Source organism: Trachypithecus francoisi, unplaced genomic scaffold, assembly GCF_009764315.1.
Source record: "Trachypithecus francoisi isolate TF-2019V2 unplaced genomic scaffold, Tfra_2.0 Lachesis_group15, whole genome shotgun sequence".
In the NCBI taxonomy this organism is placed as follows: domain Eukaryota; kingdom Metazoa; phylum Chordata; class Mammalia; order Primates; family Cercopithecidae; genus Trachypithecus; species Trachypithecus francoisi.
The window spans coordinates 79,174,746-79,318,924 of NW_022681460.1; the positions used below are offsets into that span (position 1 = coordinate 79,174,746).

At 40.1% G+C, this 144,179-nt stretch overlaps 1 protein-coding gene and 1 long non-coding RNA gene across 2 annotated transcripts; one reads left to right on the forward strand and one right to left on the reverse strand.

The window, feature by feature from the left end:
- Nucleotides 1–28,704: 28,704 nt before the first annotated feature.
- On the reverse strand, nucleotides 28,705–104,186 carry LOC117097471. Its single transcript, XR_004442948.1, has 5 exons — nucleotides 103,962–104,186; nucleotides 34,165–34,279; nucleotides 30,453–30,532; nucleotides 30,248–30,360; nucleotides 28,705–29,070 (listed from the first exon to the last, which is right to left on the reverse strand). It is a non-coding gene; the product is annotated as an uncharacterized LOC117097471 (long non-coding RNA).
- A 16,086-nt stretch (nucleotides 104,187–120,272) lies between these two features.
- On the forward strand, nucleotides 120,273–120,916 carry LOC117098070 (transcription factor BTF3 homolog 4-like). Its single transcript, XM_033236556.1, has one exon. It carries the CDS (start codon nucleotides 120,334–120,336, stop codon nucleotides 120,823–120,825), a length of 492 nt encoding a protein of 163 aa, XP_033092447.1. The 5' UTR covers nucleotides 120,273–120,333; the 3' UTR covers nucleotides 120,826–120,916.
- Nucleotides 120,917–144,179: the final 23,263 nt, after the last annotated feature.

Consider the following 144,179-nt stretch of genomic DNA (forward strand, 5'->3'; position numbering starts at 1 on the left):
CCTAGTGGCTAGCATGTTTTCCTGGTGACATCACTGCCCTAACAAAATTGGGGTGTTGTTAGCACCTGAGAAATGAGAGAAGGGGTTGAGGGAAGGCAACTAACAACATAGACCACAAGATTGTAGAACTCACCTTGGATAAAGTGAATCACATAGACAAACATGGATATAAAAATAATCTTTTGGCCAGGCGCAGTGGCTCATGCCTGTAATCCCAGCACTTTGGGAGGCCAAGGCAGGTTGAACACAAGATCAAGAGATAGAGATCATCCTGGTCAAAATGGTGAAACCCCGTCTCTTTTAAAAACACAAAAATTAGCTGGGTGTTGTGGTGCAGGCCTGTAGTCCCAGCTGCTCGGGAGGCTGAGGCAGGAGAATCGCTGGAACCTGGGAGGCAGAAGTTGCAGTGAGCCAAGATCGTGCCACTGCACTTCAGCCTGGAGACAGAGCGAGACACTGTCTCAAAATAATAATAATAATAATTTTTTGTCCAGTCCTTTGGGAGGCCAGGGGTTTGAGAACAGCTTGGGCAACATATCAAGACACTATCTCCACAAAAAATATATAAAAGTTAGCCAGGTGTGGTGGTGTGAGCCTGTAGTGCCAGCTACTTGGGAGGCTGAAGTGAGCGGATCACTTGAACCCAGGAGTTCAAGTCTGCAGTGAGCTATGATCGTACTGGTGCACTCCAGCCTGGGCAACAGAGTGAGACCCTGCCTCCAGTAATTTTTTATATTGTGTTTAATGTTATGGGAATTATTCACTAACCCAACAAATATGTGTTAAACACCCAAAATGTTATAGGTCTAAGGACTCTTCTCTGGACCCATTTTGATTCAAAATGATCTAACCTAAATCAAATAATGAAGGTATACCTAAATCAAATAATGAAGGTATATCTTAATATTCTTTACAGCATACCACATTGGTCAAAACCAGTCAATTCTTTTAATAGTTATGTTGAATGAAAGAAAACACATAGAAAAACAAAGATGTTGAGTAATGAAGTGGGAACAGAGCCCCACCCCACCCCCCACCAATTCACTAGATCAATTAATAACTGAAAAGGCTTTTCTTAAAATTTAAAAACAAATTGACTTGAGACTGAGATTAAGGGTTAAAAGGAAAGGCCCTTCTCCCTCTCAGTCTTTGGCGGTGAAACAAAGAGATCAGTTGGAATTTCACAGAATTAATGGGATATCTCTTGTTTTCTGATCACTAATGAATAACCTGGTTGAAATAAAACTCTCTTCTTTGCCAAGGTGCTTTTTCTCCCTTTTGATGAATAATCATTTACCTACAGCAATGCAGACTTATTAGCATGGAAATGTTATTCATACTCAGAAAGAACAATGCATTAAAAATAGGAACAGAAAGAGGTGGACTAAGCAGATGGTATTCTGGACTTTTGAGTCCCAGAGTAAAAATTTAATCCTCTATTGTCACAACCTCCAAGGGACTATCCAATTCCTTTTATTTCACTAGAATTCAATTGTATTGACTGTTTTCAAATACATGGGTAATTGACTGAGGATCAAAAATCTTTTGTGATATGTTGAAGACGTTTACCACAAAGTTTTTTTTAACATAATTCAATCTGCCTGTTAGAGATTGGAATAGTCGAAAGACAGAAAATTCCCAAGGATTCCAGGATTCTGTGTTACACACTGTTGTCTGGATCTCTAGGTTTGGTTACCTTAACTGTTTAAAGTCTTTCCCAGGTACACTGTGAATGGAGCATAGAGGATTGTTTTCCACAACCCCCTGGTTAATTGTACTCACTAGAGTTCTGGGAATCAGGTGGAGTCAGGAACCAGAACATTGTTGGGAGGTGGCAAGGCACCTGACAAGCCTTTAAAAACTACCAATGCCTGCCCCCCAACAGCTTAGTGAATGTGGTCAATTTCATCAGCTAAAAGAATAAGAATTTTTAATAAAATCATAAAGATATTAACTAATTGAAACATAAAGTCTCCTTTTATGTATATAACTTCCTTCTATAACATACCTGGAAAGTAGTTAGGAAAACATTGAACACCAGCAATCGTGGGAATGTAATTATTTCTCAAAATAACTTGTTTAATTTTCTATCAAATTTAGCAGTTTGGAATATTATTTTTAAATTAATACATATATATTTTCCTTCAATTCATGCAGTGTCCAAGTTCTGCCCTCTCAAAACAGGAAAAGTTAATCTTAGCTTCTACATCTCAGCCCTTCATTTGTTTAATGGCATACATCCACCTTTCTTAAATAAATCCTGGATCTTTGCATAATCACTTTTTAGATAGTTAAGTTTCAAATCCCATCACTATGCTGGATGTATTTCTAAAGGAAAAGCTCCTCATGGTCAATATTTTATTTAAAGTAGTGGCCAGGATTCTGATTTAGTTGTTTTGGGTTGAGACTCAGAGACACTGGCAGTCGTCTAAGCTCCCCAGGTGATTCTAATTTGCAGCCAGGGCTGAGAATCCCTGAAGGTAGGTGGCCCAACTCTGAACTTGGACTTTCTGGTGAGAGGTCCCTTGGAGACAGCTTCAAATGGGCAAATGAAATTACTACTTTCCTTGTTCTAGACACAAATTCTGGCAGGCAACCCAAGTCACACATGGGATGTTAGTGACGGTTAGATACACTCTGGCTCATATGGAGCTTAAGGTCAATCCAAACACTTAGATATTTGTCCTGTGAATTTCCATTAAGTTACACCTTCCTGGTTCTGTATATGTGAAGCTGATTTTTGACCCTAAGTCTAGAGTTTTTTGGTTTTTCCTTTTGTTTGGTTTTACTTATTGCCTTAATACAACTATACAACTTAATGCAACTTAATACAACTATATTAGTAGTTGTATCAAAGAAAATAATAGCTGAGCACTAACTATGGCCTATGCATGGGGCTAAATGAATTGCCATATAATCCATTATTTTATTGAATCTCCACAGCAATCCTATGAGAATGATAATCTCATGATCCCCCATTTCACAGCTGAGAAAACTGAGACCTAGACAACAAATTAGATTGGGTCCATCACCCTAGTCTGTCAAAGCCCTTTGAGGATTCTATCACACTGGTATAAAATTTTTGCCTATATGTATATCCTCCTTCCTACCACAAATGTCAGCTTTTCATCAGCACCCACAGATGTGATCTCTGTACCATATAAATCCCCTTCAGATAGTTGTGAAAATGTGGAACAGGAGGGAGTCTCAGTGCTGAGTCTGACCATGAGAGACCTCCAACCAGGATCCTTTAACCTGCATGTTAGAGCTACATCAGTGCAAGTAACTCATAACCATCAACGTGGGCATATTTTCCCCACTGTCTGCCAAATGTCATGGGACTCTAGGTCAACGCCATGCCAAATCTGTATTCACTGCTCTTATTTCTCCAGTAAACCCATCAATCAAGGCAATGAGCACTGTCCAGATGGATGTGCTCTAATGAACCAGATGCTCTCTCCCAGAAATTACTATGTCTCCCCAGGGTCACTTTGTCATTACATCACAGACTATCCTTTCAATACATTTCCCTAAAATTTTATCTAATACCAATATCAGTCTTGTTGATCTGCAGAGTCCAAATCAATATGTTATGTGCTTCCTTTTTCCTTTTTTGAGTATCTCTCTTGCTCTGTGTGCTACTAAAAGATCATTTTTAGCAGTTAAGAAACCACCTCTCTCTGTTTTCATTCTAATGTGCCTGAGCCATAGAGAACTGACTCCATTTGATAGGCTCCATTTAGTGATATATTTTCCAAAAATTCCCAACAAATCTTGGATTTCCATTGACTTACCTTTCTCTCTCTGAACAGCCTTCTCTACAGAAAATACTGAACTGGGGATATTCTGCTTTCTTTCTGAAATCTGTCAACATTACCTCACTTGCTCCAGGCAGTAGGCAAATTGCTTCCTTGTTCTTCTTGCTCAAATAAAACTTAAAACCCCCATTGTAATTTCCCTTCATATTTTCCTAATATTGAGTTTTGTATCCTTTTCAAGTCTTAGCTCATTCTGGGTGGTAGCCTTCCTGACACCTTAAGCTCATAATTGTATGCTAAGTAAAGATTTGAACCAAAACTATGAATACAAAGCTAAATAACGAGTCAGATATAAATTCCAACATCAAGATGAAATGTGTTCTCCGTACAATCTTTCTTCTTTTATGAAAAGGTGGACCACCTCCATACCAAATTCAAAATACCTTACTATGAAGTCACTCTTCTCAGAACTTTCTGAGAAAGTTCTGAGAAGTATGCAAGTACCATCTTTCTTTGTTTTTATGTGCAAAGACACAGATCCACCAAATTCTTCCAGAAGCTAGACAGTGACCAGGGTCATGAGTCATCTGCATAGATTTTTCAGTTGAGGGCTCTTTGCAACCATCTCAGCTGATTCTCAGGCTGGAGGAGTCTCCAGCCACATCCAGCATCTGACTAAAATAGCACCTGTCTTTCTAACTGACATAATGAGAAAGAATTACAGGCAGAGCTGACAAGAATGATTCTGTTCTTCCAGGAGCTAAGGGCAACAACAAGAAGCCTTATAGGCCACCGTGGTATAACAAAGACTCGGGAAAGCCTACTCATTGTACTGGAAAGTGTTTTATTCCAGAAAATTATATTACTATCACTTATGTTTCTGATGTCCTCTTATCACCAGCCAAACCCAGGAATTTGGGGATGGTGCTGTTGTAGGAATTTTCCCTCAGTTCAGTCCATGACCACAAAAAATTAGGCTGGCAGACAATTTGAGGTGGGCAGGGTTTTATTGGGTGAAAAGGAAAAAAACTCAGCAAAGCGGGAGAGGTTCCTATTAACAGGCCCCCATGTCAGATTGAATCCCCAGGTTACCACACCGGATGAGGAGAGGCCAGGCTCCCCTCCTGCAAACAGCGTGAACTTCCTGAAGCTCCATGCCAGTGCGCACTCCTCCCAGTGTGCAGACCGATTAGAGGTTTTCTGGGACCCGCTCCCGTCTGGCTGTCTCATTCCCCCTCTGAAGAAGTACATCCAACTGCCTTTAAAATAAGGATAAGGTCAAAGACCAATCTTAACTGCTTCCTGCTGACAAGGGACACTGTTTTGGGGAAAATGGCCCTCAGAGCTCCCTCGGAGGCCTATCTAAGGGAGCCTGGCAGAAGGGGCCATCGTCTAAGGCTCCGGTTGCATGACTGTTTGGAGTTTGATGGACTGAAGGTGAGAAGAGACAAGCCGGATTATTAGAAAATATGTATCAAAAAGAAACAAGGCAGGGGCCGGGGGGCAGGGTAAGGACAACTTAAAAATTCCGAGGCCTTTTACCTGTTTGCACAGGGAGCAGGAGGCTAAAAGCCCAGCTGGTGAAAACAACTTTCCCCTTTTGCCAGCATATTAGGTTTCTGGTTCCCTTTACCTGAACCAACCAGTTTGAGATTTGGGAAATTAACTTTCCCCAGTTTGGAGAATGCATTTGAGGGGAGTGTCCCATAGTACAGAGGCAAAATTACCCATCAGCGAGGAGAGGACAGAGGAGGAAAAAGAAAAAAAAAAAAGACATTTTTTTCAAAGGAGTCCCAGGGATCCAGGATGCATTTGAAAGGGATACAGACTGAGGATGAATGGCTACCCCTCTAGAAAGAACAGGGCAGGCCGGGCGCGGTGGCTCAAGCCTGTAATCCCAGCACTTTGGGAGGCCGAGACGGGCGGATCACGAGGTCAGGAGATCGAGACCATCCTGGCTAATACGGCGAAACCCCGTCTCTACTAAAAAATACAAAAAACTAGCCGGGCGACGAGGCGGGCGCCTGTAGTCCCAGCTACTCGGAGGCTGAGACAGGAGAATGGCGTGAACCCGGGAGGCGGAGCTTGCAGTGAGCTGAGAGCCGGCCACTGCACTCCAGCCTGGGCGGCAGAGCAAGACTCCGTCTCAAAAAAAAAAAAAAAAAAAAAAAAAAAAAAAAAAAAAAAGAAAGAACAGGGCAGGGGTCCCTGGTTCCCTTCTTTTCCTAGCAAATACCGGGGTACATGAGGGAGAAAAAGAAGAACATCCTCTTTCCCTTCTCCATCCTTGTGTCCCCGAGTCCCAGCAACCTTGGCAGGTGCCGCCCATTGGTGCCAAAGCAGCTTGTGCCTGTGAAGAAGAGAAGGCCTAGAGAATATGAATTATCCACTCATCTATGTCTCTTTTCCCCCTACTGTCAGCAACCTTGGAGTTCACTAGATCCCTTTTATGTCATGGATACTAGCATGGTCCTTATCTGTGAAATGGGAGGCTTGGCTTAATCAGCAGGAATTAGCCATGCTCACCTGAACTGTGTCTTTTAACCTCTGTTATCATCTGCCTCTAGATCCCTTAGATCCAGTTTTCTTTCCTAGAGCTTTGACCTGAAACATGGAATTGAGTTTGGGACAAAAATGTGCTTCAGGGAGCACTGCATGGACTCCTTATTATAAGCCAAATGCTAAGGTGAAGCTGTGTATTTGAATCCTCCTCCAACAAGGGAGCAAAAAGGGTATTTTGTGACATATCCAGATAACTGGTGGCTATAGTTATGCCTGCTGGGATTTGGGTGCATAGTGCTTGGTTTTGTTAGCTCCCTTGGTCTTACTTTCCCAAAAAGGAAACCTCTGGGTGATGGGCACACTATTTATTCCTGTTGCCTGGCAGGATTTGCAGGATAATTGCTCAGAACTAGAATATTGATCTATACTTTTACAGTATCCACCCCTTTTTGTTCTTTCTGAGCTGTAGCCAGAGATTGCTGACTGGTTTACAGAAACAAGCAGGGTTAGTCTAAAATGTAGGCAAAAACTTAAAAAAGACTAGTTTATAAATTAATGACAAATTTATAAGTTTTGAAACATAATTTCTCTTTCTCCAGTCCTAATTTTTGTTAAAAAAGAAGTCATGATAGGACAGAGTGGTTTACAAAAATAAACTTTAGTTTTATATTTGGCCTGATTATTTGCATAAAGTGCAGCAAGAATAACTGTTTCTACAAAGGTCTTTTAGATTGACTTTGATGAAATTCTGTTCCACAAAGAATCTCAGATGAGACCTATTAAAGCCGAACCTAGCCATGGTTTTATATCCTCAAACACCTATGAGTTGGGTGATCTGCCCCTCTTAAGGTCCCAAGGTAAACTTGGAGCTCCTTGGCCTGTTAGAAAGTGACATTCTTTACGGACCACAGGCTAGGAATCCTGTACAGGGACTGTGTAGATAAGGTTATGAGGACAGTTTTTCCTGTGGGGCTTTTATCAGCTCTGCAAGTTGAGCTTGACTCATGGTAAACCAACTGGTTTCTCCAATTGCATCCTGTTGCAAAAGAAAAATGGATTCTTATCACATTCACACAAACAGCTATATTGCCATAAGTTAAGAATACTCACAGATAGTTCCTAAATTCTAGAGGAATCAGGCAGAGAGAGAGAGAGAGAGAAAGACACAAATATGCTCCAAATTTTGTTCATAGTAGTATAGCTTACTCAGTTATTAAAGGCTGTAACTACTTCAAAATAAGTTTCGTTAACCCTGAAAAACAAAAGAAGGTTCAGCAATATTCTGACAAAAGTTAAAAAGATTGCTTCAGTTTTCTGAGTTCAGTCCATTTAGTTCTTGTTTTGCTTGATATTTGTGAACACTTCAGCTCTTCATGAGTCATCCTGCACGTTTTTCCTTTATTCCAATGTTACAATCTCCAAAGTTATCAGAAACTTGTATTTGAGTGGACCTGTCAAAGTTCTATAGCTCATTATAAACCATCTTTTGACAAGGATTAAAACAAGACAACAATTGTCTGTGAATAACAAAATGTGCAGGGTAGTTACAGTTAGAAACACAATTGACAAAGAAGTTTGGTTGTCTCTGTTATTTACAATAACTTAACAACCTTAACTATGATTGATAGCATATACTCAGGCATTAGAATTTTAGAAATCCCATATAATTTTGGAATACATATTAGCATTACTCAGAAAAATATAACCTAAAGAAGACTGAACATCATTTTGGCAATCCCATGTACCTAAACATGTCAAATAATCGTGTTTACCTCTCTTTTCTGGACACTCCAGGGGCCCTCTGAAGTGTCTGAAAAGCCAGGTGTTGGGAAAGACAATTTTGAAACTGAAGTTTGGAAAGCTCATTAAATAAGTTAGAGAGTTAAAACACTTGATGTTATAAAATAGAATCCATATTACCATAAATTATTTATTTTGCCAAAATGATGACTCAGAAATTTTAAGGAAGCAAAAACCTATTATAACCCTTATAAATTTTACTCAAGAGCAGATTAGCACCTTAACAATACTTTGTTGTGCTTTAATTTCAAGGCTCAATTTACAGAAAAACCATGTAATACCTTTTTTGAATTTAGTCAATATGTTCACACAGAGAACCTCTTCTGCAAGATTAATTTCCACAACCTTCCATCACTTGTTTGAACTTTTAGCTTTATCTTGTCTAGTTTAAAACAATCCTTTAACCCTAGGCAAAAATTTACATTAAAAATGTAATGCCTTTTTATAATCTTTTACTAAAAACACTTTTTTTTTTTTTTTTTTACTGTTCTCACACATCTTGCATGTAAATCTATTTCCAGTAGTTTTGATTACATGTTATAATGGTAACTCCTCTCCTAGCAATTTTTAACTTTAGTGTAAAACCTATAAGTTGTTTTAATTGTATGCTAGATGCAGCCAAGGTTTGACTTCTTCCAGCATAATTAAGGGTGTGGTTAGTTCCATATGTCCCCAGGCATTACCAATTGTGAAGCTGACTAATTGAAACGTTCTCAAAAACCAAAAAGGTAGTTTATAACGTTAAAACATTTAGCAACCCTAGTATCTAACCTGCATAATTTAGTCCAGGTATTTATATTTTGATGACATCTGCGTTTTACCAATAACCTTTAAGACTGTCTTATTTCTCAAAGATTAAAGTCACATGAACTGAAAGGTACCACAGCTTTTATCTTCCCTTAAAAAATACTTGATTCAACTGCTTGTCTTCCTTTAGGCCAAATTAATTAGAGCCCTTCTTACAGACATCATATACAGAACACATATATAGCTACACAGACAGAAGAAAACCCAGTTGCTGGGTGGAGCCCTTCAAGAAACAGGGCTAGGAAAACATGCAGATATCAGACCAGAAAGGACTCATTCCCTAGGCAGGATTGCTAAACAAAGCCTTGCCGTGGGGTTACAGGCCACACCTCAGGACATAAAACAAGATGGAGGCCTGCAGCAAAGTTTGTAATGGACCATACAGACATGCAAGGCACATCATATTAGCCACAGACTAAGACCAGCCTCACAAATCCTTTTTCACAATTAAAACTTTACAAATAATATAAACATAATTCATCCACATAAATAGGTGGACTAAATTATGATAATGATACTTACCATTCCTAGCCTAGTAAAATGTCTTCCGAAAAAAAAAAAAAGCTTCCTCCACCCTGGAGACAAGCTTAATTGCTGTCTGATGGAGTTGGACTCCCTGGCTGGGGGAGTGGAAGACTCCATGGGCACGTGGCAGGGAATACCAGCCAGCTGCGTGGGACGCCTTGGGGTTTGGGCAGCTGCTGTGGCTCATTCCCATTCTGTGTGTCTGTTGGATAATGCACACACACAGCAGACACAGCCTTGCACCCCAGCCAGTAGAGAATGGGGAGCAGAGAGCCGCCCTGCCCAACTGTCCCATACACATGCCTGTGGCCATTGGGATGCGTGTGAACTGATTTGTTTTAATGCGACCACCAGAGCCAGTGCCAGAGGAATAGGCAAGATAAAAAAGGAACTTTATTAGCTAGCTAATGTGAAGGAGGAAAGGGCGAAGTTCACCGGTCTCCAGCAGCAGAGGCCAAGGAAGTCATTCCGGCGTTCTCGGGCGCGGTTCCTGGGTCCTGCATATGAGGAGGGGTGGAGAAAGTTTGCGCCACGCGCCTGCCGGGAGCGGCTTTTCTGGGAGTGGGAGGGCAATAGGTGGGACATGGGCGTGTCAGGGGGGCGTTCCGTGGGTGCGGCCAGGTAAATCTCGGTCTCTTCGGATTGACATCACCTGGTGCATGCCCAGTTGATCTGCACCTTCCCGGACGCCGGCTACATTTTTGCGCGCACGGGAAAAGTTGGTGATGAAGAACCCGGAAGTACGCCATCTTAGTCACCTTTGTTCTTTGTTTCCCTCTCCCTCTGTCCAGACAGTCCAACCTTTTATTGATTATGATGATTGGGGGCGTCGTTGTCTGTCTGGCTGCTTCCTGCTGTCAGGGGGCGTTGTCATGAGGGTCTATGGTTGGCACCTGGACGTAGGGATGTAGGAGCATCTGGTTGAAGGTGACATGGGTGATCTCTTGAACTTTGGCTTGGAGAAATTTGATTAAAAGGGGGGCCAAACATAGGATAAGACAGAGAATTAGCATAGGGATGAGGAATGGGAGCATCTGTTGCACTACCGGTAATAACCATATAGGTGGACCTGGGGTTAAGGGAGTGTTGTAGTTCTTTAGTTCTGTTTTAATCCGGTTTAGGGTTTGGATATTAGTGTCAACTAGACCTGATTTGTTTATGTAATAGCAACATTCTTCTCCTAAGAAAAGACATGTTCCTCCTTTTTCAGCTGTAAAAAGATCTAGTGCTCTCCTGTTTTGTGCTGCCACTTGGCTACTGAAGTGATTTGACGTTGTAAGGAGGCTAGACTTTCAGCCGACGCCTCTATAGCTTCTTGAATTTGGGTGGTTAGAGATCGAGTAGATTGTACCAAGTGGGCAAGTGCCCCAGTTCCAAGCCCTGACGCCACTAAGGAGGAGGCTAGGGAAATCCCGATGACTAAGGGAAGGAAGATGGCCCATTTTTGGAGATTATTAGGAGAAGAGTTAAATTGTAGGGTGAGTTCAGCCACTTCTGCTTTGCTATATAGAGTTAAGCTAGGTACTAGGGACACTGGGATGCAGAGGGATTGGTTGATGGATGCATGGTTAAGGACCTTGAAGAGGGTTTTATTACACCAGAAATAACCTCCAACGGGGGCTGTCTGGGTTTTCTTGGGCGGTTGGGTGTAATTACACCAGGAGGAGTTTGGGGCAGAGTAGCAGAAAGGAAGGATTGGATTTTCTGGGTTTTGGTATAGTGGGACTTGGAGTAAGAACGGTTTTTGGGAGGTGCTTGTAGAGCCAGCTGTAGCCTTGAAAGCAGTAGGTAAAGGGGGCTTCTTTAAGGGCTCCACAGAGGAAACAGTGGGGGAGATGTGTTATGTTAGCTGCCCGTGTTAAGTTTAACCCTTGACAGACTAGCTTTAACCATGAGAAGGGGTCTTTGTTGGAGGAGTGTAGTTGATCTTGTATGGAGGAGTGTAGTTGATCTTGTATGGAGGAGTGTAGTTGATCTTGTATGGAGGAGTGTGGTTGGTCTTCTATGGAGGAGTGTAGTTGATCTTGTAGGGCCTGTTCTTGTGATTGTATGGCTAAGGTTACATTTTGTAGGTGCTTTATATTTTTAGGGAGGGAGTTTTCTTGTTGGACTAGTGTCCTTTTGATTAAGAGGGTGGCAGTTGGATATGAAGCTGACCATCTAGTGTAGAGTCCTCCTTTTACCCCGTCCACCCATCGGGGGTCCCATGGGTCTCAGATATTTAGTTGATATTGATAGGGTACAGACTGTACGTTTTGGGTGAAGAAGTGATCTCCGTCATATGCATAGTGGATTTTACAATATTGATAGGGGCATCCTAGGTTTAATTTTTGCCAGTAGTTTTTACAGTTATATTCTGTTTGGTCATATAGAAAGCAGAGAAACGGGTTAGGCCATCTATTCTTACGAGAAGTGAGGGTGAAATTTATGGTGAGGAGGGACTGACAGCCTTGGGGTGGGCAGTCTGCAGTGCCTTGTAGCTGTGAATGTTGTTTGTTATTGGTTTTCTGTGTCTCAACTATAGAGAATCTCCATACAAAAGTAGGGTTAGTAATGGACGTTGAAGTGTATGAGAAGAACAGTAATGTAAGTACAAAGTAGGACTTCATCTTGAGTGTCATCACAGACTACACCTTGCCACTGGAGGTATTCTATAAAGGTGAGTAAGTGGGAAAACCACTGTGATGGGCTATGATCTGGGGGGCAAGTAGGGATCTGGGGTAATATACTGGAATTCTGTTATGTTTATATAGAGTATGGTGAGAAATCAGGATAAGCGTAAGAGGTCAGGGAACATGTGGTGGTTGAGGGAGTTTGGTGAGTTTGAGGCAGGTAGGGGCAAGTCTAGTAGATGTCCACTGATTGTCTTCTGTGGGGGCTTTCTTTAATTGTGATATGTGGACCCAGTGCGTGTGTCCTAGAAATTTGGCTGCTGTGTATATGGATAGGAGGACAGTATATGGGCCTTTCCACCTGGGCTGAAGATCTTTGGCTTGGATATGTTTTAAGTATACTTGGTCTCCTGGGCTGAGAGAGAGATGTGGGCTATAGGTATCTGTTGGAGGGGGGTGTGCTAGTTCTGCATGTTGTCTTAGGAGTTGTCTCAAGAGGGTGAGGTATGGAAGATAATTTGCCAGTGGGGAAGAAAGGGTGGGTAACTGTTGGAGAGTGAGAGGCCGGCCGTAGACTAGTACAAATGGACTGAGGCCTGTTGGACTCCGTGGGGCAGCTCGCAGCCGGGTTAGGGCCAGGGGAAGGAGAGTTACCCACGATTGTCGAGTCTCGAGTGAGAGTTTGGTGAGTTGTTGCTTGATGAGCCCGTTGGCCTTCTCTACTTTACCGGAGGACTGAGGTCTATAAGGGATGTGGAGTTTCCAGGTAATGTGTAGGAGGGTCGCCACTTGCTGGACTACTTTGGAGATGAATGCTGGGCCGTTGTCAGACTGGAGAGTGAGTGGGAGGCCAAACCTAGGAATAATGTGTTCAGTAAGCGTGGAAGCAACTATATTGGCAGTTTCTCCTGTAGTAAGATAGGCTTCTATCCATCCTGAGAAGGTATCAACGAGGGTTAGGAGATATTTGAATTTTTTATGTTTTGGCATGTGGGTAAAGTCAATCTGCCAATCTTCGCCTGGTTGGTGCCCTCTGAGTTGATGGCTTGGATGGGGGTTGCGCAATGTGCCTTGAGGGTTTGACTTGAGGCATGTGGAACACTGTTGATTGATCATAATTAGGTGTTTCATGAGTGTGGGGCAGTGGATGAGGGGGCTTAGGAGGTTATATAGAGCTTTGGGTCCTATGTTTAGGGAATTATGTATGTCTTTTAGAATGGCGTGAAGTTGTGTTTTAGGAATAACTAATTTATTATTGAGGTAAATCCAATTGTCTGCGGCTAGTTTGGCTGTTGAATCTTGTAATAGTTTAGTCTTTTCCTCTTGGGTATAATTAGGGGTATATTGAGGAGAAAGAAAGCAAACAGAAGGAAGTGGGGGAGTGGAGAATCCGGCAGCCGATTTGGCAGTGGTGTCAGCAAAATCATTGCCAGCTGCCACCAGGTTAGATGGAGTCTGAAGACTTTTACAGTGTATGATGGCTGCTCTGGAAGGCGCTGATAAAGCACCTAGCAGTTCGAGTATTTGTTTCTTGTTGACTATAGGGGTGCCACTGGTGGTTAGGAACCCCTCTCTTTCTGGATGACAGAATGGGTGTGTGCAATTAAGAAGGCATACTTAGAGTCTGTGTATACGTTCACTGTTTTTCCTTTGGATAGGAGGAGAGCCTTAGTTAGTGCGATGAGTTCTGCCTGCTGTGATGTTGTTCCTTGCGGTAAAGGCTTAGCTTCTAGGACAGTAGAAGATGTAACTACTGCGTATCCTGCCTGTCTGTTCCCTTGAGAATTTATAAAAGAACTGCCATCTACAAAGAGGGTTAACTGTGAGCCTTCTAAGGGCTGGTCATGTAAATGTAAGTGACTAGGTGGTTGGGCTTCTAAAAGTTCTGGACAGGAGTGTTCAGTACGAGGTTGCTTGAGAGGGTCAGGAAGTAAGGTTGCTGGATTCAGAGAGGAACAGACTCCTAGGGCAATGGTGGAGTCTTCTATGAACAAGAGGTGAAAGAGTTGGAGTCTGGACGGGGTTAGATGGCTAATACTTTTGTGGGCAATAAGATCTTGAAGGCAGTGAGTAGAGAAGACTGTTAGGTTACAACCTCTAATGAGTTTCTTTGCTTCTTGGGTTAGGCAGGCTGCTGCTGCTAGGGCCCGAAGACAGGGCTGCCACCCTTGTACGGTGGGGTCTAGTTGTTTAGATAGATATGCCACGGGGTGGTAGGTGGCGCCTATAGGTTGGCCTAAAAGGCCAACTGCAACTTTTTTCTTTCATCCGTGAAAAGCTGGAAGGGACGTTGGAAGTCTGGGAGTGAGACAGTAGGGTGTGAGAGAAGGCAGTTTTTTAGGTGAGTGAAATGTTTATAGATTAACTTTGGGTTAGACAAAGGTCCTTGGGGAGTCTCCTTGACAGCTGTGTATAGAGGTTTAGTTAAGATTCCGAAATTAGGAATCCAGTGTCTGAAAAACCCTACTAGGCCTAGGAAGGATTGGATTTCCTTAGCATCTTGAGGAGGAGAAAGATTTTGTATTAGAGTTAAACGGTCTGTGGTAAGTGAGCGCATTGTAGGAGTGATTTCAATACCTAAATATATGACACAATTGTTGTGAGAGTTGAGCTTTGTGTTTGGATACTTGGTAACCTTTGGATCCTAGATGATTAAGGAGGATTGCAGTGTCTAAAAGAGAGTCCTGTCTCGTGGGACTACAGAGTAAAAGGTCATCTACATATTGGAGAATTTTACTATTGGTAAGAGGACAGGAGGCCAAGTCTTTTGCAAGGGCCTGTCCAAAGAAATGGGGGCTGTCTTGGAACCCTTGGGGAAGCACTGTCCATGTCAGTTGGGTGAAGGTATGGGTGTCTGGGTTTTCCCATGTAAAAGCAAAGAGAAACTGACAATCTGGATGTAAGGGAATAGACAAAAATGCATCTTTTAGATCCAGCACAGTAAAGTGTGTTGTGTTAGGTGGGATGAGAGAAAGAAGGGTATAAGGATTAGGGACTACTGGATGGGTGAGGCAAACAGCCTCATTGATAAGACGAAGATCCTGCACTAACCGAAAAGTTCCATCTGCCTTCTTTACAGGTAGGATTGGGGTGTTGCAGGGAGAATGAGTGGGGATGAGGATGTGTTGGCTGAGTAGCCTAGTAATGATTGGTTTTAGTCCTTGTAAGTGTTGTGGAGAGAGAGAGAACTGTGGGCAGGTTGGAAATTGAGATGGGTTTCTAAGTTTTATAAGTATTGGTGGATGATGGTCTGCCACAACAGGAGTGGAGGTGTCCCACACTTGGGGGTCTATAGGAATGGGGAAATCAGGGAAAGGGTTGTAGGATTGTTGGAGTCATTTGAGTTGGTCAATACCAGAAGCAGATGGCGGGTGGGGTGGGGGGCGCTAGTAGGAAAGGAGATACAGGCTTTCAGTTGACTTAAGACATCTCGGCCTAGTAGAGGAGTGGGGCATGAGGGGATGATGAGGAACGAGTGTGCAAAATAGTTGTTGGCCAGGCAGCAATTAAGAGGTGGGGTTTTCCGAGGGCTGGATAGGGAGCCATTGACTCCTACAACAGAAATATTGGAGGGAAGGCTAGACCCGTCAAAAGACGGCAAAACAGAATAGGTAGCCCCACTGTCGATTAAAAAATTGTCTTACCCACTACCAGGAGAGTTACCCGTGGCTTGGCGAGGGTGATGGGGATCCCCGAGTCCTGGCACCTTCAGTCGTCGTCCAGATGTAAGAGCTGGAAGGAGCTCCCAGGATCCTGAGAAGGGACATCACATTGAGGCGCTATGCCCGTTTTCAGGGTGGGGCAGTCTGACTTCCAGTGCCCTTCTTCATGGCATGCTGGGCACGGAGTTGTTGGCAGACGAGGGTTAGGACACTTTTTAGCCCAGTGTCCAGCTACTCCGCACTTGTAGCATGGCAGCGTTGGCTCAGGCGGTTGGGGACTCTGGGGACATGTATCAGCCCAATGCCCTGGGGCACCGCATTTATAGCAAGCCCCTTTTGTTGTCTTTGAGTTTCTGGGGGTTTTGCTCTCTGGTTTTGGGTTAAGGCTAGGCTGCAAAGCAGCAACTAAGGCTTGAGTCTGGAGCTGTACCTTCTGCTTTAGGCAGGCCTGTCGCTGGGCCTCAGCCGTTTCCTCTCTGGAGTTATAGACCTTGAAGGCCGACTTGACTAGATCTTGAATAGGAGTTTGGGGTCCGTCCTCTGCCTTTTGGAGTTTTTTCCGAATATCTGAGGCTGATTGTGAAATAAAATAGGATGCTAGAATAGTGGCCCTGGCTGGGGAAGCTGGGTCTAACCGAGTGTATTGAGTTAAAGCCTCAGTTAGCCTGTTTAAAAATGTGGCCAGATTCTCATCTGGACCTTGAATAATTTCTTTTAGTTTATTAAAATTTACTACCTTATTTGAGGCTGCTTGCATACCAGCCAGAAGACATTGAGTCATCATATCTCATCTTTGGCTGCCGGGCTGGCCTACTTGATAGTCCCAGTCTGGGTCTATAGAGGGGACTGCTTGTTCCCTTAGTGGGAAGGCAGTGTCTGTTAAGTGTAGTTGGTTGGCATGCTGCCTGGCGGCCGCTAGGATGCACTCTTGCTCCTCAGAGTTTAGAGTAGAGGTAAGAATAACATGGAGATCATGCCAGGTTAAATCGTAGGCCTGGCAAAGGTATCTAAATTCTTTGGTGTAAATTGTAGGATTGGCAGAAAAATCTCCTAAACGTTTTTCAAGTTTTGAAAGATCTGATAGTGAGAAGGGAACATGAACTCTAACTACGCCCTCTGTTCCGGCCACCTCATGCAAGGGTGCTAAGACAGCAGGGGGGTTGTTGGATGGGGTGGGAGTATGAGTGGGGGTAGTTTGGCAGTCTTTAGAGCGGGTATGGGCAGATATAGGCGAACTAAGGTGACCAGGTGGAAGTGCTGAGGGGTCGGAGGGAGGTGTAGTCTCAACAATGGTGGGAGGGACCGAGGAGGAGGGCGGAACAACAGTGAGAGCAGAAGAGGAAGGTGGAGCCGAAAGAGAAGGTGGGGCCGAAGCGGGAGGGGGAGGTAGAGTATATGGCAGGAGTGGAAGGGAGGGAGGGGAAGTAAGGTCTTTGGGCAAGTCAGACAGGAAGGATGACTCCTCCTTTTCGGACTTTGTTAGGCCTGCGTCCTTAGCCAACATGACTTGGGCCAAGGAACACTGGCTACACAAGTCCAGATGAGAACACAAGGCCCAAAATCGTTGTATATAGTTAATTTTGGACCACTTGCCTAAGCGTCAGCAGAAATTACCGAGGTCGACTAAAATGTTACGGTCTAGAGTGCCTTCAGGTGGCCATTGAGACTGGTTGTCTAATTTATATTGTGGCCACGCCACAGTGGAGAGGAACACCAGTTGCTTTCGCCTAAGATCTTGTTCTAATTGTAAAGTTTTGAGATTTTTTAGAAGACACCCTAAAGGAGAGTCTCTAGGTATTTTGGATTGGGGGTTTCCCATTGCCTTCCTCTCGCCTATAGGCAGAAGCGGAGACCGAACTCTACCTGGCTACAAAGCGTCCTTTGGAGCCACTAGAGACCAGTGGGAGGCTCCTGGAGCCGGAATGGAGATTACCTCCAGGCAGAGGTCTCCGTCCTGGACAGGTCTCCCACGGAACAGAATGGAGTTCCTTTGGGCAGATGTCTCTGCCTTTGGGAACTCCCCTGTGGGTCACCTGGTGACCGGAAAAAAAACCTTGAGCCTGTGCAGGACTTCTGGCCAAGGAGTATGAGAGGGAGGCAGGAGGTACTCACCCCTAGGAGACTTGGAGGTGCGGAAAGCGATGTCTAGGTCCTGGTCCATCCGCAGCGTGGAAGGAGGAGGCTCCTCGGACCTTGGGGGCCCCTGAGGAGGGGTCTCCTCCCGGGTTTCCACACCAACTGATTTGTTTTAATGCGACCACCAGAGCCGGCGCCAGAGGAAAAGGCAAGTAGGCAAGATAAAAAAGGAAACTTTATTAGCTAGCCAATGTGAAGGAGGAAAGGGCGAAGTTCACCGGTCTCCAGCGGCGGAAACCAAGGAAGTCGCTCAGGCGTTCTCGCCCGGTTCCTGGCGCGTATGAGGAGGGGCCAAGGAAGTTCGCGCCGCGCCTGCCGGGAGCGGCTTTTCTGGGAGTGGGAGGGCAATAGGCGGGACACGAGCCTGTCGGGGGGCATTCCGTAGGTGCGGTCAGGTAAATCTCGGTCTCTTTGGATTGACGTCACCTGGCGCATGCCCGATTGATCTGCACCTTCCCGGGCGCCGGCTACATTTTCACGCGCGCGGGAAAAGTTGGTGATGAAGAACCCAGAAGTATGCCATTTTAGTCACCTTTGTTCTTTGTTTCCCTCTCCCTCCATCCAGACAGGAACCACGTCCAGTATTGTTAAAAAAAAAAAAAAGAAAAAGAAAAAGTAAAAGAAAGAAAAAGGTGTCATTAATGTCCCCCAGAAAAGAAGAGGAATGCCATAAGACCAAAAGGCTCAGAAGTGACAGTGAGAGATTTTGAGTCCCCATTTCACTCACCCCTTCTCAAGCCCTATGTTCTGGGCACCGAAGCTGTTGTAGGACTTTTTCCTTAGTTTGGCTAAAGACAGGGTCCTTGTCACACGACCACAAAAAATTAGGCTCACAGACAATCTGAAGGGTGAGGAGGGCAGAGTTTTATTTGGTGAAAAGGAAAAAAACTCAGCAAAGTGAGAGAGGCTCCTGTTAACAGGCCCCCATCTCACAGATTGAGTCCCCAGGTTACCACACTGGATCAGGTGAGGCCATCCAGGCTCCTCCACACCTGCAAATGGTCCATACTTCCTGAGGCTCCACCCTGGTGCACACTCCTCCCAGTGCACAGGCCAGTTGGAGTTTCTCCGGGGACCTCTTTATACTTGGTTGTCTTGGTGAGTCACTTTGCAGGCCAAATAATTGAAAGGCCTTCACTCAATACAAGGACTTGAGATAGTAAATATAAAGCCTCAGGCAGATTATTTCAGTAGATTGTGGCTTCTGCTCTCCAAATATAAGGTTAGAGGGTTGTATAGCATGATGAACAAGGCCCCTTCTAGGTAAAATACACTGTCAGTCAGTGCCAGCCTTCTCCACAGAATTCCTCTCCCCATCTATCTGCCATCCCACACCATGCCACATCATCCTTGGCCTATTCTCCTCTACAGGACTTTGTGTGTGGCATGCAGACAATCTCCCTTTCCATTTGTTTTCTAAGGCATTATGTGATCACCCAGAGAAGGAGTAAGCTTCATTCAGGTACCTGTCCTCCTACTTTGGGCTCCAGAATCTGCTCTGCTGTCCATGGGTTCAGGCAATGACAAGGGGATAATGCGTGCTAAGGAATTCTCATCTTCAGTTGAGGTGTCCTTTTTTTCATTTAAGAAATTTTTTTATTGAAGTGCAGAAAGTTGCACACATTTGTTGCATACCACTCAACAAATTTTCACCAACTGACTCATTGCCTGATTAAGCAACAGACAATTACCTGTATCCAGCAACTCCCTACCTACTCTCTTTCAAACCTTCCCCACCCCCTCAACAAAAGTCAGCACTACTTGGACTTCTCCCAGCACAGATTTGTTTGATCTGCTTTTGAACTTTATATAAATGGACTCAGACAGCTGACATGTTTTCGTGTCTTGCTTCTTTTTTCAACAATATGATTGTAAGATTTATCCATACTGTTGCATACAATAGTAAATTGTTTATTCTCATTGCTGGATCATATTCTATTTGATGAATATTTCTGATTACTTCATTCCTTCTACTGTTAATGTAGATGGGAAGCTTCCAGTTCAGGTCTATTACAAATAGCACTGCTATAAATAAATACTCCTGTCTTTAGGCGATCATATGTTCCTATTTCTGTTGGGTAAACACCTAGGGATAGAATTGCTAGGCCATAGGCTATGCATAAGTTCAGCTTTAGTAAATACTGTTTGCTTGTTCATTTCTTTATCCTCCTCCTTCTCCTTTTTCTTCCTTAAGCATCTTTTGACAAAAAATAAAAATAAAAAAACCCACATGTGCTGGCCTCACAGCCCCATGTTTATAGATAAACTGCCACCAGCTTGATTGCCGAAATTAGCCAGCCTCAGGCTATTCTCCTGCCCTTTTGAAAAGGCCAGTTCCTTTTCACTCGCTCATCCTGCAGGGTAAAGTGGCCATCAGCCTTGCACATATTTCGTGTTAGCTTAAGGGTCTCTAGTGCTGATCCTGATCTTTGCAGAGACAAAGTTCTGCTAAAAGATAGATGGATGGAGAGAGAGACAGAGATGACAGATAGATAGGTAGGTAGATAGAATACAGAATATATAAATTATACATACTGTTATATATACATATGTATACACACCTAGACAGGTAGATAGATGATAGCTAGAATATACATCTATATATTATATTCGAATATATACTGTTATATATGTATATACACATACATACACACATAGAATATATAATCTATATATTATATATATTAAATTATATCTGTGTATAAATACACATGTGTATATATGCATATATGAACACACATAGGTAGAAAGAGATAGATAATAGATAGGTATAATATATATACTATATTATAATAGATACTAAGTTATGTATGTATGTGTGTATGTGTAGGTGTATATATATATGTACGTACGTATAAGTAGACAGATAGATAGATAGGCATCAAGAGGCCCTGAGTTTGAATTCCCCTTCCATTCTTTTTTGCTGACTGACCTTGAGCAAGTCAGTCAACTGCTGTTTTCTCCCTTTTCTTATCTGTACATTTAGATTAATAATAATTCCAATGTCACAGGTTACCCATGAGGGTAGTAATATATAGTACATGTAAGATGCTTAACACCAAGGCTGGCAGGCAGGCATCACAGAGACATCAGTAAGGAAGTGTAACTTTCCAGAGACGCCTGTGTTCAGGTTAGCAATCATTTCAGTTCCCATCCTCATACCCAGTGGGTGAGCTTTTACTTATCTATCCTGTGGGGCTACCTTGGGAAATGAAAAGGAGTGAGGGAGAGTCTTCCCTAGAAGTAAATTCAACTTAGGCAGAAATGGTTTATAACTTTTAAATGGCAATTTTTTTCAAGTTTTAAAAAATATTAGAGTACAGTCCCACTGAGTACACATTATTAAAACACATGAAAGGTGAGAGAACAGAGAGAGAGAGAGAAGGAGACAGCAGTTATTACAACAGTTTAATAACCACAAAGGAGCCCTAGGAAACTGACTGAAGGCTGAGATGGGTGGATTGCTTGAGCCTAGGAATTCAAAACCAGCCTGGGCAACATGGCAAAACCCTATTTCTACAAAAAATACAAAAATGTGCCAGGCGCGGTGGCACTTGCAGGGAGTCTCAGCTACTTGGGAGGCTGGGATGGGAGGATCGTTTGAGCCTGGGAGGCAGAGGTTGCAGTGAGCCTAGATGGCACCACTGCACTTCAGCCTAGGTGACAGAGTGAGACCCTGTCTCAAAAAAAAAAAAAAAAGGGACTGAGCCTGGGCCAAGGAGACACCTTGGCAGAGGCCAAACTAGAGTGAAGAGGGGAGAATGTGGCCTTTCTGGTTTAGAATCAGGGCAAAACTGCTTATTAGCTGTGTGTTCTTGGACTTTGCCCTTTATATCTGTGGAATGAAAACGATCTTATCTTCCTGAGAGAATTGCCTGGCAATTAAAATATATGAATTGTTTAGCTTAGCATGTGTAAAAACTTTATAAGTGGCCCCTATTTTTACATGGAATTACACACACATGCACACACACACACACACACACACACTATTCGCTTAATTAGAAAGGAAAGGCCAGGTGCGGTGGCTCAAGCCTGTAATCCCAGCACTTTGGGAGGCCGAGACGGGTGAATCACGAGGTCAGGAGATCGAGACCATCCTGGCTAACACGGTGAAACCCCGTCTCTACCAAAAAATACAAAAAACTAGCCGGGTGAGGTGGCGGGCGCCTGTAGTCCCAACTGCTCGGGAGGCTGAGGCAGGAGAATGGTGTGAACCCGGGAGGCGGAGCTTGCAGTGAGCTGAGATCCGGCCACTGCACTCCAGCCTGGGCGACAGAGCGAGACTCCATCTCAAAAAAAAAAAAAAAAAAAGAATATGTTAGCACACTGAAACAGAGAGAAGTAGAATAATTTCTTAAAAGTCAAGTGTTGTTTAACTCCTGTACAGATTTCACTTTCCCTTTGACATTTTTATTTTTTTTCTTGGAGCATAAAATAGAAAAATGCTGATTAAACACATTCCCTTTTTTGATTTATTTTTTTCTCCCTGTCATTTACTTTATTTTTGAAGATAATATCTTTTATCTCTCTTTTTTTCCCTTCAATTTTTATTTTAAGTTCCTGGGTACATGTGCAGGATGTGCAGGTTTGTTACACAGGTAAACGTGTGCCATGGTGGTTTGCTGCACAGATCAACCCATCACCTGAGTATTAAGCCCAGCATCCATCAGCTATTCTTCCTGATGCTCTCCCTCCCTGCCAAGCCCTCTGACAGGCTCCAGCGTGTGATTTTCCCCACCATGTGTCCATGTGTTCTCAGCATTCAGCTACCACTTATAAGTGAGAACATGCAGTGTTGGTTTGCTGAAGATAATGGCTTCCACCTCCATCCATGTCCCTGTAAAGGACATGATCTCATTCCTTTTTATGGCTACATAGTATTCCATGGTGTATATGCACCACATTTTCTTTATCCAGTCTATCATTGATGGGCATTTGGGTTGATTCCATGTCTTTATTATTGTGAATAGTGCTGCAATGAACATACGTGTTCATGTGTCTTTATAATAGAATGATTTATATTCCCTTGGGTATATACCCAAGTAATGGGATTGTTGGGTCAAATGATATTTCTGGTTCCAGGTCTGAGAAATCACCACACTGTCTTCCACAATGGTTGAACTAATTTACACTCCCACCAACAATGTAAAATATTCCTTTTTCTCCACAACCTCACCAGCATCTGTTGTTTCTGGATATTTTTAATAATCATCATTCTGATGGGTGTGAGATGGTATCACATTGTGGGGGTTTTGACTTGCATTTCTCTAATGACCAGTGATGTTGAACTTTTTTTATGTTTGTTGGCCACATGAATGTCTTCTTTTGAGAAATGTCTGTTCATGTTCTTTGCTCACTTTTTAACGAGGTTGTAAATTTGTTTAAGTTCCTTGTAGACTCTGGATGTTAGATCTTCGTCAGATGGATTGATTGCAAAAATTTTCTCCTTTCTCTACATTGTCTGTTCACTCTGACGATAGCTTCTGTTGCTGTGCAGAAGCTCTTTAGTTTATTTAGATCTCATTTGTCAATTTTGCTTTTGTTGCAATTGCTTTTGGCATTTTCGTCATGAAATCTTTGCCCGTACCTATGTCCTGAATGGTGTTGCCTAGATTTTCTTCTAGAATTTCTATAGCTTTGGGTTTTACATTTAAGTCTTTCATCCATCTTGAGTTAATTTTTGTATAACTTTGTTATTTTTGTATTAATGGAGGTTTTATTATTTTTATTTTAAAGATATAAGACCTATTTAAAGACTATACACTGTCATTAGATAGATTATTCCTATGCTTTAAAAACATAGAATTATAGGGCTCTCTGGATTTTAAGTCCAATATTCTGCCCTTTGCTAATAATATACAAAAAATTCCTCAGGAAAGTGTCATTTTCTATATTATTCTAAGAAGTTTTTGGGAAGGAAACAAAGAATATTTTCTAGATTCATATATCTTTAAAATTTTTTAGTGTTTAAAAATGAAGTCTTTTAAATACAATTGTACTTCACCTGGCTTTATAACATCTAGCATCTTTTATTAAGTTGTCTTTTTGTAAAATCTAGAAATAATCATCATAGTGCATATGAGTATGGCATCTTAGAGTTTTCCAAATGCCTTCACATATAATATTTCATTTGATCTTTCTATCATTTCTAGTGAGCAAGATAGGGCAGGTATTTCTACATCCACATCTGGATGAAGGAACTAAGGCTGAGGGTTGAAATGACTTGTCCTAGATCCTGATCACCTAATTAGTGAGTGGCAGAGCCTGGACATGACTTCATATCACTTACTAACAAAACAAATCACCACCACCAAAAGCTTTAAATAAAACTAGAAAGTAAGCAAAAACGTCTTATCAAATATCATGACCACCTTCTTTTTTTGGTTTTGTTTTGTTTTGTTTTGTTTTTTTGAGAAGAGTCTCACATTGTTGCCCTGCTGGAGTGCAGTAGTGTGATCTCGGTGCCCTGCAATCTCCACCTCCTGGGTTCAAGAGATTCTCCTGCCTCAGCCTCCTGAGTAGCTGGGATTACAGGCACCCACCACCATGCCCAGCTAATTTTTTGTATTTTTAGTAGAAACGGGGTTTCACCATGTTAGCCAGGCTGGTCTCGAACTCCTGACCTCGTGATTCTTCCACCTCGCCCTCCCAAAGTGCTGAGATTTCAGACATGAGCCACCGTGCCCTGCCCAGGACCACCTTTTATTCAAGATATTATAGCGAGCTTTCCACCAAAAAAAATAATAATAATAATAAAATGGAAAGACAATGCTAAGAATTTTGAATTTTGTAGATATTTTCAAGTGCTTGGAATTATCAAACGCATAGAGAGTAGAGCCAAATAGTTTTTAAAATTTGAAATGATGAGATTATTAATATTGGAACGATTTTATGTCCCATTTATTATCATTCATTCTCTGCCCGCTGGAATGCGTTCTGCGCTGCAATCCGAGTGAAGGTTTAAGATCTGCCCAGAGACCAGGAGAGGGCAGTAAGAGCTCACAAAATAGAAGCCATACTTCACACACTGCTCGGCCCTGGCACTGCCTGGGTGTCGTCTCATAGTCCAATGTTCGCAACAATAGCAAAAAAAAAAAAAAAAAAAGTCAACACAATAAACTCCAAAGGAAGGAAGGAAGGAAAGAAGGGAGGAAAAAGTATAAACCCTCAGTATTGAATGAAGATAACATGAAAGTGTAGGAAGGAAATATTTTGAAACACTTGTTGGATATGGGCTCTCTGCTAAGTGCTACAATGAAAGAGACAAAATCCCTACGGTGAAGGAGAGAAGTGAAGAAACCAAACTCTGTTTCCAATTGGTCACATTCTTTGTGGCCTCTGTTTGTTAATAAAATAAATACTTAGTATGAGATGTCACACAAGGACTCATCTGGCCCCCAAATCCCCCAGGCCTTAGAGGGCAGTGACCTGGTGCAAAGGAAAATTGAAGCCCTCAGGTTGAAAGAGAATGGCAAACATGCCAGTGTTCGTGAATACCTGATATAGTACATGCCTATGAACAATACATTTCCATTGTTCATTCTCTCAAGGATTAGAAGAAAATATGCTCATGAATGTAGAGAAAAATTATATTAAAAATGATCTTATTATTAACTGGAGTATTTTCTATTCCTATAATCCTACCATTCAACTTAGTTCATGTCCCCAGCATTTATTGAGGACCTTCTACGCTCAATAGGGGAATATGGCAGAGCCTGTGGGAGGCGCGGGAGCAGGGGAGTCAGGGGGATGAAATGTCCAAAGGTGGAGACAAAGTTTTATAAGTTACATAATAAAAGGAATACGTAAAATGTCCAGCAAAAAAAAAAAAAAGACATTGTTTCTGCCTTAGGGTGTTGGAGAATTGAGGAGTGATCAAGATGGACCTTATAGGATTTTGATGGTGGCAGAAGGTGGGATAGAGATTTGATAAGCATAAGGAGAATTTCAGGTAGAGGAAACACAGAGGTGGAGGTGTGGGGTATGTTTGGCATGACAGTTCCATCGCCAATACCTAGAGGACAAGGCATGGGGTGGGGACAGAATGGAGAAGGAGTGATGTTCCGGCGGGGGAAGGGACAAAAGGAATAGAGAGAAGAGGGATGTGGCAGCTAGAGAGCCTTGAATGCCACGCTAATGAATTTGGACTACACTTTCATGGGCTTACTGTTTATCCTCCAACAAGTCCCCTAAAAGACTGGGACTGCATTCTGTAAACGAAGGGGAGATGGGATATTGCAGGGCAGATATGTCTAGATTTTACGTTCATGCCTATGTGTACGTTTTTTGTGTGTGAGTGCAGATCTGACCTCGTGGCTAGGTGGCTGCATCCATAAGCACATAGCTCTCCGACAAAGATAATGAGAATGGCGATAGCTAATCAGAATATTAGTGTCACAGATACTGGTTGAACAAGTAGACAAGTGGCAGCTTTGTTCCAAGAGAGCCCTTCATTAGGAGATGGTGAGATTGGCAAGAATGCCATGAACAGCAGCAGCAATGCAAGAAGACATTAATTTCGCTTCTGCTGTTTCACAGACACTACGTGGAAATCAGTTTCTTCCAAAGAAATATGTATGTTCCGTTCTAACTTTCTGGTATTGTATTCTGTATCAATATTCATTTCAGAAATATTAGATTATTATGAATGATAAGACATTTTTCCCCTAAAAATAAATCTCCTTGTATTATTCACATGATGTATAGGCAGAATTATTTGGTTTGGGACTCAGATAAATGCTGTCGGGAAAAATATGAGAAGATAAAAATTTTGCCCATACTTTGGTGGTGCTAATGTATTTTAGCTGGAAAATCGTCTGGGAATTGAAATAGAGGGTTGCAGGTAGCCATGGTTACATATAACATGAAAAAATGTACAAAAAGAAACTACATTTTTTCCTCTCCCATAGTCTTTGAATATGTTGTTAGTCCAATGGATCTTGGTAATTTCAGTGACAGATACTTATAATAATTCAGCCAAGCCTGAGAACCTATCTGCAGAAAAACACACATGTCTAACATGTCACCTTCATTTTCAGAGGGATTTCTCAGCCTTGAAACTCAGTAGGCCTAGGTTCAGAACCCTTGCCTGAGACGTTTAGGAAATAATGAACCACCGTAAACCTCTAAGGTATGTCCCCCTAAAATGTTCCTTTCCCATGTTATACTTTCTCTTTCATTTCTATGTTTAGGACAGTGATCATTTTCTAACCAGATGATGACTTTACAAACCCAAAATGTGGTTTTATTTAACACTGCAGGCAAATCCTGTCGCCCGTGATCCCATAAATACATGTTCGTTCTGACTAACCCAAGATAGTGTGGTTAGAGGAAACCTTTGAAAACCTTGTTTCTTAATATAAGCAAAAATGGGAGTCTTCTAGTAATGAAAATTTGCAGTCAAATTCCATTTTTGTCTTTTATCTTCTGGTCTTTATAAGGCCCCGGCAAGAAAAGACCCAGACTACTTCAGGCTCGAGTGGCATAATGAGGTAACATCCCTATTGAAGTTTTAAACAAGAAGCCCATGAACTAGTGCTCTTAAAACGTCTTGGCAAATGTTATGTACATTTCAGATCTACTCTGTAGGTTGCTCAGCAGAGGCCCTCCCTTGGCCACTAGCACAAATAGCTCACACCTACTATACATGTGCCCGCTGCTGTTCTAGGAGGGTCTCAGATAGAAACTCGTTTAATCCTCCCAACAGACTGAAGGAGTACAGGAATGTTATTCTGCCTATTTTAGAGGAAACTGAGGCCCTGGATGATGAGTTGCTTGTCTCAGAGCCCATGGTGGCAGAGTCAGGATCCACACTCAAACAGTCTTGTTGCAGAGCCTGTGCACTAGCTTCTATGTTTTCTCCATGAAAAGAAGTCACAAATTTTCACTGAACTCTTCCGCAATCAGCATAAAATAGTTATTTAGGGTTTGCAAATAGAAATAGAGAAAACTTTCATTGTGAACTGTTTCCCTTTCCAAAATTTTTGTGTTTTGCTATTGTTTGTTTATCTTGTTCTCTTGACATAAATGTTTGTGTTTCTCATTTCCCCTCTTGGCCAGTTTTTCTGTATACAAATTTTTGAAGCTCATAATTACAAACTTCTAACACCTCTCTTCCTTTGGGCTTAGATACTTACCCAAACTGGAACTACATTTAAGTCTCCTGAATTGCAAGACCTTGACTTTATAGAGGTAAAAGGTCAATTTAAAAACCCATACCCTATACAGTCACCTAACTCAATTCAGGTGCTTTGATTGGTTCACTGCTTTGACAATTACAAAAAACACCACTAGCATCTGAAGAAATTGAAATCCCAGGACTGTCTTCACATCTAAATCCACAGTGGTGCCTGCAGCAAATCATGGATCAACATATCTGATTGGCCAATCACTGATTGGTAATCGTCCATAATTGATTCTCCTGTAAAGTGCAAATGATAGTTAGATAACAGAAAAGAAATTGAAATATCCTCTCCTTAATGGTAAATTTTATATCTTCATTTAATTTTCAAAAGGCAGGAAAAATAATTTATAAATATCAACCTCCTAGGTCAATTTTTTAAATTTCCAACTTAATAATCGTTTAATGTATATTTTGAGTTTTTTTCTTCATGCGCATGTATGTTGAGGTCACAGTATGTGAACAGATGGAATATATAGCAGGGGCCAACTAATTAACATTAAAGACAAGGGATCCATTGTCTTTCTATAACTCCCATCCATCTACCTTCATTTCTGTCACCATGGTACCTAGTGGTTCAATTACTGAGGGTTGTGAATAAACTATTAAACAAAATCAACTTCATATAATGCTGCTACTTGATGTTCAAGAAGCTATGCTTGAATATTTTCTAAATCGCTGAAACCTTCTCAATAAAATAAGGGAGGTGAGACTGCAGGGATTTTTGTGCAGTTTATTTAGTTTACAGACCAGTGGAGTAAGAACTGGCATATTTTAAATTGCATCATTGACATTCTTGTGGTTTCTAGCTGCCAAGGCCAACTCTAGAATGCCTCTGAGGTTGAGCCAAAGGAGCATGAGAAAGCATGTGGTTCTTATAAGCCCATATCACATGTAGCATGCTGGGGATTTCAAAAGAGCAGGCATTCTTCAGACTTGAATTAACTCCCGCTTCTTCTCAGAGCAGCCATTTCCTGATAGACTTGGATGGAATCAAACCAGGAAGTTCTGAGCAGCATGAAAGCTCTCAAATGTGAGGTGTGAGTTTTTCCTAAGTTTCCTCGGCAGTCTGTGGCAGAAGAGCACTGAAAATAGATGCAGTAGAATTACCATGTGATCCAGCAATCCCACATCAGGTATATATTCAAAAGAATGCAAAACTGGATCTCAAAGAGATACTTGCACACCCATGTTCACGGCAGCACTATTCACAATAGTCAAGATGTGGAAACAACCCAAATGTCCATCAACAGATGAATGGATAAAAAAACGTGGTATATATACACAAGAGCACATTATTCAACCTTAAAAAAGAAGGAAATTCTGTTATATGCTGCAACATGGATGAACATTAGGAAAGGAGAATGATGGTTGCCAGAGGCTGGGGGAGGGGGAAATGGACAGTTGGTGTTCAATGAGTATAGTTTCAGTTTTGCAAGATGAAAAAGTTCTAGAGAACTGTTGCACAACAATGTTAATATACTTTACACTACTAAATTGTACATTTAAAATGGTTAAGATGATAAATTTTATGTTACGTGTTTTTACCACAATTTTAACAGTTGACCTTCAAATGACACAGGTTTAAACTGCATGGGTGCACTGATACTCAGATTTTCTTCCACCTCTGCCACCTTTCAGGCAACAAGAACAACCCCTCCTCTTTCTCCTTCTCGGTCCACAAAACATGAAAATGATGAAGATGAATACCTTTATGATGATCCACTTGGCACTTAATACATAGTAAATATATTTTCTCTTCGTTATGATTTTCTTAACAATATTTTCTTTTTCTTTAGCTTACTTTATTGTAAGAATACAGTATATAAGTCATAAAACACAAAATACGTGTCAATCGACTGTTATAGGTAAGATGTCTGGCCAACAATAGACTATTAGTGGTTAAATTTTGGGGAAAGTCAAAAGTCATACATTAATTTTCCACTGCATGGGAAGTTGTCAAGGATCAGTGTAACTGCTAGTGTCCCTTTACCTTGAACTCATGGGTGGTAATGAACTCAGCAGCTGGTCTGGAGAGAACCTTAGGGAGGTAATTCTGATTGGAGAAAGCTACTCTCCAGCTAAAATTACTTGCATTCGAGTTAACCAATGTGTAGAATGCCTGCCAGAACCTACATCCCAGAACCCTACTGGGCTGCCCTACTGCCTTGAAAGCTATTGTGGACAGCCAGGAACCTTCTGGGAGTCTCTGAGTTCAGATATGGAGAAAGATGGCACAAATAAAGAAACAAATCAACACACCAGCAAACGTGTTTGACTCGGGGCAGGTGTCTCTAGGGGACGACGTTAATTTGGGGTAGCATATTCACATATCTTTTTTCCTGACATGCCCCAAAACTTGCAGAATTTGATACCTGGAAGGAACAATAATAATCAGTCAGAGGAAATAAATTACCTCATTTCATAAAAGGAAAGTGAAGTAAACGAAGGTAAGATACTTACTTACCCAAGGACCTCCAGAGAAATGATTAGAAAGTTGAGTTTAGGATTCTCAGTCTCAAGGGTGATTTTAGGCAGAATCCATTCCTGAATGAGACATGACAAGAAAGACCAATATTAACAAACACACGGGACAAAACTGGCCCTATTTTTGTTGAATGGAAAGCAGAGGTGGCAGGAACAGTGGGGTGTCATTTCCCCTCTCCACACCCCTAGCCCACCCTGGGCCCCAGAGGCATGCCTGTGGCTGCCTGTGCCTCAAAACTCTGTAAGGCACAGTTTGAAGAGCACCCTAGCATGCCGCCACTTTTCACTTGACACTCCCACTACAGCATTTATAGACTACTTTGTAATTTTTGTTTGCATGTCTGCAGGAAGAAAGTTCAAAATAATAGCTACCGTATATTGAGTATTTACTGTATGCTGGCTTGCTTGTTAAATACATTACAGACATTATTTCATCAAATCCACCCCAAAAACTTATGGTTTTATCCCATTTTGCAGGGGGAAGAAAAAGTCCGTGTAAGTTAAATAGGTTGCTTATAAATGGCAGGACTGGGATTCAAACACAATTATGACCAAAGACCTGTGCTTATAACCAAAGCAGCAATCAGGCTTGTGATTGGTTCATCTTTGGATGCCCATTACCTAGCACAAGGCCAGTACATAGTAGGCACTTCATAAAAATGCTGTGGTGGAGATTCCTCTGGTTCGCAGACATCATTTTAAAGTGCTAAATTTCTATAAAAAAGAATAATTTCAAAATGTTAAAAACTTAAAAAAACAAAATTATCAAAAGAAAAAATAAATAATTTTAAAAATACAAGTGCAAATTTCTCAGGAAGGTTAATGACTATCAATCACTCACATGTAAGTGTGAGTTGGTTAAATCCGATTGCTTTAACTGTTAGCTCTTGCCTAAGCAGAGAAGAATCTAGTGTAGTATCTAAGATCATTAACTCGAGTTGGGCTCTTAAAATCTTCTCTATCATTTACTGGCTATGTAACCCTGGGCAAACAGTTTAACCTCTCTGACTCAGTTTCCCCATCTGTAAAATGGATATTACAATAGAATTTATCACATGGAATTACTGTCTGGATTGGATGAATTTATTCAAAAGTATTTAGAACAGACTGGTCCATAGTAAGCACTCAATAAAAATTAATACATTGGCCAGGTGCAGTGGCTCACACCTGTAATCCCAGCACTTTGGGAGGCCTAGGTAAGCAGGACACTTGAAGCCTGGAGTTTGAGACCAGCCTGGTCAACATGGTGAAACTCCGTCTGTACTACAAATACAAAAAAATTAGCCAGTGTGGTGGCGCACACGTGTAATCCCAGCTACGTGGGTGGCTGAGACATGAGAATTGCTTGAACCCTGGAGGCAGAGGTTGCAGTGATCGAGTCACTGCATTCCAGCCTGGGTGACAAAGTGAGACTGTCTCAAAAAAAAAAAAAAAAAATCAAAAGGATACCTGCACTTGCATGTTTCTGGCAGTGCTATTCACTATAGTAAAGGTATAGAATCAACCTAAGTGTTCATCAATGGATAAATGGATAAAGTAAATGTGGTATATGTATATACACAATGGAATACCATTCAGTCACAAAAAGAATAAAATTGTATCACTTGCAGCAACACAGACGGAACTGGAGGTCATTATCTTAAGTGAAATAAACCCGGCACAGAAAGAACAATATCACATGTTCTCACTTACATGTGAAAGCTAAAAATTTGATCACTTGGAGGTAGAGAGTGGAATGATAGATAACAGAGACTGGGAAAGATGAGAAGTGGGGAGAGGGGAGTATAAAGAGAAATGGGTTAAAAGATACAAACACACAGTAAGATGGTATCAATTCAATGTTTGGTCAGAGTACAGTGACTATACTTAACAAGAATGTATTGTACTCAAGTGATGGACTCTGTGAGTGCCCTGACTTGATCACAACACATTATATTCACGTAACACAATTTTTCATGTACTCTATACATTTGTACAAATAAAAATAAATAAATAATCATTAATTACTATTATAAACCACAATGAAGAAAAGGGTATTATGTATACTTTTTGGCTTGGTTGTCATTGTTTTTTTGTTTTCAAAAGGAAGGAGAGAAGGTAGGTAGTTTTTAAGCATGGTTTGGGCTGCTGAGATGGGAGACCAGGGCAAATGTACCAAGGAGTCCCTGGGCATCTGATGATGGACTGTTACAGAGGATAAGAGTAATCTAGGCCGGGCGTGGTGGCTCACGCCTGTAATCCCACACTTTGGGAGGCCAAGGCGCGATGAGGTCAGGATTTCGACACCTGCCTTACCAACATGGTGAAACTTCATCTCTACTAAAAATGCAAAAATTAGTCAGGCGTGGTGGTGCGTGCCTATTTCCAGCTTCTCGGGAGGCTGAGGCAGGAGAATCACTTGAACCCAGGAGGTGGAGGTTGCAGGAGCCGAGGTTGTGCCATTCCACTCTAGCCTGGTGACAGAGTGAGTCTCCATCTCAAAAAACAAACAAACAAAAAAAGAGTAATCTAGACAAGGGCCAAAGATAGCTCATTTCAGGAATGTGCTTAAGACCTGAACTTATCTAAGTGAGGAAACAATACTTCTATTTCATTTTCGTCTCTTCCACATCCCTTGGCAGCTGATCTGGACTCAGATTTGAGCTCTAGATCAGTCGTACTTCAGAAAGAATTTTGTGGCTGGCATAAGTCTTTGGCAATAACAAAAATGAGAAAATGTTATAGTTTGCAACTTACTTTCTGATATGGTTTGGCTGTGTCCCCACCCAAATCTCATCTTGAATTGTGGCTCCCATAATTCCCACACGTTGTGGGAGGGACCCAGTGGGAGATAATTGAATCGTGGGATTGGTTCCCCCATACTGTTCTCATGGTAGTGAATAAGTCTCATAAGATCTGATGGTTTGATAAGGGGAACCCCTTTCACTTGGCTCTCATTCGCTCTTGGCTGCTGCCACGTAAGACGTGCCTTTCACCTCCCACTGTGATTGTTAAGTCTCTCCAGTCATATGGAATTATGAATCCATTAAACCTCTTTTCTTTATAAATTATCCAGTCTCGGGTATGTCTTTATCAGCAGTGTGAAAATGGACTAATATACTTTCCAATGAATGATTAGGTGTTTGGTCAGCTCGTTTCATCCAATTCTCAGGACTTGATCTACGGAAAGGAAAGCCAAAGACATAATAGAGCAGGTGTCCTGCTGGGGAAAGGAGTGGGAAGAGCTCTGCCATGGAGCAGATATGAATCAGGGAGGACTAAATTCCCAGGCTCCCTTGACTCTTTCTCACTTGGCCAGTGAATTAGTGGAAAAAGATAGAAAAACACAGGAAGAAACCAAGTACTTCCTAAGGAATCCCTGGCGTAGGCTGTGTTGGTCTGTATTGCTCTGTCAGATGGACAGGGGCATCAGTTTCTCACAGGAGCACGAGCCCGACTGTGAACTGCACGTGAGGGATCTAGGTTGCCTGCTCCTTATAAGAATCTAGTGCCTGATGATCTGAGGTGGAACAGTTTCATCCTGAAACCATCCCCCGCCACCCTCCAACCATGGAAAAGTTGTCTTCCACGAAAGCAGTCCAGTTGGTTTCTATTACAGAGTTTAAGAGTAATCTAGACAAGGGACAAAGTTAGCACGTTTCAGAAATGGGATTAAGACCTGCACTGTATCTGGATGAAGAAACAACACTTACATTTCATTTTCAGAGTCCTCTCTGATTCAGGGCAGAGTAGGGGAGGAGTGGGAACAGAGCTCAGAGTGAACTTGCAGTAGACTATCATACACTCCAAGGACAGTTGACTTTTTCCCTAACAGAAAAAGGGAAAGTTTCATGCTTTAATCTGTAGAGTACACACCTGTGTGTCTTTTATTTTTCACTCATGTTTAATTAGATCTGAGAACAAGCTTACTGCTAAAGCTTAAATAATTAACTAGCATTTATTTGTAAAATATAGTCAGCCATAACATCATCTAGCAAAGTGAAGAAAATGTAACTGGATTCTGTCTCTATCAAGAACATCCAGATAGAGACAGAGGTAACCTGGAAGCTCTCTCAGAGGATATTTCTTAGTCAGGGTAACCACATAATACAACCTCTGCTTTACCCTTTAAGGAAATTAAACTTCGGGCTCCAGTTGCTGCCAGAAGTACTGACTAGGGTAACTCCTGCTGAACAGCTCTGGCTCATCAGACCCTGCAACTCCCACTTCCTTCCAGCCCTAAGGTGGTAGCAGATTGCTGCTATTGTATTGCTGAGCACAGGGTTGTTTCTCCTTGTGCCTTATTTGGCTTCTCAGCTTTCCCGTTATTGGTGAAACCAATTCCTTGTAACAAACTTTCTTGTTGTGAAATATCTATGATGGTTTCTGGTTTTGTTTTTGTTTTCTTCCTAGTGGGTATCTGAATGCTATAGAGATAATGAGAGAACTCTATATACACTTCAGAAACCAGAAAGAGAAAGTCCTGTTTCTATCTACCTATTTTAACATTGTTTAGGCCATTATTTTGTTATTTTGTATCTTTCTTAACAGGTAGCTTTATGAAGCAAGCAATACATCAGCAAACAGATCTTGAGCACTTCCTTTCTGTAGTGTACTTTAGTCATCTCTAAAAAATAACCTGAGAAAACTGTTCCTTTTAGCTTGCTATCACAGCAAACAAACGCAGCTCACCCTGATAAAGATAGCTGCAAATGCAATTGCCTAGACTCCGCCTGTTTTCCAAGGCTTTCAGCTGTCTGTGCCATACCCTCTCATATCCAGACACAAGAGTAGAGGCTGGAGCATTGGTGCAGCACCTTAGGACCTTCCACGTCCTGCCTAAGTATTTCGCTGACCACCGCTAGCCCAGGAATCGCCACAGGAGCAAGTCCAACCACACTGCAGGAGAGCGCACTGACAGGGCAGGCCCACAATGGGCACTTGCCCATCTGTTGTGTAGTTAGTTTTTGGCTTTTTTAATAGAGTAGCGTTAAAAACATTGTAACAGCTGAACATCCACACCTAAGGGGTCATAGATGGCCTCATTAATAGGAGACTCGAAGGCAGCCCTTACTTGAAAAACTCCAAGACAGATATATGTGTATTTTCTGTCCTTCAGAAAATGCAATTTTTGTCTGGACACATTTCTAATGATTTCACTTAATAACCACGTTTTATGTAGCTTTGAATTACTAGAGTTATCTAGTTATTATGAACCACAGGATATGATGTCAGAATCTCAAAGCACAAGAGAAATAGGGCTACTTGCACAAAGTAATTTGGAATTTGCAAGGTACTTTCACACTCATTAGCTCAATCTTTTTTTTTTTTTTTTGAGATGTAGTCTTGCTCTGTTGCCTAGGCTGGTGTGCAGTGGTGCAGTCTCGGCTCACTGCAGCCTCTGCCTCCCGTGTTCAAGTGATTCGCCTGCCTCAGCCTCCTGAGTAGCTGGCACTACAGGTGTGTGCTACCGTGCCTGGATAAATTTGTTTTTGTAATTTTGGTAGAGACAGGGTTTCACCGTGTTGGCCAGACTGGTCTCGAACTCCAGACTTCAAGTGATCTGCCCGCCTCAGCCTCCCAAAGTGCTAGATATAAGGTACCGTGCCTGGCCCATTAGCTCAATCTCGTTGAGGGTTTTGGACATTGTTCTGGCAAAAAAAGATCAGGCCTAGAAGTGCTACCTCAAACAAATGAATTCAGAATTAAAATGAGGCAATATTTTAAATACTTTCTACTCCTACATGGGCAAATTTATTTTCTTTTGATACAAATATTTTCTGTCTTTTAGGGAAACCCTCTACAGCACTGGCTCCCAAACTTTTTGGCACCAGGCAGTAGTTTCATGGAAGACAATTTTTCCTTGGAAGTGGGGGTTGGGGAGGGGATGGTTTTGGGATGAAACTCTTCCCACCTCGGATCATCAGGCACTAGATTCTTACAAGTAGCGGGCAACCTAGATCCGCCGTTCACAATAGGGTTCATGCTCCTATGAGTATCCAATGCCCCTACTGATCTAACGGGAGGCGTAGAGCACAGGCAGTAATGCTCACCCACCCACGGCTCACCTCTTGCTGTGAGGCCTGTTCCTGACAGGCCACAGACCAGTATGGATCCATAGCCCCACGGGTTGAGGACCCTTGCTCTGTAGCATACATTTGAGATCTAGTCGTATTCTAATTGTCACAAGCAATACAACATCAGAATTTCTGGTTATGGAGTCTTGGGCCTCTTTTTACTGATTTGGAAGGAAATTTTCAAAATTTGCCTAGTTAAGCAGTTGACTCCTTTTGCTTTAGTGAGCTTAGTCTTATTATATCCAATGTTCTTGCTATATCTCCTGATAATGAGGCTTTATATATATATATACACACACACACACACAATCATACATATGTGTATAATGATACCTGTATATATGTATAATAATAATGAAGCTTTATATATAAAGCCTCATTATATAAAGCCCATGTGTGTGTATATATATACACACACACACATACACATTACCATATATATATATAGTGACAGTGTAATTTATTTACAGAGACATTTAAACTCCATGACATGGACAAGCCCAAAGCTATGGTTTTTCCTACAATGAGCCTATTTACATTTTCCTTATACAAGAGAAACTTTCTAATGATCTTCTTTACTTTACTTTTTTTTTTTTTTTTTTGAGACGGAGTCTCGCTCTGTCACACAGGCTGGAGTGCAGTGGCGCAATCTTGGTTCACTGCAAGCTCCACCTCCCAGGTTCATGCCATTCTCCTGCCTCAGCCTCCCAAGTAGCTGGGACTACAGGCGCCCACCACCACACCTGACCGATCTTCTTTACTCTTAATCCTAGGACCATACCTAGTGTAAAATTTTTTTAATTAATAGAAACTCCTGAAATTTTCAAAAATTTAAAAACACATCTAAAGCTTTAGGTCTGCCTAATCCAAAATGAATTCCACTTTAACATGTGCCATTTCATGGAAAAAAAACTGGATCCTTTTTATTTTAGACATAAGCAAGTATGTTTACTAGACTTAGGAATTCAAAGTGATGACAGTAAAACGCATTTATTCAGATTCTTACTGAACAGCTACTATTCCCAACATTATGCTAGGGGTGACAATATGAATGAAGGCACAGTTCTTCATAGTGTTTGGTCCAGTGGAAGAGGAAGATGATTGAGCTCTTTACTTGTAACAGAGTAGACTCCTGCCAAAACTCTACAGCCTAGGGGCAGGACAAACTATGGCTTTTCCATGCAATAATAATAATAATACTCTATATTACTATGTAAATACATATACATCCATCCATACATTAGTATACTATACTTGACATTCTTGACATTACTACATATGCATATACATCCTTGTATCTACTCTAACATTATTATATATACATACATAAATAAAACTATACATACATATAAAAGATACATATATACACACATTAGTATACCATATTTGACATTACTGAGAGGTGGCAACGTGCTAGCAGCCCTTGCTCTTGGCGCTTGGCTCCTGAGTCTAGTGGGGACTTGGAGAACCTTTATGTATAGCTAAGGGATCATAAATACACCAATTAGCACTCTGTGTCTAGTTCAGGGTTTGTAAATACACCAATTGGTACTCTGTATCCAACTAACCTAGTGGGGACTTGGAGAACTTTTAGGTCTAGTGAGAGGATTGAAAATGCACCAATCCACACCCTGTCAAAACGGTCCAATCAGCTCTCTGTAAAGTGGACCAATCAGCTCTCTGTAAAATGGACCAATCAGCAGGATGTGGGTGTGGTCAGATAAGGGTATAAAAGCAGGCTGCCTGGGCCAGGGTGCGGCAACCCGCTTGCGGGGAGGGTTGTGCTTTGACTGTTTGCAACAACTCTTGCTGCTGCTCACTGTTTGGGTCCACACTGCCTTTAAGAGGTATAACACTCACCACGAAGGTCTGCAGCTTCACTCCTGAAGCTAGCAAGACCACGAACCCACCAGGAAGAATGAACAACTCTGGACGCGCTGCCTTTAAGAGCTGTAACACTCACCGTGAAGGTTTGTAGCTTCACTCCTGACAGCGAGACTACGAACACACCAGAAGGAAGAAGCTCCAAACACATCTGAATGTCTGAAGGAACAAACTCCGGACACCATCTTTAAGAACTGTAACACTCACCGCGAGAGTCCGCGGCTTCATTCTTGAAGTCAGTGAGACCAAGAACCCACCAATTCCGGACATATTACTACATATTCACATATACTGTAACATTACTATGTATACATATATAAGGATATATATGTGTACATACATGTATAAGGAGATATATATGTAGTAATGACGGGTATAGTATACTAATGTGTGTACATAGGTATATGTATTTACATAGTAATATCAAGTATTATTATTGCATGAAAAATCTATAATTTTTATGCAGATATATTTCTATGTATCTGTAGAGACAGATATCTGTGTGTATATGTGTGTGTATGTGTGTGTATGTATATAAAAATATATATAGTTATCTTTTCCTCAATTTCTAACTCATATCTTGGCATAGGGCAAAATCTCAGTAAATATTTCATGAGTTAATAAACTAAAGAAATGTGAAATGATTGAAAGACTAAAAGAATCCCTAGCACATGAAGGGCTTTAAAAAAAAAAGAGTCAGGGTCTCACTCTATTGGCCTTTTGGGACTCAAATCTTTGGATGCTTTCTAATATGTTGCCCATAGGGTATCATCTTTAGGATGAGGATCTTACTCCTTAGCTTCTTCCTTTTAACTCAGTTTAGGAAATATCTTTTGAATAACTACTGTGTGCTAGACAGTGACAAGTACTGAGATATAAAAATGGTTTCAGTAAGGAAGAAACTCAAATATAATGTGGAAAGAAAAGTATGTGAACCCAAGCATGCAGATTGTATTTTGTTCATCTTTTTCTCTCCAATGCCATGGCAGATAACTGGTATAAGGTTGTCAAATGAATGGATATATGAGTAGAGAAATTAAGACTTAAAAGACAGCAGTAATAAGGGAATAATTCTCATTTGATTTATGTGTGAGGGAGAAAGGGCTTAGTCTCGAAAGACTGCAAATTGGAGATGACAGTTGTACTTGGGTTTGAAGATGAGAAGAAGCTCTTACGGTAGGGAAGGGGAGATGAATAGCACAGTCAAGAGGAGGCAGAGTGAACAGACGTGGGAGACTGAAAGAACACAGCTCCCTGTGGCTCCCTTGGGGAAGTTGGGGGCAATACTGGCTGTCCATAATGGAGAAGCAGTGATTTCTCATTGTTACAGTATTCTTTCACTATGGAGGACCAGAAGGCTAGTTTTGTTTCAGCTCTCAAGATGGGATAATTTCTCCCCTTTTCTTTTTATTTCCTTAGCTTACTTGGTTCTCAGTTTTGGAGAAAAGTGAAATAAGAAATGTGGGAAACAGGATAGATGAGGAAACTGATGTTAAGTGGCTCATCCAGGATCACCCTGGTAACTTCATTCCCTGCCTTGCCTGCTTCAGCCTGATTTACGCCCGTGGAAATTCGTAACTGATTCTTTGGATTGTTGCCAGAGTTTGAAAATAATATTAGGTTGGTGCAAAAGTAATTGCAGTTTTTGCCATTACTTGTAAGTACTTTTGCACCAACGTATGCAACTCAGCAATCCCAGATGGATTCCAAAGGACTGTATCAAATCAAGTTGTTAGAGTATGAAAAAATTCCTCTTCTTCCCTAAGTTATTTGTAACTCAATCCAAAAGAAACCAAAAGAAAGACATCCGAGTGCCATCCAGACTCGCTTTCCAATAGGCCAGACTGTTTCTGAACAGTTCCTTCTATCCTGCCAGTTGCCACTTCCTAACGAGCATCAAGTTAACATTTTTAAGAGAAAGAATAATTTCGCTAGGAATACAGCTGTGAGGAAAAGATATTCCACCTTCTAATAAAATAGTAATGCTGCAAGCTCAGCGGCTCATAAAACATTTATAACCTTCAGCCAGTAAAAAGTGAACAAGAGATTTAAATGTTGCTGCTTGATGCTTGGCATAAATGCCACGCAAAAGCACGTGCGCTGCAGCAGGGTCCAGGGAAACAGGTCCCCTCGTGGCTGCGGGTGGCAGTCTGTTTTGCACTTACTCTCCTGGTTCTTTTTCATATCCACCTGCTTTTGTTTCATAATCCTCTCCTTTTTTTTTTTTTATTACTTTGGAGTTTTTTTTTTCCTTTGGCATCTCAGAGTTTGTGCTAATTGGGGTATGAACAACATAGCTTGTTTTTCAGATTGCTATATTATTTCTGCTTTCAAGAAATGAATTCCCTGATGTGTTGAGTATTTTGGCCAGCATGAATGACATGAGTTTCTTTTCCGTGTTTTACCATTGTAATTGCAATATCATTTTGAGCACAACTTTCCTTTTGTTAATGTTTTTTTGTCCCTCTTCTATTGCTGGCAGTGGCCCTCATCCAGCCTGGGTCACCATTCAGAACCAAGCTTCGTGTGGGCAGTTTGGGGTTCATGCACCTGGGAAAATTACTGATCCAGCCTCTCGGCCAGTGTGTTCCACTGGGTGCAGGCTGTGACGGAGGAACCCCAGCTTCTCTCTCCTGCCACCCTAGGCAGTCACTGATTATTTGGCACAGTCCCAGGCTAGAGCTGCAGCTTTTTCTAGGGCTTGTTCGTAAAAAAAGCACCTTGTCCTGGCTCTTTGTGTCAGTCAGCCCAACTCTGAGGCCAGCCCTGGAAGCCTGGGGGCCTGTTCCATGGAGCCCACTAACTCCCAGTACCTGCAGCTGCTTTCTATTCTCAAGTCCAGAAGGCTGAGCCTCTGTCATCCCTCACGGTTCTGTTTCTAGACCATACAGATGTTCTCTTCTTTTTGAGAGTTTTTATGTATTTTTAGTTTAAAAAATATATACCTTTTTTTTTTAAAAGAGACAGGATCTCAGTCTGTTGCCCAGGCTGGAGTTCAGTGGCATGATCATAGCTCACTGTAACTTCGAACTCCTAGGTTCAAGCAATCCTCCTGCCTCAGCCTCCCAAGTAGCTGGGACTACAGATATATACCACTATGCTTGGTTAATTTTGTTATTTTTTGTAGAGATGAGGTCTCCCTGTGTTGTCCAGGCTGATCTTGAATGCCTGGACTCAAGCAATCCTCCCGCCTTGACCTCCCAAAGTGCTGGGATTACAGGCATGACTCACTGCACCTAGCCTAAAAAATTTACTTGTTATTTTCTCTGCTTGAAGAGAAAGGGATGTTAATTTTCACACATATTCAATCAATCAACTTAAGCAGGAATTGTGAGACCTACCTAATCTCCTTTCCAGATTTTAAATTCTTTAATTACAGGGTTATATATTATTTGACCTTATTTCCTTCCTAATAGTACACACTTAAAAGTGTTTATTGAATGATTAAAAAATGAATAAATGAATGCAGGCCCAATTCCATTCCTTATTTGAAACACTTTTAAATTTCCTCGTTCTTAGTTCTGATGATGTTACTCCAAGAGGTCAGGCACCTGCTTGCTCCTCCCAACCCAAATCAGCGATGGCTCAACTTATCTTACAAGAGTCTTGGCTCTAGGTGCTGCTTCATATCATGTATTCAGAACTGTTTGAATTATTGTTGTTCTATTCTAAAAGTAATATGTAATTCTAAGAGGATATATAATGGAGACCTGCACTGCAATCGAGTCAAGCATGATACATTTTTCTTATTGAAAATAATAATATGCAATAGTCGTAGAAAATTTATTCAGTACACACAAGCAAACTAAAGAATAAAACCATTCCAGCATGCTACTCATTAACATTTGGTGTGTACCTGTCTTTCCTTTCTCTCCCACTCTAAGATTCTCATGTTAATAAAGGGGTGTCCCTTGTTTGTTGCTTGGCTCACTTCCTAGCATTCTGTTCTTGCAGTGAATTAGGGATGTTCTCTTTCAGTGTTGATGTGGCCATCAGATGTGACTTTCAGCCCCCAGAGATGCAAACGTGGCTGTATTCTAGGATTTTTGTATTTTTATTATTTTTGCTCTGAGGTGGATGTTAGGAAGTGAGCAGATTCTGACAGCATGAAATGTGGAGATGCTTTTGCTGGTTTTGCTGCCAGCATTGCTGAAGCAGCTGACTGTGACGAATACGCAGATAAATAAATTTCTGCTCAGGAGACAGACAATTTGTGCTTGCCTGGTGGCAGGAGCCTGGGTTCTATATTCTTTTGGTCTCTGCTTTCCTCTGTCTGGTGCTTCCCCTCTCTGCTGGACCACCTTTATCTACCTCTTGTTTTTGGTCAAACCCCTTCTGTTACCGGTGGAGGTTATCCAGGTTCTTGGTGTCTTGAACAAAGACTTAGATAAGACACACAAACAAAGCAAGGAAAGAGTGAAGCAATAAAAGCAGAGATTTATTGAAAATGACAATACACTCCACAGGGTGGGACTGGGCTGAGCATAGGGGTTCAAGAGCCCAGTTACAGAATTTTCTGGATTTTAAATACCCTCTAGAGGTTTCTCATTGGCTACTTGGTATACACTCCATGCAAATGAAGGCCTGCAATTAGTCTGATTGGTTGCAGGAAGCAATTTTTCCTGCAGAAAGCAACCAATCAGAGGCTGAAGTGAAGTTACAAAGTTACACTCCTATGCAAATGTCTGATTGGTTGCAGAAAGCAACCAATCAGAGGTACTTTCAATTTTCCATCTGTCACGCAGAAAAAACGTGGGAGTTGCGAGGGGGTAGCCTCTGGTCCTTCTATTACTTAGGTGTGGAAAGTTGGGGTTGTCCTTTTGATTTAGTTCTGGGAAGTCAGCATGAGTCGGCCTTAGGTTCCCTACCTCCAGACCCTATTCTCTTGCGTCACTTCTATAAAACAGAAATGGCCATGTATGGCTGACAAGATGCTGCTTAAATCCAGGCCATTTTATACATGAAAATGGCGAGGAGCCTCTGGGTTGCTGTTCAGAATGAAGGTTAAAAGTAAAATCGAGAACCCCAAGTTCAAATTCCTGGTACTTTCCAAGCTGTTCTAAAAAGGGGCATTTCCTCTCCCTCAGGACACTGGGGTTACAGTGGGCTTCCAGCAGCCTCAGTTCCCAGCAGGGTGATGAGGAAGAGAACAGAGAGGAAGATCAGAGGCAGAAGCAGGAGGACAGCACTGCATGGAGGAATCCAGGAGAGCTGGATACCCACACATGACCTTAAGAAGAAGGGCATACACAGACAATAATGCTCCATACCTTAAGGCTGTTCTTACCATCCGGCTATAAACATGTGAGAAGTAAAAATGACAAATGCAGATTTTAAAATGCAAAAAAAAAAAAAAAAAAAAAATCATGAGGGAAGGGGCATAGGTGAGGTATAAGCCATCTGGTACTGAGAAAGTCCTGGGAAGGTGGTAGGATTAAATTAAGAATCTAAGTACTCTGCAAGTCAGAGAATAATAAACAGGAAATGTTTTGGTTCCTGATGGATGACAGGTCAGGGGAATGTTAGAGAATGTGAAGTGAAGTGAAGTGTGAAGAAAGCCATGTAGTTCTTGCTGAGAAGTATCAGGAAGGATGAGTGTATAGTCTTTTTAAGAGCAGCAAGGGAAGAGGAATGAGAAATATGGGAAATGGAGCTACTTCGAATTCAGGACTAAATTCATACTTTCCTAGGATGAACATCATTCATTACAATGCCCATGCAGGTTTTAAATAGTGAGGTATTTATTGGGCACTTACTCTGTTAAGAGCTATTTTGATCATTTGAGGTCTGACTGAAAAAAACAAACAAAACAAAAACACCAAGTTTCTTTTTTCAAGGAACCCAAAATCCAGTTAGAAAAATGCAACACAAACAATACATAGTATAGCGTTAGTTTGGTGGTGTGGATGACAGAGTATGTGAATGCTCTATCATTCTTTTCTAATATGCAAGAAATGTACAATGTTGAGAGAAGATCATATCCAGCAGTTGCGGGAATGAGCAGGGCAGGCATGGGGAAGCAGGTGGGACTTGATTAGAATAAAAAGAAAAGGAGAAGTGAGACTATAGCTTAAGAAAGCTTGCACCCCCAAGGCCAAGGTTTACACTGTGTCTAGCATTTTACAGGGGAGCAATAATGTTTGTTCATAAAAGGATGGCAGATGGATGGTGTGAGGGCATCGCTTGCTCACAGAAGAGCGAGAGAATAAACCTAGGAACATCACAAAGTGGGGAGGCAGATTATGGAGGGTCTCATACATAGGAAGAGAAGAGGGCTTAGATTGGATGGGGTAGGAAACATAATTCTACTAAATGTTTTTTATTTTGTGTTTTTAATTAACATGCTAAAAAATTGACATTTTGTGTTTGTGTGGTTCTATGAATTTTAACAATGTTCATTCTTTGTATTTAATACCACGATTGGATACATAACAATTCCATCGCTCCAAAAATCCTCCCTGTGCTATCCCTTCATAGTCACAACTTTCTCCCATCTCTAGCCTCTAGCAACCATTGATATGTACTCCCTCACTGTAGCTTGTCTTTTTGAGAGTATCATGTAAATGGAATTCTACTGTATGGAACCTTTCGAGACTGATTTCTTTCACTCAGCTTAAAGACTTTGAGAGCTTTCCAAGTTGTTAACAACAGTCTATTCCTGGACGAGCGGGATTCCATCATACTCACCTGTTAATTAGGCTGTTTGGGTTATTTCCAGGTTTTGGTGATTATGGATAGAGCTGCTGTAAACATCTGTATACAAATGTTTATGTTCTCTAGGTTATATACCCAGGAGTGAGATTAGCGGGTCGTATGGTAAGTGTATATTTAACTTTGTAAGAAACTGCCAAACATGTTCAGAGTGGCTGTACCACTTTGCATTCCCACCAAAAATGTGTGAGAATTCCAGTTGCTCTACGTTTTTATCAAAACTTGGTATTGCTAGTGTTTTTTATTTTAGCCATGAAAAAGTATATAATTGTATCTTACTGTGGTTTTAATTTGCATTTGCCATTGGCTAATCAGGTTGAACATTTTTTAATATGTTCATTTGCTTCATATATTCTCTTTAGTGAAGTGTCTGTTCAAGTATTTTGCTTATTTTTTTAATAGGTAATTTGTTTTTTTACTGATGAGTCTTGAGAGTTCAACGTATACTCCAGATACAATTCATTTGTTAGATGAGGGATTTGCAAATGTTTCCTCCTAGTTTGTAGTTTATCTTTCCTGTATCTTTCCTGAAGCAAGTTTTAAATTTTGATGGAGTTCAACTTATCAGTTTTTCATTTTATGGATCGTGTTGTGGGTATCATATCTGAGAATTATTTGCCCAATCCCAGGTCTTGAAGATTTCTACTCATGTTTTCTTCTAATAGTCTTATAGTTTTTCATTTTCTATTTAGAACTGTGATTCATTTTGAGTTAATTTTTGTACAAGTAATGAGGAATAGGTCAAAGCTAATTTCTTTTGGCCTATGGATGTCCGATTATTTTAACACTATTTGTTGAAATACTGTTCTCTATTGAATTTCCTTTGCATCTTTATTAAAAATCAGTTGGTCATATTTATCTGGGGAACCTAGTTTTAAATTCTCAATTCTGTTCCATTAGTCTACATATCTGTCTGTTTTCAATACCACAGTGTATTGAGAATTGCTTAAAATTGCGTAGTGTGTGTGGTTCCTCTAACTTTATTCTGTTTTCAAAAGTGTTTGAATTTTCTGATTCTTTGCCTTTCTTTCCACGTAAATGTTAGTATTAGCTTATCTAAATCTTCAAAAATCCTGTTAAGAATTTGCTTGGAGTTGCTTTAAATATGCAGATTGATCTGGGAAGTATTGATACCTTTACTCTCACCTAGTTTTTTCATTAAAAAGAGTGATGTAATCTCTTTTTTTTCTGAGAACTTTATTTGCCTTGGGAGGATAGTTGAAGGCCATTTCTATACTTTTCATACTATTCCCAGCTTAAAGAGCTTCTGAACCCGCAAACCCACTCACTTTGTTTTCTGGTCCATCAGGAATGAAAGGCTCAGCTTTCCTTTTGTCTAGGTCCACACTGGGTGTGCACCTCAGAGTATGGCACATGAGTTGCCACCAGCCCATGTATGCAACAGCCCAGGCCATGCAGTAAGACTGGGTCAGGTGAAGAGTGGAAACCAGGTGTTTCACAGGGTCCAGATAAAGTTTCTGGAGGCGGTGTAGTAAAAAAGTTCAGTCTGGTTATTTGGTGACCATATTCCAAAACAATAAACATCTTAAATGAATTCATGTGAATTTCTGAACAAGAATAGGACCCTATGTTGTCTTTGAGGCAAAAATTGGAACCTACATTGAAAAACTCAGAAAAACTCAGGTTTTATATGGCTCATTTTCTTCATCTATAAAATTCAGTCCTTCCAGAAAATTTCAAAACACAACAATAAATCTAGTGAGTCTAATATGCAAGAAATGCACAATAACTTGTGAATGAATCCTAACCTTAAAAACTACAGATCAAATGGTCATCCCACAGAACACAGAGGCTGTGGCTTTACTAAGATCAAATAGCTTTACTAAGATCAAATATTTCAATGACAGAAAAAGCATACACACAAATAAGCATATGCTTATTTAAAATTTGAGTCATTTTGCCCATAAATCTGCACAAATTCATAAAGATGTCCTGGATTTATTCATACAAACCCTACTTTGAGTGGACCGAGTCATTCTCATTCCTTAACATGCCTTTTACCATCCTTCCCATTTTAAAACAAGACCATGGAGCAAGTTCTGAGTACAAGCAGCAAAACAGAGCTCACTCAGGACTGCCTTGCTATGCTGTATGAAAATGGAGTAACATGAAAGTATAAATTGTCTAGGAAGTAGATTTAACCAGACTGCTTCTCGAATGCTGAGATGAGATTTGAAAGCTCAGCCCAGAGTACACAGTAGGTCAATGAAGAGTAAGAAGGAGGGTATGAAAAATAAGAAGACTGCTCCAGAGCTACAGCACGTGTGTGTGTGTGTGTGTTGGGGTGGGGGGTGTTGGTAATAACAGTGAAAGCCCCATATCCCTCCCTGAAAGAGAGCACGAGAGCAAAGCTGGGAAGAGGCTCCAGTTCTCCAAGGGTTACTACAGACGTCTTACAGTAATGGAGAATGAAGCACACATTTCCATCGTACCTGTGGTTGGACCATCTCTTCCAAGTAGGACAAGTTTTGAGTTTTCTTTAAATGCATATCTTTCTTTTCTTAGTGTTTTCTTACCCTAGGAATTTTCAAACCTCTGTGCACTTTTTTTGGTGGTGGTGTTAGCCTTTGTTTTTTTTTTTAACTTCCTCTAAGTAGTCACACACTATTTCGAAAATGAAACCTCATATGGAACCCTGCATCTAAAGAAGACATGGCAGCAACACAATTCTGGCACCCAGTCACCTGGCACAGTCACCAGAGTTCTTGCCTGCAGAGCTCCAAGGCCCAAAACAGCAAGTCTGTTCCTGATTGCCACCAATGCACCTCCCAGTGCTCCAGGCCATCCTTCAAGGCCTGCCCCTGTGACTGGTAAAAAGTAAGACCAGGTCAATCAATCCAATATCCTAGCCCATAGTAACATATGAGCTTATCAATGGGTGATTTCCCTTAGATTATATAATGTTTATTCTGTCTTAAATGGCCACCATCTAAGCCCTGACCTATCTCTCCAAGTGGAGGCCGGTGAAGAATGTATTCCTAGAAGTCGGGAGTTGATCCTGCCTATCGCAACTTCTAAGTGTCTCATACTCTACCCAGTGGGACTCCAGGTTGACTCTAAGACACTGATTCCTGCCTCATGATATGAAAGTCTAAAGATATAAATGTTACATTAATGATTTTCCCTGAAAAATACTTATATAAGATTTATAGAAAAAGTCTTATAAGACTAAGGAAATATTTATACAAATTTTGAAAATTCCAACCCTGCATTTTAAAAAAATGAACATCTGGGGCACAGTGGCTCACACCTGTAATCCCAGCACTTTGGGAGGCTGAGGCTAGTCAATCATTTGAAGTCAGGAGTTTGGGACCAGCCTAACACGGTGAAACCCTGTCTCCACCAAAACAAAAATCAGCCGGGTGTGGTGACTCACACCTGTAGTCCCAGCTACTCAGGAGGCTGAGGCACGTGAATCTCTTGAACCCTGGAGGCGGAGGTTGCAGTGAGCCAAGATCATGCCACTGCACTCCAGCCTGGGCGACAGAGTGAGGCCCTGTCTCAAAAAAATAAACAAATACAACAATAAATAAATAAATGAACATCTGGCAAATACAGAGAGAGAGAGAGACTTGTAGAGCTGTAAATATAAGATAATAAGAATACATAAGGTAACTTTTGAAGTATTCTACCTGCTGTATAAGAAAAGGCAGATTATTGGGTTTAAATTCAAACTCCTCTGCCTATTTGTTGTTTATGTAACTGTTTTGAGCCTCAGTTCCTTATCTGCAGAATGGGAACATTAATATCTTCCTCAGAGAGTATAATTTCGTTCATAAGTCACCTGGTTCTGTGTTGAATCCACACAAGCACTTGGTATGTGATCATTCATTATTTACTACTGTCATGAATAGATTCTCCTTTGTGACTGAAGATTTTCAACAGTCCCCGGCGGGGGATGGGGGCGGCTCGAGTTTCAGGGCTTAATGTCAAATGCAATTGCTGTACTGCCTGAAAATGGCAGAAGCAAGCTTGTACCTAAGAATATCAAATTAACTTATAAACTGCCAGTAGAATTGGGGGTAATCTCTTACTCTATCATCCAAACTGGGACACTGTTAAACATGCAAGACACTGAAAAAATTATACTAGGAGAACAGGGAGAAACCAAAACTGTCCTAGGCAAAGTAGGACATGTGATCACTCCACCTCAATTGAATTTTCTTGAGTTTAGATTGCTAGCATAACCAATAAGAGAAGAAAGAGAAGACCAACATTTCTAAAGCACTTAGAAAGTACCCAGAAGCACAATATAAATATGGAAATCTATTTCATCTTTGCCACAAATCTGAGAGGTGCTTATCCTATTCCAGTTTAACAGATAAGGAAATGGATCCTCAAAGAAGTAATTTACCAAATATCATCAGAACAGTAGAGCACAGATTTGAACTGTGGTCTACCTGATTACAAAATCCCTGCACTTGTTCCTCACTGTATCAGTGATTTCTCAAACAAGTTTTAGCAGAAGCATACTTCCTTTCTAGTAAAATAATTAAAACAGAGAGAACCAAAGAAACCCAGATGAAAGCTGGAGTATGAGGCCTGAGGCAGAAACCCGTAAGATATTCACTAGAGTCCCAGAGCCCTAGGGATCATAGTTCAAAACTCACCTATAGTTTCCAGCCCAACCTTCAAAAGACCCAGGAGTGAGGAGGGATAGTAGGGATAGGTGTAGTCTTGCTTCCAGCAGCACAAGGACAAACTGGTATCAGAGAATCTGTGTTCAGGGCTTAGCAAGTCCTTCAAAATATATTTCATGTGAGGGCATCTCTGAATGAAAGCAAGAATCCTAATTCTTCCATAGTGCAAAAGAGCATGATCTGAGGAGGAGGACTGAATGTATCAAATTTTGTGCACCTGAGAAAAACAGCAAAAGATTTTAAAGCAAAAGTATGATCGAGACAGAGTGAATGTGCTGCCTTCCTAGAGCATGCATAGTTTATGGAGCTGAATGGCGTGGCCGACTCACTGATGAGAAAAGCACTGCTAGAAACCTCCCTGATGGTGCTGCAGGCAGAAATTTGCCCAACTAAGCTCACCCAGGAACACCAGATTTCCAGGAATCAGACATTCACATTCAAAGTTCTGTGAATAGAATATCAGTGCAAAGGAATCACAATGAGCTTTTAGGTGGCCATAGAGAGATTTGGGGGTGGGGCATAGGGGGGAGGGCGCGGACAAAGTCCTTCTTTAACCCTACTGGCAATATATTCAATTGGCATGATTTTTGGAAAGTAAAAAGTCATGAATTCTGACAAGTGTCCAACTATTTGACATTTAAACGTTTTAATAACATGCAATGAAATTATGAAAGTACATTGTGAAAGCATGTTGAATGGAAATGTCAGCTTCAAAGTTAACCCCCTAGGCCTCTAAAATGCTTAATCCATTTTTGAAGGTTTCCCTTAATATTCTGTTAATATGAGGTTGACATCTTATATGGAACAACCATCAAGCACAGACTTCCTCAATTGTCTTAGTAACTCCCATCATCCAAATGCTCTGGTTCTAACCTCTAACTCCCCATGTAAAGAAATAATAATGGCAATCATTAATACCTTTCTGATCTGAACAGCAGAGAAACAACATTGTCTAATTTAAGGTAAAACAGAAATGGGGGCTATAGGCATCAAGTCTGTCATAAACCTATTGTGGGATCTTGAGGGAGACAGAGAGTTTGGCCTTTGTTTTTGCAACAGGGATAAAACTCAACAATATTTATGAGGAACGGCTTAGTAAAAGCAGAAAGGGCTATAGTTTTGAGAAAAAGTAAATGTTCAAACCGTAACCTTGTTTGGTCTTCACCTGTGTTAACAGGGCCAAAGTGAGGTGTTTTTGTTTGCTTTGTTATTGTTTTAAATGATCAAGTTGCAAGAATAGTAAATCTATCCCAATTTTATCATGACAAAGTATAGCTACAAAAACAGCCTTCTGAGTTGCATAAAAAAAGAGTTTGTATTCACTGTTTCAATGGCAAAGACTACCTGTAATTATTTCCTCAGCGGGGCTGCATAAAACTTGTATTCCATTTAATCTTATACTAAACAATTTCTATATTTCATGTCATGGATTAGAATGAAAATGGAGGTAGTTCATCAACACTGATCTGTGATATAAAAAAGAACAGCAAAGCGGAGGGTATGAGAGTGCATAAAAATGTTTTGTGTTCTGACCAGTACATTGCTTTAAAAAATTTTTACAGTCAGGCCCAATTGTTCATTCTCACCATGCAGAAGATACTCACATATTCATTTTTAAAAGGGCAAATCAACCATAATTCAGTTTATAAACTGTGAAGCTGGTTGCGAATGTCTGGATGAATATTCATTAGAATCTCTTAATCTGCCATCGACTGTGATTCATTAGGCATATGTAAATATCACTCACTTTAATTGCCCCTAAACTGACTTAACATAATATTGTCATTAGCAAATTATTAGTTATTTGTGTAACTAATGGTACACTATGGTGTGCACGTTAAATCTCCAAATATATGATTACAATTATGATGATATTTTATGCTGGGGGTTTTCTAAACTATTTGATGAAATACAATGAAGTCACATCAAATCTGGTATGTTAATAGGACAGTTGTGCAACTTTTTTCTGTACCTTGGTGCTGTTATCACATCCCAGCTCCTCACTCTCCCTGACACCTGACTTGCTCTAGGTTCTTTCCATTCTCCTGTCTGAGGTCTTAGGAAATTTCTCGTTTCTGTTCTTCCCTGTTTTACCTAATGGGTTCAATGTCAGTTTGCTTTTGGTAAAAGTGATTCTACCAAATCACTTTTAGGGTTTTACCAAATCAAAATAGGCAAAGAAAGTGTAGAAGACCCTCTTGAACACTGATGTGAAGGGATAAGACTAGCAGTGAATTTAATCCACCTCTAAGAGTTTTACTCCACATAGTCATATGTGGGGGACTGGCATGTGACCTGTATACATTCATGAAATGGGGAGCTGTGTTGCAGCTATTTTCTCCAGAATGATAATCATCTAAGAAGAATTTGATACCACCTAGGAATCCTCTTGCATTCATAGCGTTTCTGTTTCTGAAATTTGTGTTTACCTATCCCTCCATCTCCCTAAAGGACTTATTTTGCAACAGTGTCACGTAAAAAAAAGACTTTCTGTAATCTCTATCTCCACAGAAATATCAGGATGTTTGTTTTTCAAAAAGAGTCACTTAAACTTTTATCATTCACGAAGCAAGCTCATAGGAATAAAGTTGATCCAGCACACTGGCAGAAAAGGAATTAGTATTCCTTTAGTCTCTTGTTAATTGCCTAACTGGTGACAGGAATATGTTAATACAAAATGAGCTGACAGAGGCAGGAAGCCTTTTATCATATTGCCCTCCTAAATATTAGTAGATTAACAGGCCATTGATGTTTAAAAAGAGAGATCTAGATAAATGCATGTTCCTGTCTTTGATAGCGCTCTAGATTAATTGCCATTTTATCTTAATTTAATAAGAGATCCTTTTGGTAAAAAAAAAAAGCTTACACATGAAAAGAAATTATTGAGATAATGACAGCATAATGAATATAGATTGTGGTACAAATCTCCTGAAGAGATTCCAACATTCCAGAAACGTGGTCAAGCATTATTGTATTTAAAATAAAGCAATTTTTTTTTAGTCTAACATACTTCAGGTTTAACTCTACTGCCATGAGGTAAAACAATACTGGTTATTTTGATTGATGGTGAGTGATTGAAATCCTCCCTCCAAGAAGCTTAATTGTGAGTTTCTGAAATCTCTTTTAGCCAATATCATCCCTCCCATTTTACAAAGTGGTCAACTGAGGTCCACTTTTATGCTTCTGACATAATCTATTATCTTCTGGTTGATAACCATACTGTTCCCTCTACAGTCTATAAGTTCCAAAGGTCAAGAGCTTGTGTCAGTACAGAAGTTGACAAATGGGTCACATTTTGTCTGCCACCTGTTGTAGGTTTCTTTGTAAATAAAGTTCATATGGAACACAGCCATGCCCATTCATTTAGTATGCCATTTGTCTATGGCTGCTTTTGCTCCATAATGGTACAATTGAGTGATTATAACAGAGACCATATTGGCCCACGAAGTCCAAAATATTTACTGTCCGGCTCTTTATAGAAAACGTTTGCCAACCCAGAGTCTAATATATAGAATTTTGCCAAAAGTGAGTGAACAAATGAATGAACAAATGAATGATGTTCCTCAAACAATCATCTACTTTGTGGCTAAAATTTACGCCTCAAATAAATTGGAGAGCTAATGATTGATCATGTAGTTAAATAGAGTTTGGCCACTAACTCTGCCATCACAAGGATGTCAAAAATATCTCATTTATTTGAGCCCTGATAATTTGATGACAAAGCTTGGCCAAAGTATTTGGCTCCATTTATACAGCAGTATAAACTCCTGACACCAAATCCATTGTCCTATTTTGGAATTATGATTTAATACAATCTGTGAGTCAGAGAGTCACTTGAGATTTTGTTAGTACCTCTGTGCTCACTTTAAACTCTAATGCACACACATAGGAGGAATGAAGTGAAATACCCGTCCAGTACTGATACTGCAGTTCTTAATAACAACCCGTAGTTATGGAGCCACTACCTTTGTGCCAGGCCCATGCAAAACACTTTGCATGCATTATCTCATTTATTATTTTACAACAACTTTATGAGACAGATTTTTTTTTTCTTACATTAAAGACAAGAATACTGAGACTTAGGGAAAATATGTGCCCTACCTAAAGTCACAACTAATAAATGAGAACCAGTTTTCAGTTTTCAGCTTTTTCAACTCCATGACCCATATTCCTTCCACAACACCATGCTGCCTGAGTGTTGTATTTTAACACTGAGGCAGTGTTATATTGTAATAGCTTGGATTATATTCCCTGCATTATTATGTTGAGATGCTTATCACGTAGCCATTAAAAATCAAGTTTTAGCAGGCACCTGTAGTCTCAGCTACTCAGGAGGCTGAGGCAAGAGAATGGCATGAACCCAGGAGGCAGAGCTTGCAGTGAGCCGAGATTGCACCACTGCACTCCAGCCTGGGAGACAGAACGAGACTCCATCTCCGAAAACAAAAACAAAAACAAAAACAATTAGAAAAATATTCAATTATCTGGGGGCAATCTAACTTTATAATGTCGTCGTCTGTTTGTGATGTTATAACAAAATACCATAGGCTGAGTGGTTTATAAACAGCAAACATTTATTTCTCACAGTTCTACAGGATGGAAAGTTCAAGATCAAGGTGTCAGCAGATCCCAGTGTTTGAAAGGTCCATTCCTCGTAGATGATGCCTTCCTGCTGTGTCCTCATGTAACAGAAGAGGCAAGCAAGCTACCTTAGGCCTCTTATATAAGGGCACTAATCCCATTCATGAGCGCACCATTATTATGAACTAATCACTTCCCAAAGGTCCCCACCTCTTAATACCATCACTGTGGGGGTTTGGATTTCAAAATATGAGATAGTGGGAGGCACAAACATTCAAACCATATAAAATAAACTTTAGTAAAAATTGAGGAATAAAAAATTAAACACATTGTGATCTCAATTGTATAAAATAGATGTGTGTTAGGATCTCAACTTGAACTTAGACTGCAGGCATCTCTCCAGCTGTTCAGTCATAGTTGGGCATGGCCAGTGAGCTGATGGGTGACTTAATCAGAGTTTTTCTGCTGGAATCTGATGAATCTCCTAAAAAAGATCTTTTCCTAATGCCAAAAGGCTGGACCATGAGTTTGACCTAATAACCAGGCTCCCATTGGATGGAAGGAGTGACTCTGTGAAGGTAGTTATTCAAACTACCCTGAGTTCAGATACCTGGATGGATCAAGGTACAGTGATAGTACTTTAGAGTCCTTCAATCTGACTTCATATCAGAACCACCTATGAAGCTATTGTTGGAAGAGGCAATCCACCATGAGTACTGGGCGTCCCTGCACATTGACTGGGTATATTCAGAATACAAGGCCCTGATTTTTCTTTATCCAGGACACATCCCAGGGTTGTGTTTACAACAGGCAGCCTTGATAGATGAGATGACTTTAAAAGGACTTGCAGGCTTGCTTAGCATTTACTGGTAAAGCAGTGAATTCCCCAATCTCAGTTTTTCTTGCTGTGATGCAAATTAGTTGAAAGTAATATATAAGCATTTAATGCCCTGTATTAAATACCTTTCTGCTTAAAATAATTAGAGTGGTTTCTGTTTCTTATAGTGAGTTTCTGTTTCTTATAGTGAGTTTCTGTTTCTTGTAATGAATGCTGAATTGATTGGTACAGATTTTGCACAGTAGCAATTTGGAACGGAATTGTTATTTTTGTGCCTTTCAAAGGTTTGCTCTCTCCTGGCACTGTTGCTACTTTTCTGCTCTTTCCTTGCTACTCTGAGGGACACTACATTTCACTGCTGTCATCACACTTTGTTGGTCAGTAGTACCTTCAAGACTTGTAGTCCTTAGTGAATTTAATGTACAGCTCTGTGTGTGTGTGTGTGTGTGTGTGTATGTGTGTGTGTGTGTGGAAACAGGGGATCCTGACAATTTCTCCTTTATCTTTCACCAGTGATTCTCAAATCTGGCTGAGCTTTTAAAAATGCAGATTCCTGAGGGCCTATCATTAGAGATTGTTATTCAGCAGATGTGCAATGGGTACCGGGGAATTATGGATTTTCGAAGCTGTCAAAGTCTGGGATTATGCTCTATGTGCAAGCTATCAAGCTAGCCAGTTACTGTTTCACAGATTCTGGCAGAAGACGTAAGACTCCTGGGTCAGAGACAATAGACTACTACTATTACTCACAGTGCAGCAAGCAGCATGAACATCATGTTCAGTGTCCATTCCCCTTGCCCTCAACTCCCACCGGGGCAATGTGGAGAGGCTCAGGTAAATGGAGCACATGCAGTAGGCTTGCATCACAGCTGAGGAATATTGAACTTGAGGAATTCACTAATTTTGTAGTAAGCAAGTCTGTGAGGAAAGCTTTGTCCCAGAGGGGGATGTTACCTTATTCATTAAGGCCACTTGCTATGAACACAACACAATCAGAATGTACAAGGATGCCCAGGACCCATGGCAGATTGCCTTTCCCAACAATAGTTTCATAAATGGTTCTGATATGAAGTTAGGCTGAAGAATTCTAAAGTAGTGTTGCTTGTATCTCAGCAGACCTAGCCATCAGGGCTTAGGAAAGTTTAAGTAACCATCTTCACAGGGTACTAAAACATTCCCTTCTCCTATCCAGCAACATAAGTTGGGAAAGTTGAAGAAGTGGACTTTTAGGCCAAATCTCCAGGAATGATTCCAACACTACAGATCTGACCATGCAGGAAAGACAGACTCTGGAACCATCGAGTCCAAGAATCTACCACTGTAGCTTCAACCTAGGGATGAGGAAGCTGCAGTTAGGAAGCAGCCATGGTTGGGACTGCCTCTGGAAACCCTGGAGGCTAAAGAATAAATACTGGAATACTGCAGCAGAAATTCCTACCCTTCCTACCCACTCTTGTCAGCTGAAAAATAGTCAAAAGGCATAGAGATGACCTTGGACTCATTTCCAAACTTCATGTGAATATTTCTAATTGATAGAATTTATTTCATACTCAGAATCCTAATTCTAAAAAAAGAGAGTCTAAAAAATGTAATTTTTAGCCTTCCAGCCTCCGCAGTACAAGAAAACTTCAGAGAGGAGAGAAGAATGGAGTTACTGTGAACCAATCCCTAATATCCTCTATGCTCATCATTTCTGCTCCATGGGAGCAGAGGATATTTTCCTTCTTCCCATACTCTCCACAGTACTTAGAAAATGGTAAGCACATACTAAATATTTTATAATTACCACTTAATTGATTAGGAAAATTTATTATATTGTGGGAAATTCTGATGAAAGAAATAGTGGGCTTTGTAGATCCTTCAAGTTTTAGATTGCTTTTGCCAACGTTCAGCCATTGTTAGTGATTTCAATGCCTGTTCTAAATCTCTTATCTTTCTAGAATAAGAGTACTTCTTTAACTTCCCATCATAGATAATATTTGCCTTCTGTTTGGTTTCTCCTAGTCCTCCAATTTCTTAAGTTTATACTTCTTAAAATAGAAAGAACAACTAGAACATCATATTTTAATGATTGTCTGCCTAGTGCAAGTACAACAAAAAAAAATTCTAGTGAACAAAAAAATAACTGGAGGGGGTAGGCTTCCCAATCAATATCCCAAACCCTTATTGATTGGGAGGATCCTCACACAGTGTGCTCTACTGGAGGGATACAGTGTTCTGTCCCCCAGTACCGAGGTGAAAAGAAAGGGAGAGACCCTCCCTTACCATGTCCCTAGGCAATCAGTGAATGTACCTGTGACTCAAATTCAACCATCCAGGACTCTAAATCCAGGGGACATCTACAAAATTGGGAGAAATAGTTGTGATCCCTTTGGAGATGCTGGGTTGTGTTCAGAGGTGTCAGCTGCAGTGTGCAGAAGAAACAGGAATAGCTCCTGGCATTCTGACAAGACTGATTGTGTTCACTAAGAGGCAGAGGATATGTTTGCTTCTCTTTCCCAGAGATGCCTCAGTTCCTATTCACTTTCTATGTTTTATGTTTTGTCTCCAGCCTCTCATCATTTGGTGTGCTGATATCCTACCAGTTAATTCTTTTTCCCCCTAATATGGCCAGAGTCAGTTTCTGTTGCTTGCAACCAATAAGCCTAACTGATAGAGAACTTCTTACACTGTGGTCATTCAAACACCAACTATCAGTGATCCTAAGTATAATGTGCAGAATGTGGGAAGAGGCCTTTGCCCACTCCCCAACTCCAACTTTTCTTAGTTTGATGATCTCACAGAGAAGTTTCAGAATATGCATTAAAATCAGCTACGTAGATAAGAGAAGCATTATTTTTTCTGTTCTGACAATGTGCAAAAACGACAAATGCTTCATCAAGATAGAAAATAATTAAAAAGAAGAATTGTGAGTATCATCTTGTAGAAGACCTACAATACTAGAACCAAAACTGAGAATTTTCATTATTTTTCACCAATGATACCCAATGTGAACCATGATGACTACTGGTCATTCCCTCTGCCAAGAGGGCCACCACGGTGGGACCAGATGTCATGCCAGCAGCTAAAAGTATTCAGAAAAATTGGTGTCAGTGACCTTTTCCATCTCCTTTTGGGTGACTTTTATTCAAATATGGGGACATAGAACTTATTTTACATTCTTATGAGAGGTGACTGGTTTTCTCAGTTTCCAGTCTCTTCACAGACTTTGCAGAAAATAAGTACATCTTGCTGCCCACCTTACCTCTCCAGACCCCTTCCAATTACACTTTCTCTTTCTGGCTAGTTAGTTTGATCAATTTATAAGTGTTCAGCTCTGAAGAAATCTCTAGCAAGCCCTCTCTTAGAAGTTTGGACTGAAATCACCTTCTTTGATGTATCTTGTACAAATCTCCATTATGTTACTCAATATATGTTAAGTGTATCTATCTTCTTACATTTCAAGCTTCTTTGGTTCAGTGAACAGGGACATGTCTTTGTATACCTGGCACCTACCACCGTTCCTGGCATGTGGTAAATGGGAAATGTCTTTTTTACTTTAATTTTTTTTTTTTTTTTTTGAGATGGAGTCTCACTCTGTCACTCAGGCTGGAGTGCAGTGGTGCAATCTCAGCTCACTGCAAGCTCCGCCTCCTGGGTTCAAGTGATTCTCCTGCCCCAACCTCCTGAGTAGCTGAGACTACAGGCACCTGCCACCACGCCCAGTTAATTTTTATATTTTTGTATTTTTAGTAGAGGCGGGGTTTCACCATGTTAGCCAGGATGGTCTCGATCTCCTGACCTCATGATCCACCCACTTTGGCCTCCCAATGTGCTGGGATTACAGGTGAGTCACCGCACCCAATGCAAATGTTTTTAAAGTGGAGCTGAAGAATTAGTAGGTTGAGTATGTTAGAAGAAAAACCTTAGTTGAATTAAGTTTCACAGAGTTTAGCTGAGCAAATAACAATTAGCAATTTGGGCAGCCTCCTGAGCCAGACTAGGCTTAGAGACTCCAGTGTAGCCACATGGTGGAAGAAGATTTATGGACAGAAAAAGGAAAAGGATGTACAGAAAATGGAAGTGAGATACAGAAATAGTCAAATTAATTACAGCTTGGCATCTGCCTTATTTGAACATGGATTGGACAGTTGACCACCTTTGATTGGTCAAAACTTGACGATTGGCACAAGAGTAGGCTACAATCTGTTTATAGTTCCATTTAGATTATAGTTCACGAAGTACAGAGAAATATTTAGGCCAAACTTGAAATATGTAAGGAGGAAGCTTTAGGCTAAACTTCATTTAGCAAATGTAGTTTGAAATGTCAATCTGTTGTTACACTCAGATAACATTTTAACTTTAGCAAGAGAGATTTTTGGAGACTATTTCTTAATTTCAGAGTACAGTATAAGTTTCTGGGACTTCAAGTCACTGTATGAGGTTGATTGGGGAGATACTGGAAGGCACAGGCATTCTAGTTCCTCAAGTTGCACTTGTAAATGCTGCATCAGGGACAACTATGATACTGGGTGTGGGGGGATTTCATAGTGGGTGACATTCTTCTTGGCTCCAGCCCTTGATGGAATCCTAGGCTGATATCTCCACCACAGAATGAAACAGGCTGATACAAATTCCTAAATTTCAAGTAAATCTCAAAAAGAATGAAAAGATAGGACAGCTTAAATGAACATATTTTCAGCAATAGACAGAAGCAGTTAACCTAAAGTTTCACAGTCTCTCTATAGTCACCAAGCAGGATGCTCAGTGGGCAGTCTCCTGATGTGACTCACAATTAGCAAGGACCACTCACCCCACCATCATGACCCCCTTCCTGCCCCAGTGGTGTGACCAGCCATGCACTGCTGGGTGTTGCTGGTCTGTTCCTATCTTCCTTCAGCTTTCTACAGTCTTCTTTTTGCAAGTCTGCCCAAGGTATTTTGACTTACCATCCAGGAAAGTCTGATCTCCCCGGAAATCTGCTGGACAGTGGTGACAGTTCTCCTCCCAGGGCGATTGCACGAATTTCTCCACTAAGATTCCTTTTTCTTTGAATTGATTCCCCTTGGTCACAACTTAGTTCCTTAACACATTTGATACAGCTCTGTCTCCTTGGACACTACCTGAGTGGAATTTAGATGTACATGGCATACAGAGTTAAAAGCATATGTAACTTAGATGTATGTGGCTATACAGGGCATAGAGATGTCACTTAGATGTAAGTAGGATGAACAGGGAATAGCAGCTGTAACTTAGATCTATGTGGCTATACAGGGGGTAGCAGATGTCACTTAGATGTACTTGGGATGTACAGGGACAGCAGATGCCACTTAGATATACACAGGATGGACAGGGAATAGCAGGTGAAACCTAGATGTACATGGGATAACAGAAACTCAGAGAAAAGATATTAATTTTGCCTTGGTCTGGGTGAGGTGGTGTCAGGGGAGGCTCCATAGTGGAAGCGCATCTTAGAGACTGAGCAGAATTCTTCCAGCAGAGCATAGCGCATTCCTGGCAGGAGAAAGCACTTGTAAGGAGCAAAGTGTATGAAACATCGCAGCATATGGATTCTACAACAGAGAACAGTGAGAATGAATCTAGAGAATGGTAAGAAACTTTATTTTATTATAAGAAGTTTGGCCGGGCGCGGTGGCTCACGCCTGTAATCCCAGCACTTTGGGAGGCTGAGACGGGCGGATCACAAGGTCAGGAGATCAAGACCATCCTGGCTAACATGGTGAAACCCCGTCTCTACTAAAAATACAAAAAAAAATTAGCCGGGTGTGGTGGCGGGTGCCTGTAGTCCCAGCTACTTGGGAGGCTGAGGCAGGAGAATGGCATAAACCCAGGAGGTGGAGCTTGCAGTAAGCCGAGATCGCGCCACTGCACTCCAGCCTGGGGGACACAGCAAGACTCCGTCTCAAAAAAAAAAAAAAAAAAGAAGAAGTTTGGAAGTCATTTAAAATGTAGGGAGGATATGACGTGATAAGATTGATGTTCTGGAAAACAAGCTCAGCAGGGCGCAAAATGGATTAGAAGGAATCAAGACTGAAGAGATGCACCATTCATGACAAGGGAAATTGACAATCTTCTGAATGCTGGTGTGGTGAGAGCTTGATCTATGGCAGTGACAGTGACAGACAGAGAATCTGACCAAAGGGGTGTTAGGAGGGTACCATCGACAGGCACGTGAATGCAGACGAAGGAAGATCTAAAAAAGACCTTGAGGTTTGTGTCCTGGGTGACACAATGTCAACAAAGGCATTCACTGAAATCGAGCATATAGAGGGGGTTTTGCAGGCACAGAAATATATGTTGATTTCGATTTGAACATTTTGAATATGAAGTGCCCTTGGAATATCCAGGTGAAGCTGCTTAGGGAGCCAATTTATACATGGATTAGAAAGGAGGTCTGAACTAAGGATTTAGGTTTGGCATGTACAACCCACTAGCTGTGTGAGCTCAGGAAAGTTAATTAGCCTCTCTGCATCAGCTTCTTCATCTGTAAAATAGGGATACAAATAGTACCTACTTTATAGGGTTATCACAAGTATCAATTGGCTTGATACATGGAAGTTTCTTAAAGCCATGTCTGGCACTATATAAAAGTATTAGCTTTTGTTTTTAATTATTATTACTATCATTGCCTTTGACAAGATATCCCCAATAGGTAGATTCTTTAACTGCCTCCTCAAACCCTCCTTCCTTCCTTTTGCCACTCATCCTGGGTAAAAATCTTAGTTTTCACAGTTCATGAGAAGTTCCAGAGTGGCCTGTATTTTTTATGCATTTTGCCTTTTTCAAAAAAACATGCATACCCTGAAACGAGAGGTGCTTATTGCTAGCTTGAGGAGTCTCTAGAGTAGCCTGCTGTGGAAGCTCAATTGCCCTTATTCCTCACAGAGCCCACACTAACACTCTACCCCGGGGCACAATAAGGAAAGCATATGCTGTGGTGCCTCTGCTGCTTTTACAAAACAACTTTCCCTCTTGATTATAGAATTAATACATGCGCCTTGCACAGATTTGGGGGAAAAAACTGTATAAAGAAGAAAGCAAAAATCCTATATAACCAAGATATACTCACTGTATGAATATTTGTGGTTTATCTTTGATGATTTCTTCCTTTGTGGAGATGGTGGGCAAAGAGGTTCCCCTATCACCTCCCCATTCTGCCTGAAGTTTGACCCCATTTCTGTGGATCAGCACAGGTGATTTCAGACATTCAACTGCCATTGTGATCACTGGGTTTCAGAAAGTTGTAGGGCTGCAAGTAGATGCAGCATTTGTTTGAGGGTCCTGGCTGAATTCCAGCTGAAGCCCTGATGGTTTCAGGGTCTCCGTTGTAGCTTCCATTGGATTAGTTACCCATTAGTTCATCTTCTGACCCGGGTGGAGGGGTGCAGGCATGGGTAAATCAGGAGTTGCTGCTTTTAAGTGAAGGGAGCCCTGCTGAGGGGGCTCTGTAAATCATCCCAACCAAGAGGACATGCTCTGTTAGGATCAAAAGTTTTGGGAAGTAGTAGCGGGTCATGGAGCCTCCTGCTGCCTCTACCCACGGGCACATCCTTCCCAGGGGAACTTGCGGAGGTGGGGCACCACTGCAAAGGCATCTCTCTACTACGGGATCTCTATCTAGCATTGAGTACAGGTGTTTCTACTGAACACCCTGGCTTAGCCCTGCCGAAGTTTTCCCTCTATCTTACATCTTACATGGATAAAACTGGGTGCACAAATGCCTGAGAACGGCACTGCAAGCTACCTAGGTAATGCTATTTCAATAATCTGAGCAAAGACAAAATTGGAGGTGCAAAAGTCAGCTTACTTTCCTAATGCCTATCAGATGATGAAGGTGAGAAGTTTGTAAGGACTTGTAGCCCAGAAACCAAGCTGGCAGAAGATGTTGCTTAAATATTCTGATCATGTAGGAAGGGGGTCAGCACGCCCTGAGCCTTGAACCAGAGGAAATCAAAATACACTGAATCCAACAGTATCCAAACCCCTAATTGCTACTGATTTGAATTCTGCCGCAAATTTTGCATAATACCAATAAATGACCTTTCTTCAGGGGTGCGCTGGCGTGATTGTTGGGACCTTGTAGCAAATACCTAGTGCAATTTCATGATGGAATGACATATCTCTGATATGCAAATTTTTACAGCACAGCAATTAAGCAGTTTAGAATTTTACGACTGTGTTTGCGCTTTATACAACAACAAAAAAGGGGGCCAATAAAGACCCGTGATGGATGGGCTAATCCCCACTGGAAATGTACCATGTAATGCTGTGGAGACAATACATTATGGATAGCATTGTGATGATTGGTTGTTAATCTCCCTTTCCATCCTCCCCCAAGATCCTGTGGAAGTCCTTGCTCCTGCCCCCTCCCTGCAGCCCAGGGCCGAAGACTGGATGGCAGCTTCGTTGTGGGGACACGAGTCTGGGGTACAGATGGGAAAGTTGGGGCATAGCAATCTGCTGTGTGCACGGAATACAGAGCTAAAGGGGCTTGCAGCGAGGCAGCTTGTCAGCAGGGGACAGAACTGGGGGCCATATGCCGCTCTTCTTCTCCCTTCTGTCGCCAAGTCTGCCGCCTCATCCTTCTGTCAGGGGACACTTTAATGATGAACATGTTTTAAACAGTTTTGTTTACCTAGCAACAGCTTTTCTAAGAGGGGGTCTTAATTAGTCACCTTAAACAATTTTGGGTTTGGATTTTTTTTTTTAAGCATTCATTCATTTGTTCATTCATCTGGAAGAATCTCCCTCTTGCTCATTCTAAACACACGCCCCTCCCTGCCCCCCCATACCCTGGAGGCTGTTGTTACTGTTTCCATGAAAAAGTGTGTCTGCATTACAAAACTAGTTTTAATAGCTATATGCCATTTTTCTTTCTTTCATACATACTTTAATACCACAATTAGCTTTGAAGGGTAGATTTTTCTCCACTTGTCAGAGGCAGTGTTCCTTTGTGAAGCTCTTCAAATAGGATCTGCATTTTAAAATGAAATCCCATTTGGTGGATTTTTTTTCCATAATTTTGTACTACTGGTTGCAGTCATTTCCACGTTAAAGGAGCAGGCTCAGAGTTGATTTAGCCATTCTATGACAAAAATAAAATTTAAAAATTATAATTTTAACTTTATCAGTGATGTTTTTGGTTTTCTTTTCAACTTTGAGTCACAAAGGGGAGTGAAAGGAAAGTAGCTTCCTGGTATTTTCTGAGTTACTTTTGCTTTTGCCTCCCTTTATTTAGTATAAAACATTTTCATTACTATTAGTTCATAGATTCCTATTTGTAAAAAAAAAGCTGATTTTTTAAAAACATCTCTTAAAATGTAAAATTTTTAACTTAAAATAATTAGAAACAGACTCCAACATAGTATCATTTAAAATGTTGAAAGTGAAATGCTTTTCGTGTTTTTTTTTTTTGGTAATAAACTTTGTGGAGTAGGTTAACAACCAAATGAAAATACAACCAAATGTGCTTAATCATTAACTCTCATTAGACAATAACTCCCATAAAAATCAAATGACACAGGTTAATTCCTGCAGGACTACCTCTGCTTTTACATTATTGAACCAGATTCTGCCTTATTGTAAAAGAACAACACCTCTTTCAAGCTATGAGTTGTTTCTATTAGAATCTAGAATCAGCTTAAGCTGTGGGCATATTCACCACTGAATATCAAACTTCATGTTTATTCATAACAAGAGTAGAATTAGAAAATGTAGGCACGGTGGAAGTAGAATAGAGCTGATCCCAGAAGATATTCTTAGAATAAATGTGACATTTTTGTTCCTAACTTAGTTTGTGTTTTAGTAAGTCAATCATATTTAATTGAGTATTCCTTTTCTCCCCCTACAAATTCAGTATTTCAGAAACAGGTTTTTGTTCAGAACTCTAAAGATATGCTTTTACAGTCAATTGGTCTTTTAAAATTTTTTAACTAATAAATGTTATCTTTAGAGCAGCTTTAGGTTTACAGAAAAATTGAGCAGAAAGTACAGAGAGTTTCCATTTAGCCCTTACCTTCCCCTACAGTTTCTTCTGTTGTTAATATCTTGCAGTAGTGTAGGATACTTGTTACAAATGAGGAACCAATATCGTTAGATTATGATGAACACAAAGCCCTAGTTTGCATTAGAGTTCACTCTTGGTGTTGCACATTCTGTGGGTCTAGACAAATGTATAACGAGATGTGTTCACCATTATAGTATCACACAGAGTATCTTCACTGCCCTAAGTATAGCCTGTGCTCTGTCTGTTCATTCCTCCTTCTGTAAACCACTGATCTTTTTACTGTCTCCATAGCTTTGCCTTTTCTGGAATGTTATATAGTTAGAATCATGTGACACTATGCAATCTTTTCAGATCACTTTGTTTCACTTAGCAATATGGCTTTAAGTTTCCTCCAAGTTTTTACATAGCTTGATAAATCATTTTTTCAATCACTAAATAACGTCCCATTGTATGGATATCCTGAGATGAACTTTTATGGTATTTAATTGTTTTATCAGTGTCAAAATGAGGAAACTCTATCCTTCAAAGCTAATTGTGTGTGTATATTTTATAATTTTTTAATATATATGTATAGTATGATTTATTTGATTTTGTTTGTTTGTTTGTTTTTGAGACAGAGTCTTGCTCTGTCACCCAGGCTGGAGTGCAATGGCGCCATCTCAGCTCACTGCAACTTCCACCTCCCAGGTTCAAGTGATTCTCCTGCCTCAGCCTCCCAAGTAGCTAGGATTACAGGCACATGCCATCATGCCCGACTAACTTTTTGCATTTTTAGTAGAGATGGGGTTTCACCATGTTGGTCAGGCTGATCTCGAAGTCCTGACCTCAGGTGATCTGCCCGCCTCGGCCTCCCAAAATGCTGGGATTACAGGCGTGAGCCACCAAAACTGGCCTTGATTCTTAAATTTTAAGGTAAATTTAAAGTTGCTTATTTTAAAAATTTTGCCTCAATTTTAGGGTAACTAGTAACACATGCATTATAATTACAAAGTATAAGCTATATAAAACATTAAGTAAAAAAAAAAATTGGAAAACCTCAAAGCAGCAATGATCAGGAGAGGATGGTTAATGAGGTTTGCAGTTAACCAAGAAGTATCATGTCACCCAACGGGTAGGGACAAAACATTGTGTGTGTGTGTATGTGTGTGTGTGTCAGAGGGTGCCCGGTGAAAGATAACATAATATTTTTATTTATTTCAAAATAATTTTTAGAAAAAGAGTCTTACTCTGTCCCTCAGGCTGGAGTGCAGTGGCATGATCATGGCTCACTGTAGCCTCAAACTCATGGGCTCAAGTTATTCTCCTGCCTCAACCTCCTGAGTATCTAGGACTACAGGTATGTGCCACCATGTCCAGTTAATGTCTTTCTTTCTTCTTGTTTTTGGAGAGATGGAGTCTCGCTGTGTTGCCCAGGCTGGTGTCAAACTCCTGGCCTCAAGTGATCTTCCTGCCTCGGCCTCCCAAAGTGCTGGGATTGCAAGCATGAGCCACTGCACCCAGCCCAAGAACTTAATATTTTTAGTGAGAACATTTTCCAGCAATTCTTTTTCAAAAAGGTGGGCCAAGAATTCACTTTGGCAGACCTTTGAGGAATCACTGGGAAGATGCCTCTAAATTACACATTCTAAGATGAGGAGATACAAAGTATCCTAAGGGAGGAATAAAACGGAAACTTTTGTGGTTGATGAAGACTACTTCCGCAACATTATGTGTTGTGCACAGGTGGTCACAGGGTAGGACAAGAAGATGCTGTGGAGGAATCAGGAGCGTTCTGGAATGAAAGGGATTGAGATGCTGGTGTCTTTCGTTTTCAGAATCAACATGATTAGAATCAAACTGAGAGGTTAGGATGCTCCCAGCTGAGGTCCATGGGTCAGAAAGGACCCCAAAGTCCCTGAAGTGGAACTCACCATATTGGAAGGAGAAGTCAACCCAGTCCAACACTAGAGGCCAAGTGTATAGGGCACCATGTGGAGTTGGGACTGGCAGCTGACTTTGGAACCACTTCCCACAGTGGATTTGGTTCACAAGTGGGTATGACCTGCAGGAGTGGAGGCAGGAAGCCCCATAGATGGGCAGTACTAGCCCTTCAGGGATCCTAGCCTGTAAGCATCACTTCAGTGGGAAAGTGTTTTTGAGCATTTTGCAGGACCAGCACCAGCTTTCAACTTTTTTTCCTATTCAACCCTCCAACTGGCACTCAGAAGCAGAATGACTTGTATGAAGTAATTTACTTTACCCTCAGTGCCATCAGACAACTCAGGAGTGGGGAGGTCTCAAGCAGAAGGCTTCCTGCTTGAGTTACTAATTGAAAAAAAAAACACTAAAGAATGTGACTTCATTTGCACGCCAAGCTGATGAGGAGAACCATACTATAACATGCTCCAGCTTAGCCTCTAACTAAGGAGTGCTCTCCTTCCGTGCCAGAAGGCATAAACATAGAAGATTACCTCTGCCTTCCTCCACAGGGCATGCAGAACGCTGATGGGGGAAGAGCCCAAAATGACACAAAATGCTCAGTTAGATTAGAGTGAGAGACAAACTGAGTCTAACAGCACACAAAAAATAATTGCCCTGTTAACAGGGAGCTCATCACAAACATTTTGTTGGGTGTATTACAGGGCTGCAATATAAAGGTATATTTTTGCAATATACCTTTCCTTTGCTTCTAAGGTATTGTATTAGTCCGTTCTCACACTGTTATAAAGAACCACTGGATACTGGGTAATTTGTGAAGAAAAGCAACTTAATTGGTTCACAGTTCCACAGGCTGTACAGGAGGCATAGCTGGAAGGCCTCAGGAAACTTACAATCATGGCAGAAGGGCGAAGGGGAAGCAAGACGCGTCTTCACGTGACCAGAGCAGGAGGAAGAGAGAGCGAAGGGGAAAGTACCACACACTTTTAAACCATCAAATATAGTGAGAAGTCACTCGCTATCATGAGACCAACAAGGGGGAAATCTGCCCCCATAATTCAATCACCTCCTACCAGGCCCCTCCCCCAACATTGGGAATTACAATTCAACATGAGATTTGGGTGGGGACATAGAGCCAAACCATCTCAGGTGTACATTTAAAAAATATATTTTGACATCACTGATATCAGCCTCTGTGTTATAACTAAATGCATCCCCATTTGCTGTTAGTGTCAGTAAAGTGGTTGTTATTAGCTGCAATGCCCAGGTTTGTTCATAGATGCTTAGATCATTGTCACTTCAATCAAGCCATGTGTGTAGTTGGTACTACATAAGTTGAGCCATTGTTAATGACTACCTGATTATTGTTTAAAAAATTTCTGCTGATAACTTCTGATAAGGTTTTGCTTTTTTAAAAATCAGCATCAATGGATATTGTTAACTTAGAAAAAAGTTCCAGAGAAGCACTGTATCAGTGATAATGCTGTGTTACTGATGATCCTGTTGGCCTAGATATATTACTGTGTAGAAAAGCCCAGGTAATGAGAAAACATTTCTTTCTAACTTTTTGTATTATCTTCTTTTTAAAACTTTTATTTCAGATTCAGGGGTTACATGTGCAGGTTTGTTACTTGCATATATTTCATAATGGTGAGGTTGGGCCTATAGTTAATCCATCAGCCAAATAGTGAACATTGTAACAAATAGGCGGTTTCCTGAACTTTCAATCCTCTTCCTCCCTTCCCACTTTTAGATTTCCAGTGTCTATTATTTCCATCTTTATGTTCATGTATTCACATAGTTTTCTTATAAGATCCTGCATATAAGAACATGCAGTATTTGATTTTCTGTTTCTGGGTTAATTCACTTAGAATAATGGCTTCCAACTCCATCCATGTTGCTGCACAGGACATGATTTCATTCTTTTTGAAGGCTGCTTAGTATTCCATGGTATATATATACTACATTTTCTTTTCTTTCATTTTTTTTTTTTTTTAGATGGAGTCTCACTTTGTCACCCAGGCTGGAGTACAGTGGCACGATATCGGCTCACTGCAACCTCTGCCTCCTAGGTTCAAGCGATTCTTCTGCCTCAGCCTCCCAAGTAGCTGGGGTTACAGGCACCTGCCACCATGCCTAATTTTTGTATGTTTAGTAGAGATGGGGTTTACCATCTTAGCCAGGCTGGTCTTGAACTCCTGACCTCGTGATCCACCCGCCTCAGTTCCCAAAGTACTGGGATTACAGGCGTGAGCCACTGCACCCAGCTGAACTACATTTTCTTCGTCCAATCAACTTTTGATGGACACTTAGGTTGATTCCATGACTTTGCTATTGTGAATAATGCTGCAATAAACATACAAGTGCAAGTGTTTTTAATATAATGATTTCTTTTCCTTTGAGTAGATGCCAAGTAGTAGATTGCTGGATCAAATTGTAGTTCTATTTTTAGTTATGGAGAAATCTCATACTGTTTTCCATAGAAGCTGTACTAATTTACATTCCCACCAACAGTATATAAGGGTTCCCTTTTCTTCACGTCCATGCCAACATCTGTTGTTTTTCTCTTATTAATAATAGTCATTGTGACCTATGTAAGATACCTTGCTGTGGTTTTCATTTGCATTTCTCTGATGATTAGTGATTTTGAGCATCTTTTCATATTTTTATTGGCTTCTTGTACGTCTTCTATTGAGAAATATTTGTTAATGTCCTTTGCCCACTTTTTAAAAACTCATTAAAAAGTTGTTGAGTTGTTTGAGTTCATTGTAGATTCTAGATATTTGTCCTTTGTTGGAGGCATAATTTGCAAAATTTTTCTCCTATTTTGTAGATTATCTGTTTACTCTGTTATTTCTCTTGCTGTGCAGAAGCTTTTTAGTTTAATTAAGTCCCATTTGTCTATTTTTATTGTTGTTGCATTTGCTTTTGGGGTCTTCGTTATAAATTCTTTGCCTAGGCCAACGTCAAGAGGAGTTTTCCCTAGGTTTATTCTAAAACTTTTATAGTTTCAGGTTTTAAATTTAGCTCTTTAAACCATCTTGAGTTAAGTTTTGTATATGGTGAGAGATAGCAGTCCAGTTTCATTATTTTGCATATGGCTAGCCAATTTTTCCAGCACTATTTATTGAACAGGGTATCCTTTCCCATTTATTTTTGTCGACGCTGTCAAAGGTCAATCAGTTGTAGCTATGTGGCTTAATTTATGGATTCTCTATTCTATTCCATTGAACTATATGTCTATTTTTTTACTAGTCTCAAGCTGTTTCAATTACTATAGTTTTATTTAATTTGAGGTCAGGTTATATGTTGCCTCCGGCTTTGTTTTTGTTTTTTTGTTTTGGTTTTAAGATTGCTTTGGCTATTTGGGCTCTTTTTTGGTTTCATATGAACTGTAGGATTTTTTTTTTCTAATTCTGTGAATAATGACATTGGCACTTTGATAGGAATTGCATTGACTGTATAGATTTCTTTGGGCAATATGATCATTTTGATAATATTCATTCTTCCAATCCATGGGTATGGGATGTTTTTCCATTTGTGTCGTCAATGATTTCTTTCATTAGCATTTAGTAGTTCTCCTTGTAGAGATCTTTCACCCCTTTGATTAAATTTATTCCTAGGTATTTAAATTTTTGTAGCTATTGTAAATGAGACTGAATTCTTTATGTGGTTCTCAGCCGGAACATTATCGGTGTATAGAAATACAACTGATTTTTGTACATTGATTTTTTTATCCTGAAATTTTACTGGAGCTATCAAGTTTAGGAGTCTTTTGAAGGAGTCTCCAGTATTATGTCATCAGCAAACAGAGATAATTTGACTTCCTCTTTTCCAATTTGAATGCCTTTTATTTCTTTCTCTTGCCTGGGTGCTCTGGCTAGGACTTCCAGTACTATGTTGAATAGGAGTGGTGAGAGTGGACATCCTTGTCTTGTTCTAGTTCTTAGGGGAAATGCTTTCAACTTTTCCCAATTCAGTATGGTGTTGCCTGTGGGTTTGTCATATATACCTCTTATTATTTTGTGGTATGTTCCTTCAATGTTTAGATTGTTGAGGGTTTTTATCATGAAGGGATGTTGGCTTATATCAAAAGCTTTGTATGCATCTATTGAGATGATCATATGGTTTTTTGTTTTTAATTCTATTTAGATGGTGAATCACATTTATTGATTTGTGAGTGTCAAACCATCTTTGCATCTCTGGAATAAAACTCACTTAATCATATTGAATTACTTTTGATGTGCTGTGATTTGGTTTGCTAATATTCTGTTGAGGACTTACGTATCTATGTTATTCAGGAATGTTAGCCTGTAGTTTTCTTTTTTGTTGTGTCCTTGTATGATTTTGATATCAGGTGACACTGGTATGTAGAATGAGTTAGGGAGAGATCCTCCTTTTCAATTTTTTGGAATAGTTTCAATAAGATTGGTACCAGTTTGATATGGTTTGGCTCTGTGTCTCCACCCAAATCTTACCTTGAATTGTAATAATCCCCATGGGTTATGGAAGGGACACAGTGGGAGGTAATTGAATCATGGGGATGGGTTTTTCCCATGCTGTTCTCATGATAGTGAAAAAGTCTCACAAGATCTGATGGTTTTATAAAGGGAAGTTCCCCTTCACATGCTCCTCTTGCCTGCCACCAAGTAAGACAGGACTTTGCTCCTCATTTGCCTTCTGCCATGATTATGAGGTCTCCCCAGACATGTGGAACTGTGAGTCAAGAAAGCCTCTTTCCTTTATAAATTACCCAGTCTCGGGTATGTCTTCATTAGCAGTGTGAGAACAGACTAATACAGTAAATTAGTACAGTAGAGTCGGGTGCTACTGCAAAGATACCTGAAAATGTGGAAGTGAATTTGGAACTGGGTAACAGGCAGAGGGTGGAACAGTTTGGAGGGCTCAGAAGACAGGAAAATGTGGAAAAGTCTGGAATTTCTTAAAGACTTGTTGAATGGCTTTGACCAAAATGCTGATAGTAATGTGGACAATGAAGTTCAGGCTGAGGTGGTCTTAGATGGAGATGAGGAACTTGTTGGAAACTGGAATAAAGGTGACTCTTGCTATGTTTTAGAAGAGAGACTAGCAGCATTTCACCCCTGCCCTAGACATTTGTGGAACTTTGAACTTGAGAAAGATGATTTAGGACATCTGGCGGAAGAAATTTTTAAGCAGCAAAGTGTTCAAGAGGTGACATGGGTGCTGCTATAAAAGCATTCACTTTCATGTATTTACAAAGATATGGTTTGGAATTGGAATTTATGTTTAAAAGGGAAGCAGAGCATAAAATTTGGAAAATTTGTGGCCTGATGATGTGATAGAAAAGAATACCCCACTTTCTGAGGAGAAATTAAAGCTGGCTGCAGAAATCTGCATAGGTAATGAGGATCCAAATGTTAATTGCCAAGACAATGGGGAAAACGTCTCCAGGGTATAGCAGAGACCTTCCCAGTAGCCCCTCCCATCATAGGACTGGAGGCCTAGGAAGAAAAAATTGTTTAGTGGGCCAAGCCCAGGGCCCTCCTATTGTGTGCAGCCTAGGGATTTGGTGCCCTGTGCCCCAGCCACTTCAGCTGTGGCTAAAAGGGGCCAACATATAGCTCAGGCTGTTGCTTCAGAGGATGCAAGCTCCAAGTCTTGGCAACTTACACATGGTGTTGGGCCTGTGGGTGCACAGAAGTCAAGAATCAAGATTTGGGAACTCGGATTTCATAGAGATTTCAGAGGATATATGGAAACACTTGGATGGTCAGGCAGACGTATGCTGCAGAGGCAGAGCCCTCGTGGAGAACATCTGCTAGGGCAGTGCAGAAGGGAAATGTGGGTTGGGAAACCCCATACTGAGTCACCAATGGGGCACTTCCTAGTGGAGCTGTGAGAAGAGAGCCACTATCCTCCAGAACCCAGAATGATAGTTCCATGGACATCTTGCATCATGCGTATAGAAAAGCCACAGACACTCAACACCAGCTCGTGAAAGCACCTGGGAGGGAGGCTGTACACTGCAAAGCCACAGGGACAGAGCTTCCCAAGGCCATGGGAGCCCACCTCTTGCATTAGTGTGACCTAGATGTGAGATATGGAGTCAAAGGAGATCATTTTGGAGCTTTGAGATTTGGCTGCCCTGCTAGATTTCAGACTTGTGTGGGGCCTGTTGCCCCTTTATTTTGGCCAATTTCTCCCATTTGGAATGAGTATATTTACTCAATATCTGTAATTCTGTCATGTCTAGAAAGTAACTAATTTGCTTTTGATTTTACAGGCTCATAGATGGAAGGAACTTGCCTTATTTCAGATGAGACTTTAGACTGTGGACTTTTGAGTTAATGCTGAAATGAGTTAAGACTTCGGGGCACTGTTGGGAAGGCATGATTGGTTTTGAAATGTGAGCACACAAGATTTGGGAAGAGCCAGGAGCAGAATGATATGGTTTGGCTCTGTGTCCCCACCCAAAGCTCACCTTGAATTGTAATAATCCTTACACATCATGAGAGGGACCTGGTGGGAGGGAATTGAATCATAAGGGCAGGTTTTTCCCATGCTGTTCTCAGGATAGTGAATAAGTCTTATGAGATCTGATGGTTTTAGAAAGGGCAGTTCCCCTCTATATGCTCCTCTTGCCTGCTGCCTTGTAAGACATGCCTTTCCTCCTCATTTGCCTTCTGCCATGATTGTGAGGCCTCCCTAGCCATGTGAAACTGTTAGTCACTTTTCCTTTATAAATTACCCAGTCTCAGGTATATCTTTATTAGCAGCATGAGAACAGACTAATACACATCTCTTCCTTGTACATCTCATAATATTTGTCTATGAATCTCTGGTCCTGGGCTTTTTTTGTTGAAAGGTTTTTTTGTTTTTTTTTTTTTTCTTTTTTAATTACTGATTCACTTTCACTACTCATTATTAATTTGTTCAGGATTTCAATTCCTTCTTGATTAAATATTGGGAGGTGTACGTTTCCAGGAATTTATCCATTTCCTCTAGGTTTTCTAGTTTGTATGTATAGAGATGTTTATAGTAATCTCTGATGATCTTTCACATTTCTGTGGTATCAGTTGTAATGTCAACTTTATAATTTTTGATTGTACTTAATTTGAATCTTCTCTCTTTTTTTCTTGGTTAGACTAATTACCCAGCTGTCTATCAATTTTGTCTATCAACCACCTTTTCACTTTGTTGATTCTTTGAATCATTTTTTTTTTTTGGTCTCAATCTCATTCAACTCTGCTCTGAGAACACACCAAGTCCAAAGCTAGCAAAAGAAAGAAATAATATCTTGTTTTTTCTTTTTATTTGCTTCTTTGGGTTTGGTTTGTTCTTGCTTTTCTAGTTCTTTGAGGTTCAACATTAGATTGGTAATTTGGGATTCTTTTTTTTTGATGTAACCATTTAACACTATAAATTTTCCTTTTAGCACTGTTTTTGTTGTATCCCAAAAGTTTTGATAAGTTGTGTCTCTATTTTCATTCATTTCCACAATTTTTTGTGTCTGCCTTAACTTCTTTGTTTACTCAAAGTTGCTTAGTTTTTGTGTACTTATGTAGTTTTGAGAATTTCTCTTGGTATTGATTCCTAATTTTATTCTACTATTTCTGAGAAGAAACTTGATATGATTTAAATTTTTTAAAATTTATTAAGACTTGCTTTATGGACAAGCACATGGTCAATTTCAGAGAATGTTCTGTGCACAGATGAGAAAGTGTATATTATGTGGTTGTTGGAAAGAATGATCTGTAAATGTCTATTAGGTCCTTTTGGTCTAGAGTCTAGTCTAAGACCAGAGTTTCTTTGTTGATCTTCTGCTTTGATGAACTGCTTAGTGTTGTCAGTGGGGTATCAAAGTTCCTCACTATTATTGTACTGTTGTCGCTCTGTTTTCTTAGATCTACCAGTTTCTTAGATCTAGTAGTATGAATATGGGTGCTCTGGTGTTGGGTGCTCTGGTATTTAAGATAGTTAAATTTCTTGTTATATTAAACCTTTATCATTATATAATCTTTTTTTTTTTTTTGGTCTTTTTGTACTGTCGTCGGTTTAAAGTCTGTTTTATCTGATATAAGAATGGCTACTCCTGCTCGGTTTTGTTTTCTATTTGCATGATATGTCTTTTTTCATACCTTTATTTTAAGTCTGCAGGTGTCTTTAGCTATTAGGTTGGTCTCCTGTAGGCACCAGATGACTGGGTCTTATTTTGCCAGCTATCTCTTTTAAGAGGTGTATTTAGGCCGTTTACATTCAAGGTTAGTATTGATATGTGAGGTTTTGTTCTTGTTAGAATTTTGTTAGCTAGTTGCCTTGGAGTCTCAATTGTGTAATTGCTTTATAGGATCTGTGAGCTTTCTACTTATATGTGCTTTTATGATGACTAGTATTATCCTTTCATTTCCATGTTTAAAACTCCTTTGAGTATTTCTTGTAGGACCGATCTAGTGGTAATAAACTCCCTTAGCATTTTCTTGTCTAGGAAAGACTATTTTTCTTTAATTTATGAAGCTTAGTTTGACAGGATATAAAATTCTTGGCTGACTTTTTTTTCTTTAAGGAGGTGAAAAATAACCCCAATCTCTTCTCTCTTGTAAGGCTTATGCTGAGAAAGCTGATATTAGTCTCATGGGATTTCCTTGATAGGTGATTTGATGTTTCTTTCTAACTACCTTTAAGATTGGTCTTATGCTTTGACCTTGCATAGTCTGATGATTATATTCCTTGGTGATGTTTATCTTGTATAATATCTTCCTGATGTCCTCTAAATTTCTTGTATCTGGATGTCTATGTCTCCAGGGAAATTTTTCTGAATTATCCCTCAAATATATTTTCCAAATTTCTTGCTTTTTCTTCTTCTCCCTCAGGAATGCCTATAAATTACAGGTCAGGTCACCATATACAACCACATATTTCTCAAAGGTGTTTTTCATTAAAAAAAAAATATTTGTTTTTGTCTGACTGGGTTAATTTGAAAGATCAGTCTTCAAGCTCTGGAATTCTTTATTTTGTTTCATGTAGTCTCTTGCTAAAGCTTTAAATTGTGTTTTGAAAATTCCTTCAGTGAATTTTTGATTTCCTGAAGGGTTATTTCTCCTTATTTTTTATTTTTTGGTTTCTAAAATACATCTATCTTGTCTTTCCTATCCTGAATTGTTTTCCTGATTTCTTTATGTTGGTTTTCAACTTTCTCTTGGATCTCATTGAGCTTCCTTACAATTCATATTTTGAATTCTTTATCTGTCATTTCAAAGTTTTCATTTTAGTTAGGATCCATTGCTACAGACCTAGTGTGGTCCTTTGGGGGTGTCACAAAATTCTGTTTCTTTGTACTGGTTTCTTGTGTTATTCCTTCTCATCTGTGGAAGCTGCCACTTTTTATTTTTGAAGTTACTCTTTTGGGGTGGGATTTTTTTCTTCACCCCTTGAGGGTGTTACAGTTGTGTGTGTTGGGTAGGCTTTGTTTCTGTGGTGCTTTTAGGGGCCCAAGGCTTTTTATGAATTCCTTGGTTATAGATAGCTTTAGTGTTGTGGTTTTCTCAAATGGTAGTTAATTTGTAGGTTGTAGTAGTGGAGTACTGTGCATGTGGTCAGGCTCTCTGTCACCTACAGAGATGAGTAAGTGGAGGTCTAGGGAAGCTTATCTCCTTCCCTAGCACTGTGCACATCTGTTAGCAGGAATTATATTGGGTTGTGCAGTTCACCCTACAGGCCAGTAGGTAGCACTTCCCAGCAAAAGCCTGCTGAGTGCTATACAATGATGTCAGTAGTTGTGAAACACTGTGCAGTTTGACCTCCTTGCCAGTAGGTGGCAACTGCAGATAAGAGGCAATTACAGTGATGGCAGTGGAATTTTTACTTGGCCTTTGTTGACAGGGGTATGTGTCCCTGGTGACGGGCAGGGCATGGGGCTCTCAGGGATCCCATCTCATGTGCTGCTACCAAAGTGGCTACAGGGAGCAAAGCTGGGTAGGGCCTGAGTCAGCTGAGCCCAGAACCAGGCTCTCAAGGCAGCTACAAGTGCTGACCTTAGCAGGGGTCTAGGGGAAGCTTTCAGGCCCCTACCCTGTCCCACAGAGCCAACTCAGGGGACCAGGGGCTGTCAGGCCTAGTAGGTGGCTGCAGGACTGCACAGCTCTCACACCCTCAGTCTGGCTGTTCTCCCTCTAGCAAATGGCTGGGGCAAGAGGCTTGACTGGTTAGGCCAGTCCCAAGCTGTCTGTGCCCTGATGGCCAAACTGTTTCAGACATTCAGGTCTGCTAGAACCCCTGGAGCATAAACTGCCACTAACAGGCCCTACACTTTCCTGTCTGGCCTCATGAAGGGACAGGTGCCCAACTCCCAACACCATCACACTAACCCACTTCACACTCTTCTCTGTGTTCTGATGGTTGAGTTTCCTCCCCAACTCAAGATCAGGCCACAGATCTCATCGCCCTACCCCTGGGCAGTGTGCTGCAGTCCTGGAGAACTGGACCCAGTCCAGCAGATTTATCCTTTGGCCCCTTGGGATCAAGCGCCAGCTGTGATACAGAGGTGGACTACTCCCAGGTTACCAAGAAACCACTCAGGCAGGGCAATGGTGGCTATGCATTGGGCTTCCCCTGCAAGAATGGCCAGGCAGGCAGTCTTGGGAGGGACAAGCAGGCATGGGGGCACGTGGTTTGGATGCACACATGGCAGTGGGGCCTGTCTTGGGTTCATGAGCATGCGTGAACTTTGTTCTCTCCTGCAGACAGATAGCAGAAACTGCAACTGCTTAGGGAAGGATGCAGAGCTTTGTTGGGGATGGGGGAAGGAAGTGCCCAGAGTCACATTTTGCTGCAGCTGCCCAGCACACTGAAGAATTTGGGGATCCACTCAGGTTTAAGCAGAGTCTGTATGTGTTCTCCACACAGCTCTCCCTACCATTCTGAAGGTCTGCTTGGGGGTCATGAGAACTCCTCTAGCTAGGATCTCAAAGGTCCACCATGGGAATGTGGTGCTCTGGAGTTCCTTTACTTACCCCTTCTTTGGGTCTGATCTAAGGGCCGGTCCTGGTGCCTGGCAATGCAGAGAAGGTAGCCCTGCTTTCTCCTTCTTCAACCATGGTATCTTCTATTACCTCTGTATTAAATTTCAGTGCTTTTTCTCAAAAGATTTGTTTAAAGTGTAAAGGTTTACTTGACATTTTGGTTCCTCTTCATGGAGGAGGTGCATCCCAGTTGCATCCAGTCAGCCATCTTTAATTCTCTTCCTTCTTTGTAATATAATTGCCAACCTTTTTATTTTATTTTTCTGTCTTAATCGTATATAAAATTACAGAGCATCTCTCTATCAAAGATTTCTTAATTACACAGCAGATAACCTGCTTCATGAAAGCTTACCACATTTTCTATTGATGCATAGTTAGCATTTACCAACAAACCATTTCAGGTGTTTGCTGGGTTGTATATCTAACCCTCTAATTTCAATACTTTAAACACATTTTGCTTTGATGAAATACAAGTGCTTTAATTTCTCAAACATGCTACCTTTCTTGTTATACATTTTTAAAGGCATGTGGAACAATTTTTGTCATTTCCAATGACAATCTATTTGTCTGTGAGACATTCTAATGTCTTCTCTAAGCACACATTATACAACATGAGTTCCTACTGGTATTCATACTATTACAATTCTATGGAATTCTATGATCAAATATATTTGTACTTGCTGTTATAGCCAGATTGATACCAGCTGGACTCTACAATTGAGTCAAGATAACTAGGGAGTCAGTTCTGGTGCCCAGGGTAAGCAAGTGATATGAGCAGCCCCACCTATAGAAGATTTCACAATGTCACCTTAATTTAGTTGTTTGTTCAACAAATATCATTGAATTGTTTATTATGGAGTAGGCACTGTGCTAGACATTGGGGAAACACAGGTAAGCAAGTACATGTTATGTAAATATTTAACCATTCCCTATTATCTGTTTACCCCATAGTAAATGATATTCATGCTAGCTCTTAAGTTAAGCAAACAAACAAATGCACAATATTTTCTAAAATTTGCAGGCTAAAAGTTTTATAGACCTATATGTAGTGCGACACTTATGCATATTATACTGAGAGTGTAGCTGTTTGTGGTATTTATTATTTGTTAGGAATACAGGGTGAAAGTGAAGAATATGATTATTAACACTAGAATTTATTTCCTTTCTTTTTTTTTTTTTTTTTTTTAGTTGGAAGTTCACTCTTGTTGCCCAGGCTGGAGTGCAATGGTGCAATCTTGGCTCACTGCAACCTCCACTTCCCGGGTTCAAGCAATTCTCCTGCCTCAGCCTCCCAAGCAGCTGGGATTACAGGCATGCGCCTCCTTGTCCAGCTAATTTTGTATTTTTAGTAGAGACAGGGTTTCTCCATGTTGGTCAGGTTGGTCTTGAACTCTCAACCTCAGGTGATCCACCCACCTCAGCCTCCCAAAGTGCTGGGATTACAGGTGTGAGCCACTCTGCCTGGCTTAAATGCTAGAATTATTAAATGACTACACAATATTGCAGTTATTTTATCATATATGTCACTTGTAATTCCAGGGTAAAAGCTTGGAATTTTGGTTCCAAATTTGCTATGGCTTTGGTTCCAAATTTCTGTCTATTCTCTTCCTGCTTGGTGAGCTGAGCTGGATCACATGGAAGCAAAAGCACCAGAGAGTGGGTAAGGACTTTCTCAGGGCCTTTCCCATTTATGCCCCTCCCTACCCACTTGTGCACCACCCACTTTATATTCCTGGCCCTCCAAGTTACCAGTCTGACTTCTGAAAGCACAGGGAAGATAAGAAAGAGCTTTTTCTACAAGGCAGTGGCTCTTCAGTTTTATAGAACATAAATTACATGGAGAGTTGTTAAAATGCAGATTCTTAGGCTCCATCCCCCAGAGAGTCTGATTCAGTAGAACAGAGTAGAGCTTAAGGATTCTGATGCAGTGTCCTCTAATCCATACTGTCTGTTAAAGAAAAGGACACCGTCTCATTCCTTCACCAGCTACTTAAGAGAAAAAGGGTGAATCTCTCTCTCTCTCTCTCTCTCTCTGTCTCTGTCTCTGTCTCATACAGCCACCACACACACACACAAAAGAAAAAGGTACTCAAAAAAGAAGACGTTGTAGTTCTGGTTCCATCTCTAATGGAATGATGAGCATTGTACTTATCCCATAGTAAATAGCTATAAAAACAGACAAAATGTATGAAGTGACTATTTGTAGGCATTGATTAACAGTGCCTAAAGTACAAGACCCAATTATATGTTGCTTGTAAGAGACATGATTTAAATATAAAGACACAGAGAGATTAAAAGCAAAAGGATGGAAAAAGATATGCCATGCAAACATTAATAATTTAGAAGTTGGAGTGACTATAGTAGACTTCAAAGCAAGGAAGATTAGCGGCAATAATGTGGGATATTTAAAAATGAAAAACATCTAGTTCATCAAAAAGACAGTAATCCTAAATGTATATACATCTAATAAAAGAGCTTCAAAATATATGAAGCAAAAACCAAAGAGACTAAAAAAAAGAAACAGACATATCTTCAGTTACAGTGCAAATTTACATTTTTCTCAGTAATTACTTGAACAAGTAGACCAAAAAACAGTAAGGATATAAAAGATTTGAACAACTATCAACCAATTTTCCCTAATTAGCATCTTTAGAACACTACCTCAATAGCTGCTGCAGAAACATTCTTTTCAGTTACACATGGAACATTCACCAAGATAGACCATATTCTGGCCCATAAAACAAATCTCAATAAATTTAAAAAGATTTAAATCTTACAGTGTATGTTTTATGACCACAATAGGATTAAAGATCAATAACCAAAAGATAGTTGGAAAAAAACCCAATAATTTACAAATTAAGAGACATACTACTAAATAATTCATGGTCAAAGAAAATATCACAAGGAAAATTTTAAAATATTTTGAATTAAAGGCTGATAACATCTTAAAATTTGTGGAATGCAGCTAAAGCTATGCTTAAAGGGAAATCTGTAGCTTTTATAGAGCAAAAGAAGTTAGACACAAGACGACATATTGTGGGATTCCCATAGATATAAAGTACAAAAACAGACAAAAAACCAATGCTCTTGGAAGTCAGGACAGTGGTTCCCCCAGGGCAGGTGTAGCCCTTTGAAGGACGTTATATTAGTCTGCTGGCACTTCTGTAACCAACTATTAGTCTGGGTGGCTTAAATAACAGACATGTATTTTCTCCCAGTTCTGAAGGCTGAAAGTCTATCATATCGGTGTAGGTAGGATTGGTTATTTCTGGCCTCCCTCCTTTGCTTCAGATGTCTGCCTTCTTGCTGCATCTTCACATGGCCTGTGATCTGTTGACACACATCATTGGTGTCCCTTTCTCTTCTTATTGGGACACCAGTGCTATTGGATTAGGATCCCATCCTTATGAGCTCATTAACCTTAATTACCTCTTTAAAGGCCCTGTCTCCAAACACAGTCACACTGGGAATGGGGTCTTCAACATACAACTTTGAGAGAGACAGTTCACTCATAATTGACACATAAGGACAGCTTCTGGAGTACTGGTTGTTTTCTGTTTCTTTTTTCTTTTTTTGAGACAGAGTCTCATTCTGTCACCCATGCTTGAGTGCAGTGGTGAGATCTTGACTCACTGCAACCTCTGCCTCCTGGATTCAAGCAATTCTCCTGCCTCAGCCTCCTGAGTAGCTGGGATTACAGGCGTGCACCACCACACCTGGATAGGTTTTTTGTTTGTTTGTTTGTTTTTGCATTTTTAGTAGAGACGAGGTTTCACCATGTTAGCCAGGCTGGTCTCGAACTCCTGACCTCAAATGATCCACCCGCCTCCACCTCCCAAAGTGTTAGAATTACAGGTGTGAGCCACCGTGCCTGGCCATTTTCTGTTCCTTTATCTGAATGCTGGTTCCCTGTGTTACACCTGTACTCAATTTCTAAAAATTAATTGATCAATTCACATATGGTAATATACTTTTCTATATGTATATTAAAAGTTTAAATTAATTGTATAAATATAAAAAGGTATTTTTATAAGTATATTAAAAAAAAGTTAAAATCAAAAAAGAATTCATCATGCAGAAAAGAGTGGCCCAGGATAGTTCGAGTGCTTGCCTCATGTACAGAATCTTGAAGAGCATGGCTCTAGAGTTAGCCAGACCACATCTGAGACCCAGCTCCACCATGTAGGAATTAACAACTTACTTTTCTGATCTCGGTTTCCTCAAATGTGAAGTAAACCACCTGGGAAGCTGTTGTGAGAATGAAAACACTCAATACACATTAGCAACATGATAATTCACTGCTCTGCCTCCCTGCAGAGCTTCTCCCTGGGGGCACAGTTAAGGGAGGGGAAGGAAGATGTCTTTGAGCAAATCTCAAAGATGATGCACACCATTTTCTAGAGTCTTGAATTCCACTGTATAGAGAAAAGTTTGTTCGAAAGGTTGGGAATTCATGCTGCTTTTGAAGAGAGCAAGAGCTTTGTTGGTAACATTCCACAGGTGTTAACAGCCAACTAGGGACAAAGCAAGACTTTAAGGACCAGAGCTGAAGGGTGACCACGTGCAAAGTTTCTGATTTAAGTCCTTCCTTTTATTGTTCCCGGCAAAATGGAATGCCCTTTTCTTTTTCTGTCTCTAAATAAGACCATTTCTGTATCCTTTATGATTCACTTAAATGTTACTAAATTGATGACCCACATCTCAGGTGATTTTAATCCATATAAACCTTCCCTTTATTCGAACTCCAGTGACACTTCTGTTTATTGTTGTTTCTTTTGTTGTTTCTTTCTTTTTTTTTTTTAAATTTGAGACGTTGTCTCACTCTGTTACACAGGGTAGAGTGCAGTGGCATGTTCTCAGCTCATTGCAACCTCCACCCCCGGGTTCAAGCAATTCTCCTGACTCAGCCTCCTGAGTAGCTGGGATTATAGGCACCCACCACCACGCGTGGCTAATTTTTTTGTACTTTTAATAGAGACAGGGTTTTGCCATGTGGGCCAGGCTGATCTCGAACTCCTGACCTCAAGTGATCCACTCACCTCAGCTTCCCCAAGTGTTGGGATTACAGGCATGAGCCACCGCGCCCGGCCCATTTGTTGTTTCTTAATCACATTGTGATTACATTGTAGTCAAGTTGTTTTTTGTTTTTTGTTTTTTTTTGAGATGGAGTCTCGCTCTGTCGCCCAGGCTGGAGTGCAGTGCTGCAATCTCGGCTCACTGCAAGCTCTGCCTCTCGGGTTCACGGTATTCTCCTGCCTCAGCCTCCCAAGTAGCTGGGACTACAGGCGCCTGCCACCATGCCTGGCTAATTTTTGTATTTTTAGTAGAGATGGGGTTTCACCATATTAGCCACGATGGTCTCGATCTCCTGACCTCACGATCCGCCCGCCTCGGCCTCCCAGAGTGCTGGGATTACAGGCGTGAGCCACCGTGCCCGGCCAAGCTGTTTCGTATTGAACTGTCTTCTCATTGAAATTATCAACATCAGAGAGCAAGACTTTCTTTGCCTATATTTTCTGCCTACCTTTTAAGGTCAGGGAAGAGACCACTCAGTCTTCTTCATGGTATTAGATACAGCTTTAGCCTAGGACAGTGTCTGGAGTGTGGTGTGCATTAGGCACAGTTTAATGAAGGTACAGTGATGTTTCCATGGAATGCCATGAGGTGTTCAGTCACAAGGCTGAAGCAGTCCCTGAAGTGTTTAAAGGAAGATCTAGAGAGTGGGCAAAAAATAGAGAAGACTTTGCTGGAGAAGTTAATGATAGACTGTAATAGGACAGTGCTAAGAGTCAAAAGAAATGGATGAGCGAGTGACCATTTTATTTTCTCAAGAGTGGAGACTAAGACTCAAAGTCCATGTTCCTAGGGTCCTTCCCTGCCTGTTCTCGCCTTCAATGACGTTTTGGAGTCTGTAAAATGTGGTGCATATGTTATGTGGTTATGTTTACCATCTTTTTCACCAAGCATAGTACATGCCTTTCTCTATGTAATTATTAGTTTTGGAAGCATTTTAAATATGTACCAAGAAATTATCCATTTCTTCTAGATTTTCTAGTTGATTTGTGTAGAGGCATTTATAGTATTCTCTGACGGTTGTTTGTATTTCTGTGGGGTCGGTGGTGATATCCCCTTTATCATTTTTTATTGCGTCTATTTGATTCCTCTCTCTTCTTTATTAGTCTTGCTAGCGGTCTGTCAATTTTGTTGATCTTTTCAAAAAACCAACTCCTGGATTCATTGATTTTTTGGAGGGTTTTTTGTGACTCTATCTCCTTCAGTTCTGCTCTGATCTTAGTTATTTCTTGACTTTGTAATTACACTGTTGGTGGGATTGTAAACTAGTTCAACCATTATGGAAAACAGTATGGCGATTCCTCAAGGATCTAGAACTAGATGTACCATATGACCCAGCCATCCCACTACTGGGTATATACCCAAAGGATTATAAATTACTCTACTACAAGACACATGCACACGTATGTTTATTGCGGCACTATTCACAATAGCAAAGACTTGGAATCAACCAAATGTCCATCTGTGACAGACTGGATTCAGAAAATGTGGCACATATACACCATGGAATACTATGCAGCCATCAAAAAGGATGAGTTTGTGTCCTTTGTAGGGACATGGATGCAGCTGGAAACCATCATTCTTAGCAAACTATCACAAGAAGAGAAAACCAAACACCGCATGTTCTCACTCATAGGTGGGAACTGAACAATGAGATCACTTGGACTCGGGAAGGGGAACATCACACACTGGGGCCTATCATGGGGAGGGGGGAGGAGGGAGGGATTGCATTGGGGAGTTATACATGATATAAACGTTATGCACATGTACCCTAGAACTTAAAGTATAATAAAAAAAAAAAATAAATAAATAAATAAATATGTACCAAATAATCCAACATAGACACAGGCCATAATTTATTTTGCCATTCTCAACTCTTAAAAACTTATTTTTTTTTCCCAGGTATCACTACTATTAAAATGCTTTGGTTATCTTTGTATGTAAATATATAACTGTTTTTCTGATTCCTTCTTTAGGATGGAGTCCAAAGAATTCTAAAAGTAAGTTATTAGGTGAGTGCCTTTTTGTTTTTGTTAAATTGCTTTCTAGAGTTCATATTATCACTAGGAATATATCAGAGCACCTGTTTTAAAATAAAGAGCTAAGCGGGAAAAACTAGGCCAGGCACAGTGGCTCACGCCTGTAATCCCAACACTTTGGGAGGCTGAGGTGGGTGGATCACCTAAGGTCAGGAGTTCGAGATCAGCCTGGCCAACATGGTGAAACCCCGTCACTACTAAAAATACAAAAATCAGCCAAGTGTGGTGGCTCGCACCTGTAATCCCAGCTACTTGGGAGGCTAAGGCAGGAGAATTGCATGAACCCAGGAGGCAGAGCTTGCAGTGAGCCGAGATTGCGCCACTGCTCTCCAGCCTGGGTGACAGCAAGACTCCATCTCTAAAAACAAAAACAAAAAATGAGAGAAACTACACTCCAAATACAAACCACAGGACTATATGTTAACAACTAATGAAATGAACAAATTAATAAAGGTGGGAGATCTCCATTCCAAGTGATGCTTACATTTTTCAATGGTGATAATAGTGACAGAACTATCACTATTATATACTTTATTTACTTTTACTTTATTTACCTTTTAATTTACCTTTAATTCAGTCACAAGTATACTTTATTTACCTTTTAATTCAGCTTTCCAATAAGAAAGTAGCTCTTGATTACTGTCTTAGTATGACAGGTTTATCTAGTCCTTCAGCCTCAAGCCCCTCTACTCCCTTCATCTTTTCCTGCTTTCCCTACTCCCCACAATCCCCTGCATCACCCAAAGCAACATATGAATCTTTGATCTTATGCCAAACTGTGTTTAAAAATCTGTTCTCCGGAGGTTGGCAACTGACAACCCCATGCTCAGAGTGCCACATTCTCACGAAGCATTTATCAAGGTAGTTTTATAGGCAAAGGCACTTCCTTCTCTTGATATCCTTCTCTTAGGTCAAATTTTAATATATACTAAACATTCCTTCCCAACTCAAGTCATATCAAAAGTGAACATCTGATTGTGTCACTCCTGTTTAAATACCTTTATTGCTCTGCATTACCCTCAGAATAAAATCTAGATTCCTCATCGACATTTTCAAGGTCATTGTTATTCAGGCCAGTGCTGCTGCCAGGCTTTATTCTCTGTCTTCTCTCCCTGCACCTGTGCTGCTGCAAAACTGAGCATCTCAGTTCTTGTTGTCTTTGGGCCAAGGCACATGTGTTTTCTGTGCCTAGAAGGATCTATCTCAGCCACCACCTCTTCCCACCCTTCTCCCAGTATTTTTGCCTGACTAAATTCTGATTAGCTTCCAATCTAGGTATTACTTTTCCAAAAATGCCTTTCCTGACCCCAAAGGCTGATAGTTCTTTTCACTTGAGACTCTATTTTACATGCCTGTGTCCCACTTGACAGTGAGTTCCTCAAATTCAGGGACCACAACTGTTAACTTTCTGTTTCTGGAGCCTAACACAGACAACACTGAGATAACAACCATCATTGTAGCAAGAAGGCTGACATAGGGAAGAGGTAAATAGATGGACATGGCTGTGTTCCAATAAACTTTCTATACAAAAGTGGATAGTGGGCTGGATTTGGCCCAAGGGCCCTAGTTTGCAAACCTCTGGTTTAAAATATAGGGAAACAATACCACTCCAGTGAATCAGTTATGGTCTTTCTATAGATAAAATTATAATCCAGAACATATTTAATCCCATACATGTCTCCCAGTCTGACCAGACTGCTTCACCTGGGTAAGTAGCTGGTTGCAGGGGCATCCTCATGGAAGGTCTGAGCCTCCACTATTTAGACAATGATGCTCTCCATTTCCAAAATGCCTTCAGCTATACGTCTTTCCTGTTTCTATAAAAACAAATTGCAAAATAAAAAAGAATAAAAGTTTTGTTAAAAATCTCCCTAAGATAAAGGTTGACCTTAAAAATAAGATAAAAGTGATGGGATGCCAAAGCAAATATAAAAAGCCAATGAGGTAAAAGGTTAAAAGTATAAAATGATGAAAGATTTAAGCTAAAAGGCCCAAATACGATAAACATTTTAAAATTTAAAGTAAACGAGATTAAAGGTTAAAGATAAAAATTAAGTACCACTAATGTAGGAATAAAAATTATAAATCTACAAGAATTAGGAAGATTAAAAAACTATTTTTAAAAGAAAAGAAGAACCAAAAGCACTGAGATTACAGAAGGTAAATATTAAGAATATTGTAAAGAGGAAAAAAAGTAAAGACACAATGGCAAGAAGTGGGAAGAGACTAAGATCTCAGGGGATTGGCCGGGCGCGGTGGCTCAAGCCTGTAATCCCAGCACTTTGGGAGGCCGAGACGGGCGGATCACGAGGTCAGGAGATCGAGACCATCCTGGCTAACACGGTGAAACCCCGTCTCTACTAAAAATACAAAAAACTAGCCGGGCGAGGCGGCGGGCGCCTGTGGTCCCAGCTACTCGGGAGGCTGAGGCAGGAGAATGGCGTGAACCCGGGAGGCGGAGCTTGCAGTGAGCTGAGATCCGGCCACTGCACTCCAGACCGGGCAACAGAGCGAGACTCCGTCTCAAAAAAAAAAAAAAAAAAAAAAAAGATCTCAGGGGATTGTCAGCCTCTTCCTAGAAAAGGGCCTCTGTCTCATCTGGGAGTCAGGCAGTATGGAGCCCTCCTCCTACAGGCACTGGCAGGCTAGATGCAGGGCCTGAGGCTTCTCTACGAACATTGGCAAAGAACTGGTTTGTGGGGCACAGGAGTCCAGGCTGCATAGCATCACTGGGTCACAGAAAACTCCCAAAAGACCATCTGGAAAAAGGGTTAGTCATTATGAATTAGCTTCAATTTCAGAGTATCTAGTTCAGATAATTTTCTCTTCTTCTTCAAATATGGAAACAAATGAGAATAAAATGTCTTTCTGTCAAGTATGCAGGTATATACATATACATGTCTGTGTATCAAAATTGTATCAAAGTTTATACAAAACTATATTAAAATTGTGTATGAGAATTGTAGAAATGTATACATATGAAAATGTTATATATTCTATATAATGGTATATGTTGTATGCATATATGATGGTATGTATATGAGCACTGTATCTGTTTATACCTGTATAAACAGATCTTATATCTGTATAAGTCACACATATTGGTTCCTAGCCAAAAATGTGAATAGACACACACACACACACACACACACGCACACACCCACAGTACAGCACACATGCACACACCCACAGTACAACACACACGCACACACCCACAGTACAGCACACACGCACACACACACACATGCACACACCCACAGTACAGCACACATGCACACACCCACAGTACAACACACACGCACACACCCACAGTACAGCACACACGCACACACACACACACACACATGCACACACCCACAGTACAACACACATGCACACACCCACAGTACAACACACACGCACACAACCACAGTACAGCACACACGCACACACCCACAGTACAACACACACGCACACACCCACAGGACAGCACACATGCACACACCCACAGGACAGCACACATGCACACACCCACAGTACAACACTGCTCAGGACAGATCACAGTAGTACCTGGGTACTGACCACACTGTCCAAGGAACTGACCACGCTCCTCTAGAAAGCTCACATGACTGACACAGACAAGGAACTCCAGCCTCCTCCCTTTCTCAATGGAAGAGCTGCCGAAAGGAGATGGAGCAGCAGATTCAATGCAGTTGTTGCTTCCCTTGGTGATCTGCACTTGTTCCCACCCACCGAAACTCTTTTTCCTTATCCTGTACAAAATGTCATTTTGTTAATAATAGAAAACCAATTGGAAGAACTTTGTTTTTTAAATCACAGACACAATAGCAGAACACAACCTATTTTTCTATTAATCTTCATATTGTATTTGAATTAGGAGGATGATTCTGTCTCATTTTGCAAATGGTGAAATCTAGAAATCCCATATGATATAGGCTCACACTCTGCTGAAACCCTCTACCTTACTCATCATTAAGGATGCTCTTGGTGGTGTAAAAAAAGCCTTTCAGATGAAATACTTTTTATGAAAGTTTTAAAACAGATATGGGATTATTAGATTAAAAAAGAGTTTATCCTGGGTCCAAGTAATGGAGTTAGTGTAAATGAACCCAAATTTGAGGGGATTTTTGTTTGTTTTTGGTTTGTTCAGGCTGAGTAAAACGTATAATGCAGGGGTATTCTGGAGCTGGCTTGAAATGCTTTGCAAGAGCTGATTGTATGTATTTTCAATTTAGCCTTAGTGAAGTTAGGTTCATTGCTTTGAAATCATCCATGGTTGGAAGTGTTAAACTGCAGAAATCAGCACATACTAAAAATCTCTGGGCCTCCAGAGATGGTTGTTAAATATTTACTGGCATGCCACTGCCATAATATAAACAGAACTGTTTTGTTAATATTAAATGTTCTTTCTGTGCAAAAATGGTGAAATATATTTGCAGGATTGCTGTGGTGAACCATATCATAACAGAAGAATTGACAAAAAGATTTTATACTATTGGGCATCTTCGTAAAAATGTTAACCGGATAATATTAAAAACTAGGTTAAACTAAGCTAAGTTCTATTAATTAGTTTATTTAAGTTCTTCCCCCTGGGAATTGCTTTAAGTTTTCTAGTTCATTAACTGATAGTTGTTTTCATATATATACATGTATAGGTGCTGTGTGGTAGAATATAAGTGGTAACATACGAAGTGATAGACTTAGTGGCATTAAGGACTCAGTAGAACTTCTGAAGATGTTTAAGTTACATGCAGGGAGCAACAAAGACCTGAGAAGAACTGTACTAGGAGGAAATTGACATCATTTTTAAAAATTCAAAGCACAATCCTTCAAAAGACCTAGGACAGGAATAGATGTCTAGAAATAAATCTTCAGTTAACTTTGGGGATCTTTGGTGTCTCTTAACATTTATTTTACTTGCCATTTTGCAGTTGTTTTCTGTTTTAAATAGTGACTGACATTACAATTAGAAAAATGAAAATGATTTCCTAATAATTAAGAATGAAGTGGTGTGTGTCTTTGCATAACATGTGATCAACAGAATTCTCTGCTTTCACATTAAAAAGCAGATAAATAATAGAACATTTTTGGTTTTAACTGCATATGTTTAGGCAATAAAATAGTTCTATCCAAGTTTCTTAGTAATAGCCTCAGTGTCATTTCAAGTTGAAAACTTCAGTCCTAGTGAAACAATTTCTATGTAAAAGTGATGAAATGAAAACCAGGGGCCTTGAGTCTTCCCACAGACACAGAGCATGATAAGGAGGCTCAAGTGGCTTTACAGCCGCACCTGTCGTACATCTCATGGACAGGAGAAATGGGTTAAGTTAATTTTACTGGCTCAGTTAGTGTGCCTCTCTATTCATCATCCTCCAAATTAGGCCCTCGCAAAATGGTATGGCCCCATTGAAAATACCCTTTCCTGGGTAGAGGTGGTCTGGTGTCAGGTCAGGAGTAACAGAAGAGCTGCATTGTCTACAAAAGAGCTCTCAAGGCCCCTGGCTGGGTGGGGGTGGAATGGAGGGAAGTCCAGCTTCCAAATGCGACTGGATTATTCTTTTAACAAACATATGAAATGATTGTCCCGTCAGCAGAGTAGGCATCTTGGAAAATGTTCTCTGATTTCACAGTGGTTCTCTTTCTCTCTATACAGACACAGCTACCAGATTACGTCAACTCTTCAATCTGAGTGGCGGGTATGTTGGTACCTATTGTATTATACTTTCTATTTTTTGGATGTTTAAATCTCTCACAGTAAAAATTCAGTTTTAAAATACTCTCATTTGTGACAAAGTTTCTCACTTTGTTCATTGTACACAGTCATCAAAATGAATCTTTTCAAACAATTTCAGATAGCATATCAGAATGTTCATTATATAATGTTAAGTGAAAAGGCAAGCTCTATAATTAAGTATAATGTGATTTTAATCATATAAAAAGGAACATATATGTTTTACATATGTACAACAGATATATTTATACATATATAAATCAAGAAAGAAAATACATCAAATTCTTGAATTTTTTTCTTTTTGTTTGTTTTCTAAAACAAACATACACTATATACCTAAGGAAAAAAAAGCTATTAAAAATTTTATTTTCTACTTCAGTATGAATGTTAGAGAATGTAACATTTGACAAACATGTAATACAAATGGAAAGTCAAAAGGCAATCTTGTTTCACATCAGTAGATGTCTAGAAGTGGATCGTGACAAAGATAAAAATCTATCTGGAAAGACCAGGTGAAATTAAAACACCTGTAAGTACCCTGCACTTGCTTTGAAACCTGGGTATGACTTCAAACAAAACTTACCAGGAATCATTTGTGATGACCACCATTTGTGTACTGCTTTAGCACTTAGAAAGCTCTTTGCTTTTAATTGCAATCAATTGAATTCTCACAAAACTCCAGTGAGGTTAGTATGCATGTCCTTATTTTACAGATAAATGAGCTGAAGTTCATAGTGCTTTCTAACACCCAGCACTGCCAGGATAGTTCTAAGACTCATAAAACCTCACATCAATGATTTAACAAGAAGAAATTATCTTTACATAATGTCCATAGTAATAGCTCCATAGGTGAAAAAATAGTGAGGATTTTTGCCTGTTTTGAGATGGGAGTTGAGTTCACAGAGAAGAATATCCACATTTAGACATTACCTGTGCTTTTCTTCTTTGATAAAAGTATACAAAATCCTCCTGCAGTAAGCCTTCCAGTGCCAATCCAGTTCTGACAATATGAATAGCACACTACAAGCTTTAGAAGGCAGCACATCTTTAAAAATATAAGTTCAAGTTAGAAGCCTAGAGTTTGTGAAGTTTTTAAAATATATATATAATTGTATAAATGGTCTGGTGTGTTAATGAGAAATAGGAAGTGTCATAATAAAAAGAAAATGAAGAAATTGGGACCTGACCACCCGCCATGTTTGTAGTTTCTCCAATCTGCTAGAGCCTCTATTTAAAAGTTTACATTTTTTAGTGGAAAAATTAATTTCTGTTTCACAAGTTCCACTCACATTTTGTTGCTAATAAAACCAAGAATGTAAATACTATTAAGTACAAAACAGCCTGCTGCATAATTGTTTCAAAGCAATTACAGATTATATCGAGCCATTTGTGGAGCAGAAACAGTTTTATCCAAGACACCAGCTCCCTGTACCTTGAAATTTTATTAGTCTAAGAATTTCATGCACCATATGTTAGAATATGAGACTAGCTGCAATTGAACAAACAACTTTCTGATATATAAGTGAATGATAACTTGATTTTAAATGTGTTTATCTAATGAGATAGTAACTATAATTTACAACACATATAAAAACCCCCACTGTTACTCCTGGTGCACCTTTTGGCTAAAAAGGGTGATGCAGGGAGATATGCTAATGATGATCGTCCTGGTTTTTACCAAGTCAGTAATAAAATTTGCATTTGATATTGTGCACAGTAAACTGGGTTATTAGCCTTGAAAATGAGTCTCATAAAATTTAAATATAGGTTTAAATCATATTAACTGTCCTGTAGGTTTTCTGAGAGGTTTTAAAGTATTGTGTTGCCTCCATAGTGTAGAGAATGCAGATGTTCATGTGCCTTTAAGGGGGCCCCCAGAAGGATACAAATGAGAGCTTGAGAGACGCACTAGGAAAGCATCCACTATTGTGCTTCCAGCTTTGAGGACCCCGCCAGGGTCAAGTACCTGTAGATCAAGGAGGCTGGGGAAGGTGGGTCTTTCAGAAGAAGTTTTCTAAGGGGTTTCTGGCTAAAGAGTTAGCCAGGCTGGCTAACAAATATCTGCACAAGGACTGCTTAGACCATCAACAACAAAACTTTTAAACCCCCATGGCTGGATGATACAGAAAAGTTGACAGCTTGTCATCCTTGAGACAGAGACGGAAGGGACAGATTAAAGGCTGAAAGACCTAGTGGACACAATTTCTCCAGTAACTTCTAATTGCAGTGTGTTGCTTCTCAGTCCATACTAAATCATAACCACACACTGTTAGAAGAAAGAAATGCATTTGAGGATGCAGATCCTTTGTTGTTGACTCCTTGACCAAGTTAGATGCCCTGTTCTGGTCTTGGGCACCTGTTGCTAAATAGCCTTGCAGGGTCTCACTAGCAACTCAATGGCAGTACTTTAGCCCGAGCCAAAGCCTCAATCCACCCTTCACCGACAGACTTCTTCTACCCAACCAAGACATGAGATCTCCTTGGATGTGTAACCAACCAGGTCAAGGTTGACTCCCATAAGGCATGGTGGTCCTCTACTTCTGACTCCAAGACTTTTATCAGAAGACTGAAATACTAATTATTTTAACAAATTACATGCAGCCAAATTTGCCATATTTTATATATATCTCTGTATTCCTTGATCACTACCCAAGATCCAAGCTCCTCTTGAATATATCCCCTTCTTTTCTCTTGAATCAACTTCCTTTTTCACTCTTCTTTCCCAAAATGTCCCATTCTGCTCTGTGGGACTCTTGCTCCACAGTAGCAGGTTTATACAGGTGCCCAAAGTTGTCACTGAGTGCTCACTCTGGCACCCTTGCCTTGAAAGAACCCTGGCTCGCCCCAGGAAATAATGCTGCATCCTCTCAAAAAAGCTGCTCATTTCTCCCCATTTCACATGCCGCAAGGGCAATGAGAGGCTGTTCATCAATCTGACTCAGCACAGCCCCTCCAGACCTTGAATCTTCCATCTTGGTGTGGAAATCCCTGCTTGGAGGAGCTGTCTATACCACTCTTGCTCACTCATCCTTTTTGCTAACATCTACTCTTCCTTCCCCTTTTCATTGAAGGCTTTAGCACTTGGTTCAAAGCTTTCTTCTCTAACACTCTGTTCATGAAGAAGGCTCATCTAAAACCCTAATGTCCCAAGACTTAGAGCTTGGGAACCCACATTTCTAGATTTTCCATCACATTATCCCTATTAACAAAAATTTTAAAAAATTACTAGAGACAGTCAAATAAAGGCTGTAATTGGTGTTACAATTATTTCCAACGTTCTGTCTCAGAGGACTCTACGCTGGCAGTTGTCACATAGAATTGCCTATCATATATGATTTCCCAGACTAAGTTAGTATTTGAGGTACGTGTGTGCAGTTTTTCTACTCGGTGTATCATTTTACTTAAGGGCATTTTAAATAGTCCAATATGTATGCAACAGAAAGTAAACATTTTGTGTTAACACGTTCAAGTGAAGCTGCCTCTGCAAAAGGCAATGCCACATGTATTTATTTCATTCTGAGCTGACACTAATCGAGTACTATAGACATCAGCAAACCGAGAGGCTTCATTTAGTTAGGCTGCTTGCCAAACTTGGGGGGGAAGATATACCAAACATGCCCGTGATCCTCGTCTTAACAACTAAGCTTGGAGGTCGTTAACTGCATTTCCCTGACATTGCAGGAAGGCTCCTGGCTCCAGGGCCACATCTTGGGACATATTCATTTCTGTTCCCAGAACAATCTCCACTGTCTATTTAAAAATTGTTCCTTTTTGCACTGATTATAATTACCCTGAACATGTGCTAGAAACATTCATAGTATGGGGAATCCTTGCTAGTCAACCTATAAGGAAAGTTCATGCCTGATCTCAGTTTTTTTCTTATTCTTATATTTTTTAACCCAAAGGAGTTTCCAAAAATGGCTATGTATCAACTTAGTCCATTGCTCAGTAGAAATGTCATAGTTACCAATGAATGCCAAATGAAGCCATGGTTTTCATTTCAATGTTTTACTTATAGATCGATAAAAATGTACAGATTTTTGAGCCATATCAACGAATTATTTTCTGTATTTCACTTTCATCTTTCCTTGTTGTGTGACTTTTTATTTAGAAACATTGATTGCTTTCTACCATTTGCTTAATGATTTTGACTTCATCTCTTTGGGTATCAGATTGGAGTAATAAAAGGAACAAAAAGTCACACTGCCCTATTTCTAGTGCTATAAACAAAATTGCATAAAAATGAAGGCCAAAATAAGTACTTTAAATGCAAATGCATTTTAGAATGGAAAATAAATTTCAGAAAAGCTGCTATGTTGTTATCAATTTGTACTGGTATTAAATTTTGACGCCATAGGAAAAGACTAGGAATAGAAGCAGAGAACACCAAACAACTGCTTTATGGCTCAGTTAGCCTCAGTACTCCTGTCCTGTGTGTACACACTCCCAAATACTTGAATTGATTAGCATAGGGTGTGTGGCAAACAGATGGGATAAAGGAATTAATTCCTTTATTAAGAACTTGGATAAAGGAATTAAACTTTGATACAGACAAGATAGACAAGATGAAGTACTCATTATAAGACAGTCCCTGCAAAGTCAATCTTGTTCGTCAGATTTCTCAGGATGAGATTTTGCAGACAGCTTGATGAGTAGGCACTTGAGCTATCACTATGCCCAAGGCTCTGGTGCAGGTTACCATATGCTTTCTATGCTGTCCTGTCCTGGCTTTTCTTTTCTCTGAACTTCTAACATTAATTTAAAAGAAAGCAAGAGAAAGAATGCACAAACGTATTTCTTTACATGTCCCAAATTACTACTCCATGTGTAATGAAAACCACCCATTTAAAATACAAGAACGTTTGTACGTTATATGCTAAGACTTATTAACCTTCCCAGAAGAGTGGAGAACAGGGGAACAATTTCTTTGATCAAATTGTCTATGGGTAGACTCAGGCTTCCATCCTATTGCCAAAGGGTAAAAGCCCAGTGAAGCTTCCTAAACTGGACATCTTCTCCTGCCCCTGCAAATCCCTCTCGAGACCTCTCTGTATCCTGAAAGGTAGACTTTACAAACTGCTTCAGTAGGCAGCCTTGCCCTCTGACTTCTGGTTGGGTTGGCCACTGGGGGTAATGGCAGGAGATCAGAGGGAGGAAAGAAAGTGAAGTTGGGGTATTATGGGCTCCTTGTGACCTTTCTGGAGGGGATTTTTGTAGGTGGCTGATTTCCTAACGGCACAGCCCCTGTTAGGTAGCCCTCTCCATACAGATCTCTCTCTCTCTCCTCCTCCTCCTTCTCCTCCTTCTCCTCCTCATCCTCCTCTTCTTCCTCCTCCTCCTTTTCTAGGTTCTGGCAACTGTCTTGGTTCCAGCAACCTCTTTGCCTTCTCCATCAAAAGTGAGTATTTAATGGAGCCCCAGAGGTTGTTACTCATCTGTGTTTGATATATCTAATGTATACATTAGTGCAAAGTTGCACACTAATGTACAGGATCCTTGAAAATATTATCAATCAGAAGCAGTAAAATAAAGTATCAGAAAATCTATTTGTAATAAAGAGTCTGACTCCATTTTTGATGTTTGCAAACAACTTTCAATCCCCAGTCTTCCCCCTTCCCCTCTTGCCCCATATCCAGACAAGCTGGTAAGAAAGCCTGGGTGATCTCTCTTTTGGTTCAAATCACACAAGCCTCAGCTGCACCCAAGATCCGTTATGCGAACCCCATTCCCTAACCACAAGAAAAGTCATTTGCTTTCCCTGCTCTCTCAAGCCATTTTTGAACCTGCTTGGGAGCCTCCCCACTCTCCCCAGAAAGCCTCATTCTGTGAGTTATAACCTTTTCATCCCCTCTGGTACATGTGTGGCATCAGCAGTCTCCCATCCAAACCAAATTTGTGTGTGTGTGTGTGTGTGTGTGTGTGTGTCCACTCTGTCTCTAACCACAACAGTCTCCATCTATTCACTATCAATGAATTCCCATTCAATTTACATAAATACATTCAACACAAATTCAGCAATATACCATTGGCTAATGGAAGAAACAAATGTAAACTGTCAGCCCCTGACATTCCAACCAGAATCCGTGCCCTGGGGTGAGCAGGACAGGGAGCAGGCCTTTCTTCTCCAGGCTGTCTCCCTCCTGAATGCCTCTCAGTGGATGTTTTGGTAGATCACCCAAGAGATTGTTCAAAGGAAACTTTGACAATGGGAGATTTTTCTCATTGTAAATTAACTCTATAATCTAACCACTCCTCTCTCCAAAAGAGCGGAACCTCCACCACTTCTGCTCACTGTGTTATTTACTAAGTGGCAACTTATTGATTAGGATTGTTTCTACTCATAAATCATTAAAAGGCACTCAGGCTGGCTTAAATAAAAGAAGGAAAGCGTAGGGAGAATAGGGCAGAAACAGAAAGAATTAGGGACTGGTATGCAGCGGAGTCTCCTGAGGCACCTTCTCCTCACCCCTTATGTAAATTGTTCAATTTTGCAGCAATCTAACAAAATTGCCAAACCATTTTCTACCTCAGAACCTTCCTAAAGGCTGATCCTTTTGCCTGAAACATTTCACAGGTAGAATATTTGCTTGGTTAACTCCTACTCACCTGCACATCTCAGCTTAGCCACTTTTCTGGGATACATTTCTGCACCTTGGACTCACTTATGGCTCTCACCAGTGTGTTGCGATCACCTGAAGGATTCTTGATTGTGTCCTTTATTGACTCAGTGAAAACCATGGGAAGACAAAGAACATGATTTAGAGATGCCAGATAAGAAGCAGATGCCCAGAGCGATTTGAATTTCAAAGAAACAATGAATACCTTTTTAGTACAATTATGACCTGTGCAGTGCTTTTATATGCTAAATCTGACAACCTTTACATGATTTTCTTTAACACCTATCACAGAGTCAGCGCACAGTGAGCACTCCACAAATATTTGCCAAATAAATGAATGAAGAAAATCTAGGCAACACCATTCAGGACATAGGCACGGGCAAAGATTTCATGATGAAAACGTCAAAAGCAATTGCAACAAAAGCAAAAACTGACAAATGGGATGTAATTAAACTAAAGAGTTTCTACACAGCAAGGGAAACTATCATCAGAATGAACAGACAACCTACAGAATGGGAAAAAGTTTGTGCAATCTATCCATTTAACAGAGATCTAATGCCCAGAATCTACAAGGAACTTAAATAAATTTACAAGAAAAAAAAAACCCCATTAAAAAGTGGGCAGAGGACATGGACAGACACTTCTCAAAAGAAGACATTTATGCAGCCAACAAACATATGAAACATATGAAAAAAGCTCAACATCACTGATCATTAGAGAAATGCAAATCAAAAGCACAATGAGATACCATCTCACGCCAGTCAAAATGATGATTATTAAAAAGTCAAGAAACAACAGATGCTGGTGAGGCTGCGGAGAAACAGGAATGCTTTACACTACTGGTGGGAATGTAAATTAGTTCAGCCACTATGGAAGATCTATAGAACCAGAAATACCATTCGACTCAGCAATCCATTATTGGGTATATACCCAAAGGAATATAAACCATTCTATTATAAATATACACGCATGTGTATGTTCATCGCAGTACTATTCACAATAGCAAAGACATGGAATCAACCCAAATGCCCATCAATGATAGCCTGGATAAAGAAAATGTGGTACATATACACCATGGAATACTATGCAGCCATAAAAAGGAATGTTCCTTTGCAGGGACATGGATGGAGCTGGAGGCCACCATCTATCTAACAATCTAACACAGGAACAGAAAACCAAATACCATATGTTCTCACTTATAAGTGGGAGCTGAACAATGAGAACACATGGACTCAGGGAAGGGAACAGCACACACTGGGGCCTATGAGGGGTGCTGGGGGAAGGGAGAGCATCAAGATAAATAGCTAATGCATGTGGGGCTTAATACCTAGGTGATGGGTTGATAGGTGCAGGAAACCACCATTGCATACATTTGCCTATGTAACAAACCTGCGTGTCCTGTACATGTATCCCAGAACTTAAAGGAAAATAAAATTAAATTAAAAATTTAAATAAATGAATGTAGATCTGGTGAATCACATGCTGATACAAAATGGGTGAAATACAATGAGTGGATGGGAATAGTATCTGGGAAAAAAAGAGCAACATCTCCCACACATTCCATCTACTCATAGAAAATTCGTGAGTTACAAATTGAGTAGCAATTAATAGATGTAAATTTCACCAGCAAAATTAGAGAACAAATTATAAAGATTTTCAAATACAAAGCCCAATTACCTAATGGTAATGAAGAAACCCTTATTCCAGATAGACTGTATGGTGATGTCCCCAATAATCATATAATTCCTCCTCAGATGAGATTTGGACAAATGCACTCTTTTTTTAAAAAAAAAATCAACTTTGGCTGGGTGCAGTGGCTCACGCCTGTAATCCCAGCACTTTGGGAGGCCGAGGAGGGCAGATCACGAGATCAGGAGATCGAGACCATCCTAGCTAACATGGTGAAACCTCGTCTCTACTAAAAATACAAAAAATTAGCCGGGCATGGTGGTGGGCGCCTGTAATCCCAGCTACTCAGAAGGCTGAGGCAGAAGAATTGCTTGAACTTGGGAGGCGGACGTTGCAGTGACTTGAGATCTCACCATTGCACTCCAGCCTGGGCAACAAGAGTGAAACTCTGTCTCAAAACAAATCAAAAATTTTTTTTAAATGTCAACTTTTGTTTTAGATTAAGGGGTTACATGTGTAGGTTTATCACATGGATATATTGCATGATGCTGAGGTTTGGAATATGAATGATCCTGTCACCCAGATAGTGAGCATATCACTCAGCAGTTGGTTTTTCAACCCTTTTCCCCTTCCCTCCTCACTCTATTAAGCCCCAGTGTCTATTATTGCCATCTTTATGTCCATGAGTACCCAATGTTTAGCTCCTACTTAGAAGTGAGAACATGTGGTATTTGGTTTTCTGATCCTGCCTTAATTTGCCTAGGATAATGGCCTCCAGCTGCATCCATGTTGCTGTAAAAGGACAAGATTTCATTACTTTTTATGGCTTTGTAGTATTCCATGGTGTATATATTCACTACGTTTTCTTTATGCAATCCACTGTTGATGGGCACCTGGGTTGATTCCATGTGTTTACCATTGTGAATAGCGCTGTGATAAACATGTGAGTGCATGTGTCTTTTTGGTAGAATGATTTATTTTCTTTGGGAAGTATAGCCAGTAATAAGATTGCTGGGTCAAATGGTAGTTCCATTTTAAGTTATTTGAGAAATCTCCTCACTGCTTTCCACAGTGGCCGAACTAATTTACATTTCCACCAACACTGTGTTAAGTGTTTCCTTTTCTCCACAGCCTCTTCAGCACCAGTCGTTTCTTGACTTTTTAGTAATAGCCATTCTGACTGGTGTAAGATGGTATCTCATTGTGATTTTGATAGGCATTTCTCTGATGATAAGTGATGCTGATCTTTTTTTATGCTTGTTGGCTGCTAATATGCCTTCTTTTGAGAAATGTCTGTTCATTTCTTTTGCTCATTTGTAATGGGATTATGTGGTTTTTGCTTCTTCAATTGTTTAAGTTTCTTATAGATTCTGAATATTAGACCTTTGTTGGATGCATAGTTTGCTAATATTTTCTCCCATTCTGTAGGTGTTTACTCTCTAGATAGTTTCTTTTGCTGTGCAGCAACTCTTTAGTTTAATTAGGTCCTACTTGTCAATTTATGTTTTTGTTGCAATTGCTTTTGAAGACTTAGTCACAAATTCTTCCCCAAGGCTGATGTCCAGAATGGAGTTTCCTAGGTTTTCCCGTAGGAGTCTTATAGTTTGAGGCCTTACATTTAAGTCTTTTATTTTATTTTATTTTATTTTATTTTATTAGAGACGGATTTTTACCATGTTGGCCAGGCTGGTCTCAACCTCCTGACCCCAGGTGATCCTCCCGCCTTGGCCTCCCAAAGTGCTGGGATTACAGGCATGAACCACCATGCCTAGCACATTTAAATCTTTAATTGATCTTCAGTTAATTTTTGTGTATCTTAAAATGTAGGTATCCCATTTCATTCTTCTGCACATAGCTAGCTAGCTATCGCAGCATCATTTATTGAATAGGGAGTTTTTTCCCCATTGTTTATTTTTGTTGACTTTGTCAAAGATCAATGTGCGGCTTTATTTCTAGGTGCTCTATTCTGTTCCATTGGTCTACATGTCTGGTTTGTACCAGAACCATGCTGTTTTGGTTACTGTAGGCTTATAGTATAGTTTGGAGTTGGGTAATATGATGCCTCCACCTTTGTTTTTGTGGGGTTTTTGTTGCTGTTGTTGTTTTTGCTTATGATTGCCTTGGCTATTTGGACTCTTTTTTGAGTCCACATGAATTTTAGAATAGGATTTTCTAATTCTGTGAAAAGGAGGATGTACTTTCCTCATACTCCTTAGGTAAGGACTGGGCAAAACTGAAGGAGGAGTGGAGACAGTGTAGACTTCAACATCAGAGATGTCATGCCTTGCACATGACTGAGCATGATGGTTGTTTAGTGAATGGAAGAATGTGGCAGAGGGACTGAAAGTCATTGCTATGAAATCAGAAAGAGTTGGGTCCAGTACTGTCTCCACCCAGTAGACCTGGTTTGTACTAACTTGTGAGAGGCACTTGTTAAATTTTCAGGAATTTTGTATGCTGGTTGTTAAGCTTGGACTTCATTAAATAAATTCTATAAAGCTACAAATAAGTGATATTTAAAAAGACAATATAAATTCAAAAGTCACCATTCCCAATTCTATCACTATTGTCTGTGCTCTTGAGGTGATTTGTCTGTTGTGCTTATGGGGTAGAAATGCTACATCATGGTGTGGGATTGTGCGTCTCTTCCTTACTGAGCTGGCAGATCAAAACTTGCCACAGTGGAAGCATTTAAACTACAGCAATAGGCACATACTATAAATTGGGGCTTAATTTGTTGTTTTATTTATTGATAGGCTAAACTTTAAAAAGTGGTGAAAATAATGTTAATAATGCATGTTAAACACAAAAATATATCATGTCTAACCACTGTTACTGTGAATAGCAGAAATCAATTGAGAAAATACTTTTTCTGTATTCAAAAACTCTCATACAATTCAGCAGAGAGTTGGCTCATGGCACTGATGGAAACCTTGACATTCCAACAAGTGTCTACAATGTTTCATTTCTGTCTGACTTGTTGTCACAAACAAAAATATCAACCAACATTTATCTCAGATATACACGATATACACTTGGTTCTGATTGTTAGAATTTTTTTTCTTTTTCTTTTTTTTTTTTTTTTAAGATGAAGTCTCATTCACTGTTTTGCCCAAACTGGAGTGCAATGGTGCGATCTTGACTCACTGCAACCTCTGCCTCTCGTGTTCAAGAGATTCTCCTGCCTCAGCCTCCTGAGCAGTTGGGACTACAGGCGTGTGCCACTATGCCCAGCTAATTTTTGTATTTTTGTAAAGATGAGGTTTCACCATGTTGGCCAGGTTTCTCTCAAACATCTGACCTCAAGTGATCTGCCCGCCTCGGCATCCAAAAGTGCTGGGATTACAGGTGTGAGCCACTGCACCCTTGTTGATAAAAATTTACCTGCACACTATTGTCTCCACTTCATGTTAGCTGTGAGTCCTTGAGAGAATTACTCACTCCCCATCACGGTACTATTGTAGGAAAGAACCCTCAGTAATAACACATATTTAGTGGTTAGTTCAGGTTTGGCCCCATGATGAGCTTTTCATGTATATACTAGTTATCTCCTCCTGCCCAGCAACAATACTGCTGCCACTCTTTCTTTCTTAAATTTGCACTCAATTTTTGGAACAGATTATACATGCATATTGGGAAAATGCAAAAGGTAAAAAATGGTACAGAGTGAGAAATCAAATCTTGCCACCAAATTGTCCCCAGATATCCAGTTCCCTTCTCTAAAGGAAAACACTGTTACATTTTGTTGTTTATCCTTCCAGAGACAGTCTATGGATTTAGAAAACATACATGCATGAATATATATTCTCTTTAAAACATACATGATGGTATACTATATATACTATTTCCTATCTCGCTTTATTCATTTAATAAAGTATCTTGCCGAGCTTTCCAGAACAATGTGGATAGTTCCATGCAGACTGGGCACAGTATGCTAATGAATAGACAGTGTCTGTGTAACCAGTTCCCTATTGTTGGACATTTAGGTTGTTTCTAATCTTGTTCTTTAACAGTGCTGCACAAAGTACTCTTGTATGTGTCATTCTGCACTTATCTTTATTGGTTTTCTGATATTTTGTTTTAAAAAATATTTGTTGAAGGAGATAAGCTCACTGTGATACTTGCACATGATCACAGCTAGCTCAAAAAACTCACTAAAATATTTACTGAGTATTCTATTAACAACATCATCATTTTATCTAGAAGTGTTAATATTAATCAAAGACATCACCATTTTATCTAGAACTAGTGAATATTAATTAAAGGTATTTATTGAGGGAGGGAAGAAGAGTGTTGATTTTACTTAAAAAGAGCATAAATAATCTGAGAGAGAAGATTTTTTTTTAACTCTCATGGAACAAGAAAAAGAGACTACATGATAAAGTAAAATTAAGAAGCAGAAATAAGGAAATAAAAATTTCACTTGGACAATGACACGTGACATGGCTGGCTAGTATCTGCCTCTTAAAATTATCTTCCCTGGAACAGAGCAGCATGCGGAGGCTCGCATCACGAATTTTAGCTTCAGAAAGACTGCAGGCATCAGTTAGGAATCCCAAGAGGACCCACAGACCCTCTGAAGGAAGTGGACTGCTCCTGCAGGACCCAGGAGACACCCCAAATACTATGAGTGCTCAAATTGCAAAAGTGGGAAGGGAGTTCCTCCCCATCACTGCCCCACGCGGAACACACACCCCCACTGGGGAAAATGAAGGTTTAGTTTGCGGGAGAAGACTCCGACCTTACCTGAAGTTGAGTCACTTTAGAGAGCCTCGTGAAATACAGAGGTAGAGGAAGCAACGGGAAAGGCCCTGGGAGCCCGCTGGGTCCCGAGGCAGGCCATTCCTGCCTGGCCTAACAGGGATCCTTCAGGAGCGCAGCCAGTGGTGGGAAGAAACACCACAGGGAGAAGGAAGTCTCCAGCTGAGCTTTGTAACAATTTGAACCCATGGAGGAGCCTCCTGGCCAGAACTCAGGGTGGAGGGTATGAATCCTACCTACAGACTCCACAGGTGGGGGAAGAACTAAAGCCCTTTTCTTTTGCAGCTGGGAGGTGGGTAGTCTAGGGCAAGATCTCAGCCCTGATTGCCCACTGCCTGGACACAGACTCTGGGCTGTTAGGTGGGGCACAGTGGGAGTGAGATCAGCCCTTTGGATTGCATGGGAGCTGGGTGAGGCCTGTGACTGCTGGCTTTCCCCTGCTTCCCTGACAATCTGCGTTATTCAGCAGAGGCAGCCATAATCCTCCTAGGTACACAACTCCACTGACCTGGGAACCTCACCCCCATTCCCCACAGCAACAACAGCAAGACCTGCCCAAGGAGAGTCTAAGTTCAGACATGCCTACCTGCCACCACCTGATGTTCCTTCCCTACCCACCCTGGTAACTGAAGACAAAGGGCATATACTCTTGGGAGTCCTAGGGCCCCGCCCACTGCCGGTTCCTCCCCATACTACCACAGCTGCTGCTCTCTGAAAAGCGCCACCTCCTGGCAGGAGGTCAACCAGGGCATTAAATCCCCAAAACTAAGAACCCTCACAGAGCCCATTTCACCTCCTGCCACCTCCACTGGAATATGTGCTGGTATCAATGGCTGAGTGGCCCATAGACAGTTTACATCACAGGACTCTGTGCAGACAAACACCAGTACTAGCCTGGAGCCTGATAGACTTGCCAGGTGGCTAGACCCAGAAAAGAGATAACAATCTCTACAGCTTGGCTCTCAGGAAACCACACCCATAGGAAGAGGAGGAGAGTACTATATCAAGGGAACACCTTGTGGGACACAAGAACCTGAACAACAGCCTTCAGCCCTAGACCTTCCCTCTGACAGAGCCTACCCAAATGAAAAGGAACCAGAAAACCAACTCTGCTAATATGACAAAACAAGACTCTTTAACACCCTCCAAAATCACACTACTTCACCAGCAGTGGATCCAAACCAAAAAGTAATCCCCAATTTACCTGAAAAAGAATTTAGGAGGTTAGTTATTAAGCTAATCAGGGAGGCAACAGAGAAAGGCGAAGCCCAATGCAAGCAAATCCAAAAAAACAACACAAGAAGTGAAGAGAGAAATATTCAAGGAAATAGATAGCATAAAGAGAAAACAATCAAAACTTCAGGAAACATTGGACACACTTACAGAAATGCAAAACGCTCTGGGAAGTCTCAGGAATAGAATTGAACAAGTGGAAGAAAGAAACTCAGAGCTTAAAGACAAGATCTTCTAATTAAGCCAGTCTAACAAAGACAAACAAAACGAATAAGACAATATGAACAAAGCCTCCAAGAAGTCTGAGATTATGTTAAATGACCAAACCTAAGAATAATTGGTGTTCCTGAGGAAGAAGAGAAATCAAAAAGCTTGGAAAACATATTTGGGAGAATAATTGAAAAAAATTTCCCTGGTCTTGCTAAAGACCTAAACTTCCAAATATAAGAAACACAAAGAACACCTGGAAAATTCATTGCAAAAAGATCATCACCTAGGCACATTGTCATCAGGTTATCTAAAGTTAAGATGAAGGAAAGAATCTTAAGAGCTGTAAGACAAAAGCACCAAGTAACCTATAAAGGAAAACCTATCAGATTAACAGCAAATTTCTCAGCAGAAACCCTACAATCTAGAAGGGATTGGGGTCCCATCTTCAGCCTCCTCAAAAAGACAATTATCAGCCAAGAATTTTGTATCCAGTGAAACTAAACATCATGTATGAAGAAAAGATACAGTCTTTTTCAAACAAACAAATGCTGAGAGAAATCGCCGTTAGAAAGCTACCACTATAAGAAATGCTAAAAGGAGCTCTAAATCTTGAAATAAATTGTGGAAACACATTAAAATAGATCCCCTTTAGAGCATAAATCTCACAGGACCTATAAAACAAAAATACAATTTAAAAGCGAAAACAAAAAACCAAGGTATACAGGCAACAAATAGCAAAATGAGCGGAATGGTACCTCACATCTCAATACTAACATTGAATGTAAATGGTCTAAATGCTCCACTTAAAAGATACAGAACTGAAGAATGGATAAGAGTTCACCAACCAACTACCTCCTGCCTTCAAGAGACACACCTAATACATAAGGACTCACATAAAGGGGTGAAAAAAAGGTACTCCATGCAAATGGACACGTAAGGCAAGCAGGGGTAGCTATTCTTATATCAAACAAAACAAACTTTAAAGCAACAGCAGTGAAAAAAGACAAAGATGGACATTATACAATAGTAAAAGGCCTTGTCCAACAGGAAAATATCACAATTCTCAACATATATGCACCTAACACTGGAGCCTTCAGATTTATAAAACAATTGCTAATGAACCTAAGAAATGAGATAGACAGTAACACAATAATAGTGGGGGACTTCAATACTCCACTAACAGCATTAAACAAATCATCAAGACAGAAAGTCAACAAAGAAACAATGGATTTAAACTATACCTTTGGAGCAAATGGACTTAACAGATATATATGGAACATTCCATCCATACAACAACCATAGAATACACATTCTATTCAACAGTGCATGGAACTTTCTCCAAGATAGACCATACAATAGGCCACAAAATGAGCCTCAATACATTTTGAGAAATTGATATTATATCAAGCACTCTCTCAGACCACAGTGGAATAAAACTGGAAATTGGCTGGGCGTGGTGGTTCACGTCTGTAATCCCAGCACTTTGAGAGGTCGAGGCAGTTGGATCACCTGAGGTCAGGAGTTTGAGACCAACCTGGCCAAAACGGTGAAACCCCGTCTCTACTAAAAATAAAAAATTTAGCCAGGTGTGGTGGCACACGCTTGTAATCTCAGCTACTCAGGAGGCTGAGGCAGGAGAATCACTTGAACCAGGGAGGCAGAGGTTGCAGTGAGCCGACATTGTGCCATTGCACTCCAGACTGGGCAACAAGAGAAAAACTCCATCTCAAAACAAAACAAAACAACTGGAAATCAACTCCAAAAGGAACCTTCAAAACCATGCAAATACAAGGAAATTAAGTAACCTGCTCCTGAATGATCATTGGGTTAAAAACAAAATCAAGATGGAAATTAAAAAATTATTCGAACTGAACAACAATAGTGACACAACTTATTAAAACCTCTGGGATACAGCAGAGGTGGTGCTAAGAGGAAAGTTCATAGCCCTAAACGCCTACATCAAAAAGATTGAAAGAGCACAAACTGACACTCTAAGGTCACACCTCAAAGAACTAGAGAAACAAGGACAAACCAAACCCAAACCCAGCAGAAGTAAGGAAATAACCAAGATCAGAGCAGAACTAAATGGAATTGAAACAAACAAACAAACACAAAAGATAAATGAAACAAAAACCTGGTTCTTTGAAAAGATAAATAAAATTGATAGACCGTTAGTAAGACTAATGAAGGAAAAAAGAGAAAATCCAAATAACCTCAATAGGAAATGAAATGGGAGATATTATAACTGACATCACAGAAATACACAAGATCATTCAAGGCTACTATAACACACCTTTATGCACATAAACTTGAAAACCTAGAAGAGGTGGATACATTCCTGGAAAAATACAGCCCTCCTAGCTTAAATCAGGAAGAATTAGATACCATAAACAGACCAATAACAAGCAACGAGATTGAAATGGTAATTTAAAAATTGCCAACAAGAAAGAAGTCCAGGACCAGAAGGAGTCACAGCAGAATTCTAGCAGACATTCAAAGAAGAATTGGTACCAATCCTATTGACACTATTCCACAAGACAGAGAAAGAGGGAATGCTCCCTAATTCATTCTGTGAAGCCAGTATCACCCTAACACCAAAACCAGGAAAGGACATAACCAAAAAAGAAAACTACAGACTGATGATATTCCTGACGAACATAGATGCTAAAATCCTTAACAAATACTAGCTAACCAAATCCAATGACATATCAAAAAGATAATCCACCATGATCAAGTGTGTTTCATATCCGGGATGCAGGGATGGCTTAACATATGCAAGTCAATAAATGTGATATACCACAGGAACATAATTAAAAATAAAAATCATATGATCATCTCAGTAGATGCAGAAAAAGCATTTGACAAAATCCAGCATCCCTTTATGATTAAAACTCTTAGAAAAATCAGCATATAAGGACATACCTCAATGTAATAAAAGCCATCTAGGACAAACCCACAGTCCACATAATACTGAATGGGGAAATGTTGAAAGCATTCCCTCTGAGAGCTGGAACAAGACAAGGATGCCCACTCTCACCACTCCTCTTCAACATAGTACTGGAAGTCCTAGCTAGAGCTATCAGAAAAGAGAAAGAAATAAAGGGCATTGAAATCAGTAAAGAAGAAGTCAAACTATCAATTTTTGCTGATGATATAATTGTTTATCTCGAAAACCCTAAAAGCTCCTCCAAAAAGCTCCTAGAACTGATAAAAGAATCAGCAAAGTTTCTGGATACAAGATTAATGTACACAAATCAGTAACTCTCCTATTCTACACCAACAGCAACCAAGCAGAGAATCAAATCAAACTCAACCCTTTTTACAATAGCTGCAAAAAAATAAAGTACTTAGGAATATACCTAACCAAGGAATTGAAAGACCTCTACAAGGAAAACTACAAAACACTGCTAAAAGAAATCATAGATGACACAAACAAATGGAAACACATCCCATGCTCATGGGTAGAATCAATAGTGTGAAAATGCCCATACTGCCAAAAGCAATCTACAGATTCAATGTAATCCCCATCAAAATACCACCATCATTCTTCAAAGAATTAGAAAAAACAATTCTAAAATTCATATGGAAGCAAAAAAGAGCCCACATAGCCAAAGCAAGACTAACCAAAAAGAACGAATCTGGAGGCATCACACTACCTGATTTTAAACTATACTATAGGGCCATAGTCACCAAAAGAGCATGGTACTGGTGCAAAAATAGGCACACAGACTAACGGAACAGCATAGAGAACTTAGGGCCGGGCACGACAGCTCATGCCTGTAATCCCAGCACCATGGGAGGCCGAGGCAGACAGATCACCTGAGGTCAGGGGTTCGAGATCTGCCTGTCCAATATGGCAAAAGCCTGTCTCTACTAAAAATACAAAAATTAGCCAGTCATCGTGGCATGTGTCTGTAATTCCAGCTACTTGGGAGGCTGAGGTAGGAGAACTACTTGAACCCAGGAGGCGGAGGTTGCAGTGAGCCGAGATTGTGCCACGGCACTCCAGCCTGGATGACAGAGCAAGACTCCGTCTCAAAAAAAAAAAAAAAGAGAACCCAGAAGTAAACTCAAATACTTACAACCAACTGATCTTTGATAAAGCAAACAAAAACATAAAGTGGTGAAAGGACACCCTTTTCAACAAACAGTGCTGGGATAATTGGCAAGCCACATGTAGGAGAATGAAAGTGGATCCTCATCTCTCACCTTATATGAAAATCAACTCAAGAACGATTAAGGGTTTACATCTAAGACCTGAAACTGTAAAAATTCTAGAAGATAACATGGGAAAAACCCTTCTAGTCATTGGCTTAGGCATGGATTTCATGACCAAGAACCCAAAAGCAAACGCAACAAAAACAAAGATAAATAGCTGGGACTTAATTAAACTAAAGAGCTTTTGCACCTCAAAGGAACAGTCAGCAGATTAAACAGACAACCCAAAGAGTGGGAGAAAATCTTCACAATCTATACATCTGACAAAGGACTAATACCCAGAATCTACAACAAACTCAAACAAATCAGCAATATAAAACAAAAAAGACTCATGAAAAAGTGGACTAAGGACATGAATAGACAATTCTCAAAAGAAGATATGCAAATGGACAACAAATATGAAAAATTGCTCAACATCGCTAATGATCAGGGAAATGCCAATCAAAACCACGATGCAATACCATCTTATTCCGCAAGAGTGGCCATAATCAAAAAATCAAAAAATAGATGTTGGTGTGGATGCGGTGATCAGGGAACACTTCTACACTGCTGGAGGGAATGTAAACTAGTACAGCCACTGTGGAAAACAGTGTGGAGATTCCACAAAGAGCTAAAAGTTGAACTATCATTTGATTCAGCAACCCCACTACTGGGTATCTACCCAGAGGAAAAGAAGTCATTATACGAAAAAGATACTTGCACACACATGTTTATAGCAGCATAATTCGCAATTGCAAAAATGTGGAACCAACCCAAATACCCATCAATCATGAGTGGATAAAGAAGTATATATATATAAAGAAATATATATATTTATATGTATATATATATATATGATGGAATACTACTCAGTCATAAAAAGGAATGAATTAATGGTATTTGCAGTGACCTGGATGAGATTAGAGGCTATTATTCCAAGTGAAGTAACACTGATATGTGGGAGCTAAGCTATAAGGATGCAAAGGCATAAGAATGATACAATGGACTTTGGGGACTTGCGGGGAAGGGTGAAATGGGGTCATGGGATAAAAGACTACAAATAGGGTGCAGTATATACTGCCCGGGTAATCAGTGCACCAAAATCTCACAAATCACCACTAAAGAACTTACTCATGTAACCAAACACCACCTCTACCCCAATAACCTACGGAAAAATTTAAAAAATACAAATAAAAAATTAAAATAAATAAATTTTCTGGTAGTCAAAAAATAAAATAAAATAAAATAAAATTCTCTTCCCCACTTTGCTTCCAGGAAACCCCTCTTTCCAGACTTTCCTGGGGTTGTTCTCACTGTTCCTTCCGATTTTCTTTGTAGTCTCCTTCTTCACCTCTTACTCCTTCATCACCCGTGTTGGACAGAGCTGTCCTCAGCCCTCGGTGCACCTCAGGCCACACACTTGCCTTCAGTGTCCCCATCCACAATGGCTTCCATCACCAGCATCCCAGACCAGGTCACTCTGCTCATATAGCAATTGATTTGCTGAATGGATTCACTTCCCTGTCCTTCATTGTCAGTATGGGCCAAAGGGAAGTAAGCGTCTTTCCTTTAAATTTTGTTCTGCCTCTTATAGTCTGGAGGCCTCCATCCATCTGCCCAGTTGCCCAAGCCACTAACTTGGCAGTCACTTTAATGCTCTTTCTACCTTCTTCCTCCAGCATCCAGTCACCAAGGCCTGACAACTCCACAACTTTATATTGCTTTTTTTCTGTCCTCTTCTCCCACTTTTTTCAAAACTTGTCATCTGGAACTGGTACAAGGACTCAGCCTACAAATATGGCCTTGTTTCCTCCTCATCCTGCACACGGCTACCACTTCATTTCCCTCCAGGTCGCCATGTAGCTTACAAGGTCAAATTCCAGTGTGTGACTGGAACTTCTAATTCATTGCAGGAAGCCTTTCATGACTGACCCCTGGCAGCCTCTCTAGCCTCTACTGTCCTATGCGGGCTTCCCTTTCTACCACAGAATCAAAATGCATGCAGATCCTACAATAGGTTAAATCTTTCCATTCGTGCTATATCGTCTGCTTGAAATTGTCTTCCCTTCTTTTTTTGTCCACATCAAATCCAGAACTTGACCCCAATTTTGCATTCTCCAGGAAGTCTTCCTTGACCTTCTGTCTGATCACATATTCCTCTCCTGTTTTCCTACAATGCCAGGTGTGGCATTGCTAATAGGCTTATATGTCTTTCCTGCCAATTTTTGAGAGACAATGATTTATCAAACTTGTATTTTCTCAAGTGTATTATTATCTGCCCTTAAGTTGATATATCCTATGTGCACACTCATGTATGCTCATGTGTATGCATGAATATGTGTGTGAGAGAGAGAGAGAAGGAGAAAGAGAGAGAAGAGAGGGAAGGGAGGAAAGAGAAGGGAGGAGAGAGGTGAGAAGGGAAGGGGAAGGGAGGGAAGAAGGGAAGGGAAGGGAAGAGAAGGGAACGGAAGGGGGAGGAGAAGGACAAGGAAAAAAGTCACCCTCTTTGCTAAGATGGAAGACCTGACATAAAGCTGGCTGTGGATGTAGATAAGCTTGTTGATGTAGCTTGCAGCCAAAGGTTTGTAGAATTTATCTTTGGCACCCCATTTCCTCTATGAAATGCAAAATGAAGTTGTCTTCTGAGTAGGGTGCTAGAAGAAAGTGATAAAAGCTTGAAATCATTATGGTGAGGAATGGGGGAAGGTGTCAATTCAGAACATGAAGATAGATCTTCGGGCAGCATCAATGGCCTGGCTGAGGTTGCAGATCCTGAATTCAGAGTAGCTACAGCCACCAAGCTTTTCTATGGAATCTATGTTGGGTCTCCCCTGTGACCAAAACGCCCTTCTTCTTTATTGCTGTGAGAAACTCTATGGCATGTTGGGAAATCCAGACCTAACAGAAATCAGTCAGGAAACTTATCTGTAGGATTTTCTATAGCCTTTGCCCTTAAAGGCAGAGATACTCATAAAACTCAGTAGCCTCCAATGCCTGGCTTCCTTGCCTCCCTTAGGGCTTTCCCAGAAGGCAGTGCACCTGCACATACCCTAGAGAGAATGCCACAGCTTAGGACATTCCATTTGCTGGGTGACCAGAATATTACCTGCCTCACTTTGAGCCTCCTTTCCAAATGACTGTGACATCCATTCTAAAATTTATGTTAATACAAGAATAGAGATTGCCTAGCCTAAAAAAAATCATCCATTCAACAAAAATTGGCCATTAAAAAATGTAAGCAGCCTGGCCCATGTGTTCTCCATCTCTCTAAGAGCAGTCAGTGCTGGAGCATTTGGCGCTTAGCCCCAAGTCCCTTTATGGTGGCTGTGTAAGGTCACAGAAAGCCATATACAAAAGGATCCCAGAGAAACCGAATCTGGTAATTTTGTACATCCACAGGGTTAAGAGCTGGAAAGAAATAACTCTCAATTTTATTGGCTTCCCTCACTGAGGGGATAGCCACCTCTCTCAAATTGCATCTCATAGTTTCCCACTAAAATATTCATAAATCTTCTGGCAAGACATCGATTCCTCAACTGTGCCTAAAATTCCAACAATTTATAAAATGTACCGCTGGAAGAAGTACTGCTGGAGTATGATCCTTTATAGTCAGGAGTTAAGGTTGTTTTTGATCATTTAGGAGACAGAACTAGAAATATTATTCAGAGCTCTAAAATGGACCTCCGCTTCATAAATGAGGGTGGTTCCTGCAGGTTCTCCTAAAAATACATAGTGATTCCAACAGGCAAAGAAGTTGGTAAAAATGCTTATGAAAAATAACACTAACTACTACAGTGAAATAATGTACAGAGGGTGTTCTTAAAGGAGAAGGTATCAGGGATTTCAGCCATCTCTCTCTCTCTTTCCTAGTGTGGGATGGGTTGGCTATACAGAAGATTATTCAGAGAAAACTCTGAAGTCCAAAGGCTGCCTTTCCCAGCAGGTTCACCATGGACTTGGTGCTTACCCCAGAGCAGCATTTACGGCATCCCCACATTTACTGCAAATCTAGTTTGGAGCTGCCAGTAGGGGGTTAATATAAGCCCCAGTCGACACAATACTAGAGGCATTCACATATGAAGCCTACAGTTGCTGCATGGGCACATTTGGCCCACGTTTCCAAAGAGGCAGTAGCTGTTACTGCAGAGAGCACACTGCCTGCCACTGCTGGACCATTAGTATGGAAATGAGGCATGTGTGTGACAGGTGGCCTTACAACCAACACAATTAACTTTCTCCATTAGCTGACGCTCTGACAAAACAGATGCAGCATCAATAAGTACCCCCCTTCCCTACAGAAAAGGAACGACACATTGCAAACCCCTTATTTATAAGGAGGAGCAGGATAATTTCTTCTGTACACACAAAGTGGACGGCACTGGAGTTTGCTTTTGTCTTCTTGAGGTGGTTGTTTATTTTTTATATTTGCCTTATATTAATATTGCAGTGCCTCCATGGGTTAATTAGGGTTCCTGAAGTTTTCAAAAAGGAAGTCGTCATAGAAAAAGGAAGAGGAAAGTTGGAAAAGCCAAACTGGAATTCTTTGCTTTGGAAAGGAAATACACAGATGATTATCTGACATAGCTGCCAAGGGAATGGAGCAGATTTCAGAGTTTTGCACTAGTTCTTACCAGAAGCATCAATACTAATTAGCAGAATCTTAGAACCTAGAATGTTGAAGAACCATGTGGCTTAACAGGAAATGTTGAAAGTAAAATGGAGTACTATTATCTGGGTAAAGAAATTGCCTTCAGAAATTTTCTCTGTATTTTACAAAGGACAACAAAGAGAAATTTAAGACTTGGGACTTCTTAGATTCTTGACTCATGAAAATTACTTAGCAGTGATGTATATTTTTCTAATTTTGTTCCCATCTTTTATTTTATTTTATTTTATTTTATTTTATTTCATTTGAGATAGAGTCTCACTGTGTTGCCCAGGCTGGAGTGCAGTGGCACAATCTCAGTTCCCTACAATCTTTGCCTCCCAGGTTCAAGCGATTCTCCTGCCTCAGACTCCCGAGTAGCTGGGATAATAGTCGCCCACCACCACGCCTGGGTACCATTTTTGTATTTTTTTAGTAGATACGGGGTTTCACCATGTTGGTCAGGCTGGTCTCGAACTCCTGACCTCAGGTTATCTGCCCGCCTTGGCCTCGTCTAGTGTTTTGAAGTACCTTTGGATACAAAACTACATTTCAGCAGAAGCAATGAAACTCTAATAACTTTGTTGTCATTTCAAAAATAGAAATGTGAATATTTAATATTCATGGACCATTGCATATTACAAGGGAGAAATTCTTTCTCCAAAAAATAGCCTATAAAAGAGTTAAAATTTTCATTATAACGTTCTTTTAGAATCTATAATATTTGTTATCTCTCTCATGTTACTGATGTCACCTGTACTAGAGCAATCATCTAGAAAAAATCTTTTTTACCTACCTCAATGGAAGGTCATTAATGTTTTCTGCTGTGTGGTCTGAGGCTTCTTTGTCGAAGCTTGAATATGAAAAATGTATCAAATGTCTCCTGGTAGATGAGGAGCTCGGTCCTGCCCCTTGTTCTGATGTTGAGAAAGGTCATAAGTGAACTTTCCCTTCCTTTGTGAACTGCTGTAGGCTCTCAGAACAAACAGACATTGATGGTTAAAGGGAGAGTGATGGGGGTTGATTCAGGCTCTTAACCTCACTCAGTGAGTCTCTTCAAGCCTCAGTTCCATCGCTTGTAAGATGAGAATAAAATCACACCTTATGGGATGGTTAAGAGGAGAAATTCTATGTGACGATGCATATAACTGATTGGTTCATTTCAAATGTTCAATGACTAGATAATTTTGAAGGAGGGGTGGGAGAGTCTCAGACCCTAGACATTTCAAATAGCCACTCTTAGGCCAGGCTCCGTGGCTCATGCCTGTAATCCCAGCACTTTGGGAGGACGAGGCGGGCAGATCACCTGAGGTCAGGAGTTCCAGACCAGCCTGACGAACATGGAGAAACCCCGTCTCTACTAAAAATACAAAATTAGCAGGGTGTGGTGGCTCATACCTGTAATCCCAGCTACTCGGGAGGCTGAGGCAGGAGAATCTCTTGAACTCAGGAGGCAGAGGTTGTGGTGAGCCAAGATCACACCATTGTACTCCAGTCTGGTGACAGAGCAAGACTTCATCTCAAAAAAAAAAAAAAAAAAAGCCACTCTTCCTCCACAGTTGAATCACCTGGGGAGCATTTTTAAATTGCCCTTATCTGGGTCCCTACAAATGGATGAAATCATGATGATCTTAGGAAGAGGGCTCAGATATCAGCATTAAAAACAAAGTCTTTCCCAGATGATTCTAATCTGCATTTAGTCTCGAGAAGCACTGCCTTAGGTGGTCGAAATTTCTCCCTCTCTTTCCTATCCTCAGTCCAACAGCAACCATTTCCTACTTGTTTTTCTCCTGCATCTCTTCATCTGCCTTATCCCAGCCAGCATCCCCACTTCAGGTCTCTCTCTCGTAGCTGAACTGCTGCAATCCACAGCCTCCTCACTGGTTTTGTTGGCCCTAAGCATTCTCATAATAATTGCACACATTGTAAGATAAATATTCCTAAAAGACATCTTTGATCTTGTTACAACCCTGTTAACAAATGTCAGTGGCTCACTGTTGCCTAACAACTATCGTCCAAACTAGAGATCCAAAAATATGATGGAAATATGCATGATACATAGAAATTAGACACTGATCAGCGGTCATGCTGTGTGGGCTGAGGAAATGCAGAGCTTAATGTCCTTTTTCTGATCTCTCCTTGACTTTAGAAATGCAGTCCATCCTTTACTGCCTCGCTCCTCCACGATGCCTTCCCTGCCATCATTGCTCTTGGCTGGAACAGGACCAGCCTTCCTGGTTTGCTCCAAACTGAAGGTTTTCGCAGGACATGAAACTTCCAATGCTAAAACCAAGAAAATTCCAGGCAAAGTGGCATGAGTTGGTTACTCCAGGCTGACATTCTATCAAACTAGTGCAATAACTTGTGAGTTGTGAACTCCTTGTCACAGAAGCATATAAGCATTTGCAAAATGGTCAACTGTCCTTATTAGAGCACATTCCTATATGAGAGACTAACAGGTCAGCCTGGTTGACTTCTAAGTGTTTTCCCATTCCAATGTTTCATATATTTAAAAGGTCTGAAATTGGAATTGAGAAATTATTCTGCAATACCCACTTAAATGACAAAGCTTAGAGTGAAAGGATTCAGTTACAATTTTTTTCAAAATTGTTCTGGACTTCCACATTTCCTTATCTATGACAGAAATTCCTTTCTCTGGGCCCTCCATGGTTTGCTAGGTGGGATCTACATAATGGCGCTATTTTTCCAATCTACTATGTTACATACAAGGTGGTGAAACCAGGAAATGGCATTGGTACCAAGGGAAGAAGGGGCCCTTGGCTTAGACAGTTTCACAAGCTACTGAGATTCACAATAAAATAACAAAAGTGCGTTGCTCATGACAAATATCTGCAAGTTAATGGCAAAAGTCACTCAAGGCAAAACTGAATTCTCCAAATCTGCCCCTTCTCCCGCAGTGTGTATTGTTATGGTGATAAGAAAGGCTCAGACTGGAAAAGGATTAGGACATGTTGCTTAGGGAAAGGGTATTCTTCTCATCCTTCATAAGTCCTGTTTAGAATGTCCACTTCTGAAATAGGCTGGAGGTCTCCTTTACTTTAGCTCCTGTGGTGTTCAGCAAGAAAAGTTTTACTTTCAATTTTTCAGTTTTTGCCTATGAAATACTTCAACATAGTTCACTTTTCAAAAATACAAAAAAAAAAAAAACTAAATAGTCTCAAAAACATGCTAAGTGAAAGAAACCAGATACAAATGGTCACATATAATAGTATTTATTTATATTAATTGTCTCGAACTGATAAATCCGTAGAGACAGAATAAGAATGGGTGATGGCCAGAAGCTGGGGGAGAGGCAAATGGGTAGAAACCAATTAATGAATAAGGAGATTTATTTTGGTGTGATGAAAATGTTTTGGAACTAGATAGAGGTGGTGGTTGCACCTACTGTGAACATACTAAATGCCCCTGAATTGTTCACTTTAACATGGTTAATTCTACATTATGTGGATTCCACTTCAATACATTACTTTTTAAATTAATAGAGTAAATGTCTCTTTCCTTCATCTATTTACTAGCCACTCAGCCTCTCCTCTCCAGAGGTAGTCAATGCACCCAATGTCTTGTGTTTTCTTTCAGAAATATTTTATGCGTAATCAAACAAATTCTGATACGTCTTCTCTGTCTTTCTTTTTACTCAAATAGTAGCATACAATGCATACTACTCTGCACTTGGTGATTTTATTTGTTTGCTTGCTTAACAATAAAACTTGGAGCTCAATATTTAATACAGTCCTCATTTTTTTTAAGAGTTGCGTGATATTCTAGCATACATGCATATTAACTGATCCCCCACTGCTGAACATTTAGATTATTTCCAACATTTGCTATTCAAAACAACAAAGCAATGAGGAGCTTTGTGTATGTTGTTCTGCACGTGAGTGAGTATATCTGTAGGATAAGTTCTTAGAAACAAACATACTGTTTGAGGGGGATATGCACTTGTAATTTTGATATATAAAATAAAATTGCCTGGCTTAAAGTTTGTACCATTTGTTCTCCCAGCAGTAATTTATAAGAATGTCTGTTTTCTCACAATTACTGGTAAAACTGGCAATTCTCTTTAGGACCAGAAATTTGCAATAGCAATATAGAAGACTGTGCATCCTTTAGTTTTCACAAATCCAGGCTTAGCTTAGCTTCTCTTTGCTTTGCTTTACTTTGCTTTGCTCATAGACACACCCTAGGCTGGAACCTTCCTCTCTCTCTCTCTCTTTTATTTTTTTAAATGAATCCACTTCCTAAATGGTTATTGCTTTGCAATCCAGATGGTTTGGCCAACCTTCCTGAATATTAAATTTGTGAACAGTTTTTGCATGACTTTATTTTCTGGAAACAAAATTTTTAAGTACTGTTAGCCCTCTCTATAGATCGATTTCAGATATCCAAATTCAACCAACCTTGGATCAAAAACATTTCAAAAAATAAAAATAAAATAAAGAAGATGATATAATTTTTAAAAACAGGTATTTACATAGCATTTACATTATACTAAGTATTATAAGTTATCTAGAAATGACTTAAAGTACATGGGAGGATGTGTGTAGGTTTTACATAAATACCACACCATTTTCTATCAGGGACTTGAGCATCTATAGATTTTGGTATCCATGGGAGGTCCTGGAACCAATTTCCCACGGACACCGAGTGACAACTGTAATTGTCAATAAAAATAATCACAGATGTGTTTTCAGTCTAGCAATGGTTATGTAGTCTCATTAGTACAGCAAACAGTCAAAAATTTCAGTTCTACACACAAACTGAATCCAATAAATATATTTTAAGCATCTTATTTGCAAGTTTTTTGTTGTGTCCTATGGATGATACATGAGGAACATAAGACAGTACAAAGCAGGAATATGAAACAGAACATGGCAAACAATCTAGGAGGAAAAATGGTCTCAGAGGAAAATTGTTCCACATTCATGACAGGGAAAGATATCTGGGTGGAGTATTGAGTGTCATGACTCATGACACCCTCGGTGGGTGAAGATGGGGAATGAGTGAACGAGTGAATGACTTATCCCTAGAAAACATTTTATTGCCTTTTTGTTGACTTTATTTGTGGTGATGAATTTTACAATTTTTGTTTCTGATTATAATATCTAGGTTTTACCCAACATTCCTACTTGCTTCCTTCTCCTACCTGAGGGACTCTCAATATGTAGGTATTGATGAAATGACTTTAATTGAGCCTAGAAAAACTGATCTAGCCTTCCATTTATTACATTTATTAACTCGTGATTAGGTAGACTCTTTTTTTTTAAGGTAGAATACTTATAATTTATTAATTTACAATTTATATACTAATTTATTGATTTATCACAGTTGTGATAAAATAGTTGGATAAAATATTGTTATAAAATAATTGGATAAAGTATTGTGATAAAATAATTGAATATGTAAGTGAATTTTAAATATTCTGTGATAAAATAATTGAATATATGAAATGAATTATAAAATTATAGGTAGACTCTTAAAATCTAACAGTCAGCTGTGACATTAGAACATTTCTGCCAAGCATGATATGAAGGTCAACGTCTTAAAAACAGCCTTTAAAAATATTTTAGTTTAAAATATTTTAATCCTTGTGTTTCATGAAATCATCACATGCTTTCAGAAAATGTGCTAAAAAGCCTAATTAATTATCGTGTCAAACTTTTGAATGGACTAAAAATGAGTGCAAAAGTTAAACAGCAAAGTTAATGGTGTTCTACAGGAAATTTTTGGAAATATAGAGTCATGACAGGAATTTAAAGCAAAATGCCAGTGTGCTCAGCATTGTGTTAGTTTCATTGTGTTAATTCAAAGCCATTCATATTAGAAGTTATGATAGTCTCTAAATTCAAGAAAACCCCTCTAAATTAAAAAAAACTAAAGACTTCATCTAAACTTACCAGATACCTTGTATAGATAGAAAAATTAATATTGCAGGAAATCACTCAAATGATTGTATGTGTTGTTCATAGTTTAAAAGAAAAGATGAGGCAGCCATCTTGCTTTTGCCATGTGCTGGTATTGGAGGACCCTCCCTGCTTCAGATTTACCAACAGCATGAATCAAGAAAAGTTAGCCAAACTTCAGGTTCAGGTCCGGATAGGGGGCAAGGGTACAGCTAGCAAAAAGAAGGTGGTACATAGAACAGCTATAGCTAATGACAAAAAGCTTCAGAATTCTCTTAAAAAAAAAAAAAAAAAAAAAAACCTGGCTGTGAATAATATAGCTCATATTGAAGAAGTGAACATGATTAAAGATGATAGGACAGTTATTCATTTCAACAATCCCAAAGTCCAAGCTTCCCTTTCTGCTAACACCTTTGCAATTACTGGTCATGCAGAAGCCAAACCAATCACAGAAATACTTCCTGGAATATTAAGCCAGCTTGGTGCTGACAGCTTAACAATCCTTAGGAAGTTAGCTGAACAGTTCCCATGGCAAGTCTTGGACAGTAAAGCACCAAAACCAGAAGACATTGATGATGAGGAGGAGGATGTTCTAGATCTTGTAGAAAATTTTGATGAGGCATCAAAGAATGAAGCTAACTAAAATTTTGGTTTTTGGAAGCTGGCATGGACTAGATTTAACAAATCAGCTATGTGATTCCAAAGTTTTACAACACGGAGAACATCACCTATTACTAGCTCAGTAATATAACTATTTTGTATATTAATAATGCTGTTTGTTCAGCATTTTTCAGTCATTTAATTTTGCATTTTGCACTTCCTCCCAGGATTTTTTTTGTTCAAAATATGAAATATTGGTGCAGTTTGAGGATATTTTGGGTTTTGATTATTGGTGTTTTTGTTTTTTGTTTGGGATATTTTTGATGTATGTATGTTTATGTATGTGTGTGGGTATGTGTGTATACAGTGTGAGAGTAAATTGGAAAGCGGTTCTATTTATCTTCCTCCCTCCCCAGTAGAAATAAAAAAATCTTTACCAAAAAAAAAGAAGAAAGAAAAAAAAGGGCACAAATGTTTTATCTGACCAAAGCTTTTTCAAAAACAATGATTAACTAGAGAATTAAGTTTCCTGCCTCCAGAACATGTGTGGGATTATATTTTAAATGTTCATTTTTGCAGATGTGCAGGTGGTACGGCAGGGCAGCGACAGCAGGGGACCCGGGTTTGGTGCTTCCACCAGCAGGGTGTCCTCACCTGACAACAGAAAAAGCTAGCATTCTGCCAGACCTATTCTGCTTCCTTTCACATTTAGCAAATCTGGTCTATTTCTCTTTGGAGGTTGTATGCATGAATACCTTTCTTTTATTTTCTTCAAAGGGGGGCTATGCCTACCTTTCCTCTAAGTCTACCAGTTTTTTAAGTTGTGTTAAAATATACATAACAAAATTTACTATCTTAACAATTTTACATGTATAGTTTAATACTGTTCAGTACATCTACATTGGTATGCAACCAATCTGCAGTGTGTTTTATCTTGTAAAACTGAAACTCTATGCCCATTAAACAACTTCTCATCCCCTCCTCCTCCCAGCCTGTGACAGTCACTATACTACTTTTTGTTACTATGAATCTGCTACTTTTGATTTCTATCAGCTGGACTGCTTTAGGTACCTCATGTAGGTGAAATCATAAGGTATTAATCTTTGTGTGACTGGTTTATTTCACTCAACATAATGTCCTCAAGGTTCATCTATGTTGTAGCATGTTAGAATTTCCTTCCTTTTTAATGTTGAAAAATACTCCATTATATGTCTATACCACATTTTGTTTACCTGTCCATCCAATAATGAACACTTGGGTTGCATCCATCCTTAGGCTATTGTGACTAATGCTTCAGTGAACATGGGTATGTTGAATCTATTCTTGACTTCAGGCTTGGTTATCCTCTTGAACATATGTGTGTTTTGTCTTTTAGCTATAGTAAACTTAGGAGCTCCTCTCCTTTAAAAGGGGTAATGTTTCAGGGACTGGTGAGGACTAAACTCATATATTCATTTTGTCTCCTTTTGGCCCTGATCTGATCTGCCAGACTGTACTGGCAGCACAAGATGGCAGTCAGTGTCTTCTCTGTTTCAGGACAAGTTGCCTGGGAGTCTGTAGTCCCTTCCCTTTTGTCTCTGTCTTCTTTCTGCATTAAGGGAACATGGGTTTACACCTCAGAAAACAAACAGCTCTTCAGGAAAAATGTTCATCTTCATATTGCTATTACGCATTGTCCAAGTCTACAAAACATTTTGCATTTTGGCAACATTAACTTCTTTGGCCTCACAACCATGTTAATGGGGGATTCCTCTCAATGGGTTGGTTGGCATAACTCAACTCTACCATTTTAACATGCATGACTCAATTACATAAGAGTTAGCTAATGAGCAATGGGGAATAAGTTACAGGTTAAAACAAATGGTGCCTAAATGAATCAAGTACCGCCTTTCAGATGCCCACCACTCAACAAAGACCTGGCAAGACATTTTCTCCACTGGGCATGAATCATCCAGATAAAAAGGGCAAACCAGGGCCACCTACGTTCAGAGCTTGTACAGTATGACCTTGAGGCCCAACATCTACCAGAAGCTTCCTAGCAAAAGGCCAAGCTCCAAAGAATAAAAGGGCTTACACATCAGCATTAAATAATTCTCTTAGAGATGCAAATTTCTAATTAGTTACTGTGGCAACTGTAGAGGCCTAGAAGTAAGCCCCTTACACAATGGACCTGAGAGTTTACTTTTTTGATTTACTACAGGCCTGCAAGAAGCAAGGAGGAGGAAAATAAATATTGCTTTAACTGTGACAAGAGAATAAAGTGCAACAAGTGAAGGGATTTCATCCTTTTGTTGAAATTCCTACAGGTCTAAGAGGGACATTATACTTGACACACAATCTTGCTGCAAAGAGAAGCCAAATTATCAAAGGCTTTATAAAATCATCACTATTATAAACCTGACCCAAACCCAGACTATGTGTTAACTTACACACACTGACATTTTTACTTCTTTAAAGTGAATACATTTTAAGACTGTTTCAAAACAGCATGTTTTGATAGAATGTTTTTGGTTTGTTTGTTTTACTTTGTGTGATTGGTCCTTGTTCTTTTTAAATTTATATATGGTTCTTTAAATTTTTTATTTAATATGGAGAAAACAAAATCTATATGTTGCTGGGATACTTATTGGAGACTAATCTATTTCCTGCTTATTAGAGGATAATCTATTCTCCAACTTTGAGTAATACATGAGAAGAAAGGACAAAAGTACTCACAAGAAAGTATGAGAATATTAATTTTAGGAAGAGAGTTTATCTTCAGTTTATAAAGATAAAGTTTGTCCCAATACAATTGTTTTCTTAATTTTAGGACTAATTATTTAAATGAAAATTCACAGATCAACATGTAAATGTTTCCTCCATCTTTCCAGAAGCAAAAAAGAAAAGGATTATAGTTAACAAACTTGAGTAATATTTTCTGTGTGGAATATGTTACTTTCATCTATTTTCTTTCCTAAATATTGTAAATCAAATTTAGAGTCCTAATAATTGCTCAATAATTTAAATAAAATCCTGCAATCTTCTGGTTATATTTGTTTAGATTGTGAACTCCTGCATTCAGTAAATAAGTAACTAACTGAAATGCTAAATGCACTGAGAGAGGGTCAGGTTTAGATCAGATCGAAACAAAGGCAAGGGATCCTGCATAGCTTTTAAAAATCTCACTAACACTCGATGCTCCCCTCCTCTCCTTCCTATACACAAAAGTTCACCCCTTCACCTTCTTAAGGGATCTTCCCAAGCTCCGAACCTGTCTCAGCCTCAAGAGTAGCTGGGACTACAGATGTGCGCCACCATGCCTGGTTAATTTTTGTATTTTTAGTAGAGATTTGTAATTTTAGTAGAGATGAGGTTTCACCATGTTGGCCAGCCAGGCTGGTCTCGTGATCCGCCCGCCTTGGCCTCCCAAGTGTTGGGATTACAGGCATAAGCCACCGCTCCTGGCAGATGTATCTGATTTTTGAAGGGGACGGAGTGACTACCAGTATTCCTTGACTCGTAGCTGCCTCATTCCAATCTCTGCCTTTGTAATCACATTGCCTCTTCCTTTTATGTGTGTAATCTGAAGTGCTACTTAAAAGTGACTGGTAAACTGGAAAATACTAAGTACTATATAAATGAAAGTTTACTAGTATTACAAATATTTGATGCTCAGAATATAGCAGTTAAGCAGGCAGTCAAAAAGATCAGCCCTCTTGTTCACATTCTAGTAGGATAATAAGCAGATAAATAAGGAAATCTATACTGTAAAAGATTGGCCGGGGGCGGTGTGTCATGCCTGTAATCCCAGCACTTTGGGAGGCTGAGGCAGGTAGATCACTTGAGGTTAGGAGTTTGAGACCAGCCTGGCCAACATGGTGAAAGTCCATCTCTACTAAAAATATAAAAATTAGTTGGGGATGGTGGCGGACGCCTGTAATCTCAGCTACTCAGGAGGCTGAGGCATGAGAATTGCCTTGAATCTGAGAGGGCAAGGTTGCAGTGAGCCAAGACTGTGCCACTGTACTCCAGCCTGGGTGACAGAGTGAGACCCCGTCTCAAAAATAATAAATTAATTAATTAATTTAATTAAATAAGCTTGTGATAAGTGGGAAGGAGGGAAAAAGTCAGAGAAGGAAAATACAAAAATGTCCAAGAGGAATGTGTTAAAATGATAGACTTGATAGCCAGAGAAGCCCTCATAGACAAGACGAGTTTTGAATAAAAATCTGAAGGAAGTAAAGAAATCAACCATGCAGACATATGGGAGAAAAGAGCTCTGGGAGGAGAAACAGCAAGTACAATGGCCCTGATGCAGAAGTGTGCCTGATACAACTTAGGAAGAGCAAGGAGGACAATGTGACTGGAGTTGAGTGAATAAGGGCCCAGATAGGAAGAGGAGAGTTCAGAGATGTCATGTGGTAGAGTAGAGATAGGTCAGTTGTAGAGAAATTGTTTTTAATTCTGAATCAGATGGGAAGCCACTAAAAGGTTTTAAGAAATCTCTTTTTATTAAAATATAATCTATATAAAGAGAAACACACAAATCATGGTATGAGTTTTGGATGGAGAAAACTCATTACTTATGTTTTAACAGGTTCACTGTGATTGGTATGTTGCCAATAAATAGTCCAGGGGGAAATGGTGTCTTGTACCAGGGCAGTAAGAGGTAACAGTACAAAGGGGTCGCATTCTGGATGGACTGAAGCAGAGCTTACATGATTTGCTAATAAATTGGATGTGGGAGGAGAGAAATCAGAGACAATTCCAATTTATGACTTAAGTAACTAGAGGAATAAAATTTCTATTATTTACAAAATAGAAGTTTTTCCTTATTGAGAAGGTGACAAATGACAAGGAGCAGGATTTGAGTTGAAGTCAAGGGTTGCATTTGGGGCGTATTAAATTTGCAATGTCTATGACATATCCAGGGGAGATCTAAAATAGGCAGATGTACTTTCAGCTCTGCAGCTAAAGAACCTTGAAGCAGCTGAGGTGATGAAGGGAACAAGCTTGATGGCCTAAACAAGTAATCCAAGAAATGCCTCCAGGGTATTCGAAATTTTAGAGGGAGGAATGGTGAACAGGAACCAGGGAAATGACCTGAGAAGAACTAATGAGGTTGGAGAAAAACCCAGGAGAGGGTGGTATCCTGAAGCCAACTTTGAAATGCATTTCAGTGAAAGAGGGTGATCAGCTTGGTTAAAGGTTGGTTATGAGATCAGGAAAGGTTAAGATTAAGAATAGACCATGGATGTAGCAATGTAAAAGGCATTGTGATATTGAGAACAGTACTTTTAGTGAAGTTGAAAGACAAAAACTTGACTGCAGTGTATTAAAGAGAAAAACTGATGTTGGGGAGAGAGGAGACAACAATGATATACCAATCTTTCAAGTATTTTTGCTGTAAGGAAAAGAAAAAATCAACAGGCAGTAACTGAAAGAGGGAATGGATCAAAGAGGGTTTTTTTTCCTGAAAGAAAAGAGAAATAATAATGTGTTTGCTCCTCATGGAGCAATTCCGTAGAGAGAAAAACAAGGATGAAGAGGAAGGGGAGAAGATTGCAGGAGTAATATTCCAAGCAGATAAGAGCAGATGAGATCTTGTGCCCCTGTGGAAGGGTTAGTCTAAGACAGGAGGGAGCAGACAGAATCTACCCCTAGTAACAGGAGGGATGGGAGGGCATGTGGGTCCACAGACACACAAATGAGTAGAGGTTATGATGGGGGCTTTGCAGCCTTCTTTTCTGAATGTTTCATTTTAGCTCAGTGAAGAAAGCTGGGAGTGAAGACGAGAAAAATGAAGATGTTGGAGATCTGAGGACAGTTGAGAAAATATGTGATAAAGGTCTAGGAAAGCTGAATAGACTAAGGAAAAATAGACTTATCAGGCTACATTAAAGGCTCCTGTGAGAATCACCATTACTTACTGCCTGAAAGAGTCCTAATTATGGCTGAGGCATCTTCGCCAGCCACTCTGAGCTTCATTGGTTCATTGCCACAGATCAGGCAACACATTTTAGTCACTGCATAATATTTCTGATATTCATTCGCAGTTTCTTTCCCAGTTAGGGGAAGTTAAAGGTTTTAACAGGCTGGGCACAGTGGCTCATGCTTATAATCCCAGCACTTTGTGAGGCCAAGGTGGGAGGATAGCTTGAGCGCAGGAGATCAAGACCAGCCTGGGTAACATAGTGAGACCCATCTCTACTTAAAAATATATATATATTTTAACAGTCAGGTGTGGTGGTGTGTACCTGTAGTCCCAGCTATGTGGGAGACTGAGGTGGGAGGATATCTTGAGTTCAGGAGTTCAAGGCTGCCGTGAGCTATGATTATTGCACCACTGCACTCCAGCATGGGAGACAGAACGAGACTCAGAAAAAGTCTCAACAAAAGCCCAAAACCAAAAATCCCTTTTAGCCAATTCTGTAAGCATTAGTTGGTCAGAATTTCTCTCTCATTCTCATTTCTGAAGTTCTCCTGACTGTCTTAAGTGTGTCTCTACAATTTTATCCCACTCTGACCTTCCTCAGCGTTGCATCTTCAGGTGATCCACAGATGGTAATGTACTAAGAAGGAAGACAGGAGAGGGACTCAGGGGAAAATGGCATAGTAAGTTTTGGAAATGGTAAATTTGAGATGCCTATGAAATATCCAGCTGGAGATGCCAATGAGATAACAGGATAGACGAATTCAAAATTCAGGAGAAAGTACTGGGGCGGAGAGAAAAGTTAATAATATTTCCCTGGTACCTATTTGCAGTAGTTGAATCCATGAGCCTATACTCACAGTCACTGATGGCAATGTGTCCACGAGAAAAATAAAGAAGCCATGGCTGGGGATTTCCCTGTGGGGGTACTACTATGATAGGAGGAGATAAGCAAGCAGAAGAGCTTAAGGAGAAGAGATGAAATAATTAGAGCACAATGAGAAGAGTGGGGAAGGGTTTTGCAAAAGTGGGTGAAGTAAAGAGTTTCAAAGGGAGGGAGAAATCAACGGGTCAAGCATAGCAGAAGACCCATGCAAAAAGTAGAGAAATGTTCACAGCATTCAGCTTGATTTCTGCTTATAAGAGTAGCTTTCAGATTGGCCTGAGCTCAAAATGGCATCTTCTACTCAGGAGGCTAAAGTGGGAAGATCCTTTAAGCCCAGTAGTTCAAATCAAGTCTTTGCAATATAGTGAGTCCCTGTCTCTAAAAAACATTTAAAAATTTTTAAAAAGTAACATCAGTTCTATGAAATATATCCGTTTTTCATTCATTCATTCAACAAATATGTATTAAGTAATTAAGTGCATACTAAGTACCAAGCACTGGTCTAGGTGTGTGTTTAATTATAATGAAACTTTATGTTCCATGAGAAGGGAACGCATCAGGGGTGTCATGGGAGTAGAGCCAGCACGCAAGGGTGGACTCCAGGGAAAAGCTGTGATTCGGAACATGGAGCAGGTGAGAAGGGCTCTATGAGAGCAAGACCCTGGCGCAGAAGCAGACCCTGATGGTTTAAAGAGCAGCAGGAAGGGAGAGAGGGCCAGGTCACTTAGGATTGCATAGGCCTTTTCAAGGATGTAGACTTTTATTCCAAGTGGTGATTGCAAGCTTTTATATAGAAATTTTCTGGTTTTAGAAATGTCAGCTGGTGTGTTGAACATTCAGCATTTTGTCCCTTTACAAGCTAGAAAAATGATCTTTCCTGATGGGCGATTTCCTCATGTGCACCACTCTTGGTCTATTCTCACACATTTCCTAGTTTCTTTTGGGCATCTTCTCCCAGAGCCTGGTTGGCCCTGATGTCTCACTGCTCTGGAACTTGGTTCTTAGGCTCACCTTACTTAAACTTAGTGTCTCCCTTTTTGGCTCAGCGCAATGACAGCTCTACTTTTGCTCAGTCTTAAGACAGATGGGAAAACTATAAAATATTCAGATTCTCCTGAGTCTCTTGAGTGTTTAGTTTCTATAGACCTGTGTCACACAGAGATGCTATAGTAGCACATATTAGGTGAATGGCTTTCTTTCAGAAGTGCTTATGTTAATTTCCACATATAAAAATGTGCATTGTATGGTCATATAGCTCACATTTTATTACAACAGTCTTATAGCAGTTTGCAAATATTGGCGCACCAAAGTTTCATTTGACTTACAACCTGTACAAAGTTATGTACTGATTAAATACTCTCCCCTACATAAATATCCTCAGTAACTTCTCTATTTTTCATAAATATATAAATAGAATGCCCTATTCCCACATTTCTGGTGAACATTATTTAGACTTTTGGGAACTAAAATGGCAGAAAATATTGCTGATAACTTGTTTCTACCATGGCAGAAGACTGAAGTATGTTTTACTGGAAATACTCAGCTTGCAGGTCTGAAGCCTCACTTTTACATTCGTTCTCCTATATTTAAAAGTTACATTTAAGCAGTATTAGTAAAATGTAAAATAAAGTGTGAGTCAGTTAGGAAAAGAAGTCAAATTGTCCCTGTTTGCAGATGACATGATTGTATATTTAGAAAACTCTATTGTCTCAGTCCAAAATCTCCTTAAGCTGATAAGCCACTTGGGCAGAGTCTCAGGATACAAAATCAGTGTGCAAAAATCACAAGCATTCTTATACACCAGTAACAGACAGAGAGCCAAATCATGAATGACTCCCATTCACAATAGCTTCAAAGAGAATAAAATACCTAGGAATCCAACTTACAAGGGATGTAAAGGACCTCTTGAAGGAGAAATACAAACCACTGCTCAGTGAAATAAAAGAGGACACAAACAAACGGAAGAACATACCATGCTCATGGATACGAAGAATCAATATTGTGAAAATGGCCATACTGCCCAAGGTAATTTATAGATTCAATGCCATCCCCATTAAGCTACCAATGACTTTCTTCACAGAATTGGAGAAAAACTGCTTTAAAGTTCATATGGAACCAAAAAAGACACCACATTGCAAAGACAATCCTAAGCCAAAAGAACAAAGCTGGAGGCATCACGCTACCTGACTTCAAACTATACTACAAGGCTACAGTAACCAGAACAGCATCGTACTGGTACCAAAACAGAGATATAGACCAATGGAACAGAACAGAGCCCTCAGAAATAATACCACACATCTACAGTCATCTGATCTTTGACAAACCTGACAAAAACAAGAAATGGGGAAAGGAGTCCCTATTTTAAAAATGGTGCTGGGAAAATTGGCTAGCCATAAGTAGAAAGCTGAAACTGGATCCTTTCCTTACTCCTTATATGAAAATTAATTCAAGATGGATTAGAGACTTAAGTGTTAGACCTAAAACCATAAAAACCCCAGAAGAAAACCTAGGTAATACCATTCAGGACATAGGCATGGGCAAGGACTTCATGTCTAAAACACCAAAAGCAATGGCAGCAGAAGCCAAAATTGACAAATGGTATCTAATTAAACTAAAGAGCTTCTGCACAGCAAAAGAAACTACCATCAGAGTGGACAGGCAACCTACAGAATGGGAGAAAATTTTTGCAATCTACTCATCTGACAAAGGGCTAATTCCAGAACTCAATCAAATTTACAAGAAAAAAACAAACAACCCCATCAAAAAGTGGGCAGAGGATATGAACAGACACTTCTCAAAAGAAGACATTCATACAGCCAGCAGACACATGAGAAAATGCTCATCATCACTCGTCATCAGAGAAATGCAAATCAAAACCACAATAAGATACCATCTCACACCAGTTAGAATGGCAATCATTAAAAACTCAGGAAACCACAGGGGCTAGAGAGGATGTGGAGAAATAGGAACACTTTTACACTGTTAGTGGGACTGTAAACTAGTTCAACCATTGTGGAAAACAGTGTGGCGATTCCTCAAGGATCTAGAACTAGATGTACCATATGACCCAGCCATCCCACTACTGGGGATATACCCAAAGGATTATAAGTCATGCTACTATAAAGACACACGCACACGTATGTTTATTGTGGCACTATTCACGATAGCAAAGACTTGGAATCAACCCAGATGTCCATCAGTGACAGACTGGATTAAGAAAATGTGGCATATACACACCATGGAATACTATGCAGCCATAAAAAAGGATAAGTTCATGTCCTTTGTAGGGACATGGATGCAGCTGGAAACCATGATTCTCAGCAAGCTATCGCAAGAACAGAAAACCAAATACCACATGTTCTCACTCATAGGTGGGAAATGAACAATGAGATCACTTGGACACAGGAAGGGGAACATTACACACTGGGTCTTATTGTGGGGAGATAGTAGGGGGGAGGGATAGCATTAGGAGATATACCTAATGTAAATGACAAGTTAATGGGTGCAGCACACCAACATGGCACATGTATATGTATGTAACAAACCTGTACACTGTGCACATGTACCCTAGAACTTAAAGTATAGTAAAATAAATAAATAAAAATAAAGTGTGAGTAATGTTATTCTTTTCTTTAAAGCAAAACACATGATAAGTTATAGCATCTTTCAACTATAAAATATTGGGACCCCACTATAGGTATATCTGTTTTTACATAAATTGAAGACACAAATATTTGAACTATTGATTTATTCAGTAAATATTTTTTTTTTTTTTTGAGACGGAGTCTGGCTCTGTCGCCCAGGCTGGAGTGCAGTGGCGTGGTCTTGTCTCACTGCAACCTCTACCTCCCGGGTTCAAACGATTATCCTGCCTCAGCCTCCTGAGTAGCTGGGATTACAGGCACCTGCCATCACACCTGGCTAATTTTTTGTACTTTTAGTAGAGACGGGGTTTCACCATGTTGGCCAGGCTGCTCTCAAACTCCTGACCTCGTGATCAGCCCGCCTCGGCCTCCCAAAGTGCTGGGATTACAAGCGTGAGCCACCACACCTGGCCTCAATAAATATTTTCAAAGTAGCAACATGTCTAAAGCAATGTCTTGGATATCACAAGGGACATAAAGATAGATAAGATATAAGATTTTTCCCTCAGGAGCCTATAATACAGTAGATTCATGTACAAACACAAATAACATGCAAAAGTAAAAATAAAATAGACACATTGTAAATACTCAATTCAAGAAAACGCCCTAACTTGGGTTTAGGAAGTCAGAGAGAGATCTCAGATATCTCTCTCACACACACAATGTAATGATATGAACAACCACCACAACAACAAAAAATAGGTAAAGTCCATAGAAAAGTAGACCATCAGAGATCAAACCCTCGGAGAAGGTCCTGGTAACCAGCAAAATTGTGAGATAGAAGTTTCCAGAAATGCACCCTGCTAGGCTTGTTACTGTCTCATTAGCAACAAACTTCATCAATCACAGGATTGGGATTACAAGCTCTGATTTGTTGAAATCTAGAAAAATCTTACTAATAATGTACAACTTAGAGAAAGCTAGGAAAGAGGAAGTAGGCCACCAAAGAAGAAGGTTTAGAAACTGCTAGTAGATGTATAGGACCCTCTACCCAGCCACCTTTATATTTGCTCGGAGAGAGAAAAGAAAAGGAAAAACAAACAAACAACACTGCAGCTTAACATCTTGTTACTTTTATGGAAGGAAGGCAGAGGGTTAATATTATTCACTGTTTGGGGCAACGAGTAGCAATTTAGCTTAAAAAAAACAAAATTTGATGGAACAGATGTCAGGAAAACTGTCCCTATCCTATCAAGTTCCTATTTATAGGATAACATCCATAGGATTGCTCCCCAATTGCGCAAATGGATAACATCACCATTATAAAACCTAAGGTTGGTGTTCGAGATATTTTTCAGACTCTGCTTTCTGATAGACCAGCTAGTGCCACCCAGACCAGTAGATGAGCTCAGCTAGTTCTGTGATCCCACTCAGGAACTGAAGACAGCAAGAACTCACTTTCGCCCCCTGTGATTTCATCCCAGACAGAATCAATCCTCATTCCCCACTCCCTAGTCCCCTGTCCACCAAACTATCCTTGAAAAACTCTTAACCTCTGAGCCTTCAGGGAGATTGATTTCAGTGACAACTTCAGTTCTCCCATAGGGCCAGTCTTTTTCTTTACTGAAATATCACGTTCTCAGTGAATTGATTTTGCCTCTGCAGCAAGCGGGAAGAACCTGTCTGGTGATCAAAGAAAACCCAGGCCTACCAACCAGATAAGGTGAAAAGAAATTCAAGCAGAAGTTCAGAACCGTGCTGTCAATATTAAGAACTGGCAAGTAAAGAAAAAAGACAGAAGTGGCATCCTTGTATCCACGTATTCACTTTTTGCTTCTAGTAGCAGGAGACAGAGAATACACTGACAGATATATATAATTCAAGTCAACCGGGAATAAGTGAGATGGAGAAAAGTGAAGCAGACCCCAAGGAATATAAATCATTCCATTATAAAGATACGTGCACACATATGTCCATTGCAGCACTATTCACAATAGTAAAGACATGGAATCAACTCACATGCCCATCAGTGATAGACTGGATAAACAAAATGTGGTACATATACATTATGGAATACCATGCAGCCATAAAAAGGAATGAGACCATGTCCTTTGCAGGGGCATGGACAGAGCTAGAAGCCATTATCCTCGGGAAACTAACACAGGAACAGAAAACGAAACACCACACGTTCTCACTTATAAGTGGGAGCTGAATGATGAGAACGCATGGACACAGAGAGGGGGACAATACACACTGGACCCTATCAGGGGACTGGGAGGTGGGAGAGCATCAGAATAAATTGCTAATGCATGCTGGGCTTAATATCTAGGTAATGGATCGATAGCAAACCACCATGGTGCAGGTTTACCTATGAAACAAACCTACATGTCCTGCACATGTACCCGGAACTTAAAATAAAATTAAATTTAATTAAAAAAAAAAAGTGAAGCAGAGCAGATGGATAGAGAAGATGGAGGAAAGTGCTGCTTTGTGAAGAGTTTTCAGGGAAGGCCTCTCTGCAAGGTGACTTTGGAAGAGACTGGGCCATGCAGCCACCGGGAGGAAGAGCACTTCTGGTGGAGGAAACAGCAGGTGAAGAGGGAACATGCTAGACATGTTTCCAAGAACTGCCATGGGGAGCAGAGTTAGCAAGAGGAGAGCAGGAGAGAATGAGCTGGGACGTATCAGGCAATCAGCTCTACTAGTGATGGGAGGGATGCTGGTTAAAGACCTTGCCTTTTACTCTGAGAAGCCACTGAGGGTTGCACAGAGGAATATCATGACCTGATTCCAGCTGCTCTATTAAAGGAGCAGGAGTGGAAGCAAGAAGACAAATTTATGAAGCCACTGCAATAGTCTAGGTCAGAGGTCAGCAAACCTTTTCTTTAAAGAGCCAGCTAGTAAATATTTTTGGCTTTGCAAACCATGTGGCTCCTGTGGCAAATACTCAACTCTTCCATTGTAGCATGAAAGCAGCCACAGACAATAAGTAAACAAGTGGGTGTCACCAGACTTGTCTCTCCTATGGCCCTGGCTGTAGTTTGCAGGCTCCCAATCCAAATGATCGGGGATTAAAACAGAATGGTAGCTACACAGGTGTTAAGATGTAGTTGGATCCTGGGTATTTTTGAAATAACAACAAACAGGATGTAACAATAGGTCCCATTTAGGACATGAAAGAATGAAAAATGTCATGGATGACTCCAAGATTTTTGCCCTAAGACAACAAACAAAGAATAGAACTGTCTTGGTACAGTTGTTCAGGTTGTACACTGCACAGAGCAACACATTAAAGAGGACCCTGATTGCATTATAGACATACTCATTTGTATATTTATTATTATATTTTTCTATCAAATAGCACTAAAGTGTTTTTTCTAACAAAATATGTATCACAATAATTTTCTAAAAGATGGAAATAAAGTACCTTAAGGTACACTACTACGGTGGCCAGAAAGTGTCAATACTCACTTTAGAAATGAGGATACTAAAAAGCGCATGTGCCATGGACTAATGTGGAACCAAACTTTTCACTTTAATACATTTTCTTTTCAAATTAAAATTTTAAAAAATGAGTTGTATGATTCTATAACTTATGGAACTTAATTCCTGGGCGACCAGAGAAACCAAACCCTTTCTCTGCTTCTGTTTGCTGAGTTTTCTTTGTGTGTTTTTGTTTTTTGTTTCCTTTGTAGTATCAAGTCAACAAGGTTGTATCTTTAGGATAATGTACATCTATTTTGAGTTTTATAAAATTATTTAGTACGTAGTACTGCTAAAATCTGTTTCTATAGCCTCTTTTAAAGAAGAACACTTGTAAAAAATTTTTTTAAAGAAAGCATGTTATCTCATAAAAGGGAAAATGTGAGCGTGTAAACATATAAAGCATTATCAATAAACCAACAACAAAAATGCTTGACTGATTCATTTTTCATCTAATATTTAAATTTAGCAAGAGTTGGTATGACTAGGTTATGTCACTATCTACAAAACAGAAGAAAATGTCTTTCTGCAAAACACACACACATCACACACAGCCTCTTATTCTGCATGTCGTGAAATGCTCTGGTTTTCTTGAGAAGGGGAAATTGTTGCCTCAATGTGGTGTATGAAATCTATATAAATTATATGATACCCTCCCCCTAAAAAATCGAGAAAAAAGATGCCATTTATGTTACTAATAGCTTTCAAATGGAAGTATGACATCGGTGAGCTACTTATAATTATACTTACTTGCAAGTTATATTAGCATTCATTGAAATATTTGTATAGGTAAATTAGTTTTCTTCTAAAACATTACTTGGAAACTTCCTGACTTCAGAATGTTTCATTTTCAAGATTAATGGTGGATTTCTAACATATTAAATACTGTAAATAAAAACTGCTTTCTGACATAACAATGATATCTTAGTGTTGCCATACTTGAAAATAATTCCAGGGCAAGGCACAGTGAGTGGCTCACACCTGTAATGGAGGCCAAGGTGGGTGAATCACTTAAGTCCAGCCTGGCCAATGTGGCGAAACCCTGTCTCTATGAAAAATACAAAAATTACCTGGACATGGTGGTGCACACATGCCCGTAGTCTCAGCTACTTGGGAAAGTGGCTTAAACCTGGGAGGCAGAGGTTGCAGTGATCTGAGATTATGTGACTACACTCCAGCCTGGGAGATAGCATGAAGCTCTGTTGAGAGAAAGAGAGGAGAGAGAGCAGAGGAGAGGAGAGGGAAGAAAGAAAGAAAGAAAGAAAGAAAGAAAGAAAGAAAGAAAGAAGAAAGAAGAAAGAAAGAAGGAAGGAAGGAAAGAAAGAAAGGAAAGGAAAGGAAAGGAAAGGAAAGGAAAGGAAAGGAAAGGAAAGAAAGAAAGGAAAGGAAAGGAAAGGAAGAAAGGAAAGGAAAGGAAAGGAAGGAAAGAAGGAAGGAAGAAAGAAAGAAAGAAAGAGAGAGATTGAGAGAGAGAGGGAGGGAGGGAGGAGGGAGAGAGAGAGAGAGAAAGAAAGAAAGAAAGAAAGAAAGAAAGAAAGAGAAAGAAAGAGAGAGAGAGTGAGAGAGGGAGGGAGAGAGAAAGAGAGAGAGAAAGAAAGAGAGAGAAGGAAGGAAGGAAGGAAGAAAGAAGGAAGGAAGGAAGGAAGGAAGGAAGGAAGGAAAGAAAGTGAGAAAGAAAGAAAGAAGATTCCATTGGACTTTATATTTCCACTAGTGGCTTCCTGCCAGGAAGAGCAGGGCATGACCTGAAATGCAGATAGCAGGATCTGCATTTCTAAGCTGGGAAAGCAGGAGTTGGGAAGTAGTTTCTGGTCAGCCTCTACACACTTTATTGTACCAATTGCTTTGGGATGAGATTCAGGTGGGAATTTGGTAAAAGTTCTATATTTTTCCTGATTAAAAACTAAATTAGATGAATATCCTAAAAGAGAGATTAAGAAAATTCCATTTATGTTAGTATAAAAAGAATTAAAAACTTAGGAATAAATTTAACAAAGAGGTGAGACTTGTGCAACTACAAAATAATGCTGAAAGAAAATAAAGATACTAATAAATAGAAAGACATTACATGTTCACAGATTGGAAGAAATATTGTTGTTACTACTACCCAAAATGATCTACAGATTCAATGCAATCCTTATCAAAATCCCAATTATGTTTTCTGTAAAAGATGGAAAAATCAATCTAAAATTCATGTAGAATCTCAAGGGACCTCAAATAGTCAAAACTAGAAAAAAAAAATTCAGGGATTTCACACTTCCTGAGTTCAAAACTTACTACAAAGCTCTGATTATCAAAACAATGTGGTACTGGCATAAAGACAGGCATATAGAACAATGTAATATGATAGAAATCCCAGAAATAAACCCTTGTGTATATGGCTGAATAATTTTTGACAAGGGTGCCAAGGCCATTCAATAGAAAAAGAATAGTCTTCAAAACTGGTGTTGGGAAAACTGGATATCTACATGCCCCTGTCCCCCTGCCAAAAAAAAAAAAAGAAGTTAGACTCTTACCTTATACCACATAGAAAAATTAACTCAAAATAAATCAAAGATCTAAATGTAAGAGCTAACACTATAAAACTCTTAAAAGAAAATATAGGGAGAAAGCTTTGTGACAGTGAATTTGGTAATTATTTCTTGGATATGACACGAAAAACAGAGACAATAAAATAAAACTAGATAAATTGGACTTCATCAAAATCAAAATATTTTGTGTATCAAAAGACAATATCAATAGAATGAAAAGGAAACCCATGAAATGGGAGAAGTCATTTGCAAATTATGTATCTAAGAAGGGGTTAATATTCAGAATATATAAGGAAACTCCTATAACTTAACAAAAGAAAAACAACCCAATTCAAAAATGGACAAAGGGCATGAATAGATATTTCTCCAAAGAAGATACATAGATGGCCAATAAATACATGAAAAGATGCTCACCATCACAAATTATCTGGGAAACACATTTTTTTTTCTTTTTTTAATTTTACTTTAAGTTCTGGGATACATGCGCAGAACGTGCAGGTTTGTTACATTACATACATGTGCCATGGTGGTTTGCTGCACCTATCAACCTGTCATCTAGGTTTTTAAGCCCCACATGCATTAGGTATTTGACCTAATGCTCTTGCTCCCATTGCCCCCCACCTCCCAACAGTCCCTGGTGTGTGATGTTCCCCTCCCTGTGTCCATGTGTTCTCATTGTTCAGCTCCCACTTATGAGTGAGAACATGTGGTGTTTGGTTTTCTGTTCCTGTATTAGTTTGCTGAGCATGATGGCTTCCAGCTTCATCCGTGTCCCTGCAAAGGACATGCTTTTTTATGACTGCATAGTATTCCATAGCGTATATGTGCCACATTTTCTTTATGGGAAACGCATATTAAAACCACAATGAGATACCATTCACACCTATTAGGATGGCTAGCTTCAAAAAAGTGTTGGCAAGAATAAGGAGAAATGGGAATGCTTGTACATTGCTGGTCGGAACGTGAGACCACTGTGAAAAACAGTACTTTGGTACCACAAAAGATTAAACATAGAATTATTGTGTGATCTAGCAATGCCCCTCTGGAAATATACCCAAAAGAATAGAAAGTATGAACTCAAAGAGATATTTGTGCATCCTTGTGTATAGCAGCATAATTCACAAGGATCAAAAGATGGAAGCAACCCTATTGTCCATTAACAAATCAATGAATAAACAAAATCTGGTACATAACTACTATATTAGTCCATTATAATGCTGCTATAAAGAACTATCTGAGGCTGGGTAATTTATAAAGAACAGAGGTTTAATTGGCTCACAGTTCTGCAGGCTGCACAGGAAGCATGACTGGGGAGGCCTCAGGAAATTTACAGTCAAGGTGGAATGTGAAGCATATCTTTAAATGACCAGTAGGAGAGAGAGAGTGAAGAAGGAGGTGCTACACACTTTTAAACAACCAGAACTCACACTCAAGAGGTCAGTAAGGGGGAACTCAGCCCCCATGATCCAATCACCTCTCACCAGCTCCCTCCCGCCAGGTCCTTCCCACAACATTAAAGATTACAATTCAATTTGAGATTTGGTGGGAGACACAGAGCCAAGCCATATCACATATAAATAAATACTTTTGAGCCTTAAAAGGGAAGGAAACTCTGTCATATACTACAACATGGATAAACCTTGAGGACATTGTGCTAAGTGAAATAAGTCAGTCAGAAAAGGATAAATATTGTATAATTCTACTTATTTAAGGTATCTAGAGCAGTCAAATTTATAATGTTGGGACTAGAGCATGATACCCCAAAGCATAGCACCTTGGCATGCTGAGTACTTTGAACTAAAGGAGATTGAAAGGTCTCAGAAGCAAGGTCTTTCTGACCCTCTGCCATCCTCCTGTTTCTCGCCCCTCTTTCTCTCATAAATTGAGTCATAGAAATCAGAATTCCTCTTTCCCAAGGTGGGTCATAGAAACTAGAACCTCTTTTCCCCCAAGCAAGCCATAAACCTAGAACGGTCACTCTCTTAAAGACCTTCATTCCACAGGGGTCCTACCCAAGCCCAGGAGGAAGGAAGGCTACACAGAGAGACCAAGAAGAATCTGAACAGTCAGGCCTTGCTGGGTTTCCCCCGCAGCCTGTCACTACTAGATCATACCCTTTGGTCCAATGACATTTCTACATGGCTGTCCATTCTTCATTGATCCTAAGCATAAAAATAGACAGTTTTTCCTGGATCTTTGGGTCTTCATTTCTGCTGTTTCTCATGTCACATAAAACTTTGATTAAATAAATTTGTTGTACTTTTCTCTTGTTAACCTATCTTTTGTTACAGGAGTGTTGACTGTGACCCTTATGATGGGTAAGGAAAGGTACCACACTTTTCTGCCCCTTCAGTAGATACAGAAGGTAGAACGGTGGTTGCCAGGAGCTGGGGGAAGGGGTGAACAAGATTTTTTTTTTTTTTTAGATGGAGTTTTGCTCTTGTTGCTCAGGCTGGAGTACAATGGCATGATCTCAGCTCACTGCAACTTCCGCCTCCCTGGTTCAAGCAATTCTCCTGCCTCAGGCTCCCGAGTAGCTGGGGTTACAGGCAGCTGCCACCACACTCAGCTAATTTTTTGTATTTTTAGTACAGATGGGTTTCACCATGTTGGCCAGGCTGGTCTTGAACTCCTGACCTCAGGTAATCCACCGGCCTTGGCCTTCCAGAGTGCTGGGATTATAGCATGAGCCACCATGCCCAGCCAATAAATTGTTTAATGGAGATAGAGTTTCAGCTGAGGAAGATGAAAAAGTTCTGGAGATAAATAGTGGTGACAGTTCTACAATGATATGAATGTACTTAATGCTACTGAACTGCACATTTAAAAATGGCTAAAGTAGTAAGTTTCATGCCATGTAAATATGCCACTTAAAAATGGCTAAAATGGCTAAAATGCCCTGGCACGGTGGCTCATGCCTATAATCCCAGCACTTTGGGAGGCCAAGGTGGGTGGATCACCTGAGATCAGGAGGTAGAGACCAGTCTGATCAACATGGATAAACCCCATCTCTACTAAAAGTTCAAAATTAGCCAGGTGTGGTGGCACATGCCTGTAATCCCAGCTACTCGGGGGGCTGAGACAGGAGAATCGCTTGAACCCAGGAGGCAGAAGTTGCGGTGAGCCGAGATTGCACCATTGCACTCCAGCCTGGGCAAGAGAGCAAGATGGTCTCAAAAAAAAAAGGCTAAAATGTAGATGGGCAGAAGGGCTCACACCTGTAATCCCAGCACTTTGAGACAGAAGTATCACCTGAGCCCAGGAGTTCAACCCATTCAGGCAACATGGTGAGACCTTGTCTCCACAAAATTTAAAAATTTAGCTGGGCATGGAGGTGTGCACTTGTCCCCAGGAGTCAGAGGCTGTAGTAAGCCGTGATCACACCACTGCACTCCAGCCTGGATGACAGAGTGAGATCTTGTCTCTAAGAAAAAAATTAAAAATAAAAATAAGAAAATGGCAAAAGTTTCATGCCAATGTCTATTTTACTACAATAAAAAGAAAATGAAAAAAGCTGTATTAAAAGATCGAGTGTTTCTCTTTCTTAACTGAAAACTGTAGGAGAAAAGAATGGTGGAACGTAGAAGTCACAGGAAATGTTCAGGAAAAAAATATGACTAAAAGCCTATGATTTTGAAGCCAGCCAAAATGCAGGCTCCTTTCCAAGACTGGAATTAGAGGTAATTTCTTCCATAACTCTTACTTCCTGGCATAGACTGCATAGTTGGACCAAGGGCAGGAGATGGGGGCGGAGGGATACAACTTCTTTCTTCTGCCAATGCTAATGGCTCTCCCACAGCTGTAGAAAAGTGATTAAGAATATAATACCATTTCCAATCAGCTTTCCTAAGTAACCTGCACTTAAAGAACAGTAAAATTAAACGGAGCCAGTAAAACACTGGCTGAAAACAAAAGAGGGGAGCCAGCCGTCTGTAAAACACTAATGTTCATTCTGCCAGGACGTGTTTGGCTGGTAAGAAAGTGTTGCAGCCAAAAGCAATTGGAACAGACTAACCTGAGCCAGTCTTTTCTTTGGGATGCACTTTTGTTGTTACCTTCTGAATTCCACAGAGCTGTGAACCTGTCCCCTTCTTTCATTGCGCTCTCCCCATATAGCAAAGCCCTCCCTTTTTGCCAGGTTGGATGGCCTCATTGGTGTGGCCATGACAATGGATGTTCATTTCACCACTATAAAAGGGTTTAATGATTAAAAGGCTACACCATAGCACTGGACCACAAAACTCTCTGGATCCCATGAAACCCCTTTGATTCAAAATGTTCTTTTGACAGGATCAAGAGCAGTTCTCATTCTACTGGGCTGCAGAAACATCTGCATTTTTTATCTGCTACCTTCTACTCAGTGCACATAGTTAATGTGTAATTAATGAAACACCCTTTCTCCGAGTGACATACAATCAAGCCAGAGCTCCCACCAACCTCGCGCTGGCTCCAATAGAGCGGGCTGCTTTTGTATCCTTGTACCTTCATTCAGAGCTGGTAAGAAAACCGGTCACAGGCTTATCGAGCCAGCTTATGCCTTAATCTTTTTTTTTTTTTGTCTCTTTCTCCTTCCTCTTCTGTCTCCTGGTGGTGGTAAGGTGGGGGAGCAGGGGGTGGCACGGGAATGACCAAAAAAGTGAGGTTGGGGTAACAGAAGAAAAATAACTCACACAAGAACAACTACTGATCTTTTCTTTCTCTGACATTATTGGGAGGGGGTGAACCAAAGGTACAAAAATATAAAAGTTGGATGAGGAGAGAGCTGAAACACAGCAGAGGAAAGACAGAAGGAGGAAGAGAAGGAGGGATGAAAGGTGGGAGGGGGAAAGAAGGAAGGAAGGAAAGAAGGAAGGAAGGAAAGAAGGAGGGAAGGAAGGAAGAAAGGAGGGAAGGAAGGAAGAAAGGAGGGAAGGAAGGAAGGAAGGAAGGAAGGAAGGAAGGAAGGAGGAAGGAAGGAAGAAGGAAGGAAGGAAGGAACGGAGGGAGGGAGGGAGGGAGGATGGCAGGGAAGAAGGGAGGGAGGAGATAAGAAAGGAAGGAAGGGAAAGATGAAAAAGAAAAGGGAACCCATTCTTACATGTATTTGAAAAATAACCCATTCTTACATGTATTTGAAAAGAGTAGAATGAATTTTAAGTCGACATAGGCAGACAGCTAGTACAGGCAGCTAGTGTGGCTCAGGGTTATGCAACCACTGCAATATTTCTATTGTATTACCAAACCAGGGGTTCTAGCAGTGACTGGTGACTCAAGAGATATGATGATGTAATTATTTTAGAGCCTGTTTAAGCATTTGCACAGACTCGACAGTAGGCAGAATTGGAAAGGAGGTATCCCATGGAACGTCCTGACTGGAATACACCTGAATTAGTGCTTCCCTTGAGTGTGAGAGGTTTGTTACCTTAGCCCATGTGCACTGTGTCTCTTTTAAGCATCTTTAAATTTGGATTATTTGACAATATTCACAATTATCTCCTAGAAGTTGTTAAATAACAGCCTTTGAAAGTTAAATGCTTTTCTAGACACATTCTGTAACCCTGTTTTGTGACAGGCTAGTCAAATGAACGTGTTTTCATTTGGAAATGCTGAGGGAATTGTATGTGAAAATAAATGAGTTTATCTTTATTTCTAGGTCACATAGCAATTTAAAATCCAGCCCTTGCAACTGTAAAGAACTTTCTTTTTGACTCTTCTGACCTAGACTGAGACAATCTCATTAAGCACTGAGTATTTAGAATATTCAGTTGAACTAGAAAGAGTTGCAATGTCTTGATATTCCATTTAATATTTAAATATTTCCTCCACTTAAATATTTTTATTTTGAAGTGAACCAACAATCAGAAAATAACATAAATGAGCCATGTATATATTTGACTCTGCAGTAGGGCTTAAGGGCTATCCATGCCTTCATTTTTTCTATAACCTAGCTGAGACTGTTTACTTGGGTGCCATTTGCTATTCCGTTGTCTGAGAAGCTTCCAGCAAGTCCCTATGCCAAGGGGCAACTGGGAATCCCTTAAGTTCTACGGCCCTTAAGTGGCTTTACAACACCAGCAAATGCCTCTACTAGAAACTGAAACTTAAAAAAAAAAAAAAAATCAGCAATCTCCCTTTAATCATAACTAAATATGATGGCAGATGCTGTGTTTGTTCTCTTTACCAGTTAAGAAAACTCGGTAAATATCTTTCTGAAATAAGGCTGTTTCACCTGCAAAGTGAGACAAATAGCATTCGTAAAGGATTTAGGGGGTATTATACAAATGCAAAATATTGTTGAGTCTTTTCCTTAGTAAAGAAAAGCTCCAAATAATACCCTGGAAGAATGGAGCGTTATCGCCATTTGATCTGAATATTTTTTAACACCGGGGCTCAGCAAAGGTTTATAAGAGTCTGGATTTAAGGGTCAGTGCTCTATTTGACTCTGGAATAGCGTATAGTCTAAATTTCTTTTGTGACCAGGTGGGCACTTTTCTTTCTTTGAATCAAGTAACTTGCCTACATTTCCTGGGCTAGCGTTTCCTCATTTGAAACCTAGTTCATAAAAATTGGTTGACATCCATCGGAATATATCCACTGTGTTTTAACAATGGGTTCAAATTACTGCAATGGGGCTATGAAGACGTCAAAATCTACATACATTTATCCTACAGCTCAGACAATAAATGATTCTTTACTCCACAAATATACTTTACATATCCAGGGCCACAAAAGTTATTGTCAACTTCCTGTTTACGACTTGCAAAGAAAAAATGAATTGCTGGGGACCTTATATTATATTAATCCCTGAGCAATGTCATAAGTAAATTGTATTGATATATTGAAAAGCAAATTGCTTTGGGGATAAGGTACTTTTTGTTTAGTTGAAAGTGTGACTAGCTTTGGAAATCAGCAGAATTTATTGGTGTGCTTTAAGATAATTGATGACGGTCACTCCACGAGTAACAGGATTTCTTAAAATCCTGGGAAGCTTTTACTCCCGTGGTTATAATCTAAGCACTGCCT

Coding starts and splice junctions, on each gene's coding strand:
- LOC117098070 (XM_033236556.1), top strand. CDS start 120,334: ATGAATCAAGAAAAGTTAGCCAAACTTCAGGTTCAGGTCCGGATAGGG.